Source organism: Corvus kubaryi, unplaced genomic scaffold, assembly GCF_017639235.1.
Source record: "Corvus kubaryi isolate FWS band 111438036 unplaced genomic scaffold, C.kubaryi_AGA036_p1.0 37249, whole genome shotgun sequence".
Lineage (NCBI taxonomy): Eukaryota > Metazoa > Chordata > Aves > Passeriformes > Corvidae > Corvus > Corvus kubaryi.
This window is the reverse complement of record NW_024581072.1, coordinates 800,617-931,270: the sequence shown is the minus strand read 5'-3', so window position 1 is coordinate 931,270 and position 130,654 is coordinate 800,617. Positions and strand designations below refer to the sequence as shown.

Here is a 130,654-nt window from a genome sequence, read left to right as displayed (position 1 = left end):
AGTGGTTGATTTACTTTCAAAGAAAGTAGCTTTGTGGTTCATGTCTTGTGTGTTTTATCTCTACTGACAATGTGGCTGTTATCTAAGAAGTGTATCTAGTGCAGTTAAATATATACATATGTGTGTGTAAAGTATCATCAGTCCAAAAAGATATAGTCACAGAACCAACTGCAGAGAGCATCGACAAAGCCTTTTTCAGACCTTCTAACCAGTGCTTGCACATTGCATTTTGGTACAGAGCAAAAAAATTGTACAAGAAACTCAACAAAGCCTCACACTACTGAATGCTTGCACAGTTGCACATGCTGCTTCAAACCCAAGTTAGACACTGTGTCAAAGTGTTTTAACTTCTCTCATTTGTTATGCTCATCTTTATGCCTTTACATATGGCATATTAATGCTTTAACAGATATTACGTGGCTTAAAGGGTAGTTTGAATGATGTGTTTGATTTTAGGAACCCTACATTTAACACAATAAAGTATTCTAGTTTTCTGTCCATCTGTGTACCTGAACACCCTTAGTTAACCTTAGATGGACACAAACACATCAAACACAAACACCAACGCACAGTTGTTTTACAACTTTCGTCTGTGCTTTTGGCTCCTTTACTATATGTAATAATGTCTCCTTGCAGGAAAGATGGGAAAGCTAGAGATGTGAATGGATAATTGATCCTTGGCATTCTAGTTAAAAGTCTGATTCCATTAGAAATGCCTTCTCAGAGCTCCAAATGGCAGACAGTATTCTGGCCTATTTCCAGCTGACCCTAAGGAGCCCAATGAATGAAGCCAGGTGAGGGGCAGTTGAGGCAGTCCGTAGGGCACTGCTCAGAGACAAGCATGGCATGGGAGCAGGGAGGGGTAGTTACACACACTCAGCCCACAGCTGCTGTTACTGGCACTTTGGAATGGGCTGTGCAGGACTTGGGGGTCCTGCACTTTTCAGGGTCCTAACATCCTTGCACAGTCATCCCCAGACTAGTCAGTTTCAATATTCCAAACAATGCTGCTGCCATGATAGCCTCTCCCCTAATGTACAGGCAGGATTGGATCCTCCCAGCATCATCTGGCACCTTGGTCAGTAGCTGGCCCCAATCTCTGTTAGACAGGAGTGGTTAGCAATGACCAGCCCCAGGCATGGCTGTTCCTAGTGTCTGAACATGAGCAGAGGGAAGAGGTACTGAGGAAGGCATGGGACGTGGCTGGGGTTTTGTGGGAGATGGGTATCAGCCCAACGTGAAGAGCTGGGTAAGACAACATTACAGAGGATTTGTGGAAAGATCAAAATGCTGCTTGACAGCTGCGTCCAGACCCCTGGAGATCCACAGGGGTTTTTTCATTCCCTTCAGTAGCAGAAGAGCTTCCCGCTTGGAGTTTCCGTATCAGTTGAGGCAGGTGAGTGCAACAACCAGAGGAAGAGCTAGGAAAAGCTGGTTATATTGACCACAGGAACTCTTCCCTGTCTTTCCTCCTTTAGCCAAAGAACTTGATGTGATCCAAAAGCCTCTGAGAGAGGGCCTACAGACCTCTCTCTCATTGAACAATCTGTCAGCAGCAGGTGCTGGACTGTTTGCAAGCCACAATCAGCTCAGGAAGCCCAGATTTGTCCCTGTTGTTTCATTAGCTGTAGAAATAGAAATGTATTGGTTTTAGGTTGCAAATACTTTATAACTATGCAGATTACATTTGCATTTTGATGACAGTATAGAGGCTGAGGACTAGCTGCAGTTCTAGAATCCTGAAAATTCCTTCCTTCTTCCTTCTTGCTAGGAACAGTACTCTAGCATAGAAACTATTTCAGGGAAAGGGACATACCTTTTTTTTTTTCTTCTTCTTCTTCTTTTTTGGTTTTTTTTTCTTTTTTTCAGGACTTTTGTGCTGGGGGGAAAACTGTCAAAGTTGACTGTGTGATATTCATATGTCAAAACCAGTAAGCAAAAGTGTGTGTCTGTAAGTCCTTATATATGTCACAGTTGCAAAACTAGTTAGAGTGGGTACTTCAAAGGAGCATTTTTTTATCCAAGTCTCAGTTTGGTAGGCCAGGTGTTGAGTGTAGACCTATAGTTATTACATGAACAAAGGAGAAAGAAACTGTGAGCAAGATCTCAAAAGTTATAGTCCGTTGAATTTCATTGCTCAGTGATATTTGACTGGTTCTTTGTAGTCTCCAAAAAGATTATTTTGTGGTTCAGGCCAAACTTTGCAAAGGGAAGAGCTTCTCTATAAATTAATAATTACAACTATTTGTAATTTTAAACAGTGGTAAAAGCAAATGCCAGGAGGACAATGCCTTAAAATGCAAGGAAGAGATTATAAATTAGTTTAAAAAAATGCAACAAAGGTAGAAATGGAGCTGAGTACCACAAAAACTTGACCTATCTACTCAGACGAACACCACAAAGTTTTATTTTAGAACATATATGTGTACTCCATTAACAGAGGTGCATAAACTGAGATAAGAGTTACGAAATAGAAATGGGAACTAAGGAGAGAAAGCATCGCCAGCCAGTCAAGGGAGGCGATTGTCCTGCTCTGCTCTGCTCTGCACTGGTGCAGCTTCACCTTGAACATTGTATGCAGTTTTGGTTACCACAACACAAGAAAGATATTAAGCCTGTAAAGAGGAGGACCACAAGGTGGTGAAGGGCCTAAGGGAGAAGCCATATGAGGAGTAGCTGAGGTCATTTTGTCTGTTCAGGCTGGAGAAGGGGAGACTGAAGGGATTGCATTTACAACTTCCTCATGAGGAGAAGAGCAGGGGCAGGCACTGATCTCTGCTCTGTGGTGAGCAGTGACAGGACCCAAGGGTATGGATTAAAGTTGTGTCAGAGGAGGTTTAGGTTGGATATTAAAAAAAGGTTCTTCACCCAGAGGGTGGCTGGGCACTGGAACAGGCTCCCCAGGGAAGTGGTCACAGCACCAGCCTGACAGAGCTCAAGAAGCATTTGGACAATGCTCTTGGGCAGATGGTGTGATCCTTGGAAACATCCTGTGCAGGGCAGGCAGTTGGACATGATGATCCTTATGGGTCCCTTCCAGCTCCACATATTCTGTGATTCTACGTGATTTCTGTGATTTTCATGAAGAAAAGAATCCAGAGATGGCCAGAAGAGACTGAGGGGACCTCCAGAGAGAGAAAACAATGACGTGAGGGTAGCAGTCTCGTAGTATAGAGGGTGAGATGCAGCAGAGGCTGAATTCCTAGAGCAGACCTGGCTCTCACTTAACTGGGAGGTCAGAACACCAGCCTTGAGTTAAAGCTAATGAAGAGGGTTGGCAAGGCCAGGTTTATAGACAAGTTGAACAGTTCTAAGATCTACTTTATCGATCAAATGGCAGTGGGGAGCCAAAGAGAAATAAGTTTTAGTAATCATGGTAGTAGGTTGTGGGAATCCATACTCACAGTTTGGTTACCAGAACAGCAGAAAAAGATCAGGTCAAAATCTTTTGTAGAAAAAATATTTCATGTGTTGTTATTTCTTCATATTCTGATCATAGCAGTGGGTAGTGTTTAGGATAAAATCTCTCTGACCTAGCTAGGATAGAAATACTGCACTGGTTGTGACACAGGACTGTTTTGAATAGAAAACAGGAAATTAAGCTCTGACTGAGATCTGTTTCTTATCACTTTTGTCCTACTTTGAAGTTCCTATGTCCAAAGTATTTTCCCTGCAAGCACAATATTGTTTTCATAGTAATAACTCCCCTCCTTTCCTCCCTTCATGAAATTAGCTGTTGATTCCTTTACTTACATATACTGTCTGAAGAAAACATCTGGAGCCAAGGCAGGAGTGAGGTATCCACGTCAGGGTCTGGAGTGTCCATCTGTGTGGCAACATAAAGGCACCAGGGAGTGTAATGAAACCTGCCCACGCTGCCTGGTCCGGAGTGAAGGAGAGGTCAAATGCCACTGAGCTCCAGATGTCTGGCTGAGTGAGGGGGTGAATGTTGGCTGTGTACCCGCAGTGCATTAATGGCCCATGCATTAAAGGCAGCTGAAGGTAAGAAATAGATGCTTTCAGCAGAAAGGACTAGAGCAGGTTATAGTTCGCAAAGGCAGAGAAAGCTAGCCAGAGAGCCATAGTCAGGTTGCGTTGTCTGCGTGACACCACAATTGCTTTCCAGAGTGACTGTGTCTCTCTTTTGCCTTCTGCATTTTATCTGTAGGAACAGGACCACTGCAAAATTTAGCAGTGTTTGGTGTGCATTTGCGTTCACAGCACAGAAGTAGCGGGGTGATGAGTGTGCACTAGAGTGGCTGTACAGAATAACCAGAGATTGCTCTGTTAATGACCCAAACATCCTGCACAATGTCAGGGCGAGTGGGTGGGATGGGGTGGGAGATAGTCCAGGAAAAAGTGAGTATGAGTGATCAGCAACTATGCACATCATCACTACAAAGAGGACACTTCTTAAACTGGAACAAAATACACAACATGAACAGCCAAAGAAGCAGAATAGCACCACCTTGCAGCTGGCCGCAAGCAGACCCGTGAAAGGGGGCTAAGAAAAAGAGAAAGGTTATAGTGGGATTGCAGAGTTTCCTTATGAGAAAGTGTCTCCTCCATATTAATGGAATCAAGAGCTTGGCCCTCCAGGGCACAGGAATAAGGCTACCTGTTTAAAGGCGCTGTTTTGCATTATGCACTCCAGGACTTGGGTGTCCTTCTCTGCATAGCTTTGTGGAGACATATCAGCAGAGGCAGTTCTCATTTCTCATCTTTAAATTAATTTGCCCCAGAAGAGGACGCTGCACCGAATAACTTGGGGAGGGAAGGGGGGCGGGGTGGGGGCGGGGTGGGTTTCACTGCTCTGGTAAGAAGAAAACACCTGCCTTTGCCTCTTTAACCTGGTTTTCCATGACATGTCCATCAAACAACAGCGTACAAAGGCCTGAAGGAAAGGCAGAGGTCTGGTACTTGGGGTAAAGTTGTGGAGGTCAAGTCCTTTTTTTCACAGTGTGAATCCCAACAATATTGTTGGGGGAGAAATGTCCTGCTCATACAGGTCATGTCCACTTCTTGTACAAATAACTGTACCTTATCTTATTCATCTTGTAATGCCCAGTTTTCAAACCCTCCTCCTTTCTATGAGGAGACTGGTACCTATGCATGTGATTTGCATGTTTGTGTATGCACTCACAAACACATACATGAAAAGTCTTGATAGCACTACTGTCATCTTGTCATAGGTCACCTTGATAGGGTTACTTTCTACTGGTTTTAACAGTGAAACAGTAGTACTCTTTAGGGCTTTCTATCTGGAATAGGAAATCTGGGAGCTGAAGAATATATCTGCAGGGACCAAATACTGCTCTAATTTTTCTGCTTCTCACAGCAGGAATTTTTGTTAGAAATCACTCTTAAAATTTAATCCACGGAGATATGGTGCAATGCTACAATTCTCTGATGAATTACATACAGCATCACTGTGCTACAAAATAAATATTTCATATGGAATGTATTTTCTGAGCAACAATTATCTGTCAGACATGCACTACCCAGAATAAAGCTGGGGAGAATTTTCTGGGGCCCACAACAAGATAGGAAAGATTATAGAAAATTGCTGGAAGTTTGTAAATCACTGTAATAGTTCTTGTGTGTGCTGTTTGATGTTGTACACTCCTACAACATAAAGAAAAAACACAGCATGATTGCCTTTAGCTTGTCATAGAAGAAGCTCTGCAAAGTATGATTGTGTGGTTAATAAAATGCCTAGATTACGGTTCATGATCTTGTGTGCTTGCATATTTATATATACCTAATTCTTGAATGTCTTGAGCCATCAGGTGACACTTAGATCATGAGGCTCTAACACAGGGTAGCTGGCCTTTTCAGTGTTGAGCTCAGCTTAAATTCTGAACTGTGTCTGTGGATTTCCTGCTCTGCAGCACAAACTAGACCTTGCCTCAGTGTAAGGCTAGTGCTCTTGCAGGGCCGTAAGGACAGACCCAAACACTTCCTGCTGCAACATGCAGGTTTCTCATGCAAGTGTAGTGGCTGTGTTTAAAGTTGGCTTAACCAGATGCTGACACTGGCAGGCTGTGTTTGACAAAATTACACTTTAACACATATAATGCTAAAGGAATTTACATGAGGAAACACTGAAGACATAAAACCTGTTGGTTCTGGTGGTGCAAAATGTGTTCAAGACAATTTCTTAGCATACTATCATTGTTGGGATAAGCTTAACCATGATGGAATTGCCACTGAAAAGGGAGGTTGTGCCTTGCTCTCAGGTACATGTTCTCTTTCCTATCAAAATTAGAAGTTATTTGCCAAGTCAGATAAGCTTGTTGATCTGGTTGAAAACTGTGCCTTCAAGAAAGAAATATTGGCCTTCAGTAAGATCAGAGAGTTTACATGTCTCATGGCTGAGGGACCCCTACAAACATGCAAACACACAGCAAACTTGAACAGCTGGGTATCACAGGAGAAGCAGAATTGCTTCTTTCAACAGCAGCAGGGCCTAAGATCAGCCCACGGTGACACTGAAACCACATCCTCACTCAGGACCAACTCAGTGCTGCTCCTGATTCTCAGGGCATAAAAGAGCACCTGCTAAAAAACAGCTACTGGCCTGTTTCATAAGGAATCTCTCCTTTGGGTTGAAAAAGTCTTAAGCCACAGACAATTTATGCCTCTGCATTTCCTAGGTGAATTGGATGTGACTCTCATTAATTGAATGTTTTTGTTCAGTAACAGCTGGGGACATTCGCAGACTGGCTTCAAGTCCTCTAAGGCACAAGTAGTCTTTATGGACATTTTCACTGTGGTACAGCTACAGGCTCATTATTGAAGGAAAACAAAGGAGGGAAAATAAATGAACATTAGATCCAGGCCATCCCAGCAGCTGTCACAGCCTACATTCCCATTTAAAATTACCCGAGCATATATTTTTGTGGAGCTGATGTCTTGTTCTATGACCTCTGCCTGTCTGGTCCCAGAGAGTTATCATGGATATCTATCATATAAAATTTCTTCATTTACCTTGTGGTGAAAAGCATTGAACAAAAATAACTTTGTCTCTGCCTTGGTAACAATATGAACCAGTTTCTCTTTGTTCACTGTAGACAAGCTTGTGAAAAACATTAAGTTTTATATTATTAGAGCTTTTTTTGGTGCCTAAAACACCTTGGAAAAATAAGAATTTCATGGCTTTCTAGAAGATGTACTCAGAATAGTTATCAGAAGTAAACTGATTCATAATCAATGCTGCCAGGAAGGCATGTTTGATGCAAAGGAAGCATGTGGGCAGTGGAGTAAAACAAGCTCATTAAAGGAAATAACAGCTGCTTCCATATATAGAAGTTGTTGGTAATAAATACCAATAATATGAAATTTTGATCAGCAATAAAAATGAAATTTATTATTCTTATGACTCATATGTGATTCTTTTTCTTCTCCTTATTCTCCTTCCTTCCCTACCATATGGTATCCAAACACGACCTAGATCAAGTGGTGGAGATATTCCAGCTATTGCCACTTGTGAAAAAACTATAGGCATCTAGACAGAAGGACAAAGCCATTGCACTGCTGAATGTTGTATCCCTTAGGTTTTTGATGTCTAATTTAGTGGTGGAATGGAGTTTGTACCTTTTTTCATCAGTGCTTGAGATAAACTATGTGGCAAGAAGTGGGACTCACAAAGGCCATCATTACTAAGTCCTCAGTACAGAATTACATAAGGAGAAATCAAGTACCAAGGTTAGGCTGTTCCTTTCAGCTAGGTGACTTTCTGTCTTTTAGTGGACCTCCAAGGAACTATCTACCTCTCCTGACTCCCTTCCCTAAAACAGCCCTCGAGTAAACTGTCTTTTTTTAGTTTAAAAATTTGGTGAAATTTAGATGTATCCTTTATTCAACCAGCTGTTACTCCCTAGTGTTGCAGCACAGTGGTATAATATAGCTCATAATAACTGAAACTAATTGCTAGTGTCAGGAAGACTGGCAGTGTTTCAGCAGAAGGGAACTGTACCATCAGTTAAATGGCTCTTGGGAAAGAGGCTTGGGGGGAAAAGAGAAAGGGAAAGGAAAAGGGAAAGGGAAAGGGAAAGAAAAGAGAAGAGTGAGTCAAGAGAACAGGAGAGACTGGCAGAATGACAAGCACCTCTTCTCAGGGTCATTTTCCACTTTACCCAAATGCTCCATATGTTTCTCAACTTCAGAAAATCTTCAAATTGAGAGTCAAATTGTATATATTCTAAAAATTATGTTCATTTTCAAGATGTACCAAAAAAAATGAGCCTGACAATTTTAATTGATTAAAAACCATGGGGAAAAAAATGAAATTGCTTGTATTTTTACTTTAGGGTTTCTAAACTATTCTCTGCCAGATTAGTATATGACACCTGCTAACAAAATTACTTGTAAAATAACCTCCAGATCTACAAACCCATGAAGTAAATTCTGCAATAAAGTGATTGTAGGCCTGCACTAGTATCAACCTGCTAAGTAGCCACGGTCAGTCAGCTGCACAAACCCCCAGGTCACATCAGGGTTATGCCTGTCCCTCCTACTGTGCTGAGACCATCAAGGACTGGGCAGTAACACCTGGCTCATGAGAGACATTCTGTTCTCATGAGTTGCAAAGGTACTTTCATTGTAAAATGTAGCTGGCAAGCTTAGAAAGTATTGCCATTCTCATTTGACAGATGGAGTAACAGATGTGGAGTGGTTAAGTGGTTTATTGAAGGTCTTAGATAAAGTTGGTGGCAGAGCTGAGAGTATTTCAAGGAGACTAAATCTCATGGCCTTGATCAAAGTGACACTCTTTGGAAGGCATCTCATTATTCACACTTGCTTTTTTGTATAATAGAGAACTTAATTCCAGTTACAGGAAAGGAGAATGATAAGAAATGGTGAATTATGAAAACAAGTCTAAAATCATTAATAAACAGAGGAGGATGTCTAGTGCTGAGAGGACCACTATGCTGAGTAAATCGGAGCATGAACACTACTAGTTCTGGCTTCTGCAAACAGAATTTGTTAAATTAAAAACTGGCACAAGTGATCTTTTGCTGAATTTCCAGATATGGGCTTAGTTTCCCCAGAGCTGTCTTCCATGTATTCCTGTTTTAAATCATGTAAACTATGACTTCCTGAAAATAAAAATAGCTTTGTTAAACTTAGAGTTTTAGTAAAGTATGTCAGATTACATGAGGCAGGAAAAGTATTTCTTTGCATAATAAAAGCTTGTGGCTAGTAACAAGACATTTAAAGACTTAAAACATATGCAACATCCTGAGCTTCCTCTCATGTTCACCAGTTCAACTCTGAACTGAGTGAATGCTACTTCTCTTCACAATTAACTTTCTCCTCATGCTGAAGTTTTAAACAACAATAAAGCCCTAAACTCTTAATCTGAATTCTTCTATCAGACAGAGAAGTGAAACAACATAGAGCAGTATCATAATTTTGTATTTTCTTCTCTATGCAGCAGGACTTCAATCGGCATTCAAATTTGTGAACAGTCTTACTGAAGGCAATTCAAGTATTCCCATACCAGGGAATAAAGAAGAAGAATATGCCTTTTTAACTTGTGAGGCAGATTGCTGCTCTAGAGTTATCCACACACAATCTGTTAGGTGAAATTGCAGCTTCTGGAAGTGTAGGAAATTGCAGCTTCTGGATGTCATGTAGGCAGCATTTAATTGCTGGGCTACCTGCACTCTCCTCAGAACAGGCACATGGCGAGTGCAAGCAGCACAAAGCTCAAGCACTGTGACAGGCAGTGTCAGACACAAGTGGCTTAGCACTTTAAATGAATGAGACAACTTGTCTGTATGAAGTTTGACATGGATGTGTGAAAGGCCAAGGCCTTAGCAATGTATTAGAATTATTGCAATTTTATTTTCAGGGAAAAACTAAAAGGAAAAGCTAAATCCTACAAATATCTCCTGAGATCCAAAAATAAGCAATGTACTATACCATCTTTCTGAGTTTGTTTCCAGGCCTGAATCACAGAGGACTGCTTGCATTGCATTTTGTCTGTTCACCACAACGTGCGTTTCAAGCAAGTTAGGGAATTTGGTTTTAATTCTGGTTCTCTGGTTAACACATATGGGGACCCTTGGCATCATCAAAGAATGGATGTTCATTCAGTCTAGCCTAGTCAAAAGTATAATCCAAGAAGATTATTCCCTTGCTGAAGAGGGTGCTGAGGAAAGGGCCCTTCTTCCACGGGTACTTTCATTCATCCCTGTAAGTAGCTCTCTCTTTCACTTTTGCATTGCTGCAGGAGGTTTATAACTGTTGGCAATTGCAAACCCACTTCACCACTGACAGCAGTGAAGTGACAACTGGGAAAGATGTGTAGGAGAAGCAGGAGCTAAGAACACAGCTTTCTATATCACATTGCTGCCAGCCTGAGGAGACATTATAGAGCTATTCACAACATTTTCTGCAGTAGTTATTTTATCCGGGATGATAGAAGCACAAAATGAGAAAAAGTCAGCTTACAGAATTAGCAGCCTTGCAGTATTGGCATATTGTGACTATAGAAAGACAGCAATCACTAAAGTTGCTTCAGTTGTTTCTCTCCAGATAGCAGCATTGGCAATGACTCAAAAATACAGTATGAATTGCAACTGAAACACTGATACAAAAGGGAATAAAGAAGAACAATGGGAATGTTTTTAATGAACCACTTGCTCTTTTACAGGCAGTTTTAAGAGGTTATTTTTATGATTACTTTGTATTTGCAAATGTGCTCCTGCTAGTACATACCCCTGACTCAGTTTGAGTATATTTTTTTATACCCTCACAGGAGTTTGGAGTTGCTGAAGCCTCATGGAAATGGTTCTCTCTCTGTCAACCATGCATGTGTGCACATGGATTTGATCTAAATATTTACTAATTCTCTGTAGAGAATATAAATACAACAATACAACAGTCCTTGTATGGCCAGGGCTTGACAGTCTAACACTTCTGAGCAATATTGAAGTGAAATATTCTATGCATAGCTGTTCAATTTACATCTTTTATTGTACATCACTGAATTCAGGTGGCCTAGGTCAGTTTTTAGGGCTCTCTACTATATTTTGAGATCTCTGTGTCATAATATGTTTATCTGACACTTAAACAAGTATACATAAATGTGCTTTTCTTTTCTATACTGACAAATGAGGATCCAGCACTAGCTGTCTTTTTCAAACATGAAAATAGAAATAAGATAAATACCCTGTCTGGGGGAGATTGTAAAGATGTCCTGAGTATAGGCTGGGAAGGCAATGGTCCTGAGTTCTGGGAGAGGTTGTAAGTCACTTTCAAACCTTGATGGCAAAGTTACATATGTAAATCCATACTTAGGCATTATAATAGGGTACACGTTATGTATGGGCTGTTTAGAAGAGACAGAAAGCCTAACACATTCTGGTCAAGTTCTGACCACGGTTTGCTAAAGTCTGCTATGTGATGTGTTTACTCTAAATCTGGAATAGTTCAGAAAGAAAATTTCCGCATGAGCAAGTAGCATGGTGCAGCAGAAGCAATGCAGTAGAGGAAAATACTCAATGCAGAGGACCCAGTGTTTGCACTACACACATTTTGGAAGTCTTGGAAAACAAATGCAGGTGTGAATAAATAGGAAATTCCTGAATCCACAGTACTTGAAAGAAAAAATTCTTATAAGCAAAAGAGACAATTAGAAAATAATTGGGCTGCTCAAAGCAGGACCTGTTTACTGCCCTCTACAACAGGAAAGGAGGTTGTAGCAAGGTGAGGGTTGGCCTCTTCACCCAGGCAACTAGAACACGAGAAGAGGACACAGTCTTAAGCTGCACCAGGGGAAGTTTAGGTTGGACTTCAGGAAGGGTACCTTCACAAAAGGGTAATTAGACATTGGAATGTTTAGGCTGCCCAGGGAGGTGGTAGAGTCACTGTCCCTGGAGGTGTTTAATACTGGATGTGGTACTTAGTGCCATGGTCTGGTTGACAGGGTGGTGTTTTGTCATGGGTTGGCCTCACTGATCTCAGAGGTCTCTTCCAACCTGGCTGATTCTGTGTGATTCTGTGATTTTGAGATATGTGAGAACTTTCTTGTTTTGATTTTAAATATGACATAATGAGGGTCTTGAACGTTGGTTCAAGGTAAACAGTGAACAACAGCAAAACTAACAGCAATCATATTAAATATGCTGAGTTTCCATTGCATTTTCAGCATGTTTCTGCTCCCTGTTTTCAAAGCAGTTGACCACCCTGAGAAATGAATGAAGACATAATCATTTCCTGCTTCTGTACGTCGTTTGTTGTACTAGTAAAAATTGTATATGCAGGGGTCATATATGGGTGAACTCTAAACAGAGAGAAAAGCCAGAGAAACTGGTTCAGACACATACACATCAGTAGTTACAAAATTTGAACTGAAACTTGACATATCTGAGTTTTTCTAGCATTAGTATGGGACAAACAGACTGTGTCTTTACTGTGGCGTAAGGGCACTTTGTGGCACATCCCACATTCTGGACCACCAACATACTGAACATAGGACCTGCTGGAGCACATTGCACGTCCCCAATAAGCTGCTACTCCTGCTCAGCTCTGCATAACAACCAAGGTACAAGAGGCAGGTGCAGTGTGTTCCCACATCCCTGCCTGTCCACCAACTCTATCCTGGCATCTGCCTCTCAGCTATATCCTGGCATAAGTGTGCACACCTAGATTGAGAAACTGGAAAGACAGTCACAACCAAATTAATAATATATGCTGAAATGCATGGAATTGATAGTGACAGGTAAACATGAAATTCTCAGCACAGATGAGGCATTTTCTGAAACTGAATCTGTCCTGTTCCTGGGTTATAAATTTGCATGTGTGGAAGAACTATGATGCAGAGGTAGTTTTGGGAAGGAAGGGAGGAATTTTATAGCTTCAAGAGGAGGGTTTAGGGTTGTGTGTCTGTGTGTATATGTTTGTATTCTCTTTAAGTATCATTTGGGAGAAGTGGCAGTACGAAATTTGTAAAGGAAGACCAGAGCATATTGAGGTATTCTGTTCCCACACCAGATTGTTGGGCCATAATAAACAGAACACAACCCCATGTCTCTAATTTGATACTTTGATAGTCCCCCACTGTCTTTCTGCCCAAGGTAGACAACTATTCTGTTACTAAAGTTCCTTTAAAACTAACTAAGCTTAACCCAGTTCCCACTGAAGTCAATGAGAATTGTTAAATTGATTTCACTGGGAACAGAAATAGGCCTTTAGGACATATCCTTCCATTACTATTTATTTCCTTTTATTTTGTCACATTATGTCATCATAAGTACATCTGCATTCTTGAAGAAGTGGGCATGGGAGATAGATAAAGAATTTCATTTCCCAGGAAATCTCACATTATTTTCTAAATCTAGGATGGGTTGGGGGAAGAGCCCTCCAAATCTGTCCTGTAACCCAAATTAGTACATTCTTTTTGTTTAAATTCCCATTAACATGTGCCTAGATATTAAACTTGATTTGCCCTTACAAATATCTTATAAAGTATCTCGCAATACCAATCTGTAAACTTTTGCTAAAGGTTAGAAATTTTTTTTGTCAAAAAATTCCAACCTTTTCTGAGTGGCGTGAATCTGCTGGTGTAACATTACAGGGAAAGCTCTGGCAGCTATGCGGAACAGGTTTGAGCAGCATTGGTTGCCAGCAGCATGTCTTTGCTGTTGTTCCCACTTGTTTTCCACATTAGTGAAGTTGCTCTAGCACTGACAGCATGCAGGTTAAAAAAAATCTTTAAACAAAAGCTTAGTGCTTGAGAGGATTTAAATAGTTTTTAAACATGATCCCACATGGCATGGGTAAATTGGGCTAACTATTTTCCAGTAAGATTGTGGTTTAAACACAGATCTGTCTATCAGCACTTGAAGTGCCATGGGGACAGGGCCGTAAAATCAAACTACAATATACAAGCAGATGCTGACAAAACTGTAAACACTGGGGGGGAGGGGAAGGGGAGTTATGAAGCAGAACATCATTCCCAGTCCTACTCCCACAACTCGCTTGCTTTTGGTGTCCTACACACCCTCTTCTACCCAATAAAGCCCAAAACAGCCTGTGTGGTACTCTTTGATGTTTTGAATTCCTTGCTCCTGGACAGGGCAATGTGGTGCGTTAACAACAAGGATGTTGCAGCTCATGTTGGTTCTGTCACACAGGTAGGCTGCAATACCCTTGGCGAAGCTAGTGGTGGTGAACTTGTTTCCAAGTGTGTATTTGGACTAGCAGAGCTAGAGATACAGAACAAAAAGGAAGCAATCACGTGGTGGAGACAAAGCACCAGAGTACATGCTGGCTTTCCAAAATTACACATCCTTATACCCTCCAGGACACAATCCTATTTAGATATCATTGCCATGTACAGCTCAGCTATGGGTTAGACCTTTTACAGTTTCAGTCAGGTATTCAGCACAGAAATCCTTGGAATATTTTCCTAAATATATAAGTGAGTGGAATATTTTATACAGTTGCTCCCTGCTGCTGTCCTGCATGTGCTCATTATAACTCTTCTTATTTAACTTTATTTCTGTTTGGTTTTGGTTTCTTATGCACACTGTAAACAGTCTCTTTGTTGGGGATTTTTAAACTGGAATACAATTCATCAAAAGTTTGCTCGGACTATTTTTGGGATGTTAAAAAAGTATTATTTGTACTACTTAGAAAAGGGTAGCCTGTTAAACTGCTGAACCTGGTCTGCTAGAACACCTGACTAGTATTCATACACTAGTGTGCTTTGTTTACAGAATGAACTGTACTGTGATGAATAGCTGAAATCTACTCAGACACATAAAAATTCTATTGCTTTTTAATAAGAGATGTTCGTGAAGTTGCTGTAAATTTCAGTGGGAGTTCAATATCTGGAGCACCACCCAGATCTAAATTAGAACCTGAATTACCTTTACATTTAAAGCATAGGTTGTTTTTAAGTTTGTTAACACAGTCTTATCGTGCAGTGCCTGTTCTTTCTTTGCAATTACTCAGAGTCCACCAAGCTCTACTCAAATTGCTAATTAGCAGGAGCTGAATGCATCTATTTAAAGGGGAAAATCAGGTGTGCATTCCTTTGCCTTTTTTCACAGAAACTTAATTGTATGAGTTAGCTTGTTTCATTACTTTCACCTCAAGTATTTTCTTCAACAGTTCCAGAACAAGATGGAGGTAAGACTCATGTGAGACAAGTTGTGAATTCTGAATGTTCCAAGATTTCTCTGAGTCATTTGAAGGGAAGATGTTTCTCAGCACTGCAATCACCTCCTGCTGTGCTACTGTTGATGTCCCACAAAAAAAGGAGGTTCCAGGAATACTTGCAATACAACAGAGAGCAAGTAGTGTCAGTTAAAACAACTTTTGTGCTATTAAAAGTGTTATCATAATAAAATGTATTTAAAGTCTCGTCTCACTGAATGAACACCTGACACAAATACCGGTGCAGTAGGAAGGATGCTTTGGTCATCTCCCCCTCATTACACCAGTACCAATCTACTGCGCTGCACCTGCTGTTGACTGCCAGCTATAACCCTGAAGGCACAGCAGCAAACTGCTTCCCCTGAGTGCTCATACTCCTGAAACCCACTTCTTCTGATGCTTCTCAGGAAGGCATAATTGATTATCTTTTAGTTTGCAACTTACCTATTAATTCAAATAGCTGAACATTTTTTTCCAGCACAATTTCCAAGGCATTAAATCCCCTTAGTTCAGAAATACGTTTGTATTTAGTTTTGTTTTTCAATATGGTAAGATTGTATTTAATTCAGGTTAAATATCATGATGCTCTGATATGTTAGACAGAAATGTTGCTACCGAGAGCTCAGCAGTTACATCTGAGGAAAGCTTCCCATGTTTTGCATGGTTTCCTGAGAAAAGGAAATAAATTAACTATAGACTGGTAATGGGAAAGAAAATGGTTGATTAAAGCTGCCTTCTCAACTTTTTTGCCGTAGGGGAGAAAAGGCAGTCACTCAACACACAGAGGAAATAGAGTTTAAGACAATATTTGGATTACAGTGTTATTCGATTTTATTGCCACTATATATTGCTAAAGGCATAAAGCAGGAAAAAATGTATTCTGGCTGCCTATGGCAGGTGTGATTTTCATCATTTCAACTGTAGTTGGGTAGATCCATTTTCTAGACCAATTCTCCCAAATCCATAAATGTGAAAATGTAAGATTTCTCTACACCTATTTTCCTCTTATTCTGTTTGCTCTCTTTCTCAGTTTTGTGCTAGATCTTTCCTTTTTGTTTTTTTTCCTTTTTGTTTTTTTTGTGTCCGCATAAGTAAGGCTCTTCTTACCTTAGTTCAACCTGTACATACTGTGCCTATCTGTGTGTTTATCATAAGAATGTAAAGTCCCAGGTTTGTAGACTCTATAAGTTTGAGTAAAAGAGGTAGCCCAAGAGATAAGAGAAACACTGTCCAGGAGATGGAAAACACCAGAATCTTGTTTCCCTTTATTAGACTGTGGAGAAATTACACAGTAGGGACTTCCTGAATATCTCCTCTGCAAGAAATATTCTAGTCATTTGACTTTTTACCACACACCAGGGAATCAATTGCAGGACAGAAAATCTAAAAACTAGAATACATGGGTTACAGAATTCATGGAACTTCATCCTGTTCTCTTACTGACAGCTGTATTTCAACCTACATGAATACATTTGTCTTCTTTTGTAGTTTTGGCACAGACTGAGATATCTCTTCCCTTTGCAAATCTGAGACTAGCATTCAGAATGGATGCTAACATCCATTTCAACTTCAGGAAAACATTCTCCTACACCATTTTCAATGTTATTTGCTACATCAGTGGGCTTGTTTGGTTCAGGAATGAAAAGGCAGGTGTTTGGGGGCAGGCCTGTGCAGACACCCATGCCCTGTTGTGGCAAATTCTCTCTGTCTGGCAGTGCAGCTGGACGTGCAAAACTGCACCTTCCCCAAGAATGAATCAGTGAGGCTGATGGCAAGGTGATAAAAAACCTCTATAACCTCACACACACATTTTCTGGGGCGTGAATAGCAGCTGAATTTAATTTTTCAGGTGACTTCTTATATATTCTGCCTCTGGCTTGACCTGAGAGTTTTCCGAAAGACTCCCAGCTGTGCTAGCAATTAGTGGGATTCTTGTTCTAGGAAAAACTCAGCATGGTTTTCCAAGCACATCAACTAGTTGTGAGCCCCAACTCTTTTGACCAGTGCTATGGACATGAAATAAACACCTCTACTCATCCCTGTCTGACATCCCAGTTGCAAGTTCAAACCCTATGCTTCAGGCCCACAGTCACTGTTCAAATGCTGAGGGCAGTTATTTTCTTCTCATGAATATGAATACCCTGTTCAAAACAAATGTCAGTTTGTGGTGGCCTAGGACTGAAAACAATTCCAAATTAAACTAGCAGGTTGTCAAGAGATCAAAAATACCAACAGTGTATGAGCTGATGCAACTTACTGCCAGTTACATAAACCAGGAAGGCATTTTAATGGAGTGATTGATGGCACAGCAAATACTACTGCAAGAAGTCTTTTAGAGTTGACCTATCATTTTTAGGTTACCTATCCATTAGCTGAGTAAGATTCTGTTCACTTGCCTAAAATTAAATAATTAAATTTAACTAGCTATAATAAACAGTGTAGGATAAGAAAAACAAAATCAAAGGAAAAGATACACTGTATTTTATAAGGTGGAACTGAACATGAAAGCCCCTGGTATAAAGAAAAAGTATGCAAACACACACAGCCCTCTGTTAGGACCTGAAATTTTTTACAAGGTGAAAAAACTGGTCCCACGGAAGACAGTTGTATGTCTTCCACTAAGTCATTTAAGGTCAGGATCAGACTGAGATACTTCCCTGTGTTTGGGAACCAGGGAGCCTTTAATGGATATGACAGAGTTCTCCTTAGAAGCACAAAATACCCCTGACACTGGATACACCATCCTATTTTATTTTTCAAGACTCAGAAATAGAATTATTCTGAATGTATAGGGAATGCCGGTTTTCTTTTCATGTTCCTTTCGTTTTGGTGATGGGGCAAAGTGGGTTTGCACAGCTTAAAGTAAGAAAAATCAGTGGAGATTTATACTGTTATTAGATGACGGCTTACCAACTTGTCATTAATCCTCAGTTACACTGAGTTGGTTCTATTGCAAGGACAGGCAGCTTAATAGCAATTAGAATGTGAGTACAGCCGGCTTGCAGTTCAGAACAGGGCTGGTGTAGTTGCACTGAAAAAAAAAAAAACAACAAGTATAAATCTTTAGTGGAAATGGCAATTAAAAAAGAAAAGAATGTAGTGGGAAAATTAACTCAAAGAACTAAACCCATGTCAGCTTTCAAAAACTGCTGGCTGGATGCTAAAAAGTCAGAGGACTTTTTCCCAGACAGATAAAAGCTTCCTAGAAAAATACTTGAACCTAGCTAGCAGCACTAATGAGATGTCTGTAAAACTCTCTGTGCCATTAGCAAGGCACTAGGAATATTAACAGCAACAGTAAGAAAAATTAGATGTCACAAAGGATTCCAGAGTGTTTCCTCCCATTCCCAGACCATTCTACCTGTTTTCATGGTAGCATGTTGCAAAGCCTGTAAAATGCAAAGGCTGCTTTTTACTGTGCCTAATGGAATGCCCCCAGTCTCTGGTAAAACCAGTAAAATTGTATTTTCATAAACAGGAAACCAAAGTTAATCCCTAGAGCTTCTGAAATAATAATGATTTTTAAAAGTGTGGAATTATTTATAATTTGTATCACAATAGCAAGTAGAGAAGCCAAACAAATTGGGAGTTGCTTAATACTGGGCAATGTGCAAACATAGCACAAACATCACAGAAATATGCAACCTAAACAGACCAGACAGCCAGAGGGTGAGAGAGGAAACAAAGATGCATGCTAAATAATTACGAATTTCCAAAGCCAGAATAAAAACCAAAGGAAGTTACAGAAAATACATTAGAAATCTAATTACCATGAGGGTTCTTGCAAGTGTAAAAAATGCTATTGTTTGTGGAGCCTCATTTCTGCCAGAAAAAAGGATAATGAATGAAGGTATACAGATATTTCACTGCAGGCTCACAGTGAACCAACTACATCACTGCAGCTACTTAGCAAAGTTCCTTTCTGATAGAAACAGTACTATTATCTGAGAAAATCCCATTGGATTTTCACTTGGTGAGTTTCTTTTGTATAATGATCTTTGTTTTATTATGCAGAAAAGCTCTGAGCCACTTTGCCAAGTTCAGGTCTTTACATGTTGAGTGAGAAGTTACTGAGTCAAGAGGACACACATTCTTTTCCATTCTCCCCACAATTTTTTGGTGAGTGGTAAATCTGCCTCACGCTACTTGGTGAAAGAGCACCTCAGCTTGCATTTCAGGTCTCTGGATCTAATTCAGAAAAAGACATATACTACCTATAAAGCTTTAAGGGAGCACGCATGGTGCATCAGCTTCTGCACAGGCAGTTTGTCAAGCCAAACACAGGGATTTGTATGCAAAATGCATAAAGATTCAGAGAGTTTGTTGGGACTTCCAGGTGAAACTTCTGCATCTTCTGGAAAAAAACCACAATTTTTTTCCTTACCTTGGCTTCTTCACAGAGAAGAACCAATTAGAGGAAACAGTGGAAAGTAAATATCCCCAGCAGCTTCCTCTTTCACCCTAAAAGACAAGCAAGAAGTTAGTCTTTCTGCTCCACTCCCACCACCTCCATTCACTGGGCTGACCTCCCCTTAAAACTGGCAGCTATGATTGGACTCTCCTTCTGCATTGGCCACAAACAGACCCTTGCAACCAACTGAACAATCAGAGCATAACACATTGCCTCTTGTTAGCTGAGCCACATTAATGGACTGTATTCCTGGTTCCTTGGCTCTGGCAACTGCAAAACAATACACATTTGCCTAGGCTGCTATCAGAAATCACAGAATCACCAATCATTTAGTTTGGAAAAGACCTCCAAGATCATCAAGTCCAACCTTTGACTGATCACCACCTTGTCAACTAGACTATGGCATTGAATGCCACTCCCAGTTGTTTCCTGAACATCTCCGGGGATGGTGATTCTACCACCTTCCTGAGCAGTACATTCCAATGTTTAACAAACCTTTACCATGATAAAGTTCCTCATGAAGGTATGAAGGTAGACAGTTGCCACAGGTAAGGAATAAAGGTATGGTCAGCTAATGCAACTCACTGAGTAGTTGTCTTGACCACTTTTAATTGCTGGTACACCCCTTCACTGGCTTCTATATGGCTACACCAGAAATAGGGGAATCCCATGATGTTCATGAGTGTTACATCCACATACTAGTATTTAGTCACAAATAGCATGCGCATTTTATTGCTGATTCAAGAAAAGCAAACAACACACTTAAATTTGGAATTATAAGCTAATTTTTCCCTTTTAAAATCAATCTTTCCTTTTTTTCACAGACACCATCAATCCCAGTAATGAGAGATTTTTCTGTCTGTTGTGTTCGGTATGTTAACTAGCAAACATTCAGGACCACAGAATGGGAAGAATGTCATTTACCATGAAAGGTTCATATAAATATTGAGTTATTTCTGCCTGACCATTTATTTCGTTCTTTGGCATGAGGCCCTGAGGACAGCATGAGAGGAAGAGGTTTTTAAAAGATGGCGTTCTTGCTTATCTTTGGATACGGCAGAAGTAATTAGTAAAAGTAGTCAGTAATATGGGCAAGACTGTCACTGAAGAAAGAAATAGGGAGAATTGTCAGTATTTAGTCAGAGGGACACAAGAGAGATACTTGGAAAGTGGTAAAGACACCATGACTACACTTTTGAGGAACTAACCATAATAAAGTAGAAGAAAAACTGTTGGTCAGAGCACGTTTGTCCAACACAGTTCAATCTTTGGAAGGCTTAATTGAGTTTATTTGCAGGCATGGCTGCCTCTATACACAGTTCTCACACACAACATGATTAGTACTTTGTTAGTAACAATGGCAGCTGAATACATTGCTGCCAGAAGAAGCCTGGCACATGATGGTCCTCTGACAAGAATTTGGCATATGCTTTCACAATGCAGATCAATCTTCTGACTCTGATGCTAGACCTGGTTTGAAGAGGTTGGCTTCTTACAGGTTTATGCTGTTGGCTACACAATGTCACTTTGGGCACCCTAGTGTCTGTTGAGACCCATGATGGTGGAGAGGCCTGAAACTCTGAAGTTGTACCAGCAGCATCTAACACAGATGACTGTGGATACACTTGACACATCTTTGTTCCTTGAGGGGAATTGCTGTGGGGAACAGTTGAAACTGGGTGTTATCACAGTGCATGATGAAAATGCCACAACTCTTTAGAATATAATGGTACTACTAATTTGGACAGTGCTTCAGGATATCATTACTGTGTTAGCAACTTTGGCCAAAGATTTTTATAATGTTTCTGCAATTCATCTGCTCCTGCATGAAATGTAACCAATAAAAACTGGAAGTTCTTACATTACATATCTTAAATGTACTATATTGAAACAACATTTTGCATGGTGTTCCCCTTATTGGTTCATATGCTTACGAAACCAGAATATGTCTGCTGATGCGTAAATATACTTACTCCCAACATTTCCACGTTTTTTTCTGTGCAAGTTCAATACAATTTCTTTTAGAATGTCTTTTTCAACATTGCTTTGCTCCTTCTCACAATAGCTTTTCAGGAGTGGACTCCTGAGAAACAGAACTTGAGAAAGAAAACGAACTTGTGGTTTTAGACTAACTGGATCTGCACCCAAACTCTGAATTAAGTTTCTGGTTTTACCACATACTATATATGTATGACCTGAGGCAAGGTATACTGTCTCTTTATGCTTCAATTTCTCATCTTGAAAGCAGGGATAATAATAGTTTCTCTACATCACAGGATTCTTGTGAAGTAAAATCCATGAACCGTAATGAAAACCTTCAGCAGAATGGAAATAACAGTTGCAGGTGTTCTTTGCAGGTATGAAATAAGGCAAAGTGCTGGGTCCTGCATTTGGGTCTCAGCAAATGCATGCAGCTCCACAGGCTGGGGGAGAGAGCTGCTCAGCAAAAAGGGACTTGGAGGTGCTCATTGAGAACCAGCTCAATGGGACTGTGTTGGTTTAACACAACCTGTTTTTTGGTGGGCGGGAGAAAAGCTTTGAAACTTCTACTATGTCTGGCACAGAGCCAATCACTGAAGGCTCTGACAGTGAGCAGGTTACTAGCCCAATTAGAGAAGTTGGTAATGCCTCTGTGATGACATATTTAAGAAAGGAAAAACCACGGGAAGTTGTATTTCTTCTCCTGAGGGGTGGTGAGGCGGTTGCCAGGGCCCTCCCGAGACCGGGGTCCTCCCGAGACTGGGGCCGCCCGTGCAGTGCCAGCGGGGACCATGCAGCCAGGGCTGCCCATGGAGTGCTGGCAGCGACCACATGGCCTGCGACGAAAACATGGCGAGCAGTTCCTCGATGTGGAGCCCAGGCAGGATCAACCTCTCGGCGTTGCAGAAGCTTTGTAAGAACTTTTCCATTGATAGAACCTGAGAACAATAATGCCTATGGACAACAAATTCCTTTCAAGTCAGAGAAGAATAAAAAGTGAGGACATGTGAGGAGAACCAACATGGCGGCACTGAGGTCAGCGCAAAGGATGGAGGGGGAGGAAATGCTTCAGGCGTCGGAGCTGAGATTCTTCTGCCCATGGTGAGGACTATAATACAACAAATTGTTTCCCTGTAATTCATTAGGTGCGTGGGGGGAATGCATGTACCCATAAGCAGCCCATGAAGAAAAATGCTCATGCTGGAGCGTGTGGATGCTGAAAAGCTGTCACCTAGTGAGGAACTCGAACAGAGAGAGAAGACCCTTGCTTCCAGAGATAAAGAGAACCCTTGCTTCCAAACTAGAATAGCTTCTCCTTGAAAGATTAAATCCCATGAACTAAAATGGTCCATGCTAGGCAGTTTTGGAAAGACTGCACCGCTCATGGGAGGGACTCACATTACAGCAGGTTGGGTGGGCTGCTGTTCGTGAAAGTTAAAACCATGCTGGAAAAGTTCACAGAGAACTATCTCCTGTGGGAAGGATCCCATGGCAGAAGAAAGAAACTCTTTCCCTTAAGCGTACTGAAGAAAGAGTTTTAAGAAGTGAAAGACTGACCAAAACCCCATGTTTTGTCTCCTTGTGCGGTCGGTGGAAAGAGGGAGGGACTGCAAAGGAAAGGTGTTCTAAAGGTTTATTTTAGTTCTCATTACCCTTTTTACTTTTAATTCTGTTAATAATAAATTTTCTTTATAGTGTTTAAGTTTTGAGCCTGTTTCGTCTTTAAAATGTTTTTCCCCTAATCCTTACCTCAACTCATGAAGTTTTCATTTTAATTTCCCCTCCTCTGCTTAGCTATAGCAGAGGAAAATGAGTGAATAGTTTTTTCGTGGGTGCCTAGCACTTAGCCAGCGTCAAACCCCGACAGTGAGCCAGTGCGTGCCCAAGTGGCCAAGAAGGCCACTGACATCTTGGCCTGAACCAAGAATAGTGTGGCCAGCAGGACTAGGGAAGTGATCATCCTCCTGTACATGGCATTGCTAAGGCTGCACCTCAAGGTTGGTTCTGGGCCACTCTCTTTAAAAAGGACGATGAGGTGCTGGAGCAAAAGGCAAACAAAGGTTTGCCTTTGAGGTGCTGCAGCGAAGGGCAACAAGGTTCATGAAGGGTCTAGAAAACATATCTTATGAGGAGTTGCTGAGGTAGCTGGGTTTGTTTAGCCTTGAGAAGAGGAGGCTCAGAGGGAACCTCATCACTCTACAACTCCCTGAGAGGAAGCTGTAGTGAGGTGGGTGTTGGTCTCTTCTACTGTGCCTGCAGTGAGAGGACCGGAGGAAATGGCCTTCAGCTGAAACAGCAGAATCAGATTAGATACTAGAAAAAAATTATCACTGGCAGGGCATGTCAGGCATTGGAATTTGGTTGCCCAGGGAGGTGTGGAGTCACCATCCCTGGAGGTCCTTAGGAGGCATCTGGATTTGGTGCTGGGTGATGTGGGTTAGTGGATTAGGGGTTACAGTGGTAGTGCTGGGTTGATGGTTGGACTTGATGATCTTAGAGGTCTCTTCCAACCTAGATGAGTCTACAGTTCTAAATAAGGTTGTTCATCATCTAAACACACACAGCAGAAACACCATTGGCAGGGCACTGAACTGAAACTGGTTTTCAGTGAGTGGCTCTTCAAGGGAAGATCAGTGTCAGGGCATGCCTGATGCAGGCGCTTCTCACACTATGTCCTTCTGAAGGCAAATTAGACATAAGTCTATTGGTGGACACAAACAAAGTCGTTTTAGAAAAATATCCAAAATTGTAAAAACACAGTCTAGAAAAATAATAAACCACAAATATGCTGACAGTCAAAAAATGTAATGTATGCCACATTTTTCATTTTAACTCATGCCATCGGACCATGAATGATGTGCAAAGCCGGGAAAAGTCATTCACAGGTGAGACAGCAGTTTAAGTCTCTCTGTAAAGAACCACGGCTTGATGGCACCACAGTGTCAGAGTATAGCTGCCAGCCATAGTTCTGCACCCAGCAAGAAATACCTGATATTGCATGTTCATCGTGTTTCATATTTGAGTCATGCTTGCCACCTTCAGCATTTTTCCTTTCTTTCTTATTTTTGAAAGACAGTGTATGACCTGTTGGAATGGAGCGGAGATAGCTCTCTTCGAGAGTCGCAGTGGTACCCTATCCATTTTGAAGCAGTAAACCAGCTACAGGTGTGGAGGACCCATGATGAATCACCACGTCTCTGTCAGCAACTGAAGTTGCTGCCGGGGCTACGGGGGGTGTAGGACGCAGAAATTTTACCGACACGCAGAGTGGGCTTGCTGCTGTCAACAGCTGGGGGTGAGAAGACAAACCCCCTTCTCATTTCCTTGTCCGACCACCAGCACACCAGCTTTCGTGACCTACTTTCCGCTACTCCTTAAGCCCGCGGCGATGCCAGCACATTTTGGCTAGGCGACGGTCAGCGCTGGGGTCCCGCTGCGGTGGGCAGCGAGCCGCGGGCGGTCGCAGCGCAGCGGGGCGGGCAGGGAGCGCTGCGGCGCTGGCGGAGCCTCGAACGCGAGGCGGCAACGGAGGAGGAGCGGGCGGCACAGCGATAGCGCTGACAGGCAGCGGCAGCCGCTCTTTGTCCCCTCCCCTGCCCGGCGCGCCCAGACCAGCCGGCAGCGCGGAGCGGAGCGGGCCGGCCTGGGGACGCCTTCCCCGCGCCGCCGAGGTCGCCATCTTCACCCCCGGGCTCGCCTCGGACGCTGCTGGCCGGGCTCCCGGGGAGCCACCGGGAGCCTGCGACGCGCCCCCCCCGCTGCATGTGACCGGCGGGCGGTAGCGGCCTCCTCCGCGGATCTCGGCTGCGTCCTCCTCCGCCCCCGGCGCGGCGGGGAGGGGGCGCGGGGCGCCCGGCAGCGGGAGACGGAGGTGCCGGAGCGCGGCGGGCACACAAAGGAGCGGGCGCCGCCGTGGGCAGCGGTGAGTGGCGGGGCAGGGGTGCGGAGGTCCCCGCTCTCGCCGCCCTTCCCTGTACCTGCCGGCGGGCTGGGCTGCGGCCACTCCCTTTCCCGGGGGCCCGCAGAGAGCGATGGGGGGGGGGGGAGGGGGGGGGCTGTGTCGCGCCGCAGCCTGGGACCGCCGGCGTTTCCCGCACCGACAGCCCCACGGCCGGGCAGCGGCGAGCAAGGGCCGAGCGAGGTGCCCGGGCGGCGGGGCCGGTGCTGGGCGGGGCGATGCGGGGGAGGCTCCGGCCGCGCCGCCTCGGGAGCAGGCAGTGCCGCGGGCGCGGTGGGTGATGCTCAGCCGTAATCTCGCTTGACGCTCGGACAAAGAGGAGCGAGCAACAAATTTTGTGGTGGGCGATAAAAAAAAAATTATGAAGAGTGGTTTGATTTTCCTGGGTTTGTGTTTTTTGGGTTTGGGGGTTTTTTTTGTTTGTTTGGTTTTTTTTGTTTGTTTTTTTTTTTGGTTTTTTTTTTGGTTTTTTTTTGGTTTTTTTTGTTTTTGTTTTTGTTTTTTTTTTTTTGTTGTGAGGCTTTTGTGGGGTGTGGGTTGGGGTTTCTTCCGGTTCTTTTTTTATGCCGTGCGCCCCCGCCCCCTAGCCCGAGCGTGCGGCGGAGGGCAGGTGCCGCGGTGGGCGGGAGCGGCGGGCAGCGGGGCCTGGGCTCGGGCTGTGCCCCGCGCAGGGCGTGGTGCCGTGGCGGGGATGCCGCGACGCCTCCGTCCCTCCCGCCCGTGTCCCTGAGCGCCGTGGGGAGCCCGGAGGGGCCGCGGGAGGGGTGTAAGGCCGCCCGGGAGGGGAAGGAGGGCGCTGGGGTACAGCAGCGATGACTTTCGTGCGCGTCCAGAGAGGTAAATTAGCGTTTAACAGCGGATATTTAAAACGTGGCGCTTGTCTTTTGGGGCAAGCGTGTGGTTTTCAGGCAGTTACTCCGTGTGTGTGACCCTGTGCGCTTACCAAAACTGTAACTCTCTCACAGGTCAGGAGAACTTGAGGCCCTGTGGCATTTTGCTCTGAAGCTGGATATGCATTAAACTGTAAGTTTTCCAGTTTTGTTTCTGAACTTGGATTGATGAATGGAGTGATTGCTTCATGTCTGCGAGACAAAAACTTGAGAAATAATTTAAGTGAGATCCTAGGCATACTTTTGTGATGCCAGTTGCATATATACGCCCCTCCTGGACTGCAATAACTGGTTAAAAAATAGAAAAGTAAAGAAAATCCGGGAGAAAGGGATGCCTTAAACTCTTGCTTTTACGTATGGTTTTGCTGATGGGTCTTGCTTAATTCTCCAGGGCTGACAGTCACCTCTTAGGCTTAAATTAATGTATAGGAAATACCTGTTAGTGTAATACTGGTGTGTTTCCCTATATTTTAGTGAAATGACTAAGACTAGATGCTGCTTTTTCATCACTCTTAAGGCATATTTAGTCAGTTATTTTACTTAGGTGATCTGATTAATAGCAGCTCGTTGAAGGTACAGATATATTTCTGAGTTGTTTCTTAAAGTGTTAAATATAGATGAATTTTTGAAAGATGTAATTAATATTAAATTTCTACTGTAATAATGGGTTTTTTTGAAGGGTGAAGGGACTGTTGTAGATAAAATTGCTGGAAGTCATCAAGCAAATGACTACAACCACTAATGAAATAAGTAGCAGATCAAATAAGCAATGAGATAATTAGCTGTACAAATTTAGTATACACATAAACTTCATTGTCTGTCAATGGCTGCGTTACTGCTCTTTTAAATTTGGGTTCTTCTATTAGCTTGAATGAGAAGCTGGAACCTGGATATAGCTGTCTGGGCATCTAAGTGGTGCTAATGGGTATCAGTTATTCAGTGTTCAAGATGCTTCCTGGTGAAGTTTCTCTAGATCTAGGCCAGAGTTGTATAGCTTAGAAATTACATCGTGCAGTCCATGTAATATTATATGGCATTTGTGCAGCAGAGGAACGAAGAACTCTGACACTGTTGTTATGTGTATCTTGCCCAGAAGTGTTACAGTTAAATTATCTTTTATTCAAAGGCTGTTTTGCCAAAAAATAATTGTCAATTTAGTTATGCTGCTGTATAACCACACCAAATAAATTTCTTTTGAAGCCTCCTAGTAATTCTGACCTTATGAGGATTTTGGAAGTTCTTTGGTGGCTTGGTGTGCAGTGTGCTGGTCTGTGGGAAGTCTTGAGGGCATGGTGGCTGGTCAGGATAGGGAAAAACTGTTAGAAACGTTTGAAATATCCCATCATGTCAAAAAAATGAGTTGATTTAGAAACAGCTAAAGGAGATGAGAAATATAGTGTGTGTTCCAACTTTCTTTCTGAATATTTTACTGTGCCTTTTTTTACCTATATATCAGAGCTTTCATTGCAGTGATAAAATACTAACCCTAAAGTGGTTTCAAAAAATCAGATCATGTGCCATAGAGGTATTATAGTAAACAAGAAGGATTCAATGTCTCATTTCATCTCTTTCCCCAACAAGAAGTGTAATTGACACTGTCCTGCTTTTCTAGGAGTAATGGCTCATGGTGGTGAAATAGCGCTAATCAACAGTTGTTGCTGTAATTGATTGTCCACTGGGGAGGAGTCCACGTAACACCCATTAACTTGAGCAAGCAAACCCTTAAGATACTTTTGCCAGACCTTTTGACCCTGCAGTGGGGCGTGAAGGGGCTTCTTTTTTTGCCTCTTGAGTTTCTCCTTGCTAGAATTACAGTGCACTATTAGAAAAATACTTTTTCCTTTACACCGCTGTCAAGGAAAACATATTTCATTCTGTGATACATCACTGAGGTGGCAGTTTCTTGAAGTTCAAGAATTTTTTTTCAAACTATTAGGAACAGCACTGAGATACTTGCTTTGCTTAATGTGATTTATAGATCTACCTTTAGGCATGAAGCATAATGTGAAATTAAATGACTCAGTAATGGAAAAAAAGAACCCCGGTGTTGAAGTACTCCCTGGAGATACTGCTCCTGTTGAATTTTTTTGTTGTTGTTACTTTCATTTTCAGTGAACTTAGCTTAACAAATTAAATGTGAACTTAGCATACCATACTGCTAAGGAAAATCTTACGCCAGTCTGTTTTGCATACTGTGTCATGATTTGTGTTAGCTCCGGACAGAAACCCGTTGGGTTCTGGTCAGTGTCAGTGAGTGCTTGGATAGAATTCAAATGTCACTAATTTTCACTTTTGAGTGATATAATTTGACTATTCAAATCAGTTCTCAGTAACTCAGTTATATCTCTTGATTACATTTGACAGCCTGAGTCCAGGTAGTGAGTAGCAGTTTATCACATAATTCATTAGTGCTACACATATTTTTACTAGACATAATTCTAGCAAGTATTATGGACTGTTGCCTTATGTAAACGTATGTAAACACTTATCTTTGGTCACCGCCTTACCCCTGGGTGTGTGTTTCTCGTTCTGCGTCTCTGTGTGTGTAGATAGAGAAAGTGGATGAAGGCTAGTGTGGCCCATGTTGTTCCTCGTGCCGTATTCATTAAAATGTGTTTGTTAGTGACTACTGTATCTGTTTAGTATTAGTCATCTTGTGTCTCCTAATTTTAATATTGGCCTGTATAGCGAATAAAGAGTTTTAAAGGAGCTTAGGGTCTTGTGGAAGTGTTAGTCATTGTTGTCATGCTTTAAAAGTGAGAGAATTGCTTTCTTATATATGCTGAAGGACTGTAGAGAATTGACTGCTGAAACATGAACGCCTGTCTTCCAATCCAATTTTATCAATGATCAAAGTATATCTAGCAGGGTTAGCATGAAGGAGTTATTTTAATATTATAGCTGCTGTATTACTTTTGTGTTAAAAAGTACTGAAACAAAGTGTATATGATGACTGCACAAATAAATTACTTTATTTTTTTGAATAGACTAGATGTAGATGCACTAGAAAAGCAGCAACATGGTGTTCCTTCCTGTAACCAAGCCTGGGAGGAAAATAAAGGAGAAAGGGGGGGGAGGAATGCTGCTCAGAAAGATGCTGGTCCTGAGATGGGTGGATTGGATTCCTTTTTCTTTAAAAACATCAGTTGATCTGAAGAGAGGCTTTTGAGTATTCACAATCACTTAAAGGTTTCGTGTTATTTTGATGAAGCAAGGCTGTCTTGCATGATGAGCGTCTCATTTTATTGTATGACTAGCAATGATAAGAAATAATCATGAATTCAAGGAAGAAGCAAGCTGAAGCAATTGAAACTGGGTAAGAGAGCAATCAAACAGCTACACTGAACATATTTAAGTAGGGACTTCATATAAAGGGCAGATTGAAGAGGAATTTTAGCAGTGAGAAAGCTGCCTGTTAGTAACAAAGTGAATGTAGAAAAATTAGGCTGGTGAGTGTCCTACAAGAGGGTCTTGGCTCAATGCCCATTACACAGATGGGTAACTCTGCCTGAGGACTCCTTTGGTCTTTTTCAAATTCAATGTTTTGTGTCTGCATACAAGTGGATGTGTGAGATGAAACTACTAAACCAAGAGTAGTTGTAAGAGGATCAGTATTTTCTGTTGACTGCTTCACCTGACTCCAAGAGGAAGAGGAGCTCTCTTGTCCATGTAAAAGGCAACGTTATTGGAGTGCAGACCTACTTCAAAGCAGTCTTACATATTCTTTGTCAGTATCACATTAACAGAAGGGCTTAGGAAGGAGGTGTAAGGAGGAAGATGTAAGATGTCAATACAATTGTCAGCAGGTTTTGCAGGCTTCTTCCTGGAAACATAACTGAACTGTATTAACTTCCTCTTTTAATTTATTTCATTTTCTGTCCAGTCAGATTTGCAATATTTGTTGTGAGATGTCAGAGGGAGAACTGCTGGTGTGACTCTTGGGGATGTCATAGGCAGGGCTGAGAGCTGGACTTGATTATCCTTGGGGGTCCCTTCCAACTCAGCATATTCTATGATTCTATGGTACCTTCTGTCTGCCTGTGCAGTAGTGCATGGGCTACTATGGGAGAAGGCAAGCTGCAGATAATTGCACTGCTTGAAGAGCTAGGAACTGCTATTCAGCTTGCTTCTGTGTTATGGCTAAACTATATTCAACAAAAACCAAAATGGGTCTCTGAGTTGTGTTCAATGGTTTACTTATTTGGCTGATGTTGAAAGTAGGGATCGTATTAGAGGCTGATATCTAGTAATGTCAAAGGCCTATTGAGTTGCAGTTACCTGAGCCCTTGATCTGATACCATAGTTATTAGAAAACAGTTACCTCAGTTTTTCACTGGATAGAGTTTGAATCCTTTCCCCACCATACATAAGTTGGCTTGTGATGAGGTTCGTTGCACTGCATGAACCAATGCCTCTGTGTTGGAGAAGAGGTGCTGGAGGAGAAACTGCAGTTCATCTTTATAGAGAAGGAGAAACTTTGATCTAAGCAGTGTGGGGCTTGTAATGCTGTCAGAGTATTACACATGGAGACAACCACTCTGATCTAATAATTTTTCAGAGCTAAACAGCTAGAGTGCTTAGAGTTGCACTTTAGGCAAGCAGGGATAAAATATTTTAATTATTGCTAGCCATTTAGGCTAAAAGAGAGAGCTATTTGTTTTATCAATATATGAATAGTACAAGGGCAAAACTGTGCATGAACCAAGTAACTTATTGCAGACTGCATCATGGTTCACTGGGTATTTTGGTATCTTGTACTTTTTTGGAAATTGCTGTACAACTCAACCTGTTTTTTTCTGATTGTACGTGCCTTGGACTTTATCAGTTATTACAAAGAGTTCAAAAATGTTTCCTTAGAAAAACTTTCTTTTCATAGAACAGAAAGTGTGTTGTCACCGAAGTCTCCTCAGTTAAAAATCTCAATTATCCTCATAGAAAAAGTAAGTGTCTGCCTTTTGACTGAGTTTTGTGAATTCTGTCTTAAATTTGGTACATTTTCTGTCTTAAGTACTGGCTTATCTTTGTATGGGCTTGATATACTTTTCCCATGGTTCATTTTTGGAATGGGACCCTTAATCATTTTTCTTGTACTCATCCACTGAATTTGGAGACCAACTGTTTAAATCTTGTGCAAAAATAGGACTTTTCTAAATTGCAGCTGGCTTCCTTGTCAAAACAGTCACACTACTTAACACTGAAATATTATATGCAGAAGGTGTCTTGTTACATTTATTGATTGCTTTTATCTTACAGCTCATATTCAATAATTCTTGTGCTGTCTGATAATATCTCTTTTAATTGGCCCCACGTGATGCAGCTATTAGCATCAAACACCAGTTGCTAAAGGAATTCCACCTACTCCTTTAAAGCTTCCTGAGAACAATTTTTTCACTTGAGCTCAAGTACCTATTTCTTCTCTTAACCCTTCAAGTGAATGGTATCTTGCCCTGATCTTTTTGCACTGAAGTTCTTTTCTAGTAAGCTGAGTTTTATAAGGTTTGTTGTGCCTTGATAGAGTTTAAAAAAATTAAAATTGATGTAAGAATGTAGTTTCAAGTTGAGTAGTCCTGTTCACTTGAACTGTACAAGCAGATTCTGAGATACAGTAGAAGCTGCTTCCCCCAGCTGAAAGTACATGTAAGTATTTCAGAAACAGGAGTTTACCCATTTTCTTTGATGTTGACATATTCAAAAAGTCAGTGTACAGTGGACTAGAAGAAAGCCTTAAAAATGTGTGTTTTACAAAACATCTAATTTTTAAGGCGAGGAAGAAGGAAGCAGGGAGTAGTCTTCACCGATTGTGTTATTTTTGGTATTTCATGCACTCCTTGCTGATCAGTTTGGTTTTGTTTTTTTTGTCCTCAAGCATATGTGAGGAATAATTTGCAGAGCTAATACAAAACTAAGCTCTGATGCATTCCGTTGTTTTATTTATTTTTGGTTGGTTGATTTTGTCCTGTCAAAAATTCATCTTGCACAAATGTTTAGGTGATGTGCTCACAGTGGGAACATGTCACTGGTACAGCCAGGGCTTGCTACATAATCAAGTCTTTATTTCAGTGTTGAAATAGGGACTTTTTTTGCAGGATAAACCTAGGTGTGTTCAGCTCTGTTATTTCTTATAATTGTACCTTGTTTTCTTCTAAGCTGTCTTGTAAATGGCAAAGCCTTGTGATACTCTTCAGAAATGTTAGTTGGACTTGAGACTGCATTGACGTGAATTTGAGGGGGCAGTATGTCAGTAGTCAGTTTCACTCTTGTGAAACATGTGTACCATCCTCCAGGGTCTACCACTTCCAAGCTTCCTGTAAGCTTTTTCTATAGAATAACCTGTCAATCCCTGCACTGGTGCCTTTGCTCTCCATGCACGATTGTTAAGTGGTGCTTTCACTTAGCTCAGGCCTTTCCTGGGAAGTCAGCAGGAGTGGTGACTCCTTTCAGCTCTTAAGTGTTACAGGTCAAACCCTGGCTGTGATCAAGTTAGCGGTGAAGCTTTCATTTGAGATCCTGAATTCATTACAATTGCGTCTGCAAAGCAAGTTAGCTGCATCTCTGCAAGAATGCATTGCGAGGGTGATACTGGCCATCACCCAGCAGGTAGCAGTTACAGTGGAGTCTTGTTCTTTGTATTTATTCAGGAGAATTGCAGTTAATTGTATCCAGAGCTGCTTACAAACCAAAGTATGAGCATTATCAGTGTATATACAGGAAAATACAAATACTGGAGGTTGCGGTGGATTTGTTTTTTAACATATTTATTACTTGGTTGGGGCACAATTGTTACCTTTGCTCCCAGTCGTTTGTCCTCAGTGTTGTCAGGATATGTGTGTATTCACAGCAAGATGATTCTTATTTCTTAAGATTTTAAAAATTATTATTTATTGCAGTTGAAAATTGTAATAAATAAAAGGAAACTTAATGAAGAATGATGACATTTGGGAGAAACTCACAGCAGGCACAGACCTGTGATAGTCCAAACAAGTGTGCATTTTAGTGAAATAGTATGTCGGTTAAGAATTCCATTAAAGAAAATATGTTCTGAAAATGACACTTCCACAAATAGGTACTCAAATATTTACAGAGGTAATGGGTGATTCTAGATTATGCTTTTTATACTGTATATATGCCATCTTTTTTTCAAGTTCTTAAACTTTGTTATTTTTCTTTCAAGGACAGAAAGTGTGATCTGAAAGCTTTGTTGCTTTGTTTCTACTGGTTGAGATCATATTAAGATATTTTTGTCAGAGTTCTTCTGTACAGACAACTTTATCAAACTATATGTGAATTATTGTCTTTTTAAATGTATCTTAATTTGTGTTTGCATCTATTCAGAGATGCTGAGGGCATTTCAAATGTTGAAATGAAGTCCCAGGCAGCAAATTTTGCAAATCACCATGGTAATGTGCGTTTGTGCATGTGGGAGGAAGGCTAAAGTTGGAATCTGCATTAACAGAATCTGTTAATATTACATATGCTCAGTGGCACTAGCACTGCTTGTTCTTTGACATGCGTGTTCTTTGACTGCATGTTCTTTGCTTAATTAAAAGCAAAGTAATATGATGGCATTAAAAGCCCCTATTGTCTGATTTTTAATATTTTTTTTTTGTGATTCTGAAATAAATCTACTGAAATAATCAGACATGGGGGTAATTGTGGAATCTTCTTTCTGTTCAGAAAATGGCCTGTGATAATCTTGTAAACTAGCAAAGAAACTTCAAAATTTCTTTGTTCCCTCTCTAAGAACTTATGGATAGACTTAAAACTCAGTGTGTTACACTACCAGGGATACTTATTACTGATAGTGCATGTCCTATCATTGTGAATGTTTAAGGTTCTTGATTTTGGATGAGCTTATTTGGATTATTTTGTACTTGCAGTTGTTGTCTCAGACACAGAATTAGTTCTGAAGTATCATCAAGGCTAGTCTAATTTATTTTTTTTAATAAAGAAGAACTGTGTTCCTTTCTGAAACTGGTTCTTAATTGCTCTCAGTGCTGACAACATATAAACTTAAAAAATGCCTGTGAATTTGTAGGAAAAGTGGACAAAAGAGAAGTTCAAGCTGATTTTTCTTGTCTCTTTATTACTGTCATCTAAAGAAGCTTGAAAAAATTGGAGACTTGGATGAAGAATTATTTATTTTCCCCATTACTATATTGATTGTCTCAAATCTCAAAGTAGGAGAGCAGTGAAAACTGTGAAGGATGTAGAGAGGAAGCCATACAAGGAGTGGCTGAGGTCACTTAGTTTGCTGAGCCCAGAGAAGAGGAGGAGACTGAGGAAAGACAGAGATCTCATTGCAGTCTACTATCTCCTTGTGAGGGGAAGAGGAGCAGCAGGCATTGATCTCTGTAATGACCCGTGACAGGACCCGAGGCAGTGGTATGAAGCCACTGTGCTAGGAGAGGTTTAAGTTGTATATTAGGAAAAGGTTTTTTACCCGGAGTGTGGTTGGTTCCTGGAAAAGGCTCCCTTAGGAAGTGGTCACAGCACCAAGCCTGACAGAGCCCAGAAGTGTTTGGACAGTGCTCTTGGGCACATGATGTGACTCTTGGGGCTGTCCTGTGCAGGGCCAGGTGTTGGACTTGATCATCCTTGTGGTTCTCTTTCAATTCAGCATATTTTATGATTCTATGAAATTTTAATGACTTGCAGTAACTTACTAGTTTAAAAACACTGACCCACTGCTATTGAGAATTATAGGCATTAATATGGATTCAAAATGCAGTCATTATGACTTGTGTTAGATGGCCTGAGAGAGCAGGCTTCTTAACTCTTTCATTGCATGGATAAACCTTATAGCAAAACCACCAAGAAGGATGGGGAATTGAGATGCTCTTGCTGCATCAGGGTTGAAATGAGTCAGGAGGTTCATTAGAGCTGCCTTTGCTGCCAGCAAAGCAGAGTTAGCCTGGTGTGACATGAACATTCAGACTGGTCTGGACTTGGGAGGTCATCTGAAGATCTGAGCCATCTGTGTGTGCATTCACATTACTTGGTGCGTTTTATTTTTACAGTGCTATTCACTTGTACGCAATCTGTCATAGTAATAATGCTTATTACTGTGATATTTTTCCTTCAAAATGCCAGGCCTCCTTTTGAGGGTGCAAGTATGGGAAGTGATGACTTTGACAGTCTTTGCCTTAGGAAAACAAGCTGTTTTTTCAAGGCTGTTTTTGCAAGGGCTGAACATAGCTGTGTATGCAGTGTAGTCATTTGTACACCTAGTGACTTGGTAGGTCTTTTTTTGCTTTTTGAGGAGGGAGATATTTACTGTCCACTCCACTATCTCTCTTTCTAGTTCTTTAAAAGACAAAACTTGAGGATCAGTAGGACTTCAGACAGTGAACTGTTGTAGTTTTGGGTGGGATTTTTTTTGGTTGTGTCATTGCCTTAACTTGTCTATTTCTGTTATGTACAGGATCTGTGGTAGCACACGGGTTGATTGTCAGTCACTTGGGTGGTTTAAAGCAGACAGCTATGGGATTATTGATACTAGATTTTGAAGAAAAAGCTAAGTAAACGACATCCTTTATCTGATGGATCAGTGGAGTTATTCGTGTCAGGTTTTCAAAGTCTCTATTTGCAGATATGAAAACACAGTACCTGCTTCTGAAAAGCATGGTACTAAGTGCACCTTTCTCCCAACTCCTTAGAAAAAAAGAAAAGCCTTTATGGTAGTAAAATAATCTGAGAAAGAAATATTAGTACACAGATACTTTTCCCTTCACTTTAGAAAGGCTTAGCCTTTCAGACTTTGTTATACATACTGAGTTTTCTCCATACTGAAAATTCAGTGTGTCTAATTAAAGTGAAATACAAGATTTCACCCTTCATGTAGCTGAATTTCTGCACCTCCTGCTTCTGATCCCAGGGTATCTTTCAGTCTTCTACCTAGTGTGTTCATGCAGTGTTATGTGTTCATCTTCTAAAGTAGACACGTGTGTCTTTGATGAGCCAAGGAATTTCATTAGAAGGGGAAGAAATAGGAAAGCCTGATGCCAATACAGATAAACATGACCTGGACACTAGTCTTCTGGGTGTCTAACTCCTACTAGTTTCTGAGAGAATTATTTGCCTTTTTTTTCTGACTTGAGGAGATTTCTGGAGGCCAAACAAGGTAAATGCAAACATTGTAAAGTATTGAAATGTCTTGATGTTGCTATCATCTAAGGATCTCATGAGAACAATGTTTGAGGTGAGGAAAAGGCACTCGGAGGTAAGTTTAAGTAGGCCACTGCCCCAAGTCCTCTTGTAGGCTAAGTCGGTGAATAGAAGTATCTTTCTCCTAAAGACATATCTTAAGTGTAAACTTCATCTCTAGTTTGTCCTCTGAGGAACTCTAATTTTGAGATTTATATCCCTCTGATAGGAATGGGAGAAACTAAAATGAACCCTCATGGTTTTTTTCTACTTACCTTTAATGTTGTATACCTTATGGCTCTTTTGGTGCCAGATAAGCACAGCTCTGAACTCAGTGACATTTACTGACTCCATTCATTATGGTTCTGTGAAATGAATTGCTGTACCAGTTACAAGCTTCATAGTGAAATAATAAGATATGCTCTACTGACTGTCTGTAATTTTCTGTATGTATGTGACTTTGCCTTTGACTAGAATAGAGAGAGGATTGTAAATCTGTGTATGTATATATGGTATATGTCTACAGAGATGAAAATGACTCAGCAGGTGCAAGATTAATCATTGGTATTTTTTTCCATTTCTGTTTTTAATAGCTTTCAAAAGGATGAAGAAGTTAGATGTTCTAATGAAGACAGTGAAACCCAATACAAACTGTAGTTATTATTTTCTAATGGATAAACCAGTGAAACTGCTGAAGTTCACTGTTTCTTTTTTTCTTCTAGTGGACAGGACTGAATGTTTGCAGGCATTTAACTGTTCGTATATTGTAAATTCATGGCCTCTTTGGCTTAGAAAATATTGTTCTTTATGGTAGAAATACATTTTTAAAGCTCACGCTGTACATGTGTTTTCGAGTTCTGTATCAAATTTCAACCTGTTTTTGTGTAATTAGAAGGCAGCTTGGAAAATGTTATGGAGCTACACTAATGATTTTACTCTCTGAATTTGAGACTTAGGAATAACAATATTAATTTTCTGAAGTCTCTTGATGCTTATGATGCTTTTGTAGCTGTTCTAAATATGCTTCTTTGGCATTTAGATTCTCTAAAATAATGTGTCTCTCTTCAGTAGAAGCACTGTACTAATACATATGCTTCACTTTTCTAAGGGAACCCATATCTCATTTACCCTGTTGATTTGTATTTTGTCATCTTTATTTTCATGCACAGGTTTTATAGTGAACGCCTCATAAAAGGCTAATGTGACTTGTAAGGTGGGACTAAGTAAAATAAGAAATCATCTGAGCAGATAATATCAGGATGACAATGAAATCACCTGTTAATGTGGCAACACTAGTGATTTCTTGTAACTGGTTAAATCAGTAATGTAATTATTATTTAGAAATACAGGCTTGAAAACAAGGCTTCAGACAAGCATAAAGCTTCAAATTCTCACACAAATGATACCACTTAAACAAATGTTTGTTAAAACTGGCTTTTTTAATGAATGTGGTGTGGACAAGTCTGCAGTAACCTGTCCAGAGTTAACAGAAAGTTGGCACAGCTTGTTTAGTAGTGTGCCTTGGCAGTACCTGCAAACAGTTACTCTTTCCACTCTGCTGTCATTTAATAGCCTTTCAAGCCAAAAGTCTACCATTTATAGAAATGATTTTGTTAATTAAATTGTCCATTATAATGTAGGTTTAGTCTACAGGCTTCATTCATCTGGGATTCCAGATAGCTGTGACATGATGACTTAAGGCCACTGGTCCAGATCATCTCATTTGTGACTGGCTTTTTAAAATGTTACTGTACAGGGGTGGCTTTCATTGTTCTGTCCTGCTGCTCTTACAGCATGGCCCTAGATTTCTAATGCCAAAGTTCAGGAAAGTCTTGAAGTCTATTTTTCTTTAAGGAGAGGGGTGGAGGAAGACATTTGGCTTAGAGATTGTAAATATAGATATTCTTATATCTACTGTTACCTCATATGTATAGATGTTATTACATATTTAAGTTGTTTATTCAGAATTGGTCACTACATGCTTAGGATGTTATGTGTGCTATTAATGTGTAGCCTTTGGTAATTTCTCATAATGCAGTTTTGTGAAATTTGCTAATATGAATCTTTCTCCACTTTGCTTTCAGTGGCATTGCATTTGAGTGAGTAGGTCTGTTTAACTGCAGCTAAATTAGTTGTTTCTCTTGTCTATATATCAGCTGTTCTCCACAGAGTCTTTAACTAGAAGGTAACTAACTTGCATTGACAGTTGAAAGTTACAAAATTGACGTCTACTCTAAAAATACATGCTTGCCTTGCTCGCTTTAAGGATTTTATTTGCTTTCATATTGGGCCGTCATAGCTCTTGACGTGTCTATGCAGACAAATTTCCCCCGTTTCCTTTTTCCTTCACAACATTTTTCTTTTCATTTACCATTTTCCTGCATTTATAGTCTGTTTTACCTGCTCTCATCTGCCTTAGCTCTTTGTTTGTCCATAATTTTTTTGACAATCTTTTCTGAAAACTACATGAGTAAAGATAAAAACCCCTTAATTTTACTTTTTAGGTCTGTCTTATGTCAGAGAAGACTTGGTTCCCTAGTTTGTGAGCAACGAAAGGCTAAGATACGATAAACAAGCCCCCAGTAAAAGTCAGCAAGCAAATGCCTCTCCCTATAGCATGAAGCCTAAGACATTGGGGGTCTCAAGTGTAGTAGGGAGGTGGGGCTTTTTGTTTGTGGGTTTATTTTGCTCTGTTTTTGATTTTTTGGTTATTAATAAAATCTGTAAAACATTGCCCTAACGTAGGAAATGTACAAAATTTCATTTACTACTGCATTTGCCTTATTTTCATATGTGCATTTGAAGTGTGAACTAGGTTGTTTGGTATTTTCAGCTTTCCTCATGTCTTCTGTCTGTTTTGAAGCCCATTTCTGATATATCAATGCTGTCATGACTGTCATTGCAGGTGGATGCTCTGTGAATACCGGGGTGTTCTGATTTGTTTGGGTTTGAATAGAGGTTTAACAGCATTAGATATTCTGCTGCTACTTCAAGTAGCAGTGATTCTTCTTGTCACTCAGAGCCAGCTCTTACCAATGTGTTTCCTTTCTGTTATTGCCTGCAGTATTTGTAATCCATCCTTCCTTTTACTGAGAACTGCTGTACTTGGTAACAGATGTCACGGACATAATTTAATAACAAACTTGTTTGCTAAACCTCACACACTTCATGACATTTAACTGCCAAGTTACACGTTTTTATTGGGAAGTAGTACAAAACAGTTATTCCCTGAATACCTGGTGTTACCAGTCATTTGAAATCTGATCACTAAGAAAGATTACCTAGCTAATTTTGCAAAAACAATGTTGGTGTATACATACAATTCTCACATGCCCCTGCTAATATAAAAGTCTGACCCGAGCAAAGGAATCAGCCAAAACTGAATAGGTGCTGCTTTTGTACCCATGCTTCTTATTTGCTTCGTTTAACTATGCCATATGTATGAGTATATATAAAAATCATTTATATATTTTAAACACTGTCTAAACATATTGGGATATAAGAATTAAGAGGACCTGAGAGTGCACAAGTCAGTGAAAGTTTCTTTCAACACTGCTGTGAACAAGGTAGTCCGTAATCCTTGAGATCATTCGCAAGTGGAAGTTGCGAATGTCATTCTGACATCTGTGGTTGGTGCTTTGCAAAGGAGAAGCCTTGGAGGAACTCCTGACTCTCCCTCTTGGTAGCTGCTTTCTTTGTGGAACCATGAAGTTACACTGCTCTTCACTGTGAATAATTTGCATTAGGTGCTGCAACAGGTAGTAACTTAAGCTGTTTTTTTCTCTTTTTCCTCACTCTCTAGAATTGGGGATATCTACACTGAATAACTTGCTGCTTAAAGAAAGTAACAGAAGTTGGGAAATTCAGGTAGGCAATACTTTCAGTTTACTTTTCGCTTTAAATGTTGATGCTAATATGGATGACCAATCTATAAATATTCATTGTGGTACTAAAGTCATCAAAGCATGATATACATTTTAACCTTACTAAGATTGAATCTGGTTTCATGGCCTCTCTTGTGAACTCTAAGCAGCCCCTGATAAGCCCAACAGACTGATGATATTCAAGTGTTCTTTCTGCTTATAAGAAAAACATATTAATGTTCATATCTAATATGATAGGAGGTCCGGGTACTTTGTAATGCTCAATAAATATAAGAAATTATTTTTGACAGCACTGTCTGGCTGCCCCAACAGACTCTGGTATTCATGGTACATGCAGCCACATGCACTTCAATTTCTTTTCCCAATTTCCTTAACAAGCAAAATTCTTGATGGATTTGCTAATTACATCCATTTCACATTTCACTTCCTTTGTTTCAACTAAGGCTTCTAAATAGATCTCCAATACCTAATTCTCATAAAAGATGACAAAATTCTTTTGGTGTTCTTTGTGTAATAACTTCCATGGCATTAATAATTTAATTTGCAATTCCATATAATGCACCGTTGTTTGTCCTGATTCACTCTTATTTTGAGGACACATCCAGCTTTACTTCACTACTTTCTCATTTTCCCTTCAAGTACATGTGCTTTGGTGTGGTGTTAAATAATGTGTAGGAATGGCCAGTGGTTTTAATCACCTGAATTTGCCTCCACCAGAATTCTCAGATAGATCTATTCCTATTTGGCTTCAGTCATAGATAATGATTGTAGCACATTTATGTAGGGTTAATTGCTGTGGATTACATGAATACTGATGGAACAGTTAAATCCTGAAACTATTGGTGATTTCTTATCAGCTCAGTTCTGCATAGCAATTTTAATTTTAGAAGCTTGTAGATTCTCCTTTAATATTTTTCTTTACTGTTTTCATAATTTACTGTCTAAAAATCTGAGTGAACTGTGGAAAAGGATTCTGTAGGATATCAGTACCTTAGGAAATGTACATAAAAATCTCCTACACATGCTTTTTCCTCAGAAAGAGGTGTAACTTGTGGAACGCATTGCAAAAAATCTCCATATAGGGTTGGCAGGCTTGGTTCTCAATTTCTTTCTCAGGAACTAAGTATCATTCTATTTTATCTTACTCTGTGCTTCTGATCACCATTCATGTTGTATGTAGTTCAAGTAGTAGTAAAAATTGAGGCTTTACCCTAAAAATACTCAAAGTATGTTGAATTTTGTTTAGATACTGGTAAAATTACATATTACGTTTTAAAATCCAGGTTAAAACTACATTTTCTATTTCATTCTTTCTGTCTCCCTTCTCCAATGTTTCTTTGACAACTCTGAAATGTTTTCAGTACAAATGACGATACCAGACATGTTTGGGCTTATCCTTCATGATGTGCACTTCCTTCTCCATTATCACCTGATCTTTTTAGCTCTGATTTCACTGCTACTCATAAAATGTTTCAGCCAAAGAGTCTGGGGAAGAAAGAGTCTGCACATGAATTTACCCTGGAGAAGCATGTGACGGAAGGTGGTTGTATTGTGCATAAGAAACTGAAGTGTGAATGGCATCCCACACTGGGAGCAGGAGCTGCAGTCTCTGTTGCTGACCCTGCAGTTCCTTCTCTGGCTTGCTGCTGGGACTCAGGAGCATCCCCAGATATTTTATATGCCCACCCCGTGAAAAAAATGTTTCATTGCAGAATGAGAATGGGCTGTGCAGATGGGGAATCTCCTTCCTTTGGACTCTGTCAGGAAAGGGGAGAGAGAAAGAAATAGTAGCCCAATTATGTAATTCTAAAATAATTTTTTAAACTGCCAACCCCATAAAAATTGACAACCAGAAAAATCCCATTCTCTGAGGGTGGATGGAAGGGGGAAGAAGGAAGGCAGGCAGTTGGGTAAGCATGTGTACGGGTGATAAGGGCAGGTAAAAGATGACAATTATGTCTATTTGAAGAAGACGACTCAGATGAAAAGAAGAGCAGTACTTAATAGCAGAGTTAAGTAAGTGCTATATTGTAAGTAAGGGTTCTACTGTAAGCAGCAGCAGGAGGGCCACAGGCATGGATGAGAATTGGTGCGGCAAGACAAGTGGGAAAGAAACAGGACTTCTGGAGCAGTGGTTCAGTGAGTGGTGATCCCCACTGGTGCAGGAGCAGACAGGAAGCAAAGAGAACTCCACAGTGCAAAAATATGTGTACTTCATTCTTGCGCCAGAAGCAAGTGAAGTGCAATGGGTGTTCCCAACCTGTTGGCTGGCCTTTCTGTATGAGCTCCAGGAGTGTCTGCAGGAAGCTTCAATCATAGATCCGGAAGTACAGCCTTCCTGACTTGCCTTGCTGGCAGCTATGAAGTTGGTGAGAGTAAAATCTCCATAAACACCTTGTGATATGACCTATTCCAGATTAAAAAAAAAATAAAAAGAAGAAAAAAAGCCTTAGATCCTGGTATTTTTCTTCATTTATCTTAAGTTTTTGGGGTTCAAAAATTGAAAGATTGTAGGAGAGTGATGCACAGTTCTCTAGGGCCATTTCCTGCTGCCTCTTTGCCTGGAACCCTGCAACTTTTCCTTTCCCTGCCTCACTGCAATTGTGTGGGAGGACTTGCATCTTTGTTCATGTGCCAGGGTTTTTTGTCTCATGACTCTGACCATGTGCTTCGTGGATGTACTTCCAGTCATGTGAAGTACAGGCATTTAGGCTTGTGGCTCTTCTTCACAGTTAGTATGTTCCTCATCCGGCCTCACAATACTCTTAAACATACACTTTCCAACTGTTCAGAGCAAACTCAGAAAAATCTGAAAAAAATACAAAAATGTTTTTCTCGACTTTTCCATTCTAGTATTGCTACTTCACTAAAGTTCTAGAATACTGGGGTGGGGGGAAAGATGGAAAAAAATGCTCGCTTGTGAAAGTAGTGTCAAGCCTGTAAATTACTTGAGTTTGGCAAGGAAGCCACTGTTCCATTCGTGTCTGGCACTAAAAGCTGGTGGAACACTCCTGCATTACTCTTTGTGTCCAGAAGTTGTACCCTAAAATGTTGGTGGACTGTTCATATGCTGTGTGCACATCTTGGTGCCACCATAGGAAAACCCATGTATCTTCAAAATCTCAATTATGTCTTTTATATTTCCTTGCTTTTGTAGTATATGATTTTAAACTTTGGTTCACGGGTTGGCTTTTCTGTGCAGGATTTTAATGGGTTTTAGTTTCCTGTGTAAGGAAATGTTTAGACTTCACCCACCACACTTTCATTAATTCTATACGATTCTAATTTTCAGTTTAATAATTGATTCATGAATTTGGAGCAATGCCATAAAGAGAAATTTTAGTTCATATATGTAATTGAAATTTAGTTCAGTGCTTTTTACTTTAAGGGCAGAAAAAAAAAATGTAAGATGTTGGATTTCAACATTTTATTTCATGAAGAACTTTTGGTTTTTGGTGTAGCTTAACTGCCTTTAACTTCTGTGTTTGTATCATCATATTAATCCTGTAGAGTAACTAAAGTAACACATGTAGAAAACTGTCCTTCTGTTATTCCATTTCAGATGCCCATTTGTGCAACACATTTTGTTACTGCTGACTCTTTTGCCACCTGTATTTGTATCTGACTGTCCTCCAGTTCCTCCATTGTTAAATTTAGGTCAAATCACTGGGGTGCAGCTGGATTATGTGACTGATTCAGCTTCCCACATAAGTGTTCAGCAACAATTTGGTTTATTTCTCTGAAACATTTTGAGGTAGAACGCAGCTGATTCAGCTGAACTGTATTAATGTGAAAGTCCACGGTCCAGCTTTTTCTCTCACTTTTCACAGTACGTGGAACATGAAGCACAAATTCTCTGAAGCTTTGTGGCACTGGAAACTATAAAACAGAGGAAAGCTAGGAATCAAAGTCTGTCAATAAGAGAATTGCAGTCATGGAAACCGAATTTCATTATACCTGTCTGTATGAAGAGAATAGTAAACAAAAAAAAGGATAGAAAAGTGTGTTGGGAATATTGGTTGATGTCTAAATTAGATACTTAAACTGGTTTGTGCCCCTCTGTGCTGTAATGGGGAGGAGAAGGAAAGCACAAGGCCCACAAAAGAATTATGCTAGGAAATACACCTGCATGTGATGTCCCGTTTCTGTAATTAGAAATAGTGAATATACAGAGATCTTTAATTTTGGGGGTTTTATAATTAGACTTCTAATTAGCTAAAGAATCCACTTTATTTAACAGATTGGGTAGTTCTCTTCTATAAGACTTTTTTTTCCCCTTTTGGAAGTTGTATGCTTCAATTTTTCTTTTAATTGGCTAATCTTACGTACAGTGTGAAATAAGACTTCCTGAAAAACCTGTTTCCTTTCCTCTTACACAGTACTTTGCAATCATTTTTTTTTAAATATGTGATTTTATGCAGGAAAACCCATCTTTTTTTGTCATTTGTAGTTAAGGCACAAAGCCCAAGAAGTGTAAGAGTATAATTCTGGCTTTTTCCAACTTGAATAATAACATCTCCACAGAAAATGCCCAAAGTCCATGTAATACTTAATGTTTGGGACAAAGTACTATGTGCAGAGAGAATGCCAAGCACAGATATCCTGGGTGTACTTGAACATTGGCATCCTGTTTCCTGGGAGAGCCTGGGCTGAGTGTTAATAGTCCTTGCTACGTTTAGTGCTCACTGTTTGTCTTCTGTATTTCAGATTTGTATGTGCAGTGCTGTCCATTCAGTAAAGCTACCAGGCAATGCATGCGTGTTACAATTAACAATTAGATTGTTATAGGTGTGAAATAATTAAGGGCTCCTGTTCTGCAACATTAAGTTACTTGAAATACTTAAAACCTAGTAAGTTAGGGAGCTCAGAGGCAGAAAAAAGCTCCTGTGGAGCCTAAGAACTGGCTGAAAGTGAACACAAGCACAGGAGATCCTGTTTGTTCCATTAATGTATCTAAATGTTCCTAAATTCTGGGTGGTACTTCTAATCTTGCAGCTGTCCATTTTCTTCAAAGGAAAGACAAGGATCCTATTCTCTCTTATATGAATGATCTAGTATAAAGAAGAAAAGAGCAAGTAATGAACAGACTTGTGCTAATGGCAGAATTTAACTTTCAAGTTCATCTTTGCCACAATAAATAGTCTTGCAGTCTGTCTTTCAGACCAGCAGTCACTACAGCACCCTGAAGTCTTATATTCTAGCCTTGTTTTTAACATTATGTGCAGCTTACTGTGTATTCCCTTATTAGGAAAAGCACTTTAAGCTATGTCCCTTGAAGGAGTGATGTGTTCAATATGCACTTGTTCAGAGTTTTGGCACATAGATTCAGAATACTGTCTTAAAAATTTTAGTAACATTTTGCTTTGGACGTCCGGATTTTACAGACTTCTTGCTTCCTTTCTATCATTTCACAGACACCTAGTTTGCATACCTGTTCATGTCCAGAACTGTTTGGGTGGGCTGTTTGGGCGCTGCCTTGTCTCCAGGAGAGACTGATCCATTTTCTTGGACTACGCTTCATTCAGATCATATTAGGCTTACCACAAGACATCAGTCAGTTATGTAATTTTCTTTTTAAAATACAATGAGTGGAAGCACTATCTTGCTGCTCCTGCCTCCTTAAGCATGAACTAGTGGCTGTAGATTTTTCAAGAATTTGATTTCTTTTGACCAAGGCAATTCAAAAGAAGCACGTCTTGTCTTTAAGTCTTTCTCTGCATTGAAATGTATATCAGTCTTTAATCCTTCTAGTTTTTCTTCAGTCCCAGTTATTAATCCTACCAGGAATGTTTTCTGTTACTGAGTAAATTGGGGAGGAAGGGTAAGTAGGCCAGTATTTCCATTATTCCTGTTGCGTAATAGGTCTGCCTCTCTCTGGCTGTATTATGCATGACTGACCTTCCGTTTGGGGCTGGTTTATTAGACTTCATTTCAAGTATTTGTCAGCAGTTACTTTGTCAGTCATGTTGGGCCTTAAGTGTGAATCACATTCGGAGGCTGCACTGCATTTGTACATCCTGGGCGCATTCACTCCTTGGTGCACAGTTGGAAGACCTGTAAGAGTGGGTGGGCTCAAGCTGTAACATCACTGACAGGTGGAAGAGGAATGCTACTTCTGAATTATCTCAAGCAGGAAAATGGTGGGGAGCTTCAGTGGCTTCAGTGGGCTTTTGTTTGCTTTTTAGTTAATATGAGTGAATTAAAAAATGAGAATAGTAAGGCTACCCTAGCTCCCTTTTTAAGAGTAATCTATTCAAGTTAGTGCTACTATCATCAGAAAGATGCTTTTACTGTGGTAAGGAGGAAATGTGAAATACCTTCTCTTAAAGAAGACTACATGGGTGATAGTTACTTGCTACAGTATATAAATACATACATATATATATATAAAAATTACCTTAGGCAGAAGAGGGATGGGAGGCACAGAGAAGCATTGTAACTAATTACTGTGAGGCAGGAGTGCCAGAAGAATTGTTTGATTTGTGAAGTAGCAAGCTAAATCTGTAGTTGAGTAGCACCTGCATCTCAAAAAATCTGTCAGGCGTTGAGTGGAGACTGCTGCGTATTTACTTGGCACTTCTGAGAATCTAGCAACCTAACTTTCCATCTGAGTTTTGAGATGCTTCTAACATAAGGGCCCTAACTTGAGAAGCTACAAGAGACTGCTGCATTGAATGTTTCCTGCCTTTTAATGGACTGTGACTTAACAAGTAAGTGAAAAGCCACACAGTGACATGAATCTCTAGTCAACGCTGATTTTAAAGTGCAGATCCCCAGACTAGTTTGAATGTAGATGTTACTACTTGATTTATTTGTTGTAATGAAAACAAAGTCATTGAAGTTTGCTGAAATTTCTCATTGTTGACAGAATTGCTATGGAAGAAAAATGTGACTTGCTGTCAAAATTTTATTTACCTTCAGATAACCCAGTTTAGAGAATGGCTTTGCCAACAAGTGCTCTCTTATAAATATAACAGTTCCTTTGTTTCCATACCGTCTTTCTTTTGCTCTCCATCTAGCTCCTCAATATCTCCTGCAACTGTCTTTGCCTGTGAATATTTAGATATATTTCAGAAAATCTTTTTAATGTAGTAGGTTATCTGTTGTGCTTTTACTTTTCCTTATTTAGGTTTTTTTGTTTAAAGCCACAGAAATCTCCCACCTAGTTATTTTATATCATATGTAAACTTCAGACCTGTTTCAAAAGTGTAGTTTTTTTTACTCTGCTATGCTCTGCCTTACTTCTCCTCTTCATATCTTTCCACCATCAGAACACCAGCTTTTCCTGTTACCCCCAATATAGCACTAACCCTTCCTGTTACATTTCTGCCTCTTCCTTTCTGCTGCTTGTATCTCAAAATAGCTGTAGTGGTTGGTACCACTGTGGTGATTCTGTTAGTTGGACCCAGGATTTGAAGGCTGATGGATGATGTTGCATTATGAAGTCCTTTGTGGGGTGGTACAGGAGAAAGACTGGAACTATTTCTGTTTTAAAAGCCCAGGAAAAAGTTGATAGCTCTGCAAATACTGGCTGTAGTGCCATTTACAGGGAAGGGAGTTGGTATGTGTTATAAATCACAGAATGGTTTGGGTTGAAAGGGATCTTTAAGGTAGTATTGGAGACTCTTGAATGCTCCTTGTTAACTTATATATTGGTTTGCTGTGACTAGTAATCCCTTGTAGACATCCAATTCCGAAGCGTAAGGTTTTGTTGCAGAAAAATCTCTCTTATGTGTCCCAAAACAAACTGTTAAAAAGGCATGTGCTTGTTCCAGTCTCTAGAGGTTGATATACTTTCATTTCCATATGTGTTTAAAGAAGTCACGTAGCATTTACTTACCGGAAGCTTTACAATAGAGTAGCACTGCAGCTCTTGCTAATTTGGTAGGTCAAGTTGAGCTCAAGTGTGGAAGTGGTTTTTTGTTTGTTTCACTGCCTTTTTTTTTTTTTTTTTTTTTTTTTTTAATATAGCTGAGAATCCTCTAGAAGTGAGATTCACATACATCCAGAAATAATAGCTTGTTTTGCAGAAACTGATGATACTCCGAGGTTGTGTTCCATAACACAGATACTAATAACATGCATTTACAAAAGGAACAAAAGTCCATCACTTGACAAATTAGGAGTAGTAACTTCTCAGAAAAGCTTCTAAAAGAGTTTTCACTATCTCATTTTTGTTCTATTAGTATTTATACACTTAAAGAGGACTTGATTTTTGTTAAGCTGCATTTTTGATATTACGGTAAAATAGGATATTCATCAAGAAGTGAAAGAATGTATTTTAGACTATTGTTTTCTGAATTTTTGCAAAAATCCTAAGCACCATGTCTTTTTCCATCAAAATAGCAGTGCAGTATTAGTCGAAGTTGATGAGCACTGTGCACTGACTGTTATTACTGGTGTTACCAGCACTGTCTAAATTTTGAGCTGTCTGGGATATCCATGTATTACAAAACAAGTTAAATCAGCATTTTTTTGAGAGTGATAACTTTGTGCACATCTCACTAGAGCAGTTGGAATGCCTTGAGGTATCTATCTAGTTATATAAAAATATACACACCTGCTAGTTATTTTCAAATGTTCAATAATGGGTGTACTAGTGACATAAAAAGATTCACTCTCTTTTGACAGATGTCAGCATTATTCACTACTTTGCATGTTCAAGAACTGCAGTTATTTCTGCACTACTGTGTATTATTCTGCTGTTCCTCTGACTCTTATCCCTCTTTATTTTTCTGGTTACTTCTGCCTTGTGGGCTGCCTAATGTAAAATACATGTGTGGTTTGTGATGGTGGTTTTTTTCCCCTTGGACACTGGTTGATATGTCTTTAACATGGAAATTGAAGTTCTTTCTACTAGTTGTTCTATCATCCCAATTACAGAGCGATGCAATAGGAGGGGGAGAGAGAGAGATAGGAGATAAGGCTAGATAAAAGAGCAGGTAGAATCAAATACTGAAATACATAGTATTACAAGTAAACAGTGGTACCTGTATCGTTTCTTGATCTTATTTTGTTCCTGCTTTAAATATTTATGATATATTCACATGACGGAAGAAAGCCCACAATTGTAGGTTAAGAAAAAAATAAACCTTTTGTTGTACTAGAAGTATTGCAGCTAGAGTCCTTGAATAATATCAGTTGTATTCTTCAGCATTAAATGCTTTACATGGAACTGAGACAGTTAACTGTAAATATGCTGCTTTTTTCAAAATGTGAACTTTTATTTCATTGAAGAAGTTAAGTTTGCTTAACTCTGCTTTTCTTTGTGGCCTTCAGAAATAATCATATGAGGCTCGAACACCTCAGTAGAAGTTCCAAGGGGAAACACATGAGGGAAGATGTAACCTGTTTCTCAAAAAGTTACCGTGAATTAGACTGGGCTGTCCTTTGTTACCCAGAGTTAAAACAGCATGCTTCTGCCTGTGGCCCTTCCAGTCCTAGGTCACAATTTTCAGATCATGGGACAGGTACCAGCCTGTATCTGGAAGTCATCATTCCTTGACTATTCAGGAGTGCAGTAAGTACACAGCCTTGCCACCATGCTCTGGTAATCTTACGGGCAGGAAACAATGGAATTCATGTTGCCCGCTATGGAGACTTGGTTTCCTCAGCGCTGGCACAGATCCTAGATGTTTCTTCCACTGTCCACTATTGTAAAGAGACAGACCTTCAGGTACAGGACTGCTAAATTGATCACATTAAGTGAAAAACTAGTCTAGCTTTAGTTAAGGCTTAGATAAACTGTGATTTCCTTTCCACCTTTAGCTGTGTGATAGTCTGACACCCTATGTGGGAATGCTTTTGTACTCTAGTTAGTCTCTGCTTGTGCTATTAATGTAGAACTGATAATCACTTCATTAAGGCATATGTGTAAGATGCACATGAAATATTCTGTTTCCATTGTAAACAACTTATTTGTACATAGCCCCAAAAACATATTTTATTAATTGTGTGTTGATACTCAGAATTCTCATGAAGAGTTAATGTCTTTCTCTTCTCTAATAATTTTCTTCTCTTCAACAGTGAATTTTCTGCCAAAGTAAAGTCCAAAATGAAAACAATTAATTTTACTTCTTTTCCTTCTTCTGACACGAGAAATGCTAAACAACTTATTTTTAGGAAATTGCTGACAATATTCTGGCGTTTACAAGCAAGAAGGTACCAAAACCAGTCCAAGAAATAATTGATTTTTAAATATTTCAAATTTTATTTATTTAGCTACATTTTCTGAATGGAAACACTGCCTCTATCCCTCTCCTTCACAAGTGCCACAACTACATAAATGTGTTCACAGAATCAATCCAGCTCTTAATGCCCATAAAGATTTAAAGTAGACCATGAGAAGGTGGTTCAGTGTTAATGAACAGTGCTTTGGACCACAGCACAGTATGCTGATTTGGTCATTGAGTCTTCTTCTATTTTCTGTTCTCAATCTGTATGTCCTGGAGAAGGCCACATGTCTTAAACAGAGCTCTAATTGGAGACTAGTTTTAAAAATACAGGGCTCATCTCCATAGTTCTTAAGTTCAACTGCAGTGTGAGCTCCCCATCAAGTCGTGAGTCAAGACTGGATCATAAATGAGCAGCTTCTGCAGAGTGTCCCTGGAAGGGAGCAAGCTGGTGGTGACAGGTAGCTGAGCTAGGCCACTGTGCCTTCTGCAGCTCTTCACATGTTAGTGGTCACGTCTGGTGAGGGCTTGCCTGCCTGCTTTCTGGTGGGGGGAGGGGAGGGAATGCTCTTATCTGGCTGCTCGGAGGAGCAGATAATGAAACCCTTTGTGTCCCCCTCTAGAGACATGTGCTTCAACAGCAATGAGCTGTGCAGCTGCAGCCCTAGCAACAAGGGCCTGGAGAAAAGAATGAGGGCAGCTTCCCAGTGCAGAAAGGCCGGAGGGTTAAGGATGAGCAAACTGAATGGGTAGCACAGTATTTAGGTGAACCTGTGTGCCTATTATTCTTCCTAGGGATATATATATTTTTTGTTTTAATTTTGACCCTTAGATTGAAATATATCCATGTGTCTTTCAGTACATAGATAAATAAATGACTAAAGACTTGCCAGTGTCTTTGTTGCTTTCAAGAGTCTTGATAGTGCATTTTCTGGAGAATCCACAGTGTTGTTTGATACAGTGTAGACAGTTCATTGTCACCAGTTAAAAAACATGAAAGAAATCAGTTTGAGCTGATTTTTGTAGTGTAGGTGCACAAAATCCTTCAAGATGCAATGGTTTAAGAAAGGAATTTATTTTTAGAAGTGCCCTAATTCAAAAGGATATTTGCATTGGTGCTTTTAAAGTGCTTATGCATATTGTGACAGGTGTTTTCTAGAGAAATTGATGTTGAATATTTCATTTTTAAGGCGCAGCAATTTGATCTATTTCCATGGGAAGTTCCATGAATGAGTTGGGGATAAATCTACTGATGAGAATACGATAGGCTTCATTAATTACCTAGCTGTGGATAGTGATTCACAAGCACAGTTTGGGCTGCATGTCTGGGAGAGAGGGGGAGTTTGTTTGAGGAAGAGACTGAATAATGAATACCTTAAACCAAATGATCTGTGTCTGAGTGGCAGACAAAGAGGGCTTTGGGGCAGTGACTGATTATTCTGTGTGAAAGGACCACAACCATATCTGGCTTGCGTGCTGAATCTCGCATGTGAGCCATCACTCCTTGTGTCTCCGGAGAAAAAGGGGAGATCAAATCTGCTTAGGAAGCAAGTGCAGCTTGCCGGTGAAGGTGCTGTTACTGACTGCATGATGCTCATCTAGTTACTGTAATGAGGAATGGTGATGAGGAAATTTTGGTTATTTTAGTTCTGTTTTCCAGTCTTTTGACAAATGCAGTAGATATTTTTTAACAAATTAAGCGCAGATCTTTGTTTGTTCTCCCTTCCACTTTCATACCTCCTAGATGCAGTCTGTAATGTTCATCCTACAAGCTGACTGTAAGTCACAGCCCAGAACAAATGGAGCAGCAGATGTGGTGATTCCTGGATGTTCTCTGATCAGGCCAAAATGCTGACCTGAGGCAATTGCAAGTCCACGACCACGTTCACTTCCACTGGCTGTACTATACAGCACTACTGTCCTGCACATGAGCTGGGTGAAAAGCTAGAATATCATCACCTTAAACTGTTAAGCAAGATTTAATGAAGCTTGATGGTAGAATGAATGAGTTTCTAATTTCTTGGCTTCCTTTTTTTTTTTTTGCCTCTCAACCTGAGCACTGAAGAAGAAAGCTAAGGAGAGCATGATCATTTTACTAAGTTTATTTTTTGACTTGCTGTAAAGTGCAGAGGGAAAGGTTAAAATATTCGGAGACACCTTGATACTCAAAATGTAGAATTCTCTGTATTTTTTGTGAAGGGTAGGAAAAATGAGGGAAATGTTTTGGGTTGGGAGAGGATTTGAGGCTGTACTTAAATGCTTAATTTAGTAATTATATCTTGTGCTCTTTTCGGAAGTTGCTAGTGAAAACAAAGCTACAGATTTAAATTTTGACACCCTCTTTAACAGTCCTTTTCCTTTATTTGAGAAAGAAGAACATGTTCAATAGCAACTGCAACTTTTATATAAGTGCATACTTCTTGCACCTTAATCTTAACTTTTAGATAAAAATTGTTATCCCAGGAAAAGGAATTGGTGTGCGGTTTTCAGGTTTTTGTTTCCAAATATACAGAGCAAATCTTTGTTAGCAGATACAAGGAAGATATCTCCCACTCCACCCACACACAGAGAAGGAAAAATGACCTTGTTCAAAACAGAGAAACTTTATATGGTAAATTGAATTGTCACCATGCAGCTGTTTGACAATTTAGTCTAAGTAGTTGCTTCTTTCATTTGAGTTTATTTACTTAAGTCGATTACACATGCAGATTCGATTGTACCCTCCAGCAAAACTCTAATGACTCACCAACAGATCTTTCACTGGAAAGAATTATACAAATGAAATACTATGATGTTAGTAAATAACTCAAAACGAACGAACAAAACCAGACAGAATTAAGAAAAGTGTGAAGGCAGAAAACGCCTTTTTTTCCTGTGGTGAGAGGCTTCCAGTGAATTTTACAGCTTAAATTGTCATGATAATGGAGTTTCACAGCAGTTCTGTAGTGTGCAGACAGAACGTTCACCACAAAGTTTGTAAGCATCAGTACGAAGATATTTACCAGTTGTAAATCAATTTTAAATTTCAAAGATACTACAATGTCTTTTTCAAAAATGTCTGCAAAGCTTCTTAGGAGTTCAGTGTAATGGGATAGGGGAAATGTCTCCATAGAACTAAAGAAAATAGTGCATCTCCTCTCAAAGTCAAAAAAAATCTCTCATTGTACCTCTTTTGTAAAAGGCAGTGTGCTAGTCTGGGCTATTTTTGTCTTTTCAGAACTCGTCTAATGCCTGTTTTGTGGTCATTTGCCACAGTAGTTCTTGAGAGAAAATGAAGCTGTTGTACTAGTCAGTGGTTTATATCTCCAAATTGCTGCAATGAGGGCATGGAACAAGTTCCACTGTGTTAAATGAGACTAGGTCTGTGTTTTAAAAGGGAAGCATGTACTGAAAATGGCAGTACCAGTAAAAGTAGTGGATTTATATATTAGGAAATTCTAGTGGTTTGTCTTGTTTCTCCGTAGTAACAGTTGGAGCCAGGATGTTACTTCTGAATATGTATTTACCTTGTGGTCTAAGGAACTAAGTATTCACCAAGAGAAATAACTGATTAACTAAGTTTATCTGTCAGAAGAGTAGAATAAGACACCAGATGGTGAGAGTAGCATAGGAGCTTCTGGAAAAGCATTTTTTTTTCCAGGCTTAAACTTGAAAGCATCTGATCTGAAATCTATCAGGAGCTAAACCTTGTAATTTACTGTGCTGTCTGTGGCTTGTTTAGGTCTTGGAGGAACCTGGTGGTCCTTCCTGATGCAAAGAGCTACAATAGTTGCCACTGCTATTTTCCTTATGGCTTTGTCATGTGCGTTACAAAAAATTGCTTGTTGTGTTGGCTGTCTGAAAAATCTGTAGTTGATCTTGAGTAAAGGAACTTGTGTTTTCCAGTCTCAACTGGGTAAATGGTTTTGATTGACGTGAGAAACACTTGAGTCTTCGTGCTTATATTTATTGAGATTCTTACTGTGTGTGGCAGCAGCATTCTTTTCATAGTGAGGCAGCACAAGTATCATACTTCACATTTGTTATTCAGGACTTTTCAAGTTATCAGGAGAAGTACTCTGTGCCTTGTGATTGTTTTGGCATGAGAAACACTATGGTCAAAACATTTTTTTTTTAGGCTTTCCTTAGGGTTTCTGTTTAAGTCAGAAGTTTGGGAACCAGAGGAAAGTATTTTGTGTGTGTATTTCATTTGCCTTCCTTACCTGTTGGCAAGCAGGTAACTAACTGATATAATGTAAGAGAGCTTGGTGACAGTATGCCTCTGATCTGTACCACAATTGCTGATACTGTTTTCAAATACGTTTTCTTACAAATAATCTCATTTCTTCCCTTTCCTCCCTCCCAGACAAATTCTCTAGAGCTAGGTCTTTGTACTTGAAAGTGTTCATTCACTGTGGATAAGCAAATATTGCCAGGTAACGTGATGGCCAAGTTGAAGTGCTCACAATGGGGAAAAAAGTGTAACTTCACTGCTGTGCCATCTTACAGCAACAAGATTTTATTTCACATTGATAACATCTGCTGTAAGTGGATAGTATTTTTACCAGTACAGAATTTAATATTAAGTGGATCATTTTTCCTTGCCACATGTGTTCAATGGAGAGAGAAGTGCAGATATCTTGAGGAGGAAGAGGAAGCAAGAAGTAGGTAAGAGAAATGTCTCAAGACTGTGCTGGGCTACTGTGAAGACCTGGACAACACAGAGCAGGGACATGAAGTGCAGGCTCCTCTATGAACAAAACTTGTGGGAATATAAAGTATAAAAGGACTCCAAAGCAAGAAGAACCTAGTTCTCTTTGACTGGCTGTTTTTCACCATTGCTATGTAAAGAGGTGAACACAGCATGAAAGGGCTGTTTGGCTTGATCTTTCTATTTTGTTGTCCAACTTTTGGCTTCTATCCCTGTTGTCCCCAGGATTTTACATGCCTGCTTTACAGTGCAGAATTGCAGGAAGAACAGAGACAGCACGAAAGGAAAAGCACTTAAGACTGAGAACTGGGCAGCTTGACACACCTTGAGGGTGATTGTTTTGTTTGTTTGAAATACCAGCCAAAAGGTAAAAGTTGCACACAATTGTAACATCAGTTTCATCCTTAAAAGCAGCATACTAGTGCAAGTATCTTGAGGACTATGCGTAGTAGTTTGGGGAACTTCTCCCAAGTTCCGCATCCTCTGTCACTCTAGTATCTTTGTGTCTCTGAGATTTGAGCTGTACCAATTAGATCATCCTACAGAAGCTAGATACGTAGACAAGAACAACAAAATATTTACTAACTTTTAAAAAACCCAAAACATATGGAATGCATCCATAGCAAAAATGCCAAGGTGATTGATTGTAAAATAGTGAAAATTACTACAAAGCTTCAGTTAATTTATTTTAAGTCAGTGTGTTACATGTCTTTACTTGGAGTTATTCATAATGAAAATAATAGTAAGAGGCTAGTGATGTGTGATCTCCCCCCAACATGCACACCTTCCAGATGCTTATTTGTACTTCTTCCTGTATCTTGCCTTTTGAAAAGCAAGGAGGTAGAGAAGATGTTGTTTGGGAAGGGGAGTGGGGGGGCAGTTAAGGGGAGAGGGAGGGATGAGAAAGTGCTTGTGAACTGTAAGGAAATGGAGGGGCATATTTTTCAGACTTAGCTGGCTTAATCATCAGAATAACTTTCTAAGGGCACTAATGGATACTGCATCACTTGTTTTCTTCAAATGGCATTTGAATGCCTATTTTAAAGAATAAATTATACAAACAGATTAGAAGTTCAAGATCTTCAGTTATTACTTTAATGTCTCTTTGTGTAGAGTATTGGTTAATGGTGTTGTGGAGGCCTTTTCAGACTGGAAGCACACCTGTCCGTTTATCACTGTTCCTGTTTGTAAGTAGAAATTCAAAAGCAGGTTGTCTTTAATTAATCTGGCATGTATCTACACAATGAGCTTTCAAACTTCAGGGAGGTTTTTTCCTGTTTCTTAGTTTACAAAATAAAACAAAAAACCTCAAACATACCAACAAAAAACCCCCACCCAAACAAAAGAAGGCTGAACATTTGGGTAAATACAAAGCAGTACTAGCATGTTAGTGGCCACAAATCAACCAATGAGTTAATTTATTTGTTGTTTTAAAAATCTACTTTCATCTTAATAATGCTTGGCAAAGAGCAATTATGCAAAGAAATGCAGTTCTAGCAAATATATCCATCAGAAAATAAGATGTTACTACTTTTCCTGGTAACTTCTGTAGGTCAGCATTAGTAACTAAGGTTTCTTTCCACACCGTATTTTCTTTAACCTGTTTTTCTTGTGCAGCTTGTCTCACTTACAAGGCTTTCGACTCTTATTCATAATCTCAAGCTGTAAGTATGAAGTCTGTATCTTGAGAAAAAGATCAGGCATTTTAAAATCCTATTATGTCATATGAGAATCCTTTCGAAACAAATACAAAATTCTAGTGACTTGCACAAACCCTTGTAGTAATAAACAGTGAGAAATGAAATTTTACCTGGCACAGTTACAGTCCTGTATTGTTTACTATTTGTAGCAAAGACACCAAATCTTCTTTTACGTTTTGCTTGGTGTGTACCTGGCAAGTGAGCGTTGATAACTATAACGACTGTGTACGTGTTTTATTAATGTTACCCAAGGAACAGACTCACTGTATCCATTAGGGGTTTGTTAGACTGTTGTACAATGAGTTTTGTCAAAGAGCTGCTGAGGATACTGCAGAGCTTTTATAGATACTCAAGATGGACATAAGGGGAGTGAAACTACTGAAAGTACATAAAACTTGGTAAGTATATACTCAGGGAAAAAAACTGTGGTTTGCTTACCTGCTTGGTACTATTTCTCAAAGTTTTGGCCAAGTCTTTGAATCATTACTGAATCAATTTTACTTTTTTGGTAATGTAGCTTTTTAACATACATTAAGGACCTTTTCATTTCTTCCCCCCAACGGAATAATGTGCTGAAACTTCTGCTACTTGCCTATTGAGACTGTTGTACAATTTAGGAAAAAAACCAAAACAAAACAGGAAGTGTTTTTTTGGTAATAGCTTTCTTTTTTTCCCCTATGCCATTTAACTTGGGTAAATTAAGTCTGTATTAGATTATTAAGGGGGGGCCTGAAGTCTGGGTGTCAGAGTACAAAAGTGCTGTTTTGCAAACCTGCCTTAGAAAGTAATAACCCAGTTATATCAAAAATGTCATTTGTGTTTTGGACGTAATAGTCATTTTTCTAATTCAAGTTGTGTTTTATGCTTCCATCTTTCATCTGAAAGCATGACCATGCAAGTAAAAACCTTCAATGTTTCATAAATAAGCTAGATAACTTGATCTTATGTTTATCCTTTGTAATTTAACTTAAGAGTTTTTATTTATTGGTGAAAACACTGTACTGGTCTCTTAATTGTTCTCAGTGACTAAAAATGTTCAGTTAACAGGGACTTTCTAGCTAATATCAACTAAATGAGAAATCCACGTCTATGCTCAGCTTAGGCACCTCTGTTTCCCTTCAGAGCAACAGTGTCTTTCTGTTAAATTGACAGACAGGTGTCATACAAGGTGTCTGACTTGGCAACATGCTCTGAGTTTGTCTGTGCTATGTCATAGCTATTGACAAGTAAGTCAATATTTCACAATAGAAGACATTTTTGAGCACAGTGCTATTACAAAGCATTTACTTAGGCCAAACACAAAATCTCTTTAAGTCCCTATTTTTCGGTTGTTATTACAATTGTATGGAAATAGTTATTTTAGTTTTGACATGATGCAGCTCTGATTTTTTTGTGCTGGATAGCAATACACTGCAGTTTTTGGGAGGAAAAGCACTTGTCTGACTAATTTGTAGCTAGGTCCTATGGCATGACTCTGCTTTGCAATTGTCACGTCTTAAGAGCAAAGTTAGATGTAGCTCTGGATGCCCAAGTGTCAACCCTACAGAGATGGCCATGAAGGGGTTGAGGTACAAGAATGTGTGAGGGGCAGGCAGACATTTGAGGGGGGTCCATGCTCTGAGGCTTGGGCGAGTCTGGGTCATGTCCGTATGTGGGAGTTGCAGCAGCTGGTCCAGACTCACTTTCTGTAGCCTTCTCCAGAATTCTGTCCGGTGTAGGTACCACTGCTCTGCTTGTGAAAGGCAGCTTCCTCACATACAGTGACATTTGGCATCTCCAGAGGTGCCATCGTGGGATGTGGATGAAGTGTAGCACAGTGACTATGCATGAAATCACATCTCAGCTAAACAGCTACCTCTTCTATAGGCACAGTGCGTGTAACAAAGGGCTAATCTAGTCTCATATCCAGTGTGTTCTTCATTGCCTTCTTTTTTCCCCCTTTCCAGAATATGTTTTCTGATTTCTTGGTTAATAAATTGGTCTCTAATTTGTGAATTATGTTAAGAACAGACTTTCAAAGGCAGAAGTTGTTGTGTAGAAACATGACTAACTGAAAGCTAATAGGAATTAAGCAGCAAATGCTGTCTGGCCTTGAGCTAAATAATGGAATACCCTTATTTGGGAGCAGGGAGGATTGTGATGTGGGTTCTTTGGGGGCTTTTTTGGGTGATTAAGATTTTTTGGGAATGTCTTATGTTGTTGTGGTAGCTACTTACTAATTCAGAATAGAACTCTCTGCTCAGTCCAAGAGAATGAACCTGATAAGCTGAGCAGCTTTTTGTTTGATGAAACTGTGTAATTAAGACTCCAGATAGCAGAAGCACTGTGTTTGACTCTGCATTCACAACATCTGTTTCTGAACACCAGGTAGCAGGATATAGAGTTTTTCAAACTGCAGTTAATTGAGAAGCATATAACTCTGTTGTGAGTTGAGTTTTACCATACAGAAAGCATCTTCTACCAACAGTGAGGTTAACAGCTTATCTTCACAGTCCCTGGATTAATTGATAAAAAAATTTTGTGTTGTTTAAATCCTCTTCAAGAGAGGTTGTATTTAGTAGCTGGCATGACTCAGCTTTGCAAATGTCGTATTCTGCCTCCAGTGAATATAATTTTTATTGTGTGACATGAACTTAATCTAGATTGTATTGGAGAAAAAAAAGAATAGAAAGGGTGTTTATAGTGCAAAATATGCTTAAGAGAAAACAAAAAACATTTTTAAGAAAGAGAACTAGCAGCAGATGCATGAGTGCATCAAAGCCAGCTGGCTGAAGTGCCTCTGCAGTCAGAGTGAATGAGTAAATGTAATGCAGGTGAATCAGATTTTGTTTGTGGGGAGAAAAATAAAACCTTAGTAATCTACATATCCATCTGTTTTCTCCTCCAGCTTTTAAAAACATCAGCTACCTGCACTGAGGGTGCTTGCAGAGGTACATAACGTCCAGGAGGCTGTACATGGGGGTTGGAAAGCTGTGTGAGGTCCCTGACCCAGGGCTTGCCTCCTGGGGTAAAGTCTGGAGCAAACTGGATGCCCGGTGGCTGCACACACCCACCCTCTTGCACCCTTGGCCAAGAACCTGCTCTAGATCTTGCCAGTCTACCTGTTGATCTGGTTATTGTCCCCTGCTGTCACACAGCCCAGATCTTAAACAAACCAAATGCTTCTCTTTCATAGAAAACTTTGAAGCTGATGGTGAAATGGACACAACCAAGAAAGCTGTTACCTTGAGAGCAGGCAAGAGACCACCTGCTGAATCCAGATGTATCCTGGAAATTTTCTCTGTCTGTGTTCTGAGGAACAAAACAGAAAGTGCCGAGGTGTAATGTCTCAGTTCTCTCATGCTTATTAATATAATTTATAGAAAATACTTCGCATTACAGGGAACACAGGGTTCTTCCGTTTTATAAATTATATTTTTCACAATTTGTTTCATAGGAATGTGTTTCTGACTGATTAAGAAATTGAGGTTTGGTTGATGTTTTGTTTTTTAAAAAAATAAACCAAAACTCAGAATGTAGAAGAGCAGATTTTTGTTATGAAGCATGTTTTAAGCATGTTTAAACATATTCTGTTACTAGGTTCTTGGTTAAGATTGGACAGTTTATGACATAGGATAATCTGCAATTTATTAGTGAATTGTTAGCAGAATGTGCATCTATCAAATTATATCCTGTCTGTGAATATGCCTGTTTTTTACGAGGATGTTCCTAGCTACATTCTGTTCTTGTATTTTCTGTCTACTGTATGACAGTACAGTTTTGAAGTTGTTAATATAACTAGGAGTTCATTGCAGAGTTCAGAGTGTGTCATCCTGTGGTTTTTTGGTGTCACAGTACACTTTTCACATTACCTATTGACTTCCTTATGGTGAGAAGCTAAGAATTGAGATATGTAAGATTTCTTTCATATTTAGTGGACAAGTACTGCAAGTTGTTTGTGGTTTTGTCAGCAGTTTGCAGTTTTGCGAGCTGAAATTAACCTGTTTAAGATTTACTGGTATGAACAAGTTAATTCAAAGCTCATAGGAAAAAAGACTTGTAGTCTTGACACCTTTTGTCTCAGTTTTCCTCTCACTGGATACCTGTCAATGTGGGTAAGCTGTACACCCCTGTATATGTGGGGGTTTCCTGTAAAAGCCAAACCATTTGGGATTTCCAGTGGTTTTACACTGGCTGTAGAACTCCAGGTGAGTTTTATTCTGCCACTGAGATACTACCCACAGGACATTTCCCAAATGGACATTTTTAACAGTAATGGCCTTTTTGTGGGTACGCAGGGAACACAAGTTCCTTGGCAAGATAGGCAGCTCATTTCTGAGGAGACAATCTAGTTTCCTTTGGGTTCAGATTGCAGAGCGACAGTAACTGTTCTGAGAATATGTACTTTGTTAAAAAGTTTCTGGAACATTTTGAAACTCCCTTTTTTGTATAGCACTTTGTTTCTTAACTACATCAATAATTCTGGTATCTTCAATGAAATTGCATTTCAGTGTTGAAAATTTGTTCACCATGTATTTTTATTTTAAGCTGACTATATGTACATAGTTACTTTTCTGCATATGTAGGAAAGATGGCATAGTGTCCTTTGGGTTTAAATTGGACATCTCTACCTGGTTTCTTGTTTTATTTTTCTAAATTTTAATAACTTATAATTGAACTTTATTTGGTAAAGTTTTTATATTATCCAGTATATAAAATGCCATGTGGCAGGTAAACTTAGAGAAGTCATGCTTATAATGTTAACTAAAAGGCTTTTATTAGTGATTAAATGGTGATCAAATTACTATTAATCAGTGATTGAATGGAAATTAAATTGTAATCAATTATGCAGTAATTGAATGCAAACTAAGCAGTGATTTAACCCAATTTTCAAGAAAGGTGAGAAGGACTGGTGACTACAGGCCTGGCAGTCTCACTTCAGTACTTGGTATCAGAGTTATTGAAAAACATTTTAAGGACAACGCAGTCATTGGTCACAGCCAGCATGAGTTCATGAGGGGAAAGATCTGTTTGGCAAACTTAATTTTCTTTTACAAGGTAACCCACCCAATTGACCAAGGGAAGCCAGTTGATGTAATCTTTTTGGATTTCTGTAAAGCTTTTGACACTGTCTCACAGGATCCTTGTGGAGAAAATGTCCAGCCCACAGCTGGAAAAACACATCATGTGGTGGGTGAGCAGCTGCCTTAGGGGTCAGGCACAGAGGGTTACAGTGACCTCAGACTGGGGACCTGTCACTGCTGGGGTTCCATGGGAGTCCGTCTTAGGGCCAGTCCTCTTTAATGTTTTTTTTAAATGGTCTGAATGCAGGTATTGAGTAATACATGAAGTAACCTTACCAATTATACTAAATTAGGAGGATCTGTGGACTCGCTTGAGGGTGGGGAGGCCTTGCAGAGAGATCTGGATAGACTAGAGAGCTGGGCAATCATCAGCCATATGAAACTTAATATGAAACAAGAGCAAATGCCAGATTTTGCATCTGGTCCAGAGTAATGCCGCTTGAATATACAAACTGGGGAGCAAGAGCCTGAAAAGCAGCCGCCCAGAAAGAGAGTTGGAAAGAGATCTGGGGCTTGGTTTTATGGCAAGTTAAACATTATTTGACAGCATGCCCTGGCAGCCAGGAGGGCCAGCCGTGTCCTGGGGTGCATCAGGCACAGCATCACCAGCCGGGCAAGGGAGGGGATTGTCCCACTCTGCTCTGCACTGGGGCAGCCTCACCTCGAGTGCTGGGGGCAGTTTTGGGTTACACAATTTAAGTTCATAAGGCTGTTAGAGAGGGAAGGGTGACCAAGACGGTGGAAGGTCTCGAGGGCAGGAATTCTGAAAAGTGATTAAGGTCACTTGGTTTGTTCAGCTTGGAGAAGAGAAGGCTGAGGGAGTGACCCCATCACAGTCAGCTCAGGCTGGTTCTGTTAGCTCCTGGTAAGACATGGCCTAGATTCCTTAGTTCTTGTGAAGATACGGCCTAGCAGAGTTTTGCACAGCAGGACTGACTTCAGTCAAATCGTCTGGTTGGTGATGTCTGAATCAAAGCACTCTTCACTCAGAATGGGTGCATCCATCATAGACTTGCCAAACAAGCTTGATCTCCAACCAAGAAATTAGTAAGCATTTATCTGTCTATCTATCTATCACAAAATGAAAGGCAGTGAGGATTTTCAAGATTTTTTGTAGTTACCTTTTTTTCATACTCTGTGGAGATAAACATTTTATCAGTATAAGCAGCAAGAGCTTTCTTTACTCTTTTAAAGAGTAAATTAAATACTCAAATTCAGCTCAATGTTAAGGATCATTTGCAGTGAATTTCAGCTTGGGAAGGGGAGAAGCAAAGAGTAGTAATTCCTTTTAATTAATGCAGATTAATTAAATCTGAATCAAGGTGAAGTTTGAAGATAGTCACAAAAGAAGGTCTTTTGGCAATTACAGTATTTCCTCTAAGATAAACAGCCCTGTATAGGTACTGGTGTTATTGCTACTAATGAGGTATAACTCTGGGCATGTGTAAATGGCTTGGTGTGAGCAACTGTAGGTACAAAAAAAATCCAAAGAGTTTCTGATTTTTCTCCCTTTTCTAAATTGCATTCTGTTTTGAAAAATGAGTGGTCCTTCCAGCAAAAAAAAACCGAAAAGGGCTGTTGACCTGAAAAATGTTATTCATACTGACTGCAACTCTAGTATATACATTTGGGTTTTTTTGAGGTAGCCCTAGAAACTTTTCTCAGTTTGTAGTTGTTCTCCTTAACACAGGCTGGCTGTCTGAAGTTTGTAGAGGTAAAAGCTTGGTAGCTTTCTGGTTGGTGTTTTCATACTGGCTGGATATAGCATGATAGCCTTAGCCGTAGGAATGAAATACTTTATTGCTGCAGTTACTAATGATAGGTTGTGTGTGTGGCTTCATATGAACATGAGCATGCACATGCAGTCATAGTATTTAGTGGGTTTCTTGTGTGTAGAAGTGGCTAGAAGGGGTTATCTGTGCTGTGGAAGTATAGAAAGAAGCTCTTTGTGGGTACTTCTTAGTAGCTGTATTTCAGTTCATCATTTTCTTTGTACTTGTTTAAGTGTTACAGAATTAGACCACTCTTTAAATGCATTATGGCATAAATTATGGTCCTTGGACCAGATTTTTTTGTTGCTATAGTTATGTCTAGATTTTCCTTTCCCTTAAGTGACTTAAGAAATGTCTGGAGGCAGGGGAGAATAACATTTGTTGCTGTACACTGCTAGAAGAAGATGAAACCTGACCCTCCTGTTTAGGCACCGCTTTGTCCTGCGTGTTACACAGTTATGTGCTAGCTGCTCTCTGGCTATTGATGGAGAATAAGAAAAAACCAATAATTTTACCGATTTTCTTTCTCTCCACATGGTCTGGTCTGAAACCATACGTAATGCTATGGTAAGGATTTTTACATGTACGCAGGTTTCTGACGAGAGCATTCTTTATGAGACTTGCTTTGTGAGTCTACTGGTGCTGCTCCCCACGCTTATCTTTAGAGTGAGATCTAAACCGGCCCAGTTAGCACTTACCACCTCTCACTAGTTGTAAAATTTCTTTGCTTTCTGGCTCTGCCATATGCCCCAGTAACATACTGGTTTTTCTGCCTGATTTGGGTGGTATTTCTGGAACCATTTTCAATCAGAAGATGGGCTTAATATAAAATGAACCGAGTGTTTAGTATACTGTTCTCAAGTGTCTGGTCAGGAAAAACTGATACCATTTCAGACCAGTCAAAGCCTAATTTAGACTTGTGTATGTGTGGTTCTTGTGTGAGTGCTCTTCAAGTGAGCAAACGAAAAAAGTAAAGGTGGTAGAACTTGAAGGCAAGAGATGTCACCTGTATTAAGCTGCCGAGTGGTCATTTAAGTGAGTTCTGAAAGTACAGTACATTGGGCAGTAACAATAGACTGTACTGCTTCCTGGGAATTGGTACACCTGAGCAAATGGACTGCATGAACTCACAGGCCTCTGCCTACAGCTTCTGTGACTATATGCTCCAAAAGTCCTAAATTCCACTTCTACCGTAGAGTGACCCAAAGTACCTTCGAAAATGTGATTTGTCTTAACTTTTAAGTTTCTTTAAGTAATCTCCCATGTGCCTGCATGAGGGTGAATATACAGAGTTCAAGTCATCTAAACGAGCTAATAATAGAGAAATTATAAAAGGGCTAGAGAACAAAATTAATAACTGGTGAAGCCTTAAATGCTAGCAGATTAAAAATATGCAGTTCTGTTGTGCTTCAAACAAAAACCTACTTCTGTTTTGTTGCTTGCAAGCTGTGGAACTGAAAGTTAAGGCAGAGACATCCTGCTGATGCACTCTTCCTATTTGAAGCATCCATTGTCACATGCTAAGGAGGACTTAAACAGAGATGATTAATCTGGCTTTTCAAACGGGCACTTGTGAATCCTGCGTAGTGTCATGGGGTAACTGAGTAAAATTGACTTACCCAGTCCCACAAAATGTGACAATACTTGTGCTTACTGCACTTGGTCTCATAATTGTTTTGTACATGAGTGGGAGGTGAAGAAGTGATGTCCAGGTATTAGATAAATTACTTGTAGGTAGAATTTCCTTGTTAAGGTTTAAAGTTTGACATCCTTCTGTGATCTCAGACCAGTGGGAAGGTTGACAAAGCTTGGGGAGAAGGATGTACTGCTGATAGTGAACAAAAACAAAGCAGAATTTATGTGCCACAAGGACTTTTGGCAGAACTCCTAAGATAAGGAAGAAACTAATAAAGCAAACACAGCAACTGTGCTGAGCCCAGCTCCAGCTGGGTAAAACTTAATTCTGGCAGAGGGAGACTGGATCACTGACTCACAGCCCACCAACTAAAGAAACCCACCAACTCAGGAGAAAGTCCGAGCATGTGGACTAATTAGCATGAGAATCATTTAACCAGTAGAAGGTGTAATACTAATTAAAGAGAACTGTGTAACTTGTAGCCAATGAACTGTGATTTCTTTGTTTGCTAAAATGTATACATGGTGTAGAATTTTGATGACTGGGGAGCCAGCCTTTTGTGGGTTACCACCTAGCTCATACTTTGCACAAACTAGAATGAAAAAATAGAGATCCCTTTTCTCAGTGTGTAAATTGGCCCTGTGCACCAGGCAACAACAGAAGTGACAGCAATAATTTACTGAAGTGCATCAAAATGTCTTTAGATACGATGTTAGACTTGTGTTGCAGGACTGTTTTACAGTAGCTGGTTAAAATCTGCAATAGAGGTGTGCCATGGTGATACATTTTTTGGCATGATACACTTATTGTACTGGTAAGAGTTTGCCTATGTGAACTCCTTGCACTTCTAATAACCTTTTCTTCTCTTGTTCACGCTTACTCCTTTCCTCCATCCCAAACTTTCCTTGGGAATTGCTTTGATGTATTAGTTCCCTGTGGAAAAAAAGAACATTATAAATGCTGTGAGTAGTGCTTTTTATCTATTATTGTACTAAAAACAGGTGAGGGTCCCTTCAGTATCTTGTATGGTCTGTCATGCAGTACATCATGAGCACAGACTGTTCCATTCTCTCTAATGCTGCACTGTTTTTAAAATTATGCTCTCCCTGGATGCCGGTGTTGAGGATTCCCCATCATTACTTTAGAAGTAATAACGGGGCATTCTTTGGGAAGGTTCCTTTGTTTGTTTTGGGGTTTCTTTCTTTCCATTCTTTGCAGAAATGGTATGTTGTTGACAGTTTGCCTTGAACCATTACTTTGCCCTGTTTATTTTTTTCCTCTCTGACTAGTATTACCTGTTAGAAGTAACAAGGAGGCCAGCTGAGAAATGTATTGTTTTTCCTTCAGTAGGACTTGCCAATTAAGAAGAAAATGTTACTGACCAATTAACACATAGTGTCTAACAGAATATGTATTTTTTAAATGCAAATAGGAAATCAGTATGAAATCAGAGGTGCTAAACCACAGAAGTGAATTTTCCAAGATTTCTCACTTGTTCTTAACTGACTGTTTTCGTAGGTAGGGCAAAATATGCCTAGACTATGTCTTAGGTAGGACAGAACATATTCATTTAGTCTTTGGTTTGCCTTTCCATTATTTAGTAAATAATTTTGGATGATTAGTTTTCTATTAATCTTCATATATTTTCATAGTGCCTAACTGTGAGATATTCAATGCTGTGGTTTCAAGAGAAGTAGGTTCTTGCTGGCATGTAAATGTGGGGAATAGTACGAGCTATGAATTGGCTGTTTCAGAAAGCTGCATTGAACCCATATATATCAAAAGTAATTATTAATTAAAGACAGGAGGAAGCTTTGAAATGGAACTGGACATGAAAAATTTTAATGTGACTAGTGTGATACTGTCTCATTTATTGGTTCTGTGCACAAAAATAATAGGGACTTTTCAAGGGCTGGATCATATTCTTAGGGGAAATAAATAAATGTAGCTGAAGGGCTACAGAGTAAAACTCAGGCAGCTGCAGATGGGAGTGTAAAAAACAAAATCGTAAAGATACTTAAAGGCTTTCTGCTTTAAGGTCACAGCTGGCACTTGCAAATATGTTTACTGTCACACTTGGTGAGCTGTTCTTGACGGAATTGTGTGCTTTCCTGCCATGCCCTTCTTTACAACTCTCTCTCATGCCATCAGTGACCTAATAAGGAAAACCTAGTGTTTCTCCTTACAAATTTGCTGTGGTTTCCTTCCTGTATCTTTTGATGCCCTCCCATGTATTATTCCAAGTGGGTACATTTATTGCAGGGGAGCTTGTGATGGCTTTGTGTTGCTGACTTAGGCAAGGGAAGACATGCAAACAATCAATGTGATTGATAATGCAAGCTTCGTTTATTGGTAATCTAGAGGCACTTTATATAGTATTAGTATATATGCTTGTCAGTTCTTGATTGGCTTACAATTATGAGAACACTTTCTTGTTTCTGCTTGATTGGTTTTAGATAAAAGACTACATTGGCAAGCTTCTGCCTATATTAGATACATTAATGTTACAGCTTGAGAAATCGGAGTTCTACCTCCTACCTCATGGTCAGTACATCTTGTAAGCACAGTACTACATCCTTAAAACGCCTTTTTTGTTCTCAGGCCTGTTTCTCACACAGGCTTTTTCTCATGTAGGCATTTGCTTGTACAGCTCTTTTAAAGTTCTGTTTCCCACAGCTTTTCCAATGATCCATGCCCCTGATCCTTTAACCATTTTTCAACAGCTTTGTACAAACTGAGAACCCAAAAACTGGAGCTGTTCCAGTGAAAGATGTAATTGTTCCTAAAGCTAAACTGTGTTCCATTAGTAACAACAACAATTTAAAAAATCACCCCATCTCCTTTAAGTAAGCTGTAAATAGTACCTTTATCCTATTCCCGTTTTCATCTGTCTTTGAAGCTTTTAACTCAGAAGCAAATTGCTCTTATAATAGTAATTGTTTATGGCTATTAGTTTGTGTTGAGCTTGATTTGAAGTACAACCTATTTCTAAGTTGCTTAAGGAAATAAATATACTAATGAAAACCATTTTGGTATAAATGGGGGCAAATAATAAGAACTGACTCCAAATGATCAATAATCCCAAAATAAAACCCTATAGTCTTATCGCTTTAGTAATAATGTGCAAAACTGTATCAGGGAGACATGAATAAACCTTCTTAGAGAGTCAGGACATACATTTCAGGATTTGAAAATATACAAGAAAGTCTAACTCAGACTTTGAAGAAGAGTTTTAAATGTCTTGAAACTAAACTGTAAAGCACTTGGGAGGGGTTTGAGGCAGAATCAATATGAGAAGATTATGAGGAAATGAAAAAAGGATTTCAGCCTTATTTGGGCTATGTTGATGGTGAATGTTGTCTTTTGTGTGGCAAGAGTTACTTGCAGCTCAAGTTTCTCAGGATTTGAAAGTGCAGAACATAATTGCTGCATTAAAATCCATGTCAAAGTCCCCAGAAGTGTCCATTCTGCTAGTGAGAAATGGAGGAAGAGTGCTTCGGTAAGTGCCATGCCCCGATGAGATAAAAGCTTTTGATACAAAATTTCTGAATGAAGGCAACTTTCTCTGTAGGTTGTCTTTGTTTAAAACCTCTTGCTTCTTGTAGATTGTTTTGTTTTTTATCAAAAAATGAGGCTGGCAAATGAATAAACACCTCTCACTTTCTTTGAGAGCTGGAGAGTGTCCTCCAGTTGCTACAGCTGTAAGCGTATGGAAGTGTGCACCAGCATAACCTCTCCCTTGGTTTGAACACAACTTAGTCCTCTCCCCCCTGCATTTTCAGTTGCCACATGACTTTATTTAGTCATCATTAAGAGGAAATAGTGCGGCTACAAGAGGAATGTAAAGTGAGAAACATGGAAGAAGTCTTAAAAATACACTCAGAAATGATAATTTTCTACTTACACCTTGCAGTATTGAAAGAAATGATAGCTTTTCAAAGCCTTTAAGGCAAAAAAACCAAATCAAAATACCTATTTATTTCATGGAATGAATCTAATATAGTAAGAATAACTGCAGAGTGTTTTCTTATTAAGTACTTGAGACTAAAATAGTAGTAGTAGGCTTGGTCATGACTTTGTGCCTACATGTGCTTATTGTGATACATCATGTTGTGTCATGACATACCGTGACATGGCATACTTTTGACTTTTTGTTCATGATTTGCCTTTTTTTTACCCTTTTTTCCCCATTCTCCTTAAATAGTAGTCTGAGCTTTGGAGCAAACCTAGCTAAATTCAAATACTAACACCTGTAATTTTTTTTTTCTCTCTTCCTGTGGTTTTGTTTGCTTCAAGTGGTGGTCAAAGAGCATTGTTACAATGTTCAAACACTTTCTGTTTGAAGCCACAGTGAACAGTATGAAGTCAAAGGACATAGAAAGCTCACCCTTAAGAGGAACTAGAGATGCTTTTTTAAAAAGAGCACGCTGTTCTCAAGCTGTATAATTAATTAAGTAGTTTTATTCTAACTGACTCTCTACAGTATAGCACGTATTCCTGTTTGGATCATTTAAGGTAAATCCTGTCTAACCTGCTTGATGTCAGTAAAAGTGAAGAGCTCAGAGGGAAAATTGATTTCTTAGTTTACCTTTCCTCCTTTCCTGCTCTGTATATTTCTCACAGAACAGCTAATACTGCTTTAGTAAGAAAAATGGATGATACTGTAACAGAATGTGCTTTGCCCACTACTCATTAGTGCAATGCTTGCACTTAGTGCCTTTGTGACTGGTGTTTAACAATAAGCAGTAGTTTTGGTTTTTGCATTAGACTGGCCACTGTGGCGTAAACCTTAGAGTAATGAAAATTACCTTAATAATAAATTACCTGCTTTTCACTTCAAATTCTAAACAATGTATTATTTTTAAAATCTTGATTTCTTCATACTTCAGAATTTCCGTAAATGGTTATGGAATAGAAATGATAACTAAAGTATAAAAGCCTTAAAATGTGACAAAGTTGTTCAGTATGAAAGTCCTGTGCATTTTTGTAATGTGAATCATCCGCTCTAAAATAAGTTGCATTCAGAGTTCAGAAAGTTTACATGGGAAAAGCAAATTGGTGTTCCACCACTCATCACTCTTATAAATTTCTGGTTCAGACAGAGTATTTGTGTTGTCTTTTCAGTGTGAGCTCTACAGTGTTCTGCCACTCTGAGCACCATAAACTGGGCAGACAGCAAAACCTAAGGGTAGCAGAACTGTTACCTCGAAGTGTTCTTCAGCTTCTGTTGTGCTCTTCATCTGGCAGATCTGCACAGACAAATGCTGTGTTAGGGTGGTGAGACACTGGCACAGGCTGCCTAGAGAAGCTGTGAATGCCCCATCCCTGACAGTGTTCAAGGCCAGGTTGGATGGGGCCCTGAGTAACCTGGTCCTGTGGAAGGGAGGCTGAAACAAGATGATCTCTAAGGTCCCTTTCAACCCAGACCATTCTAGGGTTCTGTGATTTAAGTCTTAATCCAATGAAAAAGCAGAGAACTAGCTGTGAAATACTGCATGTATTTTGAGACCTCATTAGTTGCAGGAGGTTTGGGGTGCAGTTCAAGCTTTGCAGGAACAATTCCCCGTGAGATTGCTAGTGCGCTGATATTACGTAATTACCTGGCTAGTAGCTGTAGGTCACTATGGTGCTTTTTTCTTCCTTTCTTTATAACCAATAACTTGGAAAAGAGGAGCAGAATTTTCCTGATTCAACTTGTTATTTAAACAAGCAATTGGCAGTGTAAGAGAAATTCTAGTGTGTTGTCATTAACACCACAGCACCAATACACCTTTTTGCTTTCAGCTGAATTACTTTTCCTTTCCATTTTGGTGCAGCAGATTTATACTTGATATTTATATTAACTTGGTTCCTGTAAAAATAATTTGTTTAGTAGACTGGGAAGGTGTATGAAATTCCAGAGCTCTAACAAATACTGCTAAGCATTTGTTTGCCTTTTAAGAGGTGCAGTTAATGTCAGTTTTCTCCAGACCTACTGATATGTCAACTGTGTGTTTTTATCAAAAATCAACAGATTGAAGAAGTGTTGTTAGTGATTGCAGAACCACCAAACTAAAAGCAAATGTAGCACTTTGCAGGCCTAAAAATGCATTTTTAAGAATAAACATGTTATCAGAGATTATTATTTACAATTTTTAACTTGACTTGGTCATTCAAAAGCTTTAGATCTGAAGCAGGGAGTCAGTTTTGACTGTCCTGAATGTCACAAGTCCTGCATGCAGAGGATGGCTGTGTAGAGCAAGACTTCTGCACCCATGGGTGTTCTGTAACCAGGAGGAGCTTTCCAGGCTCACAGGTGCACACAAAAGCCCTTCAGGTTTGTTCCCAGGCCTTCAGCTCAGCGCAGCACTTGAGGCTGCAGGGAACCGGAGGAGTGTGCCAGCTATCAGTGAACAAACACAGAGGCAGATCAACAAAAGGAATTTCCCTGCCTTTTCAATGTATGTCTTCTGCACTTGGGTGTAGCAGCCAGATCAAAGTTAATCCTCCGTGAGAACAAGAATTTCATATGTCAGTTCTGGACTCTGTCAAACAGAGGTTGTGAGGGAAGCAACAAGTGTCCTAAGTTCAGGAGTCACAAGTCAGAATATTGGGGCACCTGCAGAGCAAGAAAAACTCACTGCACGATATCCATTAATTGCTCCAGCAGCTTAAAGTATATCAAACTTCAAAATGCAAACTTTGAGTATTTGATTTCTCAATTTCTCATAATGTGAGCAGCTACCTTTGGGGATGCATTGCTATGTTTCAGGACAACTTCAAGCATATCTTCTCAGAAGTAAATCAACCAACATTTAAGGAAACATAAGATGTACAGACACGGGACTAGAATTGTTAAATGTTACATGCTTAAACAGGAGTTAACTGTGTTTTACTTCTGATTTTGTAACATACTGAATCAAATTTGGAAAAGAACTGTGTAGCATGCAAATTCTGAGCCTGCAGAGAACAGCAGAGTATTTTCCTGTCAAGGTTTTCTTTGTTAGTCATGCTATTTAAAGTTCGTGAAATTTTTAGTCACCAGAGTAATTGAGAAAATGTGTGTGTGAAGCCACCTAATTACAGAGTGAGAACTTCCTTAGAGACTTTTATTTTCATTCTTGGATTTCACACTACTGGTTGTTGAATCCTGTGTTTTATTGCAGTTTCTTGACTCATTCATGGGATTTAGATGGTGATCTTTAAAGCAGGAAAAATGCATTCTAAGTAGTGAAAATGTCATGATAGCACTGTTCTAAGACCTTTTTTTTAAGTGTCTGACAAGCAAAAGGTTGTGTAGAAGTATTTTTGTCAGAGCAGGGGTAGTTTGCTTGTTCAGGTTTTTTCTTATCCTCAAGATACCCTGTTTAATAAAATTGCTTTGTTTTATGTGGTTTTAGCAATAGGATAACCTATCAAAGCATTTCCCCCCCTTCCTATTCTGATCTTTAGGCAAGGTATGCCAGAAACAGGCATACAAACCTAATTTGACCCTATCAGTTGATTTTTCAAAGGTAGAGCTGCAAGTATGCAAGTACTTTGGCTGGGGTTTTGCTATTTAGATGGTGTTACTGCAGCATGCATTTATTTCTCAAAGAGCTTCAGTTAGTGTCTTAAAAGCTAAGTGTGAAAGCTTCCCAAAGGCTTTGGGTATAGTATGGGGAAGGTTCTGCTGTGTTCCTTTTGTGTGTGTTGTAGACAGTAGTCCTGGAAAGTACCTAGGTAGTCGTGGCCATGCAGTGCAGTGACTTGGTATGTGTGTAGTAAATGAGGGATATCTTTGCTCTCATGTGCTTGGCACATAGAGAACTAAGGAAGGTAGCAGCAAAGCGAAACTGCTCTGCCACAGAACGTGTGTACATAGATGTGTAGTCTTATGCATTGCACAGAGTCTCCAAAGCATGCTGTGAGGAATTGCATAGAAATAATAGTTGTGCAAACATCTGTGTGGTGAAGATGCAGTCCTGTAAAGAATTATTATTAAGGAGTATCCTGTAAAAACTTCTGAATACTCATTATCTCACTTTCTCTGCAAGTAAATTTTATTATATATGGCAAGATAAGAGGAATTTTTATTACACTTCTGCTGAAAGAAACCTGAATGGAGGTTTACCAACAAACATTATTTTAGCAAAGGAATGTTTGGAATTTGGAGCCTCATTTGTTCCACTTGAGGAGTTTTAGAGGTTTAAGGAAACAGTTTCAAGCTCTACAAGTAATATCCTATTTTGAAGTAAACTGTAAATGAAACATAGGGTAGAAGAGGGTGGAAGGAAAATACCTTGTGTTGACCAGGTCCAGCCATTTTGCAGAATTTTCATATACAGAAATTTATTTGTTCCCTCAACATTTAGGAGAGCATGCCTTTGATTGTGTTTACATATTGATGAATTGTGTAACAGGGCTGGAGTTAAATACCATTTAAACCTCACACTGTGAATGGACTGGGTAACTTTTCTGTTGAAAAATATGATGTGGTAATAGGTGCAGTTCCCTAAGAGGTGTAAAGGGGTGTATGGACAATTATCGCTTTCTGAAATGACATTTGAAAGTTAGAAACAAACCAAGATGACTGCCAAGAGATTGGACACCAGTTCTTGGTATCACTTCATCTAACCAAAGCTGGAATGTAAGTCTCATACAGATTTAGGGTATATGCTGTTTTTGGTAGTCACTGTAGAAATAAGCGCGTGACTTGTTTGCTAGTGTCTCCTCAGTCTGTGATTCAGAGTATTGCAAAGAAATCAGAGGTGTAGCTGGCTGGCTGGGAGATTCAGATTATTTATATTCTCTCTTTTTGATTAATGTACTTCTGTTTTCAGGTTCACGTAACGCTAAGGACCAAAGAAGCATACGTAATATTTCTCTGGTGCTGGGATCAACCTTCTGGAAGAAGTTTCTAAAATAACTTTTTGCCTTCAAGTTCTTTGTCCTGGGACTGACTTGTCTTTGGAGAAGAACTCAACAGAAAAAAAGATTTTCACATTGGAGCCATTAAAAATAAACCTGTTCAAAGAACTTATTACCTGCAGACAGACTTACGAAGGTTGAGTCCTGCTTTTCATCCGTGTTCCCACTTCAGACTGTAAACAATGAGTGAGTTTTGGTTGTGTTTCAACTGCTGTATTGCAGAACAGCCTCAGCCTGTAAGTATGAATATTAGCACTGCTTTGTTTTTATATAATTAACTAAAATTTTAACATTTTTTAGTTTCCTTATGTTTCTTTTTTTTTTAGTTAGGGCTGTGTGGGCAAGCTTAGTGAGAATGAAGCAGTTAACTGATATCCTGCCTTGATGGGGATCAAAAATAGTCTGTTCTAAACTGCTGTCATTTTGCTGTCCTTGAGATCCAACCTAGCCAAAGTCTTCAGAAAGAGCCTATATTTGGAATTGAAAAAGAGGGGAAGGGAAAAGGGTGATGAGGATGTAAACTGTCATCCTAGAGTATAATTTTTTATATTCTATAAATAATTTTATATGTTATAATTTTATATCCTATAAATAACTTTTTAGTGGAGATGCGTAAATGTCCTCACTTCCATATGACTTCAGGCTTGCCTTTGGGTGTGACTAGACACTGATGGTAGAAGGAAATGATTATGTTAGAAAGTCCAAAGTGAAATCCAGTCCTCCGCCACCTTAGTTTAATAAAGGATTTCATCTTTAATTGTTTGGTTAGTTTTTAGATTAAATCTTGGAAGAGTAAAGGGATGTTGTAAATACTTTATTTTTAATAAAATTTGAAATGGCTGTTGTGTGAGTGCGTAGTGAACATAGCAATTGGTTAGATAAAAGAACATTTCAAAGCATTTGTTAGGAATACAGAAATATTCTTTTTTTTCATGTATTTCTAGGTACCTTTAGAGTATGTTTCTGGGTCCAGTGCTGTTGGAGGAAATTCTGCCTGCATGAAGGTGGAATCAACTAGGAGTATGGTTAGGTCCGTGAGAAAGATCATTGTATAGTGTGACATCAAGATCAAGCTAAATTAATGTATAGAAATGACAGTGGTCATACAGTGGTTTTACAAATATGTAAATGTCTCGGTTTTGAAAGACAGGTGTCTGCTAAGGAAGGCAGAGGCCCCCTTGAAGTGGCAGATATAACCCCTTTTCCCTCCAAGTTATTATATTTTGAAATCAAGAGCCTTTAGGCGAAGATGTGGGAAATAGGAATAACAGTTCTTTACTATATATATATATATGTATATAACCAGTCAAACAAAACAACAACAACTATGGCAGTAACAGCAATCACAAACCCAGTCCCAGCCTTCTCGGCTGTCAGGCTATTTCCCCTCGGGTGCAGTTCCGCTCGCAGCCGGCAGGGGCGCTGGCGGCTCCCGGTGAGCAGGGCAGGTGCGATGGTTCCCCCGCGGCTGCAGGGGGCGCTCCGGAGCGAGCTCGGGAAACCCGCGGCTCTGGTGCCCTGGGATCCCGGGAAGGGATGGAACAAAGGCTTCACAAACCCCTGGGCAGCTGATCCCGGGCTCTCAGGAACAGCAGGCTGAAACAGCAGGCTAGAACGGCGGCTGGAACGGCAGGGACGGACGCAAATCCCGGGTGGCAGGCGAGATGTATCCAGATGGGAGAACCCCACGGACGCCCAGGCAGGCAAGGCGAGCAGGGCTACAGCGTAGCGAAAGCTCGAAGCAGCAGTGGGGCAGGGCAGCCACAGCCCGGTCTCCAGCAGGGCAGGGAAAGCGGCTTTTGGGGTCCCGGCGTTGCTTCCAGCAGAAAGAAAGAACGGCCAAAAAGAAAGAAGCAGCAGCTCCTTTCTCTGCAGCTTCTCTCTCCGGACGCTCAGAGCGAACTGACCCCACACCCAGGTGTAGACAAAGGAGTAGCCAGGCCCGCCCCACTCCCCTTTTTGTCTTTCTTAAGTACAGCTATTTGTCCCCTAGCAACATGCATATGGGAGAAAATTCCTTTAACAGGAAAAAAACTAAGACTAAACTAAAACCCCAACAGTAAAAAAACCCCAAAACAGTTACTACTGGTAGCATTACAGTAAACAAGAGAAGACCGGAGTGAATAAAGAAAGCTCACATTAATGTGTTCAGTTGCTAATACTTGGCTTTAGGGAAGCCAAAGGATTGAAAAAAAAGCCTAACATTAGGCGTTGTCATTGCACAAAGCCTGAATGCCAGACTGATCCTCAGATGGCATGCAAATATTGAAGTGTGACTATTAACATTTTGAACTAATGAATGCAACTTTATCTCAGTCTTAGTCAAGCAGAGTTGTGGGAGATGAACTCTTGAGATGAAGCTGTGATCCTCCTCTCTGGCTTGAATACCATGCAATCCTTTAAAATGCTAGCTCTAGCCATATATAGCCAAAGTTATTTGTCTTGGTTTTTGAGCATAGATATGAATAAGATCTGACACTTCAAAACATTTCAGATAGAAAAATGGCATATTCTCTTTGGTTTGAGAATCCTGAGGCTCAGTCCTTACAAAATCCTGACTCGAGTTCTATGATATTTAAGTTACAGCCCAAGAAATCCATATGTGTTGATACAGCGGTCTGTGGGTAATGACTCACGAAGCAGGTGGAGATTGTACCTGGAAAGTGGAGGAGAAGGAAGCAACCTGCTCGGTTTCTGCTGATACAGTGGTGTGCATTTGCTTGATAATTAAAACCATCCTTGTGTTTAAGATACTAATAGCACATTGCTGAGGACTGATCTAGTTTCTGAAATGTGCCTTTCAAATGTTACAGGAGACTTGCTTTTGTGCCAAAATTCTCCAGGATACATCTCAGAAAAAAAAGAGATGTGTGCCCTTCTTGGCATGCTTGATGAAAGGCACTTAGTTGTCCTTTCCCTGCAGTTCCTCACCTCATTTTGCTGTGTTGTGTTGTACAGCTGTTGCTCTGCCATGCTCGGTTGCACTGAGTGTTTAATCACTTACACCTCTGAGTAAGTACAGGAATGTTTTCCGTCTCTGACAAATAGCAAAGCATGTACTGTAAGTCTGAGGCAAACTGATAAATGAGACAAGGGATACGGAAGCAGTTTTTCCCTGTCTGTGCAGCTGTTGTATGATTGCATGTTTGAGAGAACTTACATGCTGAAAAACTAGTTTTTAGTCCCAAAATACTGTTACATATTTGCCCATTTTATCATAAACTAAGTGAAACTTGGATAAAAGCCATGTTTCAGTCCCCTGCTGTGCATTCAACCTGTCACTGGGTCCACTTTCTAAGGAGAAATGCCTAATCTGCCCAGTTTCATTCCTTTCGTGTGCCTTCTTTCATTTTAACTCCTGCATCTCAGCTTTGTAATGGCCTGCCTGATAGTATCCCAGCCATTTCATGTTCAGCCATTACATGTTAAGAGGCCTTCTTCTGTAGAAGGACTAATACGGTCTTGTAGCAACACCAACAACCACCAGCCTCTCAAAATAGACCTTGAAAGTAGGAAGTTAATTTGCTGCTTGTTCTGATCAATGTTTAAAATGTTCCTTCTCTTTTTAAGCTTATAATAGAATATCCTGAGTCGGAAGTGACCTGAAAGGATCATGGAGTCCAGCTCCTGGCCCTGTGCAGGACAGCCCTAAAATTCACTCCATGTGCCTGAGAGCTTTGCACAAATGCTTCTTTAGGCTGGTGCTGTGACCACTTCCCTGGAGAACCTGATCCAGTGTCCAACCACCCTCTGGATGAAGAATCTTTTCCTATATCCAGTCCACACTTTCTGGACACATCTTCATGTGTTCCCTTGGGTCCCGTCACTGTTCACTAGAGAAAAGGAGGATCATCACAGCAGGAGAACTTTGTCCACACTATCAGTTGTCTGTCCATCCTGTTCCAGGGCCTCATGCCTATTGTATGAGAGCACTTGGGAAGGTGAGGCAGCCTGGGAGGAACTTGCCTGTCACCACAAGCAGTAGTAACCTGCTTCCATTCTCCCTTGTCTCCTAGGTCTCCTCCTTCTGCCAGGTGACATTTTCTGAAATGATTTTTTTTCTCATTTTCTTTGGCAGATGCTGTTATCTGAGGCATCTTTAATGTCTTGGATTGTGACATAAATGTTAACCCTCTTTGCTGGAGGGGGAAAAAAAAGAAAGTTTTATTATGTGCTTGTTTCTGTGATGTTTATAGCATTCATTGAGCTGAGGAGTTCCCTTCTCTCTTGAAAAGCATCAGAATTGTCTCTGCTTTCTGCTGGCAAAATTCTAACATACTGTATTTGAAATGGTCAAATACAGCATCTCTGTTCTTTTCAGCTGTAGTGCACTTAACATGAGATCTGAACATGCATTAGTCCTTTCAGTCAGTTTTATAGAAAAACAATAAGAATGCATTACTTTCTGAATTTCACTGCCATGACTTCTCTAATAGCATACCCCAGAGCAGAACAGTGTTGCAGTTATATACTAGTGTCCTTTGAGGTTCCTTAAATCAAGGACAATGTTCAAGTATTACCATCATCTTTTAGTGAAATATATCTTGGCACAGCTTTTAGTCTTTTGTCCATGCTAACTGGGTGCACCTTGCTGGTGTGAAATAAAACGTGGGTGTCTTGGAAAGCATTGTTTTACTCGCTCTCCTAAATGTTACTTTGGTTGCTAAATATTTCACTTGGTGTATCCAAAACTGCAGTACTCATGATCAAAGAAGGCACACGTTGGAAGCTGGGGTCTCTAAGCTTCTCTGAAAGAGAGTTATAAAATGAAAAAAAGGGGTATTCAAAGAAACAAAACTAATTGGGGATGCAGCTGAGGAAAGCATGTTCCTGATGGTGGCTTCTTAATAGTCTGAGGTTCTTAGCACAGCAGAATCCAAACAAAAGCCAAGGGAAGGTGTTCCTGTATCACCCTCTAGGTTTTTTTGGATTCATAATCTGTTTTACCACAATGAGGACTTCAGACAACTAGTTGCTTTCATATCTGTTTTCATGATACCATGGAGGAGATACTAATCTATTAATAACTATGCTCATATTTTCTTGGTGGTTTAAGTAGCCTGAATTCAGGCTGTGAATTATGATCTGACCCAAACCATTATTTTGGGAAAAGTAGCACTTTCTGTGATTGCACCAGTTTTCTTACACCTCCCACTGATACCCTTTATAGGTTCAGTAAGCTGATTTTGCACTTCCCAGTGCAAAATCAGTCATTTTTCGCATGCTTCCTCTGTGCTATCATCTCATCCACTGCTGTTTCAATAAACTCTGCCAAATTCCCACTACCAGATGCATTGCTCGTTAACAGAAGTTTAGAAATCTTGCATGTTTTCAGAGAAAGTGTCCATGGCTTCTGTCTTAGGCTAAGCTTGTCGCCTACACCAGGAATCTGTTACTTTCCTATATGGCTTTCTTCCTAGTCTGTCCATTTTTAACTTGCAAAGTTAATTTTTGGTCTGAGAAGCCTTTGGTCATGATCTGGTGCACTCCCACCTGATTTGGGCCAAAGCTCAGTACAGCCAAGCTTTTCAGGTTGCTTTGACCTTGCAGTAAAATTAGTGCTCCGCTACAAAAGAATAAACTATGTTCTCGTACTTCTGGCTCCAGGCTTCCTTCCCTAGTTAATTAGTTGATGTTTGTTGCTTGTCTCTTGTTTAGGTGATTTCCATTTTGTGTTTTGTCAAGGGGCTATTAACAGTTTTGTTGCATGCTATGCCATAAACGTTTAAAGTGGTTTGGAAAGCGAAGTTTGTTTAATGTCTCTTTTGATGTATGAAAGAGCGACTGATAGGTATTTAGGGTGGGGAGGCCCCTCTTTTTAAAAGAGAGGTAGAAAAAACCCTGCACATGCTGCTGTATTTATCAACTGAACTGAGCACTGGGTGCTTCAGAAGACACAAATGATCTTATGGTTACTTAAAGAAATTATCCACTGATTAATGTTGTCAGCCCTAGGTTCCTTTCTGGAGAAGGAGTCATAGATACATCTAAGGATACATCTAACACTGCAAGTTGTGTAACTCTTAAAAACGTGAACACAGTGGAAGAGAATGAAGCATTCAGTGTGCCTTACAGCTACAGAACAGGTCACTCCCAGCAGGCACACATACCACCTTGCTGCTGAAGAAGTACTGGTTTAGGCTCCCTGTTCAGTACAGCAGTGCTGTGCAAGTGCAGCTTCAGGCTTAAAATACATAAAACTCAGGCTTTCTCATTAAATTGAATCAGCCTATCGCATTCAGTAAGCCTATGAAAGAATCATGTAAAAGATGACAACCTTAGAGAGCCCTCAGATTTCAGAGTTGTCCTACAGAGCTACATATTGAGCTGCCAGTTTAGATGGTCCAAATTCTTTCTTTTTCCTATTCAGTGCTGTTGTTAGAAGTAGCTTGAGGGAATACCTTATCAAAGGGGGCAGAATCAAATAAGCAGCAAAATGCTTGGCTTGTATTTATAAAACCCAATCTGCTTGGATGGCTTTCAGCCTGATAGAGCTGCTTTAGGTTTTTCTTTTACCTTTAAATTAGCTGCCGCACATCTTAAAATATTTTTGTGATGTTCAAGTATTAAAGTGTTCACAAAGAAAACAAAGGAAGCATTTTCTGTTTATGTATAAATACCTGAACGAAAATTAACTGAATGTTTTATGATCTTTTATTATGGCTGTGAAATTTTTCGCTCTTCATTAACTGCACTGATGCTGTTTACTTAATGTAATACTAGTTGATGACATGGAAAATAGCTCTTTGGGGGAGGTTGGAAACAAGAATTATGCCAGCTTTCCATTGATGAGAATGTGTCTTGCCATTATCAACATACTTGAAGAAGGATGTAATATGCTTTTAATATCTGCAGGCTCCACAGAGCTCAGGCTTTCCATTTGAACATGGGGAGGAAGTAGACTGTGCTGTTTGTTGATCTGGACACCAGTGCTAGAGCCCTTGAGTTTCTTGTTTCTATTAAATCTCCAAATTTCTCAGTGAGAAGGAATTTTCAAGAGCAAAACCATGATATGAGTCACTGACAAAAGGAGCTTCCACAAGAACTAGCTGATACTGGTTAGCAAAAGTTGGTAGTTTTGCAAACACCCTTGGAGACTGTGCTGAAGCATTTCTAATGCAATTTTGGTAATTTTTTTGTGATTTTTTTAATGGAAGTTGAAGCTACAAAGCCACCCTGGTATTTTTGGTATGCCTTAGTTGTAATGTTTGGCAGGTCAGCTGTTTTATTCCATTCTGCTTTTCATGTCAGAGCAGGGAAGATGGGGAAGCATGAAGATTTAGGGGCATTTCTACTTCCCAACAGCTAGAGGCAGGGGTAATCTGGACATTAGCCTGAGAGATGTGCACTTTCACTGACACTGTCTGGAAGTATGCTTTGTGTTAGCGAATAGAGAAGTCAGTCGTTGCCCTGAAGCTAAGTGTTCAGCCTTTTGGCTTTAACTGCTTTTGATGTGAAAGGGAGTATTGAGACTAGAAGCTTCCTCTGCTCATATCTTACTGTATTTTTATTGTAACTTTTCTGGAATGGATCTCAGATATTCTGTTGGTGATAATTCTTAAGACCAATATGCAATTTTAAAAATACGTATTTTTAAATTGCTGTTTTAAAGATCTTTGCCTGCACTGACATTTTCAATTCCCAGCATTAGCATTTCACAATGCTCAAAGTTTTCCTTTTTCAGACTGTTCCTCAAACCTCTGGTTCTGCAGTTCCTGTCATGACACTTACTTATGCATGAGATATTCATGATACCAAAGTTCCCATTTACTTATAATAATGCTATTCTTCACTGTTCTCAAAGATCCTGAATTCATAAGGTATCCATTAAGTCACAGACTTCAACAGGTAATCACTTGCAATTAATTTCTTGCCTTTGTCTTCAAAGTGGCTTAGCTGATCACTCTAAAATTCTGACTTCTGTAATTCTGGGTTAATATCCTGCCACAGAGTGAGGAGAACAGAAAAGTGGAGGCTGGGCAGAAAAGCTGAAGCTGTGAACTGCACTCTGATGCAGATTCAGGGAAGCTATGACTCTCTGAACCCATTGGGTATTTTTTGTTTTTCAAATAATTTTAGAGGGGTTTTTTTAGTTACTTGGGTGTATCCTCAAGAGGGCTGTAGTTAACTGTAGCCAAAGAAAGATACCATCTCTCTTCGTGTTTACTCCCTCAAATAAATGTGTAACACTGAGTGATTTGTTAATATGCTATGCTCTGAAAGTGACTTAACATCAAAAGGGATGAGGCTCACATAGAATTTTTTTAAATAGTTTAAACTACATTATCTTTCTTATTGCAGTTGTAAATTCATCTCGTTCAGGCTTAGAAAATAGTCTGGGTTTAGAGTATGTTGTCTTTCTCAGGCACAGGGTCTTAATAATTGCTTTTCTCTTGCTCATGGTATAACCTTTTTAGGGTGAACACAACCGCCCTTTATGTTCTGCTTGATAGTGTATCGTAACGGAGTACCTAGTTCATAAGTTTTGGTGCTGGGATGCTCTCAAATCAGACTGTTTTAATTTTGCCTTATCTCTGGCAGGACTGCATTATGATTTATGTGTTTCTAACCTGCACAAGATGGTTGAAAGTTGGTATGTGTCTCCCTTATCTCCAGAGACTGAGAAATTAATTGAGACCAAATAGTGATTTGTGTTTTTAAGTTTTCCCAGACCAGCCTTTCCATCTCTCTGGAGCAGAGGTTCAGAGCTCATCCCATCACGGTGAATAGGAGGCAGTACTTACTGCTTGTTGCTTATCAGTGTCTGCATTCCCTCTGGTTTGCATCCATCTCTCTGAGTGGGATATGGAGTAACATAGAGTTTGGTAGTTTAAGTTCATTAAAATAAATTGTGACCTTTGAAATTATTGTACTTACTTAAAAAGTAAAAACATTTCCCATGGGCATTGTGTCATGATTGCCGAGTGCAGGTAGATGCTCTGGAAATTCATCATTCTTTTATTCTGGCCTTAGATGCCTCCAAGTAGGTTCAAGTTTTGCCTTCACTAAACCCCTTCATTTTTCTCAATGATGCTGATTTACTGTTGCCTTGCAGTTCAGGCCTGATTCGTTTGAAGCATCAACATTGCAATTCTTGTTTTACATCTGGAAGATGTCAGGCAGGTTTTTTGTAGTCCTGTATGGTGGTCCATCAGTGGCTTCAGAACTTATGACCTTAAATTAGGAAAGAACAGAAAAATGGGGACATACAGGATGACATGGTGAAAAATTAATCTAATTTTAATAAAATGGAGGAAAATACTTTCAACAGGATTTATGAATAGATGTTAATTGGAGATTACATCAGAATGATAGAATTTTAGAGGTGATACCACAATCAGTTTTCAAAAAGTCAGTTGCATAAAATGTAGTTATTAATCTTTACCTCATTATGTATTTTGCATAAAAATTGTCTTTTGGAGTGCTTTATCAGTTTTGTGAACTGAAAACCTGATGCTTTTAGAATTAAATTACCTAAAGAAAGCACACTTGGCTATGTTCAACTGGGAATTGGAGTTGTGTTTCAAGGGAGTGTATTACTTATAGAAGAAAATTACTCTTATGATATATATTCTAAATGTAGGTGGCTTACAAGCTATAATCCACTTCCAGTAGATTTCTTGAAAGATTGGAGTAAAATCTATGTAGGACATGTCCTATTTAACTCTGTTTAGGACAAGTATTACTTGAAATACAGCTTGTTGTACTGCAGTTACTAAAAACACATTTAATTCCTGGGCTCTAGGATGGTGGTAAAATAATGGATTACTGTTAAAATGAGAGAATAAATCCTGCCAGGCACATATTCCAAAGAAATGTGCTAGGATATGTAAACACACACACACATACGTGCATGTGCATGTGTGGAGCATACTGGATTGCTTGCATTTGTGGCAGCAGCTTGGCATTGCTGAACTTGTAAAGAGCGGAAGAAATGCCAGCACAAGAATAGGCATGCTGATCCACAGAACAGCTGGCAAAAGAGCTTACAGGCCTTTTATTCTCCGTGGAAGAATATCAAATGCGTGTTTTCTCTTTTTAACATCAGAACTAAACTTTTGAAAATGGGATGGCTTTCAGGTTCATAATGCAAAGAAGTGGAGGTTTGCAGGAGGAAAGAAAAAAGCCACAGTGTGTGTACTTCAGGGAATAAAGAAACAAGTTTTGTGTGTGAGAGAGAACTGTGGCTTAACTATTGCTTTTAAAAATTATTTTAAAACCTGTGAAAGATGTGGTCATGATGAAAGCAATGTGGATTAAACTGACTGCTGCAAAACTAGAAACGATGGAATTGAGGCCTCTTTGTATAGTTCTACCCCTAAAGAAGTAAAACATATGCCATGCATCTCACGTCAGTGAGATTCAGCTGCTCTTTTAAATTCAGGAATAAAATGCCAACATTTCCATTGTTAAAGGAGATTAATGTTCCTACACAGAGAAGATAATGAAGAGGAAATTTACGCCTTTTCATACATACACATCTAGATGAAAACCTGACAAAAAACTGACTGAGGCATGAAGGTAGCTGTGTGTTAGATGATTTAGTGGTTAAAGAACGGAACACTGTGGGGATTTATGCAAGCTGTAAACTTCAGGTGCTTCTATGGAACAAGGACATTTTCTCTGATTTGTGAAAATATTTGTTGCATGGTGGGTTGGATTTTGGTGTTTAGTCGGTTTTTTTTTTTTTTTTGGTCTGTTTTGGTTGGTTGAGGTTTTTTTGTTAGTTTTTGGGGGATTTTTGGCTGCTTTGTTGGTGGGGGTGGTGATTTTTTGGGTTTTTTTGTTGTTGGTTGGTTGGTGGGGGTTTTTTTGTTTGTTTTGGGTTCTTTTTGTGTGTGTTTTGGGATAGTCTGCTGAATTACGGCAAAACCCAACTTCCAGAATATTTTCATTGGTGCTTGCCTGGGATCTGGCTGACTGCCGAGATACTCTTGGATGCTTATTAGTAGTTTCTGTGGGGCATGTGTATAAGCATCATGATTTTCTTTGAAGGCAGCTCACCTTGGGTGTTAAGGCAAAAATTTCTTCTAGATAGATTTTAAAATGGATGATGCTAATTCTGGATTGCATGTATTTTTTCTTTTTTTTTTTTTTACTTACTTGATGGTCATTCTAAACAACTTTTTTAGATTATAGAACAAGAAGGGTTTCTCAGGGACCAATATTTCCATGATGTAAGTGCTGCAAAACATATGCCATACCACTTTACAAATGTGAGGGTGTCTTGATCATTCACAGTAAAATTACTCTCCTTGTGTACTAATAGCATGTTTTGTATCACCAAAATTATGTTTTGCAGTATCTTTGTTTCTCAGTGCCTCTGAACTAGACACCAGTGTAAGTAATGTTCACTCTGTTTAGCCAGAGAAAACAGAAGAACTTACATTAGTATGATCTATCTTTATATGATGGGAAAAGTGACCAGGTACTCTGCAGTACCTTACATTATGTAACAACTTACGTAATTTAGTTTTCCAGAATTAGTCAGCTCACATTATTCCCCAGTGAAAAAAGAAAGAAAAATTATGAAGGGAGTGAGAGGATTTTATTTGGTATTGGTGTGTTTGTAACTTTCGTCTACACAGACCAACAAAGCTTTCCCTTTGAAGGCTGCTCTAAACCACAACTCAAAAACCTGTTTTAGTCTAGAGTTGTTTGTTGATCACTAAAATGTACATCAGGTGGTTGACTCTTAAAAGGAATCACTTTTGAACTTCTAGTTGCCAGCTCTACAAGCTCTCTCTGTGTTCAGAGAGTCAAGCTGAATCTTTTTCCCACACTGGTACAGTAAGCTTTCCATTAACAATCCCTCTGCTTCAGCTCGCTGGAATTTAGTAAATAATTTGGTCATGCCCAAGAAGGAATAGAATTCAGCTTAGGCTCTGCAGGCATTGCAGGGGTGAGCATTACTGACAAATTGGTTTTTATGACCAAACTTAGCAGACGCTTGTTTTTATAATGGCCTAAGACAAGAAATTCTGTAGGATGCACTGCCTGTGGTATGGTTTGTGCTTCTACTATTATCCCTGATAAACAGCCACATCTAAGTTTTGTATTGTGGTTTTATGCAAGTTTATGTGGTTTAGTTTCTTAAAAAGAAAATGAACTGTCACTATACAGTCCCTGAACACAGAAGAGTGGTCTGAAAGTAAACCTTGCTGGGAAACAATTGGGAAGGGCAGAAAGGTTTCAGTTTCTCAGTATTTTTGTGTAGTAAACCCTAAGAGGGAGTGTTGAGTGTCATGATAATGCTGAATCCTGAATTTTTTTTTTTAGCTTGGCAGCTGAAAAATAAACACTTTTGTGCTGTACTTAGTGGAGAATATTTTGTCTTGAGTTCTGACAAATACTAGATTCATAAATGTTACTCAAAATGTATTTGCATTTTCAGTATGTATTAAAATGAACTTTAAGCTTAAAAATTGTGTTTAAAATTGTCTGTATGATGTTATAGAAAAAATCAGAGTCACTTCCTGTCCTAAATTATTTTGATGTAGTATACATTTCTCCACAGTATAAAACTTTACCACAAATGAGAAGCACATGTCAATGTCTGTTCAAGTCAGCAGTTGTAGACAATGCCTCTGTCCATGGATATTAACAGAACTTCAGGGAAATCTGATGAAATAGTGAAGCAAGGTTAAGGCATAGAAACCATGGTGGAAATCTGGGAAGATAATTAAATTCTTGCAAATTCTATGCCTTGATCATGGAAGCATGCTTCTGTGTGTTATATCTGATGACAGTGTGGCATAGGGAACTGTTAAAATAATTGGATATGATTGAAATTTGGCAGTTGTCTCTCTTCCAAGTCAGCAGTTCAAAACTTTTTTTTAATTGGCATACATGCCACAGTCCACAGAAAACCTGTGTGTTAATAGAGGGTACCTGACCTGTTTCAGGTTATGAAACACAGAGTGCTGGTGGTAGTACTTTAGCTTAGTTGTTGGTGTTTTTCTTTAATTTAGGAACAATATATATCTTCCTAGCAAGAATAACTATTTGGTTCTGTATTCATAGCTCTAGTTGCTAGGAAGATGGAGTTATGTCCTGTCTTTTTGGCTATCTCATGGTTCCATTTGCTGAAGAGTAAAAGGAAAAACATTTACTATGAATTATCTACACTTATTATTACGCAGCCAGTTTAGAAATTTCTGGCCTGCAGCTCTTCAGAAAACCTGATTTTGCTCTGTATGTTTATTGTTCTTTGTACTCTTCTTTCTGACTTTAACTACCAGTCACTGTAAATCTGTAGCTAAAAGCTGATGCTGGGTGTATCTTGGTTTTGGTAGAAACTGACTACACTTGTGGAACTGGGAAGCAGTTGCCCTGAAGTTGCCAGTAATGCATGAACCTGGAGGAATCTTGGGTATCTCCACAGTGCTCAGCATTGCAATGCCAGAGCTTCCTGTTCAGCTGTCAAAGAACTGTGCTTTCCTATTCTTCCTGTCATAAGAAGCTCCCACACTTGGTTTTATTCTGGCAAGATCACTAGATCTGACACACTGAGAAAACCACATTATTTCCTGGATTTCCACGGTAAATCCAGCTTCAGAATTTCCAGTATTAGGCTGAAGGAATTGTATGAAATGGTATGAAAAATTATGCAAGTAGGAGACACAATAAGACAATAATAGAAAATCTGCTTTTGCAGGAATAAATTTATCATGGATAACTTGGTGCAGAAAACCTGCAAAAATAAGGAAGAATAGGCTTGCCACAGAAATTGATTAGTAAGTAGGAAGGTTCTGCTGAGCAGTATGAGCATCCAACACTCTACAAATGATTGTGTGATATGTTGTTGATACTACTCATGAGCCTAGGAGTAGATGATGAATAGTGAATGTACTTGACTTTGCAAAATTACTGTGTCTTTGTAGTGCAGCTAGTGGGACAGTAAGAAGCTATTTCTGCTACTGCTCCTGAATACTTCTTTTCAACAACACTGAATTTAGAAGAGTAGAATGTGACAAATAAGTCAGGAATATGAGGTACTTTCTGGCTTGATGAAATTGAAATAATGATGATTGTTTACACTCAAGACCTGTGGAACTGTGGCATGCCTCAGCAAGACTACACATCCAAGGGCCTGTACATGTTTGGAACTGATGTTTTCCTTTTGATGGGACACTGGACAAGGCAATAGGGATTCCTTTGTTTTGCCAAGGAAACCAGGACACTTCTTGAAAGGGCTTCCTTTTTATGTTCCTTGTTGTAATAAAATATGTAGGCTTACAGTGCTTGACTGGTTTTCCTGCACAATGACCTTTTTTCTTTATTGTCTGTCTTTTGAGCCTACAAATTTTCAATGGCACACCATGTTGCTCCTCCTTTGCTGCCATGCTTCTGTTGGAACTTGTTACTTAGCTTCCCTTCTGTCATTTGGGGATATTTGCCACACTTCAGACATAGGCTTTTGTGTTGCTGCTCTGTGTCAGTTACTATTCTGAATATGTCAAAAGCTGAGCAGAAAGCTAATTTAAGTCTAAGCACAGCTGCTGATTTGAACATTCCTTAAGACTTACTGGTAGACTACTCTCCAGAGATGCTTCTAGCCATGCTGTGTGTGGGCTTGATGTGTAACCATCTCTAAAATACCTACTGGGCCATCCCTTGCTAAATTGTCTTGGCTGCTTGTTGTATTGTTTTTTTTTAATTTTGTGTATAGTGTCACCATTTCTATGTCCACTAGAGAAATCACCTTTCAAATGCGTATACTTTTCATAGTATGGGAAGAACATGAGAGCCTGTTCCTGCTTCTCTTGTGTATGTTCTAAATCCTTCTTGCTTTGATGCCTCAAGAGCAAGGAAAAACAGATTGTCACATTATAGTGTATTGTGGGATGCATTTTTACAAAACGACTTGCCTAAAATGAACTGATTGACAGTCAAATTTGGGATGTTTGCAGAGAGCAAGAACTGGGATGGCTACTGAAGGAAATTTGTGATTCCATACTGATCAGTATGCCTTTGGAGCAGCAAGGACAACCCCAAGACAATGCTGAGGTCACTCAGGTGACAAATAACTTAGCAAGGAAATGCCAATGGGGAAGATCACCGGAAAGGTCAGCAGTCAGGAGTGTGTGTCACAGACTGAGACACACAAAGCTGTAATGGGGTTACTTCCCTTAAAAAGGGATTTGTACAAAAAAAGAGAAAGTATCTACATTTAGAGCAAGTTCATTTTGATAAAACTTCACTGAGAAGTAAGTAGTACAGTACACCATTAGAAAACCAGGAAAATATTTAGGTATTTTGTTACGTATATATACACATATATATAAACAAGAAGTTGCTGCTGTTTGGGAAAACTAATGCGAAGTTTCTAAGATGATACAGAGGTGTTTAAAAACTCATGAATTCACTATGTGTGTGTGTGTGTTGATTCCTGAGGATATTGGAATTAAATATTGTGGCTTTGTTTTTGCCTGCAGCAGAAGTACTAGAGCTTCCAGTCACTAATCCTACTGCTAAAAAATAAACAGTGCCATAACTCATGAAAATCCATTGTATCCCAGTAAGGGAATTACAGTGAGTCGCATAAAGAGATTTTCTGAAAATACCATGTGGGCCCTGATTTATTATCGTAGTTAAAGGTGAATCACGATGTGCAGGCTTGTGAGAACATACAGCAGTGCCTTTAGGGGTATTACCTTTAGTGCGGTGGATGCTTTAACTAGCTGGTCCAGAGGAAGTGTTAGACTTGCTAAGTGATTGGTTTTGTATGGTGAGTGTGAGGATCCTGTGTCTGACAGTGGCTATCACCTGTTTGGAGGTAATATTTCAGTTTATTTTTTGTTCTTTTACTTTTCTGCGGTGGAGGTTGGTGTGTGCATATCATTCTGATGCAGAGCATTATACAGAGTGTACAGAGGAATATAGAAGGCTTGCATGTAATGTACCTTATGCAACATGTGTGCTTCCATCGAGATGCAAATGTGTTCGGCCACCTGCACACCCAGGACAAAACAAACCTGTTCATATCAGCTAGCCTTAGGAAGTCTTATTACAGCATGAAAGATAATTTCTTAACAAAACTGTTTCAATACTCTGTTCTTATGCACACCCAAAGCTTTTGTTTGTGTTTGTATCTGGGGGGTAAAGAGACATTCATTTGGTTGAGCAGGAGGAGCTACATGATGTAATCCTGGCACACATCCTCTGGAGAACTACAGTTCTCATCATGCCAGATGATCTTTCAAGTATTTCCTGTGTTCTTGCTGGGGAAGGTCAGTAAGTGAAGAGGAAGAAAGTACAACATGATACAGTTTATGACGTGTTCTTATCAAGACTTTGGTGTTCGATTTTTGAATGAACCTGTTAGAAGTTTCCAGAAAGTTTGTACTGTGGTGGGTCCTTACATCATTTGTTTAACCTTTGTTTTATGTTACTATGTTTTTTGGTTACTGGGGAGAATATACAGGGAAGTCAATTGCAGCATGCTCTTCATCACCATCTGAAGCTAGAGACTTGTAAAGTAGTCTAGATGACAAGATACTTCTGCATGCTGTCTAGTGCAATGCGCCTGATCATAGCAGTACCAGCTAGACTTGACTTCTGCAGGGTCAGGACCAATTGTGTTCTGGGGATCTCAAAGGATGGACATTCAAATTCAGTAGGTTTTTGGTCCAGTGTTTGACCACCTACATAACTGTTTATTGTATTTATTTGTTTAATCAGTGTTTTCTGTGTTGTAACTTCAGGCTGTGGCTTCTCAAACTGTCACTGTGCACCTTCAAGTCTGTCTGTCTTCTGTACCCTCCTATATAGGTAGTGGAAGACTGTTAAGGCCACAAGCAGATGTCTCTTTTCTTAAGGGTGAACAAACACGCTATTTCAGTCTCTCATCATATGTCTTGTACAGCAGAATTTTCCTCCCTTGTCCGTGTCATAGATCTGGATTGACTCTGAAGGTTCAATGATTAACTTTGTTTTCATCTGTGCAGGCTGGTAGTAAGCATTTCATCCGAGCAACAGCTAACCTGTTGGAAATTACTCAGCTAGGCAACTGTAAGGAGAGAGTTAATATGTTAACATTAAGTTCTGATTTTTGCTGAGATACTACAGCTGGTATCACAGACAAGGGTGCCTATGAAGGCTGGAAAAGGACTTTTCGCAAGGGCAGGTAGTAATAGGACATGGGGGAATGGCTTTTAACTGAAAGAGAGTAGAATTAGACTGGAGATTAGGAAAAAAAATGCTTTACTGTGAGGATAGTGAGCCACCGGAACAAGTTGCCCAGGGAAGTTCTGTTTGCGACATGCCTAGAAGGACCTTTGAGCAACGTGGTCTAGTGGAAGGTGTTGGGAGGGGGCATGGAACCTGGGGGTAGGGATGGTCTTTAAGGTCTCTTCCAATCCAGACCATTCTGTGAGTCTACGACTTGTTGCTTTCACCATGCTCCACTGTCCTTTAACTGATTAATTATCTGTTAATCTACAGTCAGACTTCACAGTCTAAAGACATTAAAGCAGTATAGTTACTGTCCTAGAATACCACTATGATTCTTTTAGATGACTGGGGTTTTTTAATTACTTCTTTAAAAAATTATGTTAGAGACATTAAACCACCCAAAGTAATTAAAATAAAATACTAGAAAGATAAGTAAGCATGTGGACAAAGTGACAGTCAAGTTGAAAGTTGCAAATGTCACCTTAAAATTGTACTAATGTGTATTTTGAAAAGGACAGTACTTACTAGCTAATACCAAGGAATAGATTCAGATTTACTATGTAACTTAAAGTTGGTTTAAGCATCTGGAATGGAACAAGTTCCCTTTGATGTGTGAGCTGAACACATTTCTTAAAAGACCTATTGTCTTTCAGAGTCATTTGACCTCATCTGGCAATTTTTTTCTGTTTATTTAGCAAACGTAGGCTACAATTGCCAGTTTTGTCATATGATGACGTTAGTCATCATAATATAATGGAATATTGTGTAAACAAATCAAAAAGCTTACACTTCAAAAGATGCAAGAAGGTGGTGAATTTGCTAAAAACAAAGGAGCTGTTTGAGATAATATGCAATCCAGTTTGATGTAAAAAGTTACGAAATAGATTGATTTGATGAGCAGTTGAACTTAAAATCAATCTGGAAAATTAGATGATGTCAGCTTTACTGGCATTATAGATTCTTTTATCTTGCCTTTATTTTTGCTTTTTTCTATACATGAATGGAACTGCTAGTAGTTGTTTTGCTGAGGAGCTCAGACAATCAGATTTCATCTTTGGTTTTTTTTACCACTTGAGTCAGTCAGTACATTCCAAGTGATTTTGCTGTAAAAACTAAATCCAGTGTAGACTTGGTAATCAGGTTATTAGATGCTAGTTGTAACAGCTCACATTACTAAAAAACTTAGCTCTTTTCAGTCCTTCGTCTCAATTTCCTAGCTCCTTTAGCTAGAGAAATCACGAGGCATCATGAACTTCTGGGAACTTAATGAAAGCCGAGTGTGCTGGAGACCTGCTACTTAACCTCTGTTGCTTAAGAGCTGGTGTGAAAGCCTGTGCAGGTTTTCTCCTGCTTCTGTTCTGATGAAGCTGTAGTTTGCAAGGTCGTTAATCAGTCAGGAGTCTTCAAACAATCTGCTGAAGACTGCCCACATAGGAGACTGAGAAAAATGTGTTTTAGTGAAGGCAGCAGCTTTGGTATCTTGTGGCTGATGGAGACCACAGCATTACTCAGAACATGATTATGGTGGGCTTAGATATCACATGTTACTGCTTTAGAATAAATCTGTCACAGAAATTCAGTGGTTTGGAGGCAGTGTCTAGCATTTCTATTTATCTTGCATTACCTTAGTTGTGCTTCTCTGTGTTCCTTCTGTGTGGGAGATGTTTTGATGTGAGGCATTTGAAACTCATAAGTCTACTCTTGCTTATTCAGAGAGTATGTGGGCTCCTACACTTCAAATGGTCATTGTCACTTTATGGTTCAAAAATTGAATTAAATTCTGAAACATTAAACATATGCTAGTGCTGACTGGAATTTTAACATTAGTCTGTATCGTGTCTTTTTCATCAACTTTTATATAGTACTTAGAGATTCTATAAATTAGGCCTCTGCAGTGTAAACTCACAGATTTAAAACAGCTGAAAAAATGAGAATACCACAATATTCAGGGAAATGTTTAGGGAATGTGCAACCTTTCTTCTTCAAAAATATCACACTGGCTTTATGATGATCCTATTCATCCAGCCATTGGTTTCACAGTGTTAGTTTGCTACCTGATGATCTAGTTGGTAGAGATGGGTGTTAGCTTTCCAGCTTTACATGCATACATTCTTTTTGTTGTTTTTAACATGTATCAGTAGGTTCCTGATTAGGGTGGAGAGTGTGGAGAAATGTATTTTAAACACACAATGCACAAAAACAAATGCAAGGGGTACCCTTGCCCCTACAGCCCCCTTATGTAGGGTTTGATGAAAGACACTACAACATTTTTAGGCAACTTTGATGGGTCGGTATTGGGAACACAGACATATCACTCAGACCACAGTTTGTCTTGAGATACATGCAGACGTTCTGTGCACGAGACTATTTTGGAAGTATAACAGCATGTGTGTGGGAGGAGAGAAAACTACCTCTACAGAGTGATCTGATACTTCCTATTCTGAGCAAGTACCTAGCCCTTCCTGTGTGTTATTGTCTGGAGGATCAGATGGGTGCCACAGCAGAGGGATTCTTGCTGCTGGTATTTTTTCAGGGCAGATATAAAAAGTATGAAAGGTCAAAGAAGGAAAATAAAGGGGAGGATTTCAGTTTCTCCTGTAAATATCCAAGTCCTTCATCTTGAAATGGTTGACTATCTTGACTTTGATTAAATCCTTTCCTTAGATTTCTGTCTTGGGATGTTTTTTATCTTTGGCCTACACTGCTTTTGAAGTTTCAGCTGAGTTTTTGAATACAAAGCTAGCAAATGGCTCTGTTTCAACAGTTCTATCATTGAAATATCACTTTGTTCTCACAGAAGAGATAGGAAACACCTATCTTGATTGGTGATAAAGAACCAAAGAGTGAATTTGCAGATTAAGAGTTTGCTTTTTGCATTGGGTAATCGTGAAATTAGCACTAGAATAAGTGGTAACAGAAATTCTCCAAAAAAGGCTTGCTGTTTGAGGGTTATTTCTGAAACATCAAACACAGTAGGTGTGAGACTCTATGTAAGTCTGATAGTTCCTATGTAATTTGAAAAAAAATCCATATCATATCCATATTATCAGTGTCTTCATAGTGCATCCATATAGCATGAAAACAAAATATAATGAAAACATAGCAGGTAGATACAGAGGAAAACCAGGAGCATATTCCTTGTTTGCATTTTCCCCTGCCTGTCACAGGAATGGCAGTTGTAGTGACTCTACTGGGATTTATTTTGTTTTAGGAAAGTTTGGGATTTGGATTGGTTTAGTATGGAAAGATGTATTAGCACTAGTTCGCCTTGTGTTACAAAAGGTTAGATGATGTGGTTAAAAGTTACTGTATTTCATTATGTTCTAATTACCGTACTGTTACTTAAAAGTCAAGCTTGCGAAGAAGTACCAGAGAGTGAATTGTTTCTTACTGTATTTGATTGTAATGACTGAGCGAGCAGTCAAAATTGACCCTCATGTTGTGAAGACAAGTATAAAAGCTGTGTAACTTTCAACTGTTTATGAATGCACTGTCATCCTTTTGCTTTTAAAAAAGAAAACTTCTGGAGGCAGTAAACGTTAAGTGATTATTCTCTGATGACAGAAACCCATTCTTTATAGAAACCAGCTCTTTATAGCGTACAGCTGGATCATTCAGTTCTCTGCTCACCAGGGAGAGTTCCCCTGTAGGGAGTTAGCCAGTAGATTTATTAAGTCTTGAATAAGGCTTCAGAGAGGAATTAAATATTCTTTGGTTAGCATTTGCCAAGATAGATAAGCCTGTTTTATGATAGTATTCATTTAAAGAAAAGGGGAAGAGTTACCTTCTGATTTAGCAAGGTTGCTGAGCCTGCCAGCCAACAGTAAGTATTGCTGCTGACTCCATGAAGACAGTCCTAGCAGGTGAATGGGGCCCAGTGAAGCCTCAGATGTTCCTGCCATAACCCATTCAAATGTGGAGTGTTATTCATACCTTGATCTGCACAATCTGCACTCCTTTTAATTTTATTTTTTTAATAGTCTGAAATGAGAAAAGAAGCTGGCACAAGACTGGAAAATTAATCTTGAAAGCTGATGCTTTTAATCTGTATCGGTTGAGATGCCGAAGTACGGTACATAGTTTTGTTTTTTCCTGATTATATATCAAGCCAGAATAATATGTCATGAACAATAATAGTGTCTTGAAGAATAAGGGGAAATTACGACAGATTTGAACAAAAGTTCCTCTTCTACAGATAGTTAAAATGAAAGAGAAGACTTAAAAAAGGAAGGTGTATCACTTGGCATTTTATGTATGGAACACTTCAAGTTGATCTGGATCTGAGTGGAAACATATTGCACGAAATCAGACGAGATAGATCAGATCAGCATGTTACATCCTTTCTAATATATTGTACTGTGCCCTACACTTTTTGGAACACAGATAAATATGGAATGATGGAAAAAATGCCTTGAAATGCATGATATGTTAATATAACTTAAGTAATACAGAAATATGGTGTGTGCAATGTATTTTTATTACATATGAAATAAGCTATATGTATATGTAGCTATTTGTATAAAACTATATCTATGTATAAAGCTATATATATAAAGCAATATGTATAAAACAGTTGTTAAAAATTACGCTCATAACATTTGGGTAAATGCTAAAAAGTTGGCGGTAGGAAAGTTGTCTTGTGATAGCTTGATGATATTAGTAAGTATTAATTTTTAAAATGTCTTCGATAGAAACATAACTGTGTCTGTGCTAGTTTTAGACAAGAATGATTAAAAAAGGGATTTACTACTTGTGACTTAAATACCAAGTTTTGTTATTCTGAATGTGAGGTGCAAAGATCCAACCCTGCCCCTGATTTGTTGCTCATGTAGACACTAAGGTCAGTGGGTATTCTGTTGCCTGGTTTCTTACAGTTTACTTTACTGAGGTCCTAAGATATAAAAAGCCAGGACAACACAGAGCTGGATATATTTCTGTGTGGAAAAAAGAGTTGGCACTTCTTCTCGTTTTGTAAAGTGGAGATAAATTAAATGGGTAGGCAGTAGGTGAAAAGTGCCATATGTGTGAATTTTAATAAAGAAGCATTGTTTTCAGGAATTTCATGTTCAGAATATGACAATAACACATCATCCCCTCTGAATTTCTTCAGTTTCCACCATGTATTGCTTTCTGCTTGGAGTGTAACTGTGAAAACATTCTTCATCTGCACCTGCAATACCACTTTCATTTGAGGGTTGCCTGCTGCAGATAAAATACACACAGACTTGTGTTGTAGGGTTCTTTGCAATGCTGTGTCTCACTTACATTTCACTTAGACTTGGATTTCTGATATGTTTGTAGCATCTATCTCAAAAAAATCTGGTGTAGAACCAGCAGAACATGCTCTTCTTAGGAGCTTAACATATTCCTTTGCTTTTGATACCCAGCAAATGTAGGTTGGCACTTGACTTTGGAATATCTTCATGTGAGATTCTGGTTGACTTCACTCGCAACTTCAACTTGTAGCAGGAAAATAATTGTCAGCCTCCTAAGATCTAAGTGATACCACTTAATTTTTTTTTTATATGTTTGAGACATTGGTGTTATTCTGCATGTCTTACCTTCTTTTTTCTTTGAGAGGACCTCTCATGAAGAGCAGAGAGGGGTGCATGACTATGCAAAGGAGAAAAAATTCCAGAACTTGTCTTGTTCATACAGGCAGAGAGCCTGCCTAATTCAGAAGTGTTGCCATCACTTGTGAAATGGCTTGGAGCTAAAGAAGCGCAGCCCAACCTCTGGACAAAATCTGGAGATAGTGAAAAGGGATCACTTACTTCCTGAAAGCCAAAAATAGAGGGGAGTAAAAAGGAAATTTTGCATACCTCTGGACTCATCAGTGGCAATTGTGTGTTTCAAGAAACAAATTACAGTTTTGAATTCTTGCAATAAGTAGTTTTTAGAACTATGAAAAACAGTGTTTCAGTGAAATTTTTGTGGCTTTGCTGAAGGGCAGGTTGAACACATGATATAATTAGTTTAACTTCTTAGGCAAAAGTTTAAAATGGTTTAAAGTTTCGAGAAACTTGAAGGGTTAAAATATTTTGTGTGATGCAACTATTGGAGGCTTTCTGATTTCTGATCTGGTATTTCAAAGGAAATGCTACCCAGTGTAGGTGCAAAACATCACTTGAAGTTTAAGAATAGAAAAGAACAATTCTTACTTCATTTCTGTGGTAACTGAAATGCGATCCAGTTTCATTGCATCTAGTACACATTCAAAGCAAGGCTTCTTAGATGGGTCTTCAGACTACTTCGTTCCTCTCAGACGTTTAACACACAGACCTGCATCTCTTCTGCTTCAGTTTCAAGATCAGTTTTGCTTTTCATGGTGTGAAGATTGCCTGGTATGTGCTTTGCAATCCAAATTCTGCAGCTTTTGTCGAGGGAACAAACTAAGTAAAGCCATTAAGTGATGGCAGTTCATGTTCCACTTCCAGGATCCTTTTACAGGTCTTTTCCTCTCGTCTCATCTTTGTTGTGCTCCTTGTCACCCCTTGCTCTCTTAGTAAAAAGGGAAATGCTTTGGGACAAGGCAAAGGGGAAAAAAATACTTCAATACAGATTTTAAACTTCTTTGTCCATTGGTACCAAATGTTTTAGTAACTTGACCTAAACTATCAAGAAAGATAACAGTCAAGTTAGCTAATCATAATATGAACCTTCTTCTATTTCCCTCCTGCTAGGAAAAAAATCCAGAAGGAATGCAGATACAGGACACAGGACTCATTGTAGTTAGGCTGACCAAGTTGGGGCATGTATTTGTTCTGTCAGAAACATCTTGAAAACAAAGCTTTAGGTGGTACAAATAATCGTGTGTGTGTTTATGTAGAAGTTCTTTGCACTAGAGTCATAAATATTCATATATTTTATAGATGACCTTTGTAGTCACATCGCATTACTACTCATTACTAAGTTGGTAGTGTGTAAATATATTCTAAGGGTAGTTATTTATGGTGTGGTATCAAGCAGTTTGAGGTATGGGTGAAGCCTAGTGGGATTAAATTTTGCTGATCCCTGTCAGCATTTTTTATTTCTTTTTAACACAAAGTATTTTATATGTCTTCCCCTCCTGAAAGTCATCGTGATTATCTCAGCTGATCAGCCACAGCTTGTGTGGCCGTGGAGAAGACAGGGGCCACTTCCCAAGCACAATGCTTTTAACTCCCAGAACACAACCAAAATCAGTTCTTCACCACAACAAATCAGTCACGCAAGAAGGCTTGTGAGCTGCACTAGGAGAGAGCATGGAAAGCTGAAGATGATAGAGGGAAATGAGTAGAACTGTACATTTAATTTCTTCCCAAGCAGGAAATGAATGTGCTGCTTCTCAGCTTCTTTCAAGTTAAATTTACTGAAGAATCAATCTTGTGTGTTAATTCTCACTGTTTATAAAACAGTGGTATTGTGTGTGTATTCTTACAGGCCCCAGAAAATACAACTACAAAACAAAATCTGGGCAAAGCTGATATTTATGGTGTCCTCTGCAAAAGCTTTTTAATCTTTCCAGGCATGTTCCCCTACTACTTTCTCACCTGTTACATTCCTTATAAAGAGGTGATTTTTTACAGTGCTCCCCATGTCCCTTTACACCCTCTAATTGGTCATTTACATTCTGGCTGAGGCTGTGTCTACAGGAACAGTACATTCTAGTAGGAGCAACTATGTAGGAGAGCAGAACAGTTGCTGTTGGGGAGCCATGATGTGCATTAGATGTCTTGTGATCTGCTCCAGCCTGGCTCACCCTTTTCATTGGTCTCAAGGTCTGCTAGCAATGGGAGGGAATCAGTTAGTCTTCCAGTTCAGCTTCATCCAAAAAAAAGTCTGATTTGTACGCTCCAAGATTAGTCTGAAATTAAAATTGAATCATGGTAAGTGGGAACTGTTAAAGTTGCTTCAAAAGCATTCTCAGGATGCAAGCTAAAACAGTAATGTAAATGCAAGCTGGGTGCTCCTGCAGAAAAAAAAAGGCAAATCAATTTTTGATTTGCTTTCACAGTGAACTGTTTTGTGGTCTTAATATAGCATAGCATTTATATACTGTTCCATAGCCCATGGAGCTCACGTCACTGGGCACATGTCAGGGGAAAACAGGCTGATGGCCTCTGATGAGGAACTCACTTAAGATAAGGGACATAGTCTGATGGCAGTGCAGTTTAAATAGTGGTTACTGGTTGACTAGCTGATGATTAGTGGAGAATCACTTACAGTCATTCACAAGATCCAGCACTCTGTTACTGGCATGCCAGTGATCTTAGCAACAAGTTAAGGAGTAAAATAAGTTGCATGAAAAAAGTTTAATTGTCTGCAAAATTCATAAACAAGAAAAGAAAAATCTAAAGTGTTTGGGTTTGTCTACATCTTCTCTGCATCGAAACTCTACTAAAATGAAGATGGATCATGGATGTATTGTTTAGGTATATAAATTTGGCTGCTATTTTTTAAAAAGGGGGAGGGGGCAACTGCTGCAGACGTGAAACAATTTTGAGTGTTTTAATTAGAGCAGTGTGTTTTCATACAGCTGTCTAGATCATCTTTCTGTGTCAACATCACAGCATATTACAGTACTAGGTGGTGGAAATGCAACTTTTTTTACAGCCGGACTATTTTATTTGATTGATTTTGTCAAGTTCATTGGAATTAGAGAATTCACTAGTAGTTTTAGCATAGATCAGATAATTGTATTTAGCTGTTTCTACAGAATTTTATGTGTTCCTCCTCATCCCAGCTATTCATAGCATGCAAGAAGGTACTGAAACCTACTGAAATCTGGTTTTTGTAATAGGGAAAAGGTGCAAGACAGGATTAAATGTGTTTTGTACTTGCTGGCTAAACCCTGTGATGTATTCTCGTAGTTGTGGGCTCTGATTCATAAAGATTTCATCTGTAGCTATTGGAATAGTAGCTACCCCACTTGAGGCATGTACCTTCGTGTCTTGAGTCTGTGTGGTCTTACAGTCTCATGGGCAATTAGAAATAGATGATTAAAAACGAGACTTAAGTGGACTTTAAGGTAATGGGAAGGTTTCACTTGAGCTCAAGTAGTTTGTTAGCTGTTAAACTCTACTTTGTACAATATGCCTTAAACTGAGAGGCTGATACTGTGTTTTGTGGCTTTTTTTTTCCCCAAGTACAGGCATTTTTCAGAGTATGGGCATACAGTGACTACACACTGCATGAATTGCTCTGTGTAAGCTCCCTAGCTCTGGCCTAAGAAATGAGGAGAGGCTTTTATTTTTTTTCGTCCTTTAGATGCAACGCTCAGCTGGAGGCAGGCAACCAAAACAGCTTCAATTAGAGAAGATCTTTACTGCCTCTGATGTTTTTGATTGCATGTTATTAGATTGCTGAAAACTGAAGCTGTGGCTGTGAAAATTGGGAAGCAGCGGTTAGGCAATTCTTGCTTTCTGTCGCACGGGATAGGAATCAGAAGAGTCCTTAAGCTGGCATTTTGTCTTACTACTCCGCTGCACCCCTTCAGCTCACAGTCAAGAATCATGCAGACTGGAATTTATCTTGAGTATGTGGGTTCAGAGTTCGGTAAAGATACGTCTGTGTCTAACCCTGATCAAACTCAAGGCACTGTTCTGGACATAGCCATGAAGTGTATTACAAATAGTGACATCAGGGCATGCCGAGCAGAAATTTCCTAAGTTAGTGGTTTCATAGACTATTCTAACATGCTTTGATCCTTAATTCTTGTTTTGAATGACTAAGCCTCAAATATGATCTGTCCCACCATGATTTAAATACAAATACAGGTAGAAGTTACTGTATGAAACATTGCAAATACCAGTTAATAAATGTGGAATTCAGTAAGGTTATTTACAAATGTTCTGTTGGCATAAATGTTAGGAGTGGTGTCCATGCTTGTCTGCTACACATCCTCTTAAGTAAAAACTACAGTAATACTAGTGTCTTGGGTTAACCTCAGAATTTGGTCTCTGTTTTTTGAGTCTTTTGAAAGATCTTATATGCAAATATAGGATATGCAATATCCTATAGATGGTTAAGTTCTACATTTACGGCACATACTGGTTTTGCCTTTTCAATGAATCTCAGATGTTTTCTTTGCCTTCCTTTCAGAAAAGACGACGGCGGATTGATCGAAGCATGATTGGGGAGCCGACAAACTTCGTTCATACAGCTCATGTAGGATCAGGAGACCTCTTCAGTGGAATGAATTCAGTAAGCATGAGTGGATGAACATAATTTCATACTAGACAGAATACAGGAACACTGTATATGTATATTGTAGCTGAAGCAATGAGTCCTTCCACTATAAGAATGAATCTGAGGAATGACCTGATAGCATTTTAATTCCAGGTCCTAAACACTTGCATACAAGAATATGGAATATAATTGTTTTAATTCCTGTATTTACTGATAAAGCATTTTAGATGCTCTATAAATGATACAGAATACTTGTTAAATTAAAAAATCACTCTGATTACATGTATGAACCAAAATAGATGTATACTTGAAAATATACTCAGGTTTTATGTAGAAAACTCCAAGTGCATTATAGTTGACTAGATTTCTTCCCTTAAATGCCTCAAGCTGTTCTAAATATAATTTATGTAAAACTCTAACTTACCTCAGTTTATGGTGCACACAAATTTATTTTTGGGTGTTGTTGCTGAGCTTTTTGTATATTCTGTAGCCCTGTTTGCAGTGTGAATTATTTCCAGAGCAAGCAGTGTCACAGGTAAGGTTTTGTGGCTTCCTGTAGAAGATAGGAACAATAAATATTTTTATCTCTCTGAAAGTGAAAAACAGAGGCTAAGATAGATAATGAAAAAGAGCTTATGGAAATAGAGCTTCAAATACAGCTTCAAATTTCTGTGAAATGTCAATCTGTTTCTAAGGTGAATAATACAAAATATAGAAAATGGTTGTATGCATATTAAAAAATACTTCTTGACTTCAATAATCATCTTTAAAGGAAATCATATTTGGAGATTACAAATACTTGTTGAGAAAGAGCAAAAATCTCTGTTAGAGGTATCAGAGCTAAATAGAAGTAGAATCAGAGCTAAAAAAGACAGTTTTAATGTAGGGAAGGGAGGTTGTTCGTAGTTTCAACTAGTTTAAGTTGGTCTTATTGAGATCAGACAAAAACTTCAGTAACTCAGCGTGTAAAGGGGAAGGACAAAGCTAGAAAATTTGACATCAAAAAATACACTACATTTTCCCAGAAACAACATGGTAGTCTGGAAATTATTTGTACTGAAAGCTCTGTAAGCAAGTTAAATGGCTAGACACAGATTCAACTTGATAAAACCTAGTTAATGCCAGTTACTTATTTAATGTGATATAGTACATTAATATTTACAGCCAGTGTAAATTGAAATAATAAACTGATAATAATGTGAGCAGCTTGTTTGATTTTTTTTTTTTTTTTGAAGTACAGCTTTTGCTTTTTAAATATTTGTTGTTTCTCCTGTGGGAAGCTTCCTCATTCTCACAGCTGAGCTGCCTCATGAGAGGTTTGTGTAGGTAGCCTGAAGCTTTATTTTTTTCACTTTCTGCCTGTTTGCCCTCACCTTTGTCTTGCATAATACCCAATTTATCTCCAGATAGCAGATAATCATTATTGTCTCTCTACATAAACTTTTTCATTTTGAATGCTTGTAAGTAGCTCTTTCTGTCTTTGTTGTTGGTGGTGTTGTTTGGATAACATGCTGCATCAGTGACCAGAGAAATTCTTCTGATCCTAGATAGAAAGTGTATGTATGTAAAAAATAATCATTCCTGCTCCCCCTGCTTCAGAAGCTCAAGTCTCTACTTTTTCACACTGCATATTTTCTGCCTCTTCTGTGGTGGTCTCCATGTTCATTTTTCGCAGTGTAAATTCTGGGATTATGGTGTTAACCTTCATATGTTTTTCTGCTGCATAATTTACTTTATAGTATGGACACTGTATTCCTTCAGGAACCTCTTAGTGCCGCCTTCTTCTAGATAGCTTAGGTGAATACCTGCAATTTAATTACTTTTTTCCATTTAAATTCGGTTCTTTGTTCACTTTGTATCTGCCCTGTGCCTTTTTTCATCAGCATTATTATTTGTATAAATCCTCACGATTCCAACTGAATAGTTTTCTGACTATTCAGAATATTTCTGGAATATTTTGCTTTTTTGTTTGCCTTCTCTGTAGAGTGCCTTTCTCCTTTGTCAAAGGTATACTTAAACAGCAGGAGCCCTCTGTGCACTGTTTCTTTTTCATTCCCATCCCTTTTTTCCCTATTTTGCTTTCATAATCCATAGTGAAATCTCTTTCTTCTTCTTCTTTATATTCTTCAGTTTGGTCTTTGATTTCATGTATTTCTTGTAGTTTCCCATTGTTTTCTTTCTCAAGGTCTATCTTTCTTTCTCAAGGTCTATCAAGGTCTATTTCTTAATTCTGAAAAGGAGGGAAAGAAAAGGAAATAAGGAAATTTAATGAGATAAATAAGCAGCACAACAGTTGACATGATCCTTAATGGGTACAATCCTCTTTCCCTTCCAAAATGTTTAAAATCTTTTAAGTCACATCTAAATTAGACATAAGAGAGAAGAACCTTGCTGTTACGTATCATCAAAGAAAGGCCTTTTTGGGAAAGAAGAAAAAACTGCATTTCATAGTGCTTGTTCTTGTTGCTCAAACGGCCTCAGAAGGACGGTGCTTCAGGAGGAAGCCTACAAATGTTAGACCTTTTTTGCTCAGCGATTTTAACATTGTATGTCTCCTACAAAGTTTTCATATGCAAAATAGCCACTGAACTGTTAATGCAGACCAGTTTCATTTGTTGAATTCTGTTTTAAGGGCAACAGTCTCTGTGTTTGAGCCTGATACTTCCTTATGCAGTAACACAAACACTTACGTGTGTGACTCATGACCCGGGGAAATTATTCTAACCTTTAAAAAACTCCTAAAAATTTACACCTTAACCTTGCAATTTTTGTTGATTTGCTGCTCTCCAGAATTATCAAGTCTTGCGAGCAAGTTGTCAGGCTGAAAGGTGATGTGGCCTGGAGGTTTTCGTAGTTCCTTTTCACTGGAGTAAGAGTTCATTCAGATAAAATTAACAGCATCCTATAGTCACTCTTCTGAATGCATTTACATGTATATTAATTATTTTCTGAGGAAAAAAGTATTGAATTCAAACTTCGTTTTTTTCAGTTGGCAACAAAAGATGCTTGGTAAAGAAGATGAGCAGCTTGGTAAAATGTGGAAGTTCTTAAATACGTCCCCGTGCACTTCTGCACACTCTTTTACTGAGCTTGTAGTCTTTGATGTCAGATGCACTACAAAATTGGCTCTGAACACTTTTCCCTGGAGAAAAATGAGATTGTAATATTGCTTTGCTGTGGCTATATTACTTATTTCAGCAAAAGGCCAAAAGTATAAAATGGTTTTACATTGCACTGCTTAAATAAATAAAAACAATCTTTTGCATAGCCTTCTAAATGCCATATTGCTGAAGATAAAGATCAAAACAACAGGCTCTTTTGTCACATAAGTTTGAAAAACTGTGTGGAAGAATGAGTTTGCTGATTCATTTTGTACGTGTGCATGTGTTTTGCTTGCTGGCGAAAAAAAGCGTACTTCTTTTTCCTTTGTAGACAGGGAAAATATCATGCAAGCTGCTTGGAAATATTTCTCCTGTGCTGTTTTAATACAGCTTTCCAGTGATGTTTTTAGGTCTCTGTGGAGGAGGAGCGTAGATGAAATAATTGCAAGTGGTGCCCTGCAGGCATAGCCTTGAATGAATGTTATTTTCCGCTCATTGTGTAGTTGTTATGTATGCTCTGGGATGCAGAGAAAAAAAGGGCCAAACCTTTAAGATTCGAGCTGTCTTCCTGCAGGCACTTGGACATGATTATTTTGACTCATGCAACACAAGCAGGAAAGAGCTATGGGCTCCTTTTCTTTTTGGTGATAGAGGCAGTGAAAGTCATAGCAGGATGTGCATGTCTTGGAAACGGGGGGCACAAAGCATGTGTCTTTATGTATTTATTTGCATGAGGCTAAAAATACCATCAAATCAGCTATGTTCAGGGAAGTTGAGAATTACTATGGTTTGAACAACAAATGCCCTCCATTTAAAGGAACAGTGTCAATTAAGGAAAGCATTGTATGTTGTTACATAAATAGATAAATCAAAAACATTCCACAAACCAAAAGGTTCTTTTTGATTTAGAAAATCCTAGTTTAGCCCTGTTTTAATGATCTGAAATTAGACATACCGATATTTGTAAGTTGTCTATTATACTTTTAACATAATGATGTTAACTTCTCTGGTGTATCATACTTGCCAAAGAACATTTTCCATATAACAAGAATTTTATATTTATAACAATAAATTATAGTTTATCAGGTGGAGTCCATGCCAGTAAGAGACTTGATTTTTTTTTTTGTTTTTGATTAATCAAGTGGGTCAGTGAAACCCTGAATCAGCCAGGTTTTTTTGGGAGAGAGGAAAAACTTCTGCCTCAGCACCAGTTCTTCCATCTCTTCCACTGTGCTACATGCCGAAGTTACATTTCAGCAAGCCTTTGGTGCATATGTCCTCATGCAGAAGTAATGTAGCTTTACTGGTAATAAAGGAGCACTTGAAAACTAAACCTAGAAAAGAAATAAAATTAGAAGCAAGAAGATGTCGTAGCTCACTGTCTTTCTTCTTTCCTCTCCCCTCCTTTTTCTTTCTATGTCCAGGTCAGCTCAATTCAGAATCAGATGCAATCCAAGGGAGGTTATGGAGGTGGCATGTCTGCAAATGTTCAAATGCAGCTCGTAGATACAAAGGCAGGATAACCTTGGGGATACCTTTCCTGTGAGTATTGTGCTCTACTTTTTAGGCACTGTTAGAACAGTAGGAAGAACAATCGTACTGCTTCATAATTACCTCCCTATAAAAACCTGTGTCTTTATGATGACCAATTTAAAACTTCTGAGTAAAAAGTTAGATATCTTGTAAGAATGTTAATTTTTCACAGAATGGACAGGAGATTGTTCTGACTCTATCAGTCTGTCCTTAAGTATGTTTTAACCAAGATGATATTGTAGACTGATCTTTGCAGGTGAAGTTAGTTGTAAAACAAATCTCAGAAGAATTTTGTGATGTGATTATGATACCATTTGCAGTGCTTCCATAAGATGTATGGTGTTAAGTCAATGTACAGCAGTATTACAGCTGGAAACCGGTCACTCAGAATGCTCAAAACTTGGTTTAATGCGTGTTTTCTGTCTTTTAGGTTTATGTGAGTTCCTGTATCTTCTTTCCCGTGTCCTCCCTTTTGCCTTGGTGACTGCTTTCTGTGCTCATGACAAGAGAAGTGATGGCTCATTGTTCACCCTTTGTGATTAGTCCAGTGAAAAGTTGCTGTTCTGCTCTGGTGATGCCATTTATCAGATTGGTCCGACTGTGCCTTTTAGTGGCATGCACGCATTGGCCTCTACCAGTATCATGGATGTAGATTACATGTTTAGGATTGGTTGTCACTTTTTAGTTGTGTTAAGGCAAATTAAAGCACCAACCTTAGCTTTCCTCATTCCTCAGAAATACTAATGCACAACATCCTGTTGCTTTTTAGTCTTTTAATCTTTTCTCCACTCAAATAGTTTAGAAATGAATGAGTTTCCACTAATGTCTTCAATCACCTAATGTTCATTCATTTTTGAAAGGTCTGAGACCTGCAAGCACAAATAATTATTTCATACAAAATCAACAGAGTAGATGACCGCATGCTTTGTGAGGTTGCTTTGTATGGTGGCCTGCTTGGTGCTAAAAGAAAAAAAAAATTGCTTACTGCAGATGTGAAAAATTTTGCTGTGGCACCAAGTCATGCCTGTTTCTGAAAAAGGACTTATAACTTAGCTGCTTCAGAGTTATGTCTTTATTTTAGTTTTTACGCAATTGGTCTTGAAATAATAAAGAGAGAGCTTGCATTCATAAGGCATTTGTTGTAAATGTTCAGTATATTTATTTTGAAAGAGCTGACCTTCAGACTGTAAAGCAGTGTAGTACCGTATCTAAGTGTTGTGGAATCGCTTTAGTCTATTTAACAGAAGAGCAACATGTTTGGCTGCTTCTTTTTCTTTTTACAATTTTTCTTAATTTTAACCTGTACCGGTCATTTCCAGTAGCAGCATGTCAGACTGCCTGCAATATTGGCTGAAAAGTTTAGTAGACCTTTCTAAGTAGTTGGCAGTTTCTGTGTACTAAATATTTAGGGGCCATGGAAGTTGCTAAGAGCTACATACTAATCTGGCAGAACAGGTGCCAATCAAAACAACATACAGGGTGACTTTTTACTAAGTCAGTAAAATGCCTTTTGCTCAGGTTCCAAAGCATGTTTCTTTCACATGTTGTGAAACTGCATTTTAATATTGCACTGTTTTCAGATTATCTCTGTAAATGGTCCCTTTTTTTGCTCCTTGCTGGTGGTTTTAGAGAAGTCAATTATTTGAGGCCTGGTTACATTAAATTTTTATGTGATAAAAAACCCCAAACCATCCATACAAATATGGCATAACTGAGCCTAATCAAATTCATTTTTATATGCAAAGACGCATGTAGACTGTTGTCATAAATGATCCTTTATTCTATTTCTATCCTTTCCCTGATTTCACATTGCAACAGCTGTCTGGTTGACTTAAATATGTATGAACCTACCTAATCTTCTCTCTCTGTTTGTAAGCAACACATAAAATACACAGCCATGGAGGTAGTTCACCTTCCCTAGGTTGTATTTTAGTGGTAGATGTCACTTATCTGGTTGAATAGTTCAAATTAGGTTGAATAGTATTCACTGATAAAGATACTGATTCCTGATGAGATGTTCAATTGTCTGGATGCATAAACACATGGCGGTGCAGTGATATACTTTTTTTAGGGGATAGCATTTCCAATGCCACTTTAACAATGACTCTTAAATATACTACAAAACTATTACAAAATTATTTGATATTTGTTATTGGTAATAGCAGCTTAAATTTGCTTGCCAAACCTATCTTGCACTTGCCAAAATGTTTTCAGCTCAATAGCCAGGAAAAAAAAATTGACATATTTTTATAACAGACATACTTTTTTTGTACATTGTGTTCATTCTTGAATAAAGTCAGTTCAGTGTTGGCTTGTAGATATTAAAAGGAAAGTATTGACTTTGATTCAATAAATGTTTTCTTTCAGTTGGTGGCCTACCCTTTTTTTTTCCGCAACTTGTATTTGCATTAGAAAAACAGCATCTTACAGACAAACTTGTGGTGAAAAGAGTAACCTATTAGTGTCAATAAATAATTTGCAGGCTTGAGTTTTTACATGTCATTTGACCCTTTTGTTGCAAAATGGATTAGAACATAATTTTATCAGTATTATTGTTGCATTGATTTAACATGCATGCCAGGGGCTTCTGCAAGGAAGGGAGAGTTTCTTAAAAAATACTTCAGAAATCTTTTCTTTTGACTGCAACTCATATGCGTGTACCTTTCCTGATTGTGATGCAGATTTACTGTGGTGATCAGTAGAAGACTTAGCACCATAATATGCTCATCTGCATTAAAAGTACCTGCAAGGCACAATATTGCCTACTCTGTATTTGGCTCAATTCATTTTTATATTTGACACTCTCAAAGTTTATTCCTTAAGCACTAATTTACTACATTAAATTTCATGCCAAATTCTTCTAAAGACTGTTAATGAATTCTTTAGCTCATGCCAAGGCCATTAAATTGCCAGTGAGGAAAAAAGGCAGCTAGAGAGAAATTAGGTTCTAAAGGAAAATAAAGATGGAGATAAATCCATGAGATACCAATCAACCAAAGGGTTCTTTTTTTAAATGCTGAGGTTATAGAAACTTAAAACTGTCTGCAAAGGTATGTCCTGAAGACAAGATGTTCCACTGTAAGTGCATGACTGACATTAAAGCTTATTAAAAATTGTGTGCTAGTTCTGCCAGTGATTAGTAGGATTACTTCAAAGGCATACCAGTGAAGCTGATTTCGACTGGTCGTATCTATTTACCCTTACAGTCTGTACTAGCACTGACACTGATTTGGCTGCAAAGCTGACTATTGGATAGTGACCTATAGTAAAGGTTGGGGATTTATGACCAAATTGGTTAGTTTCAACCTGGATCAGTTTCTTAATGCTTATTCAGAGTAAGCGTGGGGAGTGAGTGTCATGGGATCAGGGATAATCTGTTGTGGGGAACACTGATAGCTTAACCTGGCTATAGAAAAGCTTTCTGAATTTTAAAAAAACCACCCAAAACAACAACCAAACAAACACAAGAAACAACAACCAAACAAACACAACAACATCAAACAAACAAGAAACAAAGCAAAAAGTAATTAAAAAAAAACCCCAACAAAACAAAAAAAAAACCAAAACAAAACCATAAACAAAAAAAGGAAAAAAAAACCCAACAAAACCAAAAAAACCACCAAAACAAAACCATAAACAAAAAAAACCAAACAAAACCAAAATGAAAACCCACCCAAAACAGAACATTCAGCCTTTGCAGCTGTGAATACATCTACTGGAAAATCTGCTGTAAAGACTAACTCTGCATTTTGGGAGCTCTTTTTCCATGTTTTGTGCTCACCAGTTTTGTGCAGAGTATTCTGTTGGGTTTGGGGGTGCAGAGTATACTGAACATGTTGCCAGAAGATCAACCACATCATCACCAAGAGTCAGCCATCCTCATGCAGTATGATTTATTTCTGCTGCCAGTGATAATTCCATCTATCAGCACTGCACAAGAAATAATTTTCTACCTTCACACAGGCCAAGAGAAATTATAAGTTCAGATTTCAAGCAAGTTTTCTATTGAGCCTGGAAAACTCAAAGGGCTGGTTGAGTTGGCAATGAATTGTTGAATACCAAACTTGCTTACTTAAATATGATGCAGAATGATATAACCCCATTTGTGAATAACTAAGTCATGCAAAAGTAGCATTTATTTGTAGCTACTTAAACATTTGTGTGAGCTTCTTACGGCATTCATTGTCTATAGACAAGTTTATGGTCTGTTGGAGGTGTGTTTCAAGAAATTTGATGATGTGTTTTTATATACAAGATAGTAACAAAACCTATTAGCAGAAAATAAAAGTAGAGCAGTATGTTTGGTTTATCAGTTCTTTCAAGTGAAGTGAACATTACTTTTGTACTGGGCTTGCTATATAAGACACTTCTGTATGCCATACAGGCACAAAGCAGGGCTGGAGATCAGGTAGGTAACACTGAAATTAGCTTACTCTGATTTTCCAACAGGTCGAGAAGGTGTTGGTATTTGTAAGGATCATGGTAAGCTTTGTTAGTCCAGCAAGTGACTGAGGGTAGGAGCCGTTTTAGCATCAAACAGTGAGACACCTGCTGTGGATACCTGTCTCATTTCCTCAAAGTGCTAAGCAGTAAGAAAGCTTTATATACTGATGTCAGCATTCCAGGAGTGCACATCATCTACCAGTGCTCTGGATGTCAGGAGTCCTGGGCATATCCCTGTTTCCCAGGAATACGCTTCGTTTCACCCATACTATGCCTTCAGTGCCAGGAAGGGGTTGTTGGCTTTCAGTTTTTAAAATCTCTCACTATTACATCAGCTTTTGTAGCTCCCAGTTGATTTGAAATAATCTGCTAGGAAAAATAAACACATATCAAATTTGTGTCTTTCCTGGTGGGAAACTCCAGGTGAATGACTCCTGTTGACAGAGCAGTGGTGTGAGAGGAACCCTCATGCACCACACAGGAGCCTGGATTTATCTTTTGCACCTGCTGTCACTCACTGTGATCCCTCATCCCATGTGTGAGGTTGACTGTTGTTGTGCAAGGCCAGTTCTTAAAACATCGCCTCAAGGAGGAAAATGACTACTACATGAAATTGATTTTGAAGTCCCCAGCTTTCTTGAAATGTGGCAACTCTAGGGAAATGGCTGTTCTGAAACAGTTTTTCTTGGGAAATCATCTTTGCACTATCAGTAAAACTTTCAAAGAACCATACGCGTGGGAAAAGAGTACTGTTTCCAAGTGGTTGATGCTAATGGACATTTTGGCATTCCACAGATTTTTCCACTTGTCAGAATTCCACCTTCTGGAACAGTAAAAATAATCTCATGTATGGTATATGCATTAAGCAGTAGAGTAATGCATTCATATGGGGGCATTGCGCAGCATTTCGTTTCACGTTTATAAAGGAGAAAAACATTTCCAAAGGTGGAAATAAGGAATCAAAAATCACATTTCAGTAAGCAGCATTGGGTTTGGAGGAGTGGAGGACTGTGGGGAGGGCAGACGTAAATGATGGGTGAGTGAAAAGAAAAAAGAGTAAGTGGGGGAGAAGGGTAAACTTTGATAGATGACCAACACTGTATGTATGCCCCATGGTATTCTTTTCAAGAAGGGGCTATTGGCAACAGCCGCAAAAACCAGAGCCCAGTGCAGCAACGTTTGTTCATTTTTCAGTGTTTTAGGTAGTAGGTTCCAAGACAATTACTCTTTCTGTAAGTTGCAACACATTTGGTTTTCAGCTGGCATAATCAGGATCTGTCATAATAGGCAATAGGAGCAGCCCAGGGCAACAGGACTGCATGGTGAACAGATCTGGGAAATGACACTCTATCTGACAGTTTTTAAAGTCTGTAGTAAATGTAAACTGTTTTTCTTACTGTGAACATACATAGGATGGTGAATGGATGCCCATCCAGCTTCACATTCCTTTAAAAACTTAATTATTCAGAAGTCTGTTTCCAAACTCATTTGCTGGTGCTGGACAAAATCAAGATGATACTTGGACCTACTGCTGTAGATTCAAGTCCCACTATCTCGTTTTGTTTACTATAATCACCCACTTCTATCTGCTTACACCTCTCTGCAACTGCACAGATGCTGTTTGCCTCAGAGACTGCAAAAATGCACCTGGCCCAGTCCATGGAAAGGAATTAAATTGCCGTGCCATGATTTGGTTTAAGAGCTTCCTTGCTCATTCTCTGAATCACAACCAGAGCACTGGAAATGCACGATAGAAGGAAACACTGTGGCTAAAACAATGCCTATGTAAAACCTTGAACCATGAAGTTATATGAAGATGACTGCTTACTAAAACAATTTGAAGTGGGATTTTCAGGCTCTTAAAACACACTTGCATAGTCTCATAGAGCAAAATTAAACTTTCTAACCTATGTAGATGCAATGGCCTGTACTGTCCCCAGCGTACGTGCTATAAGTACACATATTCTCTGAGTGCCTAGCAATTTCTGAGAGCACAAGGCACTTCTCAGCTGCTGTATGAGAGTCCTCCTTTTTGGCGTAGCACTTGAAACATCCATCCCACAGCAATGTGGAGGCCAGTGCAGCACTCATAGAACAGACATGGTATCCCAAGCCAAAGTGCCAAAGCCATTGGGCACAAGGGACTTGCAGCTATTTTTGTCAGTGCTTGCAGCAGGTAAAGCCTGATGTCAGTGTTGCGCCCCCAGCTCAGTGGGCCCACGGGGTCTGCCAACATGTGCCACCACAGCAGCTCCCCTGCTTGAGGGGCAGCTGAGGCAGCCCCACACACTGAGGCATTTGCATCATATTCCTGGGCAACACTGCTGTCTTCCCAAGTGCAAATGTGCACAGTACTGCACTAAATTAAGAAAATCCTTTTGAAGTCAGATTTTCTAAGTGCACTTGGTTAACTCTGTGTAAAGAAAGTCAGGTCCTCCTGCTCCCTGCCCCCATATAGCAGGGTTATGCCAGCACAGTCAGCTAATGGAAGGGCGACTGGAGCTGGTTATTATCAATACAATAATCAGAGCCATCACTGCTTGGAAAACTGTGATCAAGTATGTGCAGCTGCTCATTTGGATAGCTTTCTCACTGAGGAAAGCTATCCATACCCATGATGAAAAGTTCTCCACGGAACAGACATGCCTTCTAAATTTAAGCTTCCCTGTAAGTAAGAAATTTCCATAGTCCTGTCCAGCAAACCATGCCACATGGCCCATAACCTCCTCCTACCCTGCCCCATTATCTGCAATATTGATGTTCACATTACAATATGTTTAAAAAGTTGTAGTAAATATTTAGGTAATTAGAAAGTGAGCACTGGCCTCCGTGGGTGGGCAATTGCTTTAGATTCCCTATAGTCTCATGGTAAAGCCAGTTTTCACAGCACGCTGGACTATTTCCCAATTGAGAAATCTACAGTCCAATCCCCTGGCCATGAATGAACCTGCAAATGGTTCATTTGAATGGCCTTTTCTAATCAGGCCAGGAAGATCCAGAATCAGGGGGCTGCAAATGTTTAGAGGATTTTACAGAACTAAGAATATTTTTCCATGGTTCAGGATTTCAGTGCTTTGCTTTTTCCTTTGTACAACCTTTTGCCCAAATTTCAAGTACACCACATCATCTGCATTTTATCCCTTTGCTGTGTACTAGTTAAGGTTTTGGGGCTTCTGGGAACTATTTCTAAAGACTCTGTACTACTGCTGTTTCTTGTTTCACACCTGAGGAATATATGAATTCTCCCACCACAAATGGCATCTGGGCCATATCTCAGTGGATTATCAGGAATATGCAGCAGGATCTAATGAATTTTAGTGAGACTTGACATAGCAAACATACACTGCCCCTAAACATGTACAGTGCTCTCTAAAGCAGTAGCACCAGCAGTGTTTTGAAATTTGTATGGGGGTTAACACCCTCTAAAGGGTAACAGCAGTGACATGTTTGCTTTTGTAACATAGCATCAAATGATTGACATCCCATGCCTTATCCTCACTTCAGTCAATGATACTTATTGAAAGGTTACTTCAGAGCTTCCTAGTTAGATGCATAAGCACACATGGTATAATAAACACTTTGAAAAACTAATCTGTTTTTTCTTAATAATTACATAAAATTTCCCATAAACTAATTGCCTTATTCCTCACCTGTGTTCTGCAGCAGAAAGATAAGACTGCTGCAGAAGCAGCAGGGTAACGAGAGAGTTCTCTGCCACTTCAAGCAATTACCACGACATAAGAAAAAATAGATACCCTGAGAAAAGTAAAAAGGGTCACAGCATTCTTGTCAAAAAGCCTCATTTGTTTTAATAAAAATATTTATTTGAACAAGGACTGCAGGAACTAAGCCGGGGTAGGACAACTTGTCTTACCAGAGGTCACTGCAACTTACTTTTACTTTGTTCATTTATGTCAGTAAGAACACTTAAAGTCATCTGGTGCAAAGAGAAAGATACTTCCACTTCTAATACAGCATCAGATACAACTTTTAGTGACATCTATCACAGTTTTTCTTTTTTTTTGGGACACAGGGACAGTATCTGTCCTGTGCCAAGCTTCTGCAGAGACAGTCCTATTACCAGCATCTTGGCACAATGGACAAACTCCAAAAGACAGGAGGTAAGTCTTTGGAACTTACACAGATAGATGGGATAATTCTTTTTCCTCTGGTTCCTACAACCAACACCTCCAGAGAGAGAGGGGAAGGAGAGCAGAAGGGTGGCTGTCACAGTTACGACTGCTGTAGCTGAGAGCTCTGTCCACAATGGCTGCTCATCTGGCATTTTGCTCAAACACAGTGTCACAGTATATCACCAGCTCTTTGCAAGAGGCAGAGCTCTCTGGCTGTGCAACTTTGCGTGGTTTTGACAAATATTTCTGACTCCATGCCTGCATATGATCGTCAGAGAAGTTGTTTACAACACTAAGACATCCCCTTAGCCCCAATGACACAACACTGTCACTGATGTAATACCATCTTCAGCTCTTATCTCTGAGAACAGAGGTGTGAAAAACATACCACCTGTTCCCCTTACAGACAGAGTGATTAATTCAGGAATGCTACTGTGAACATGGCACATGTCCTCCTCAGAGCTAAATGCTTCAGGGCTTGCCATTTTGCTCTGGTGGTTAAATGCAAAATCAATATTGATTTTGATTGTTAGATTCTTTAATCAGCAAGTGGGTTTGATGTTTGCATTTGTGTGTTATGGGAAGCAACAGAAAAATCCTAGCCTGCCTGGAGGTGAAAGTGCACTAAAAGATGTGTGCTGCAGAATCAGCAGTTCTCTGAAAAGCCAGACCCACAGTGAGGCTGTCCAGCTGCTTTGAGGCTGAGCACAGGTCTCAAAATAAAAGCTGACAAATGCAAGCCAGCCTTGGTAGTTCTTGAGAGTGAGAAAAGGAAAATTCAGTGGCTACTGAACTTAAAGGTTCCACTTGCTTTGGTCAGGTAAAACTGCTAGAGGAAAATGGGAAAAGTCTTTGGAGTGATCCCATACCTGGTCCCTGAAGGAAGGAACCCTTTTGGGACAGACACCTGGTCCTTTTGGACTGACAGATGGCAATGTGGAAAGTCTCAGATGACATGACTGTCAGCATCAGGACTCAAGGAAGATGATAGGCTAAGTGACATTAATGTCTTCTATCTCACAGAAAACTGGAAACTGACCTTCAACTGCAGCAGCCACCTTCAGGAGGAGCAGTGATGAGTTTGATGCAGAAGTGACTAAGGTGAATGACACAGTGGTGCCTGCTGATGAACTGAAATATTTTGTTTGTTGCAACTGACTGGTTTGCAATTCTGATTTCCCTATCAAGTTTTCTTCCCTTGCCATGTAATCTGAGGAATCGTAACTCTGAAGAAAAGTTATATTGTCCAGCTCCACTCCCTCTGCTCTTGACCCTTGTGTCAGTTTGCCAGCTATGGTGCGTTGATACCAGGTGCCCACTAAAGCTGCTCTATCCCTCCCTTCCTCACCTGGGCAGTGGAAAGAAAATAAAAAGTTCATGGATCAAGAGAAGGTCAAGGAAGACTCATCAGCAATTACCATCACAGGCAAAACAGGCTCAATTTGTGGAAATCAGTTTAATTTAGCTAAGTCTTTTTCCCAGGCTTAGGTTCACTCCCAAATTCTCCATCTCCTCCCCTGCACTGGCATAGGGGGACAGGGAATGGGGTTAGTTAATCACGTATCTCTGCTGCTCCCTCCTCCTCAGCGAGATGAATTCTCACAGTCTTCTGCTCCAGTGTGTGGTCCCTCCCACAAGAGACAGTCTTCTGTGAACTTCTACAACATTGTCCTTCTCACAGGCTGCAGCTCTTCACAAACTGCTCCTGCTTGAATCCCTTCCAGAGGGTGCAGTCCTTCAGGAGCAGACTGCTTCAGCATGGTCCCCATGGGGCCACAGGTCCTGACAAGACCCTGCTTCTGTATGGGCTTTCCAGAGGGTTACAGCATCCTTCTGGCCAATCCACCTGCTCTGGCATGGCATCTTCCACAAGCTGCAGGTGGATACCTGCTCTACTGTGGACCTCCTCAAGGGGGACAGCCTGCAGGGCAACAGCCTGCCTCAACATAATCTTCACCAGAGGCAGCAGAATCTCTGCTCTGGTGCCTGCAGCACCTCATTCTCCTCCTTCTTCACTGACCTTGCTGTCTTCACAGTTCTTTCACTCACATATTTTGACTCCTCTCTCCCAGTTGCTGCTGTGCAGTGGGGTTTTTTACTCTTTCTTAATTATGCTGTCAGAGTTGCTACCACTGTTCCTGACAGACTCAGCTTTGGCCAGCAGCAGGTACACCTGGAACTGGCACTGTCTATTGGGAGCAGCTTCTGGCATCACCTCACAGAGGCCATCCCCACAGTCCTCCCTGCTATCAAAACCTTGCTGCATAAACCCAACAAAACAGAGAAGTACACCCCTGGTGTTAAGCTCTCCTTTATACCTGAGAGCTTATTTGAAAAATGTGGTGGACAGACATTATCCTCTTTTGGACAAGGTGAACTGGTGAGTGCTAAGCTTCCTTTTCTATAAAACACTGCATAGAACAGGGGATGTAAGACATCTACCAACATGCATATTAACAGCTGACCTACCTGTGAGAGTATAATAGTGATTTTAACTGGTGCCGAACCTCAAGGGTTCATAGGTCCTCTGGCATTCTGCAAGTGGTGATGGGACCATGTAAGTCTCTGTGGTGTGCTGCTGCTCTTGGTCCTCGACATGTGTCTCTGCATGAAGCCACCACAAACAGGTGAGAAACACCCTGATGTGATTGGTATATAGGTTTCTCATTCCAAGACAATAATAGAAACACATGAATCAAGACAAAAATAATAAAACCCCATATGCTTTTTCTTCCCCCTTGACTTTGTTTTCTTGCCATTGCAGAACACTCTGCAGCTCCAGGGAGACCTGCAAGGCAACCCCATTTATCACTGAGCATTTGGTTGTCTGTCTTACAGCAGTCTAAAGTCCTGAAAAATCATATAAATTAAGAAGAACTCCAGTGTAACATTGCTTATCCACTAGATACCAAGCACTTGATAATTTTTGCTACAAATCAGCTTACAGTGGGTGGTTCAGTGGAGCTGAATGAGGCCAGAATTCCTGCCATGCACCCATCTGCACTGTGAGCCCCTCTTCCTTTGGGTTGTGCCCTTCGGCAGAGCAGGCAGAGTTTAGCACCTGCTGTGTTTAGCTCTGTGATGACCCTCATGGAACCCTCAGCTCAAAGGAGAGGCAAAAAAGGCAGCAAAACCCAAGTTCCTTTCTAAAGGGTAAAACAGAGTTGCTTTTTTGACACAGTGCCATATGTTCCATACTACTGTCTGCTCTAATATTTTGCTTGAGCTAAAGCTGAAAAGCCTAACTGGCAGTGCCAATGACTGACTGCTGGCAGCCCTACCTCCTGTTGCACTCTGTCTCCTCACTTCTAGCTGTGAGGCTTGCTCCCTGGCATTTTAGCACCAGTTCCACCCAGAGACCTACCCATTTCCCACCAGACACACTGAAGAGAAACGTTTTACTGCCCTAAGACATTTACCACCTCAGAAACACAAAGGCTTCTCTGCATGTCCCTTAAGACTGTTCCAAATCTCTGAGGACCAAACCAAAGAAGTAACTAGAGACTGTGCTTTTTCCTCCCTCCCCCACAGCAGGAGACTAACAAGTTCTAATAAATATGTGCACGACCAATAAAAAAGTTACCCATTTTTTGCTGCATTTGGCTCTCAGAAGTATGTCCTAGTTAGCACAAAAATATGGATGAGGCAGAAGAAAATGCATTATTCAGACTATGATACTATCATTTTCCAACAAGCCTGGCTGAATTCTTGATGTCTTGTCTCTTCTTAGACCTGGGAAGCAGCTGACCTGGAAAGCACTGTTGAAGCCACTGTTGGTTTTTGACATCTTTCATCTCTATTACTTCCCTATAGATAAATTCAAAGAACTGTTGTGTGTAACCACCTTTATTCTGTCTAGGTGGAATAAAGGCAATTCTGAATTAAATAGGAAATAAACTGGTTTTGGAACATGCTGTACAAGAAGAGTGTACACAGGACAAAACAGTACATGCATGTACAGAACCAGCATGCCTGGTTCACAGGTCATGATACAGCCTAGTATTGGTTTTCAAAGCTTCATTGGCTCTAAGATGCTTGTGAGAAAGGTTAGATGAGATGTTATTAAATGGGAAGAGAGCACGACTAGCCTTCCAGCCTTATCTCAGGTCTTCCTGCAGTGCTTTGTTCTCATATCCCACTCCATCTTTCTTGTCCCAAAGCTGATCCTAAGAAGTGTAGGATATACAGGACCAAGGTGCGTGAACAGCTCAAAGTGTAAGGAGTGAGCACCACAGAGCACATCATACCCACAGTAATCCCAAGGGCCTCATGCTGCTCTGATACTGCCATTCCCCTTGGGAAGGCTCCAGTCTCTCTCCACTTGGGAGTGGCAGAGCAAATGAGTGTTTCCCACTTGGTCCCTGCATTTACTTTGCTTTGAAATGCTGCTTCATGAGGACAAGCTGGTTTCTAGCACCACATGTAGAAGTTCCCTACCGACACCAGGAAAAGAAAGTTCTCCATCCTGGGAATATACACTTTGTGCAACAGCAAAGCTCATACACATGCTTCTCCAAATCGTCACTTAGAATAAGAAACCAGCTCTGCAGACACATGAAGTATTTTGAGGGCAGATGTGAAAGGTGCCTGGGCAATCTACAGGGCATTGTTCCAATTCTTGATGAAGCCATTTATACTGAGGATATGCTGCTCAGCTACGAAGGGAGTAGCTGCTCTGTGCCTCACACAGCTCTGCTGTCTTGTCTGTTCCCTGCACACTGAAAATGGTGGCAGTGTGACTGCTGGGTGCAATTGTGTGCTATCAATCTACACATCACCCAGTTTTCCCCTTCCTTCACTCCATGTGTCTGCACACCTTGTACTGTTAGAAGGTGTCAGGTACATTTATCACACAGAAAAGGCCTCTGCTCCCTGCAGTAAAGAAAAAATAAAGTTAGCACTCTGTAAAATAATAACCAGAGCAAGGTACGCTGCACATATAGGACATTAAAATTGTCACACATGCATTTAATTTGTCTATGATTTATCTATATTTATCTATAAAACCCATTTTCTTGTACCAGTGTAATACTGTCCCTGCTCGGCTCCGTGGGGTCCCATGTGCACCCACAGAAGCACGGATGGGTTCAGTACTATAGTCGGTAGCAAAGAGTCGAGAAGGGCGTTTGCGTGTGTTCTGGCCGGAGCATTTATTCCTGCTACACTGTCGAAGGGTGCAGCAGCAAATATGAACATGATCCCAAAGCTCACAATTTTATCCGGGGCCGGGGAAAAGGCAGGACTAGGGAACAGGGACCAATGGGGAACTCTCGGGGAGTGACGAGGGGTAGAGGCCAACAGCCAACCGGGGAATCCAAACTGGGATAGATTAACAGAACAGAACAAGCATCCTGGGAGAAGGTTTTTTGGTCGCCCTAACATAAGTGGTTCTTGTGTTACTAGGGTCTTGTCTTACTGAAAACTCTCTGTCCCTTGTAATGTATGTTCACCAGCCACCACATCAGTCTGTAGCATGAAAATCGTCAAGATATCTGTGCAGCAACTGGTTTCTCTGCCAACCTCCTTCTTGCTCCCACACTCCTCATACACTGATAAAATAAGTTCAATCTTCCCCTCAAGCTGCATTGAACAAAATGTGACTGAAGACGCTTGAAAAAAAGCACCAGAACAGGAGTGTTTTTAAAGTTCTATTGTAGTCTGAATGGGAGCTCTGAGCTTGCCATCAGCAGTGTCAGAAAGAGCCACTTTCTCAAGTCCCCTCTCCTCACAGGTATGACCCTGTGGCCAAAGATCTGGCTAGCCTGCTGCTGCTGTCATCTTATGCTCTTTATGCCTTGTCTCCATGCTCTGATAGTTCCCTTACTTTTTTCCTCCATGTGCTGTTCATCATGATTTTCTGTTTGTTCTTTTGCCCTATTTTAGTCTTGTGTTGTTGCAGAACCTTGTGGTATGTGTCCCTTTTTCCAGTTCCTCTGTGCACGACCACAAAAGGACAGTGCAAAGCACAACTCTATTTTCTCGACCTTTGACACAGAAAAAAGAGAAAAAAAAAAGCAGGGGAGAGAGGGGGAAGATTAGTGAATGAGCGTATGAACAAGACATCTGGAACTACAATAATAGGTACACTGTCCCATAAGTGTGATAAAATACCAGCAACTATATAGTCTTGGCTTTGATAATTAGGTTCTCTAGTAGAGATATTCCATGAATCTTGCTCATATAATGAAGGTTTTTCATTATAGCAATGAAGCACTTGGCAAAAGCTGCTCTGCAGAGATGCAGAAGAAAAATATTTCAGCTACTGGAACGCTTCTATCTCTGGTGAAGTATCTCCTGACCTCTGACACTAGAGTTATTTCCACAGATCATTATCTCCTTCGAGTAAACTTCTCTTGGGTCCCATCTAGTGTCAGGGAGCTTCCTCAGGCTGGCAGGTCTCAGGAAGTGGTGCATATTGGGGTTGACATTTAAGGGTGCCTTGATTATCCATAATCTATGAGCTTTTCTTGAGTGGTTAAGAAGTGGTAATACACTTGAGGAAAGATGCAAGGAAGTTTTAATGTTAAGAGTTCCCAAGCCCGTGACAGAGCATGGAGACTGGCAAAGCAATAGCACTGTAGATAGTGCTTTTGCACTTGAACTTCAAGCATGTTGTGCAAAATATGATGATTTCCTCAAGCCCTGCTGACTTCTTCAGCAGGCCATAGTGATGGGAATGTGCCTGTTAGAAAACAACCTCCTAAGTATACAGTCAATTCTTTTTCTGTATTTTCTTTTCATGGTTTTTATTCTTTAGGTAAGAGTTTTACTAGGGATGAGGAAACAGCACTGCAGCAGTATGTCTCATAAGAACAAATAAATGAGGCACAATGTGCCTCACAGGACACAGGACAGCTGTGATCTCAGCTGTGAGGCTGAGGGTTGTGTGGAGCCTGATGACTGCTAAGAGAAAACAGGGACTGAATGCAGCCTGCAGATACTAACAACGAAAATTTCTAACCTTCACGATACAAATATACATAAGTGGACTCAAACAAAAGGCAGTAACAATGGGCCATCAGGGATAGTCAGGTTTCTCTAATTTCTTTTCTGTCATTCATATATGGGTGAACTGTTTTAAAATAGTTTTGTCATTATGAGCCAGGATTAAACAGTTTGGTGAAAAGTGTACACTCATTGGCCAGTAGCTGATGAGAAACATGAGGTATCATGTGCTTATATTTGGTATTCCTCCATTTGGGCTCTCTGGCTTTAACAAGACATTCACCCTCTGTATGTAAGCTGTAGATCAAAATGAATCTGTCTATGTTCAAAATGCATATATAAGCAAGCAATTACTACCAAAAGGAACTTGGCTGCTGCAGTTTTGGAAAACATGCTGGAGCACCCATTCATTTCTTTTCCATGACTCATAGTGGTAAATGCAGTGAGAAAGAAGTGCATGTGATCCACATATCCTCTGAGCTGTTGGTGCTCCCATAAACCAGTGAATCCTAATTACAGACACTTCTGTGTTCTGAAAGTGTTGCACACCTTTTGTGATGTCTTTGCAAGAATATGCTGACAGAAAAGTCTTTAATAATGTCAAAAGAGGAGCCAGAGGGTCAGAAAAATAAGTGCCTCCCAAGATGTGAAAAGTGTAGTTCTGGTTTGCTTTGCTTTTTCCTTTCCTTAGTTGCTGTTGGGTTGTTTTACACTTTCAATACACAGACTACATATATGTGTTTAACAAATATCTATAAAGATAGTTATCAATCTTGCCAAATTAAGTAAATCACTGCCACGTGCAAGCATGAACACTCTAACATTGGCTTTAAACTGAGAGCAGATTGAGAAGGGACAGTTATTTTGAAGTGAAACTTGGAGCCTGTTTCTTGTTGACATTTTTGGGGACTGTGAAGGAAGAAGTGAAGGACAAAGACTGAGAGGAACACAGTCAGGTCAGGTCATTCTGACATTTTCTGTGTTTTTCCACTCAGAAGCAAACCCAAAATACAAGAGCATAGTGTCCCTAGCTAATAATGGGGTTGGTACATTTCTGAAGTCTCTGCTCAAGTATAAATCTTTCTTAACTGCTCAAGCCAAGTAAACTTTCAAACAATGTCAGAAGAATAGGCTGCAGTCCTGACTTACAAGCATGAACGGTGCAGGCATTCCCTCAAGGAGAGTGACATATGGGAGAGAGAAGTGTGTTAGCAGCAATCTTCAGACTACATCTGCAATGTCATGCTTGTTACATAATTAATATATTTAAAATTACTCTCAAGGGAGAGCAAGTGCCTTAGGATATCTACAAATTCATTCATGTAAGTACCCTGGACTATTTTTTTTGTATTAGAATTATGCCTAAAGGCTCCAGCTCTGTCTGAGAACCCCATTTGCAATAGGCTCTGAATAGCCAGAGTAGTCACTATAAGCTCTCCAGGGAAATCTGAACCAACAAAACAAGAGACAAAACATCATTTTCAGGAGTCAGACCAAAAATACAAAGAGTCTCCCTTTTTCACCCCCAAAAAATTTAGTGCCTTCAGGTTGTGGCATAATTTCCTGTGAAGGAGGTAACAGGCCAAACTGGGAAGTATTTCTGCAGAAATAGTTCAGGATTTTCTTTCATCAGTCCTAAAAACATGTCAAATGTAAAGGCTTTGTCCTCACTTTCCATTCTATTACAGAATATAAATGATACCCACACTGAACGATAATTGCTGGATGAATAACTTTAACATCACCATAGTTTTTTTCTCTAGATGATAGGTGTGCCAGTCCAATCTTTGAACTGGAATTAATCTAGTTCTCTTTCCATAAGCCGTCTTACAGTAATGAAACAAATACAAGCCAGAGGGCTTAGTACATTGTAGGTGGCATCTGATGTAATCAAACGCTAGTTTAAAGGAAAACCACGATGGTTTCTCTGTCATTCTTCCTAGAAATAGCTCATGGGAACCCTTCCCAATGAAAAAATACTCCTTAGAAGAAAGCTCCAAAAAGTCGGAGTTAGATGAGGGAATGTCCATTCCAATGTGCTTTCTCGTCTGGAAATAGCCTGCCTGCTTCAAAAGTGTATTATCTCCTCGTATGTGGTAGACTTGACATACAAAAGTGCATCATTCCACTCATAATTTCCTTATGTTATATTTCCTTATTTTACAACACAATGGTGTTAGCATAACCTCATAGCAAACAAACCAAATCTACTTTTCCTTCTTCCCTGTCCCCTTACTACATCAAGAGATCCACTGTGTCATGTTTCTCTTGGTCAGAGGCACCAAAGCATTTCTGCCCTTCCAAACCCCTTTGCTAAAGAAAAAAGTGATTTTTGCCTAGCTGAGGTAGAGCCATCCATGGAGAAATGGTATCAGTAAGGCATTTCTTCTAGGAGACTAAAGGGGAGAAACTGTGATATTTCATGAGCCAAGCCCTAAGGCTGAAGAAAAGCTCAACAGTCATATGTTGCTTTTACTCAAATAATGGAGTATATGTACATAAAGGCAGAAAAACATCTACTTAGTAAAGGTTTTATTTGTTTAGTACCTTAAGTCAGCTGTTTTGTTGACTGGCAAGTTTTTCACGGGCTGAAGCAAGCCTGCCTAATGCTGAATCTCTCAGTCAGCAAAAAAATGCTACTGCAAACAAGAGATTTAATTACTCCCATGTATGCAAGAGATAGTTTCCATGCATGTAAAAAATGCTAGATGGAAGCACACCGAGTAATTTGCTGAAACACAAGCTTTTTCATATTTTCAAATATGTGTCTGACAATACACAAATGCATGCAGAAATGTACTCATTCCAGATTTATCAGGAAAATTTTTAGCAACTTAGCAAGGGAAAGAGGTCATGAATGTCATCATAATTTGTTCCAAAGCACTGTATTAGGTAACTCACAAGTGTTGCATATTCAATATAGAAGTTTTCTTTCAAATCTGTAAGATTAGAAAGAAAGGAAAAAACCAAAAATAAATGAACAAAAGACTCTAAACAAAAAAAAAACCAAACAACCAAACCCCCCAAACGTAACAACTTGTTCTTTAATTTTATTAGACAAAATTCTGAAACTATTGAAAAATTTTCATTTTACCAACATCAAGAAAACTGTCATAAATCTGGAGATATATTTAATTACTAGATTTGTTGCATTATTAGCAGGAATTGTCCCTGTTGCATTCGATGAAGAAAGAAAATGTGAGGAATCAGCTCTCTGTCTGTCTAGTTCCTATGTTGCAGTAAAATATTAAAAAGGATACATGTCAGAGAACCCAAGCAAAAATGGAGTTATTTATCTTGATGGACAAAGATTTCAATATTCTGGGCTAAGGTCATGCACATCAGTGATGATACAATGACATTGTCCCACCAAAATATCCCTTCTTACTGTGAATTCCCACCAGAACTGTTAAAAATTGAGACTCAATTTTAGCATGGAAGATTGAAATGGGGAAATTAAATATGTTTCACCCAATAGCCATTCACTCTCGTTACCCCACATCTATTGTCTTCCAAGAAATGAGATATGATTTTTGACAATAAATTTTTTTAGTTGCCCTGAGCAGAGGTTTCTGATAGTGAAGGCAGCAGATTCTTTTTTTCTCTATACACAGAACATATCCAAGGAAATCTTATACAACAGAATTAAATCTGTTTTCCCTTTTGCTAACCAAATATGACACATCTAAGAACTAGCAGAAACTGATGATTTAAGGAAGTATTCAAGGGGGGGACAGGAAACAGGTTTACTCAAACAGCCTAAAGCTACAGAGCAAGCTCAGCATGTAGCAGGAATTACCTCTATTTCTATGTAATGTTATTGAAAAATAAGGATGTCACAGCAGGGAACATGCACTGGAAACATTTTCCCATGTGGCTATTGCTCCGAAGCTGAGAAATTCTACAGACAGAAAATTGGGTAAGGCTTTAAAGGAAGTGTAAATGCAGATTTAAAAAGCATCTGACTTAAAGCAGCAGTTTGTCTTTGGATGCACCATAGGGGTTTTTTCCTCCTTTGCACTTCTTGATTGAAGAATCTGGCCTAGCGTGAGGCAGGAAGCTTGGAAACAAAGAGGGGAACTCTGCATCTCAACATGAATATATTTAGTCCCCTAATGATTTATAGTATCTGCCTTATGGTGTTGAAGACAACCAAAATTAATAACCCATACAGAATGAGGAAGATAAATTTAAAGAAAAAGGCTCAAACTATATTTTGCAGTTTTGAAAAAGAGCATCCTAGAAGCTTGTAAAAGAAATTAAAATATATTTCTTTAACGAAAGAGAGAAGAAAATTTGAAAGCATTATTGTGTTCTGTGGTGTATAGTAAAAGCACACAGTGTGGACTGGCTATTAGTCACATTGTCCTTTTTTTGCCTGAAGCTACTGTAGGGGGCTGCCTGGACCATCATTATATACGCCTTTCCAAAAGCATACACATTTCAAACATTCCACTAGCAACTGAGACACCAGCAGGGCCGCAGGAAGACTCTTGCCAAGCAACAGCTGGAGAAGATATGCCAGAAACAATGAATAACATGCTGAGAGAGCTACATGAGCAGCAAATCACTGTGCAGAAGGAGCCTGATGGTTTGCATGGGAAGACAGTTGCAGCAGCAGGAGGAAAGCAACAGAATGAGATATCTGCCCAAGAAAACTCCTTTACTTTCAGTTCTCTTTTTTGATACACATCACTGTCTTTGTGGCTTTTGAACATCCCTGCTACTCAAGTACCCTGCCCTAAATCATTCTGAGGAAGTAAACCTCACAGAACTGCAGTTTGTTGGCCTCAGGCACCAGAGTGATAAAAGCTACAAAATGTATTCTTACTCTGTTTAGAATTATACAATCAAAAGCCCCAGGGGTTTTTGCTGTAGAGGTTTCCTGTTGGCAGTAAATCTCAAAATACTAAATAGTAAGAGTGCTCTGCTGACACAGGAATTGAAAAAATTTGGGGATGCTTCTCTAAGGCCTTTGACTTACTGACCTCAACATACTTGTGTCTTACAAATACAAACCTGTGAGACATTACTCTAGTTTTTCTGGATAGTCAAACCCGTCACAAATTTCCAATTAGCCTGCTGACCTAACACTTGCAGATAGGTTTGAATTGATGATCAGATAGAGATCCAAGACAGCAAAGACTTACCCTGTGGGACCACATACAGTGTTAGTGCTAACACTGCACTCATTCCTTGCAGAGATAGATCAAAACTCTGGGCAGCACTGTGAGTTAGGAAGGCCTGTTATCTAGCTATTGTATCTTGAACTGCACATCCTGGTTAAGTTTTGTGGTACTGCCACATGAAGAGATAGTTTCCTGCTAACAAATGTGGAGTAAGCACTATTCTATCCTAAATATTTAGCCACCAACAAAAGAAATTGATGGTATACTGACTTAGCCTGGCAATGGTTTGCTCAGCAGGTGTAAAATCCTCCTCTTCCCCTGACTCACCAGTAACCCATTTCTTGATAATTTGGCTAGCTGTTCCCAGGTGATGCAGAAATGGGATGTTTTCACATGAGTATTTGCACAGGACCTGGAACCTTCATCACCTAAGCCGTGTGAAGCAGCAATTAAAATGGGCAATATGTCTACTTGACATATATGCAGGATCAGGAGTTGCTTGTGTTTATCCTCAATTATCTATAAGCACAATGTAGTATGCCCTACTATGCAGGCCAGATAACAAGTCCCAGGAAAAGGGCATCTCTGTGCAAAAGCACCTCAGCTTTGGCATGACAGACAAACTTCCCAGATATACAGGTTATAGGAATCTGGCAGAGGACTCTGTAACAAAGCTTTTCTGTATCGACCAGGGCTCAAGGTCTGAGGAGTAAAGTCAGTTTGCTTAGGAAAACTAAAAGTCATTCCACCATTACAGGGCGGAACTTCAGACACTTCTAAACATCAAGTTGCCTTTTTTTTTTTTTTTTAAGTAGCATACAGTGATATGATTTTTTCAGTGTGCTTTGGGTTTTCTTCATCTATATCTTTAGGTCAGTGAGGATTTACATACTGATGATGAGGAGTTTAACACTGAAATTCTAAAGATGGTGCTCAAAACCACAGTTTCTGAGTTCAATATAAATTGAAGCAGTTTAACACCTAGAAGGCACTTGTGAATGCAGCTAGGAAGATTACCAAGGTATTCTGCAGAACAGCCAACTAGTGATACAAGTTGCTATAGACTGCTGGGACAGTTTATCCTTGAGACAAATTATGGAGTTCACATGCTGTCTAGATAGACATTATTAAACTGTATTTGCAGTAGGCTCAGCTGCAGGCACAGAAGAGCCTCCTGTCCCCCACAATCACCACTGTCCCCTGCCCTTCTGCTGGCTATTGTGATAGAGACACTTCCTGGCAAAATCAAAGCCAGCAGTTCCTGCATCCCTGTTCCCTAGCCTCTTCCCTGTGTCATGCTCTCCCCCAGTTTTGGTGGTTGTGAATTTTGTGAGACTGCTTGTAAAGCCACAATTGACAAAACCAAGGAAGTGACTAAGGTTCAAAATAACTTTTAAATTAGCAAGTAAAAACCAGTAGCTTTGCTCTGGGGTCAGGTATCCATGGACCCATCACTTCTACAGTCATACCACTGCTTCCAGCCTGACATGTATAAACTGCTGATGACCTTAGCTTATATTATGAACTGAGAAGAATGGGGAGCAGCTATATATGTTTGCACTGCAGGTTCCTGCAGTGCTGGGGTAAATAGTCCCTGGGGAAGGCTTGAGGGAGGAAGAGAAATCACGGAGTTCAAGTTCCTTTTGATGGTGAGTCAGCACCCTTGAGCTTCAAGTAGCAGTATGCATCTGGTTCAATTTCTTACATGTTTATTTTTCCTTTTAAGAAACAGTAGTATTAAAATGAAGTTTCAAATTCTGGAGTGCAGTTTTGTGGCAAGGGCTTGCATAGAAGGCCAAGGAGACTTGCTCAGTAAATTGACTAGGAGTCTGTGGTGTGTTGTTTCTGCAAATATTTTATGTCCTATCACTTCAGAATAATTCCATCTTGGCACTGGGTAGCTTTTTCCAGACTTTTCCATCCCTTTAGAACATGAGATCAAATTTATCCTAGAGCCACTTGGTTGTGGTGATTTCTGTTCCAATTTCAATACATTCAATAATAACCATGTAATTATTCTTCCTCACTCTCATGACTAATCAGGAATCTTTTCTTCTCATGATTACAGACTTCAGTCACTTATACACTTCTCAGGACACTTCTCAGTTCCTGTTACCGGCCACCATAGGCAGGTCAGCAGAATTCCCTTTTGGAGATACCATTACATTTTCTCTTGTTTCTGCAGCAGATGAACACTTGAGAGAGAGAAAGAAGAAGAAAAAAACAACCATCTTTTTTCCCCACTTATTACAACATAACTTTCTATTAAGCGCCAAAAGAGTTTTCATTAAGTAATATGTATCCCTTTCTATAAAACCTGATTCTTCTAATATATTAAAGCATACCTTCTTTATTTTTTGTGAAGATCTGTTAACTACTTTTGGCACATATAAAATACATAAAGAAGAAGGAAAAAAAAATCCCAAATACTGTATCACACTTCTATCAATAACTTAGAAATTCGAATAACTTACAAAAACAGATGTAATTTTTAGAGAAAGCCAGGTGACACCACTACTATATTTAAGGCTCCAGATAATACTCTAGGGAGCACAGCTTAAAAACAAACATTTCCTAATGCATACTAAGCAGTAAAATCAGCCAATCATTTTCTGCAGTCATATAAGAAAGAAAGGCATCAAAAAGAAAGGCATTCACTAGTTAATTCCGGTATATTTATGACATCAAGCTTGTTTTACTTTTGTAAAACTCAATCTGCTTTGACAATGTCTCCAGATTTCCCTCTGCTGGGATAATGGGATCATTGCTCACTAGAAATTAACCATTGCAATCTGCTTGTGATACTTTTGTAGGGAACACTCTTAAAAAGCTTGTAAATGTAGGAAGACAGTAGAGCTTTCCTTATGCATGTGCAGAGAACTGCAAATAATCAGATTGATCAGGTATTACAGTCCTGTTTCTGCTAGCAGCTTAGATGGCATTAGTCACTTTAGTCTTCCTGGATGTACCTGGCTGTTCAGGAATTGAGGGCAGATGTAACAGATGAGGTGCTGAGACATCTCAGTGCTGCTACTTCTTTGAGAATTTTAGCTTTATATTTTCATGCAGGTGCAGTATTGGCTGCTGCCCAGTAAAACATTAAATCCTTGCTGTCATGACCTTAGCATCCAGTCTTCCCTATTTCCTGACCTCCCATGGGTAAACTTTCTCTGAAGGCCTCTTATTCATATTCATGCCAGTAGAACTGGCACCGGCAGCTCTGGCTTTCATTCCTATTAAAGCAGTTCAGTACTGGTACAAGAAGGTAACATTATGCATCAAAAGACTGATTGATCTGAAAAAATTAACAGGCTCACTGGGTTTAAAGAGAATAGGGTAAAAAGACATGGTGTACATCTTTGAAATACACATTTGTTTGCTGTGTTGGCACACAGGGTAGTTGGTGAATTCAGACCAGTGATACTTCCAAACTTTTTTGGCTCAACATGATTGTAGAAGGTTCATGTTTGAGGATATAACTGTGTGGGAGACAGCTAACAGGGTTTATTAAGGCTAGTTTGACAGCTCCCAGAGAGAAAAACTGCAAAAATTCTTTGTGCTGTCACAAGAGATCAAAATAGCTATGCTTTATACACAATATGAGAAGCTGCTATGTTAAATATTAAATTGGGACCTCTACATGTATTTTTCAGGTTACGTAAT

General features: G+C 39.5%; 1 protein-coding gene across 4 annotated transcripts; it reads left to right on the top strand.

The window, feature by feature from the left end:
- The first annotated feature begins 25,398 nt into the window (after window positions 1-25,398).
- On the top strand, window positions 25,399-108,707 carry CDC42SE2 (CDC42 small effector 2). 4 transcript variants are annotated; one of them, XM_042023401.1, is made up of 7 exons: window positions 25,399-25,487; window positions 26,489-26,546; window positions 40,359-40,423; window positions 74,275-74,598; window positions 101,621-101,722; window positions 106,233-106,350; window positions 106,772-108,707. In XM_042023401.1, the coding sequence occupies exons 4-6, from the start codon at window positions 74,545-74,547 to the stop codon at window positions 106,329-106,331; spliced, it is 255 nt and encodes an 84-aa protein (XP_041879335.1). In that variant the 5' UTR covers window positions 25,399-25,487; window positions 26,489-26,546; window positions 40,359-40,423; window positions 74,275-74,544; the 3' UTR covers window positions 106,332-106,350; window positions 106,772-108,707. The 4 variants fall into 4 exon arrangements, with proteins under 4 accessions (XP_041879335.1, XP_041879338.1, XP_041879336.1 ...); XM_042023402.1 differs by lacking the exon at window positions 25,399-25,487 and adding an exon at window positions 25,769-25,863; XM_042023403.1 differs by lacking the exon at window positions 25,399-25,487 and adding an exon at window positions 26,342-26,360.
- The last annotated feature ends 21,947 nt before the right edge of the window (window positions 108,708-130,654 follow it).

Coding starts and splice junctions, on each gene's coding strand:
- CDC42SE2 (XM_042023404.1), top strand. CDS start 74,545: ATGAGTGAGTTTTGGTTGTGTTTCAACTGCTGTATTGCAGAACAGCCT. Junction 74,599..101,620: donor TTGCAGAACAGCCTCAGCCT/GTAAGTATGAAT, acceptor CCTTCCTTTCAG/AAAAGACGACGGCGGATTGA. Junction 101,723..106,232: donor TCTTCAGTGGAATGAATTCA/GTAAGCATGAGT, acceptor TTCTATGTCCAG/GTCAGCTCAATTCAGAATCA.